A 144,179-nucleotide genomic window follows, 5' to 3' on the forward strand; every position below is an offset into this window, starting at 1 on the left:
CTGTAGCTATTATACAAAAAAAGAGAAACATTATACAAAACAAGGGAACCTACAAGAGACAACTACACAGTTCTATTATCCAAATCTCTGTCAACACCAAGGCTTTGCCAATTAGCAGTGAGAGTAAGAAGACAGAGGCTAATTAACATGATGAATCTTACGATTAAGTTCTTAATGGTCAAGTTAAAGATATTCAAGGTATGTGGACTGGCCAATCTTTGAGACGTCCCTCCCCTTGCAAGCATAATGTTTGCTTATCATTTCTGCAAGACCTATGGCTTTTACCCCTGGCGATCCCCTCCCAGGGCTTAATCCCTAACCAGGTATGTGCCAAGCCATGGGTTTGGAAGATTTCTAGTTATTTATTCTGATCTTCATGGAAAAGAATCTTGCCTCTGGGATACCATCATCTCTGCCTCAAGCGAGCCTTCCACACAAAGACCTTGATGTGGCCACTCTGCAGACACAGGATGGACTCCCACCCAAAACTGGGTTCGGAGGTCAAGACAGAAAAAAAGGAGACTGGCCTGGGTTCTTACTGTGATTAGGAGGTGGGGATGGGGAGAGCGTTTGCACAAGGAAAGGGGTGTGTGGTTTGAATCCCGCCCCCTCACCAAAGGAAGGAGCACCCAGGCTTTCTGACCTGCTTACCCACACGTGGGACAGGAGGGGAAGAGGAAGGAAAGAGGCTTACAAGTTATCAGCAAACATCAAAAAAGGAAGTCAGACTCTTTACTGTGGACCTAAAACAATCAGGATGTTTAAATTCACAAAGCTAGTAGAGTAAATCAACCCACGCGGCTCCTGCTCGCACTTCAATGTACTTATTAGCTGTCTGTATACGTGAGAGAATTTGTGTGAGACTGGTTGTCCTTATCATCTGGAAGCAGGTTAGAGAGCAGTCAGCCCTACCCACCTTAAACATTCTGCTGGTTAACATTACCAGTCAAACACCACCTAAGGGGTTCACACGACCCACTTGTTTCAGGTAAGCTTACAAGACCCCTGCTTTCCTTTATGTCACACCCACGCTCAGGCAGATTCTCTGCAAGTGCTGACAAATGTTAGCACACTGTCCTGCAGCGACCCCAGCCAAGGGACAGGCCTCTGTTCCCACCAATCCAGATATGGCTTGGGTCACATACCTGAACTGGATCCAAGCTTCTGATGGGCCAGGCCTGGTTTCCCTGCCCTGGCCTGAGGATCAGCTTTTATACGGCCTCTGAGCAAGGAACAGAGGGGCAGAAACGATAGCTGTCCACCTCACACCCTTCCCCAGTCGCAGAGAAGACAGGGTCCTCTCCGACTACCATCTTTCCTTCTCAAACGGCAAATGCAAGATGGTATACCCAACAGTGCAACATTATTCAGCCATAAAAGGGAATGAAGTACTGATACATACATTTAACACAGATAAACCTTGAAACATTTGGCTAATCAAAAGAAGCCAGGCATCAGAAGACCACACGTGATTCCATTTATATGATGCGTCCAGAATAGGCAAACCCAGAGTCAGGAAGTAGATTGGTGGTTGCCAGGCAGTGGGGTGGAGGGGGATGGGGAGTGGCTATAATGGGTACAGTGTTGCTTTTGGTGGTGATGAAAATGTTCTGGAATCAGAGTGATGGTTGTACTTATGAATATCCTTATATCAACCTTATGAATATCCTGAAAAGGTGAGTTTTATGCTTTCAGAATTGTACCTCAACCAACAGATAAATTGAAAATTTATACACACACACACACACACACACACACACATAAAACAGGCAGCAAATGTGACCTTACAGATAAAATTACTCCTGGCAGAGAAGAGTTTGTGCTGCGCGGTTTGGATCCCCTCTCCCTCAGCCTCTAATGTGACCCAAGGAGGCTTTAACTATCCAGTGGTAGTCTATCCATATTCTTGCTTCTCCCCCTAAGGCTTCCTTCCTTCAAATCACAATTTCCCAAGCTGGTCTTCTGCTGATCACCTTGAAGTTTGGCAACACTGTATGGATTAAACAAAGTCAAAAAACTTCCTTCTGCAGTACTTCTGGGGGCCTCGCCGTGCTAATGAGCACTGTGGACCACTGAGAAGAAAACGGTACTCCTCACACTGGACTACCAAACAGTTTGGTTCCCCTCCACCACCCCTGGAAGAAACAACTTCTGGAACGAATTCCATGGAAAGTGGTTTGAAAAAAAACACTGTTCTCCAGAACTAACTCGTTCTTCTTTTCTTTGGATGTGGGGAGATCTGTACATAACAGATCTCATTAAAGATTTTTCTTTTTTAATCTGCTCCAGGGTTTGATTCCTAGCTTTGCCCTTATTTTGGTTGTGTGACCTTAAACAATTGCCTCAGTCTCTGAGATTGTTTTCCACCCATCAGATGGAGATAGTATCTACCTCTCAAGGTTGTTAGAGGAATCCAATGAGAACAAACGTAAGATGCCTAGCACAGTACTTGGTACAGAGTTGGTGCTTAATAAATGTGCGTCTTCCTTCTTTACCAAATATATTGACATCAAACCCTTCTGGAAGAAGCAGGCATATCTCTCTGTAACCCCTACAATGCTGACACGTGCTGTGTTCATCATGGACTTTAAGTATTTGCTAACTGAATGGATGAATGAATCATCAATGCCCTGCTAGACCCCCGTCCCTGAGCCACACAAATCCAGGGTAGATGACCCATGACAATGGGACAGTCATAAAATGGGAAGAGTTCTGGAGCTTACAGCTCGATATCTAGAAGAATAATTTTCACCAAACCCCACTAATAGATATTTAAAGTGCAAGGCAGGGAGATGTAAGTGTTCCTAATCTTTGCTTAAGGACACTGATGACATGATGTTGCTTTTCTACTGTAGGCAGATGGATGATCCTGACTCAGAAAGCATTAAACCAGAGAGAAAATTCAGTACACACAGAAAACCCAGCACTTGGACCTTGGAACCAGGCCACAGGGGTTTGAATCAGAGTCCGGTCAAGTGTGACCTTGACCTCCTCACGTCTCGGTTCCCCGTCTCAGCACCTACTTGTAGGGCTGTGGTGAGGATTCGAGTTAACAAATGAGATGTGCTCAGAGCAATGCTGAGATCATAGTAAGCAAGCAACAAATATGGACTGCTATTATATTCATGGTAATTGGCACTTATTAATGCCTCATCATAAACCCTTTGCAGCCCTGTTCCAAAAGACTTTTCTCATCTAACTGTCCTCTAATCTCGCAGGTGAAACAGAAGAGACTCAGCCATGACGAAGGAGTTACTGAAGAAACTTTATTCACAGAGCAAGTGTGAAAATGTCTTTTTATTGATATGAAAAGGGAATTTTAAGGCTGTGATACTAGCTCTTAATTCCTTAAAGGGAAGCAGTTACTATAATGATGTACTTGGAGCCACACAGCGGCTAGTTAGCACCTTCCCTCTTCATTGGGGAACCATGAAATCTATTATGTTCCCTCAGGAGGGCAGTTTTCAATGAGAAATTGCTACATTTGTAAAGAACATATTGACCATGATGAAAAGATTTTATCCACATCTGCACGATGATGACAAAATTGCACATGACTAAAAGGTTTGGGCAGCCCAATTCTCAAGAACAAAACCTAGAAACAAATGTCATGATACCCCAAAAAAATGCCTTTATGTGTCACAGGACACCAATCTAAGCCTTTAGTTCACATTCCAGTGCAGATGGCCTCAAAGGTGTATTGGATCAGCATTTTGTTTTTTTTTTTTTTTTTTTTTTAGCAGAACAGCCCTTTTCTCAAAATTTTACATGGAACCCAAATATGTAAACAAAAAAAATATATTGCTGGGCCAGTCTAGGTTGAAAATCATAGGATGGCAGTTCTACCCAGCAGTGGTCCCTGAGCTTCTCAAAGAATTTTCCAGGCACCATGAGATCTCATGAGCTCCCATGAGCCCCCCTCATAAACTCTGATACTAAATTGGAGAAGATCAGGAAAAATGAAGGAGGGGATACGGCAATAGAAGCGACTGTGCAATTATCTCCCAAAGACTGATCACACTCTAAAGGGACTTTACAATTACTGGATCCTACCAAGTTCTAAACCACATTAGACTTAATAGCGTTATTTTTTTTTCCTTCAACCTGATAGGTGGGGCTCTTGAGGAATATCAGACCAGCTCTGAGAAAATTTAAGAAACATTTTCTCTATACGTTTCAGTAGTAGTTTCAGTAAATTTACAACCTGTGTGCTAAGGATGTTCTCATTCTAGACCTGGCTTTCTCAACCTCAGCGCTATCTGCACTTGGGATTGGATAATTTGGGGGGGTCGGGGTAGGAGCTGTCCTCTTCATTCTAAGATGTGTACCTAGATGCCAGTAACAAGCCCCAAGTTATAACAACCTACAGCACTTCCATACGTTACCCAGTGTCCCTTGGGGGACACTATCCTCCCACCTCGTGAGGATTCTCTTCTGGACTCAACACCTCCAGACCATTCCTCACAGTGGCAGGCAGGAGAAATTTAAAACGAGTCTAATCAGGGGCCTCCCTGCTTTGAAGTCCTTCCTTTCGTTCCTTCAGCCACGTGGTAAGGACTTGTGAGCACCTGCTGTGTGCACGAACTTGCGCTGCTCCACGTGGCCTTCAGAGGGCACCCTTCCCGACCTGAACCACCTCCACTGGCACTTCGACCTGCAGCCCTCCACCACCTGGCCATCACGTAAACCTGGAGATCTGTTCATACTCTTGCGACTCTGTACTTGCTTTCCCCTGTGTCTGAAATTCCCTTTCTCAACACATCCATCTCCTTGGGAGTCTTTTTTTTTTTAACCATTAAGCAAAGCTCCATCTACCGACATTCGGGGGATAAAGTTAGGAACCCTACACGATCCCTGCTCTGCCAAGACTTAGCCACCAAATATAAACACCTCTCTGAACCTATTGAAGTTGAGGGCTGATCATCTGCCTCTTCCTAGAGACTGAAACTCCTTGAGGAGTTCCTATATGCTCAGCAACCACTGCAACTGTTAGAAGAGTAACTTTAGTAGCATAAGAGTTTCCTGTAGTTAATCAAAAATTCGAGGGCCACGCCAACACTGTTAAATGCCACTAGAGAGGATAAAAAGCAGAGAAGCAATCCACAAAGGAACATTCAATAGGAAAAGACACTACGACTTTTTATAATTCATTGTAAGGACAGCAAAACAGCAACAGATGTTTGAAGGGGAAAATGGGTAATCGACCAATTTCAGTTCTACTGATTTCAAGATTGCTGGAGGAAGAGAACCCTGGTTGAAGCTACTTTTGAGCCCTCTTTTCAAAACCTTTGCACCAGCCAAAATCTATTTATTAGGCTAAATCTCTGCTGGCTTCTCTAAATTTGTGTCCAGAAAAATTGCAAATATCACACCATCCAGTGGTCACTGGGAGTCTGCTTTTCACAGGCTGATGGATTTTTACAATGTTCCAGGCAATTTCAAGTTGTCAGTAAGAACTAATTCTGTCTCGTTATTTCCTTCACTCTTGCCAGCTCCGTGACCACTTATTGGTTTTTTTCTTCATGTTCATTTTCTCCTGCTAACTCTAAAGCCTTGTTTTCCCTCCCTAGCCCCATTCAAAGGTCTGAAGCTCTAATCATAGGGAGCCCCCAGCATAGTTACAGGTGAAAGCATCAGCCCTTCTCAGGGGCTCCAAGGTTGAACCCTAAAGCCCCATACCCCATGAAACCTCCTGCCAAACCTATTACAGCCTGCAAAGCTGTATTACATCATCAGTCCAGCAACTCTGTAGCCGAAGCCCTCTCTCGAGGTGATATTAAACCAACTTGTCAGTCTGTATTCGTGGAGTTACACACACTCACACAGCTGGGGAATAGAAACTGGCTCTGGCACGGCTGTGTATCATCATACAATCTAAAATAGGAATCATTTGTGAACTTATTTACTCAGAATCCGTATGGTGGTGAAGCCTCAAAGTCATGAGATCTCAACCAGCATATTTCATAGTAGCCAAATTATTAAATGTAGTCCTAGGAGGGCTTACAGACTCAGAATCAAATTCTTGCCATTAAGCAGAAACACAGGCAATTACTTCCTTTGTATCACACATACTTCTTAGGCAGTGGAAACTGCTGGAAGACCTGTGCTCAAAATAAACACTAGCTGCATAGCATGCCAAGTATTAGAAATAAAATGTTCTAGTGTCAGGGAGAGTCCCACAGAGAAGATGAGAAAAGAGCTGTGCCCTGCACAGGGAGGGCCCTGAAAGCTACCCAGAGAAGAGGAGCAGGTCGGAAGAGGGAAGGCTGCACAACACTTTCTAGAGTGGTCCAGACACAGCCAACAGTGCTGGGGGTATCAGTAGGCCTCAGGAAGAGGCAGGGTGGATACAGATGAGGCTGTAGCAGACTAGGAAAGAGTCTTGATTATCCTGAAGATGTCAGAAATTTAATAGGAAGATTATATATCTGTTTTAGAAACTGGCCAAGATGGCCTTAATCCCCTCAAGCTGACTAAACTTGAGATAGGATTCTCCCTGACTTCCCTTTTCTTAAAGCATTTTCTTTAGAAAACGTGTAAATTCTCCCTGCCCCCTTTAAAAAGTACATACATCTTTTTAAAAGCCTCTTTTCAGCCCAGGACTGTTTTTTCCACATCCTGGGAAACATCTCTTGAAATACAATTCAAGGGGACAGCACCTTCATCATCCCTTTTCTATGAAAAGGGAAAGGGTACGAGCCTAGCCTCAGTGGGCACCTTGCTCCAAGTTGTAAAACTCCCTCCTATCACTGAGATATGAGAAATTTACTTTTCCTTGGGGTAAAACCAATTAGCAAACATGGATGGCCTAGAGCTCCCTGTCACTACAGCCCTTAGAACACTACCATCCTCTGCTTCAGCTGAGTTGGGCTCAGACTGAGATCTGGCCTCTCTTCCCTATTGCAATAGCTTGAATAAAATCTTCCTTGCCCATTTAATTTTGCTCAGTATACTTTTTGCTGTGACAAAATATTCTCTTGGACCCACTTTCCCCTTCAGCTACCTCCCCATTTGTCTTCCCTTTTACAGAAAAACTCCTTCCAGGACTTGTCTAGACTCACTGTCCCTCTCCTCTTGCTCCACTCTGACTTTTGCTCTCACCATTCCACCAAGACTTTCCTGTGAATCCCATAAGTGACCTCTCCTTGCTAAATCCCAGGTCACTTCTCAGTCCTCAGTGGCATGTGACCCAGCTGATCACTCCATCCTCCTCGAAATGTCTTCAGCTTCCTCCATGTCTTATTCTTCCTCTTCCCTCTAGCTGCTTCTTCTCAGGCTCTTACTGACCCCCGATCTGTAAACTCTGGAGCATTCCAGGACTCAGTCTTTGTACCTCTTCTCTTCTCCACCTACCCTTAACTCCTAGGTGTTCTCAGCCAGTCTCACTGCACTTAGTACAATGGATTTGCTGAATGCCTCTTCAGCCTGTAGGTCGACCAAGAACTCCAGATGTGCATCACAAGTGGTTATACATAAGTGACTACTAAACATCTCCACTTACATGTCTAACAAGCATCTCAAGCTTGTCCAAGACTGAGCTCCTCTCTGCCCCCGTCAACCTGCTCTTCCCAGAGTCTTCCCCATCATATAAAAGGCAAGTCCATCCTTCTAGTTGCATAGTTGAAAAAAAGCTTACAGGGCTTCCCTGGTGGCGCAGTCGTTGAGGGTCCGCCTGCCGATGCAGGGGGCACAGGTTCGTGCCCCGGTCCGGGAGGATCCCACGTGCCACGGAGCGGCTGGGCCCATGAGCCATGGCCGCTGGGCCTGCACGTCTGGAGCCTGTGCTCCACAGTGGGAGAGGCCACAGCAGTGACAGACCCGTGTGCCGCAAAAAAAAAAAGAAAAAAAAATGCTTACAATCACCCTTGATCCTACATTTTCACATAAGTATGTCCAATTTGTCATGATATCCTGTCACTAATTTCAAAATACATCTGGAGCGACTTCCCTGGTGGTCCAGTGGTTAAGAATCCGTCTTGCAATGCAGAGGACGTCGGTTTGATCCCTGGTCAAGGAATTAAGATCCTACATGCTGTGGGGCAGCTGAGCCCGCATACCACAACTAATGAGACTGTGGGCCACAACTAAAGAGAATCCCATGCACTGCAACCAAGAGCCCACACGCCACAACGAAAGATCCCTCATGCCACAACTAAGACCCGATGCAGCCAAAAAATAAATAAATAAATATTTAAAAAAATACATCTGGAATCCAGTCTATTTTCACTTCTCCCCCTGCAACTACCCGGGGTCCAAGCCATCATCTCTTGCCTGCATTACTGCAGTGACCTACGACTGGGTCTCCTCTACTTCCCCCTTCTGGCACCACCTTCATAATCGACTCTCACCGCAGCAAGCAGACACATCATTCTAAAATATATGTCAGTTAACATCACTCCCCTGCTTAGAACCTCCATGACACATCCCACCTCCGTCAGCACAGCCATGTCCCTGCAGGGGTCCAGCAGGCATCACCTGACTGTTCTCCACTCCTCAGCTGACCACAGGTCCCACTACTTCTTCTCCTCCCTCCACTCCATGATTCTCTCCTTCTCATTCTTTCACAAATCTTCTCCCACTTCAGAACCTTTATACATGCTGTTCCCTCTCCCTGGAGAGCTTTTCCTTGGGCCTCCACCTCAATGTTACATTCGCAGAAATGCCTGCCCTGAAACTCTATTCAAAGTTATACATCTTCTCCTTTCCTTGATTGGTTTTTATCCAAAGCTTTTATTCTCTACTATACTGCATATTTCTCTCTGTATTTTTTTGTTTGCTACTACATCGCTCCCTTGACTAGAATATAAGCTCCATGAAGGCAGGATACTGTTGTATCCCCAGCAACTAGAACAGTGCCAGCATCCAGCATGTGCTCAGCCATGAGTGAATGGAGGTAACATGTAAGATGAATCAAAGACAGTGGGGAATAAGGGGATGTGGGGTTACCAGAAATAAGGCTACTGCAGAGGTCCAAACAAGCAAGCAAAGGGGTCCTGAACAAAAGCTGTGACAGATGGAATGGAACTATGGACACACAACCTGTTCCTCTGAGAGGGGGATGTCATAGGAGGGATTCCCAAACTTAATTGGGCATGGAACCCTTCTAGGTGGAAGTGACTTACAGGCCTACAAGTTTCACAGAACCTAAGGTAGGAAACCCAGGATTCGAAGTCCTCTAAAGTTGTTCCCCCAGCACTAAAGTCCAATGATCCTGTGTCAAAAGTCAGACGACTCAGTACATTTAAGCCATGTGTTCTCTTGGTTACATAATAGTCACAATAATGGAAACCCATCTGTGATGTGGGCATCTAATCTCAAAGACGAGTATTAAAATGCTGCATCAGTTAGAATCCTCCCAGTCTCCAGTAACAGAACCAGATTAACACATGTGATAAAGACATCTAATCGTCTCATGGAACAGGAAACCTGGGAGCAGGCAGTCCCTGCCAGTCAGGCTTCACCTGGTTTCTCTGATTTTCATATATTTTTTAAACTTAGAGTTGTAAATTGGCTGTTACTGCTCCAGATATTATATCATCGCAATAGAATTCCACCTTGGGAAGAAGGAGGGGCATAAGTCTACTCATTACATTCTGCCTTCATATGGGAAATTGTTTTTTAATGGGATTTTTTTTTTGGCTGCCTTGGGTCTTCATTGTTACATGCGGGCTTTCTCTAGTTACGGCGAGCAGGGGTTACTCTTCACTGCAGTGTGCGGACTTATTGAGGTGGCTTCTCTTGCTGCGGAGCACGGGCTCTAGGCACATGGGATTGGTAGTTGTGGCACACGGGCTCAGTAGTTGTGGCACACAGGCTCAGTAGTTGTGGTGCACGGGCTTAGTTGCTCCGCGGCATGTGGGATCCTCCTGGACCAGGGCTCGAACCTGTGTCCCCTGCATTGGCAGGCGGATTCTTAACCACTGAGCCACCATGGAAGTCCTATATAGGAAAGTTAAAAAAATATTTCCTAGAAACCACCAGACTCGTTGGCCAGTGTCACATTGACACTTAGAGTTGTAAAGGAGGATGGGTTTGGGTTTGGGAATGGGTTTATTACAACTGGTCCAGACCTCCATGCTTCATCCCTTCGGGTTAAAAGAGGGGTCCCTGTTCCCTAAGATCAAGGATTCTCCACCCTACCTGAACAAAAGAGCAGTCTCTTAATGGGAAAGAAGTGGGGATAGTGGGCAATGAACAATGGGCCACGGCTGCTGGTGATTGTGTCTCTTAGCTTTAAGGCCACCACACCAGTCCCAGCAGTTTCTAACAGTACATGGGATGCCTATCACCCAACAACCTTGACTGACTAGCAGTGGCACCCTGGAAATGCTGTGTTGGGAAGTACCTACCAATGAAGTACTTGTAGGACCTCAGGAAAGAAAAGCTGTACTTTACAGCACCGGCTATGACCCAAATAGCTAAGGAGGTAGCAAGCAGCATGATATCTGTACCGCAGATCTTTTCTTGTAGCCGGAAAGCCCCAGCAGCCTGTGATGGCAATTCCTGTTTTCTTCCCTCTAGAAGATCAGTCCCAACTGCATTACCCCTGCTTCTGCTTCCTCTGAGTCTGAATGTCATCTGCCCACATTGAGGAGGAAAGGAGGAAGCCCAGGAGAGGCGTATGTAGGAGGAATTCCACATTCCTCCTGACATATGATTGAAGAACGGGTAAAGTGAGTCTTATGCTGTCCTTACCGAGTTCTAAGTATGAGGGACTGTACTGAACACGCAAGCCCAGAATAAGCACTGGAGATAAACCGGCTTGCAAACTTTGTATCTGAAAAATCGCCTCAAATCTGAAATCACCAGTATTTCTACACCATTTTTAGTATCTATTTTTATGAACCAGTTTTCAAAAACAGCATCAGCAACAGGTCTAGAGCGTTCATTTCCAAACCTGAATATTTTTAAGCAAACATTTCATCTTAGCTAGATGAGTTCAGGAAAAACATTTCATTTATTAAAAGGGCTGCATTACAAAGGTTTGCCCCAAGAGAACACAAGCTCCTCGAGAGCAGGGATTTGGGGCTGGTTTGCTCAGTGTCCCCAGCATCTACCCCAGGTGTCCTTCCATCAAAGCATTCAATAAATATTTGTTGAATTAATGCCACTGGATAACTGTCCTTCTTGTGCTGTATGATATGAACTGCATGACTTTCTCCCTGAGGATTAAGATATTGATGGAGCATCCTTCAAGATCAATGGCATGCCCTAGATGAAAGATAGGGATGTGTAGGAGGAAATCTTGCCAGTCAAAGCTATCTATCTATTCAGTCTTAAGTGGAAACTCAAAAGACATGCACCACGGAAGCTAGTTGTAGGCCCAAAGTTACAGCTCTCTTTAAAAGGAACTGTGTCATGCTAGGAAGTCACTTAACAATCATAGTAGACACGTATATAAGTGTCAGGCCCTATTCCAAGGGCTTTATATAGATTACCTCACTTAATCTTCACAACAAGGCTATAAATCAGATTCTGTTACCATCGTGTCCCTCTAACCAATGAGCAAACTGAGGCACTGAGTTAAATCACTAACCCAGTGTCACATACAGAGCATCAGAACTAAAATCTGAACCTGGCACTCTGGCTTAAGTATCCATGTGATTAACATCTGCATTGTGTGGCCACCTTGGCCTCCCAGGACCTCTGGGATTTCAGTTTCCTCACTGTCTGGGGGTCGGGGGCCGACAGTGAGGAATGATGGATACATCAGGAGGCTATCAAACCTTCTCAGCTGCTTGATTGCTTTTTGAAAAGAAATCTTACTTGCCTAGTCAAATTCATAGAAACAATGTAGGATGGTGGTTACCAAGGGCTGGAGGGAGGTGAAAAGGGGAAATTCTTATTTAAAAAGACTAGAGTTGCAGTTTGCCAGAGGAAAAAGTCTGGAGATCTATTTAACAATGAGTATACTTAACACTACTGAGCTATACACTTAAAAACAGTTAACAAAATTTTCCAACTTATGTGTTTAACCACAGGAAGGGAGGAAAGGAGGAAAGGACCGATGAATGGACTCTTACCTGGCAGCTCAAGAAGTAAAACACAGGAAGAACTGCTGAATCAGTGGGAAAAGGAGCCCAAGGTCCCAGCCTCTTGGCTTCTTTCCCCAGATACTCCCACCAGAACATCCCCTCGGGGAGATCATCAAAGCAAAGGTTTAAAACCACTAAACAGGACAACTTCTCAATTCTCTTTAAGACAATTTCAAAAGCCTCGGGTCAAATCACACTCTCAAAAGTCTCCAGCTGAAAAACCCTCCTGGCCCCTCAAGGCCGAATCAGTTCACACTCACCACCACGGTCCTTGAGATCGTCCACAATGTAGCCCCAGTGTAAGTGTCCAAGCTTACAGAGCACCGCCGGCCCCCTGTACTCAGAGTTACTCATCACGACGGTCTCTCGAGCCTCTGTGTGTTGCCTATTTCATCCTTGTTTGTGAAGTGAGAGCTGTGTGCGCACCCGCCACCTCAGCTCAGAAGGCTGTTTCTACTCCCACCTTAGTTATGGGTGAGGCGCTATATCTATGCCACTGTCACCTGCACAAGGTGCCCAATTCCCCCACCTTGTCTGTTCTGGGGGCTTAACAAGTATCTAGGACTCTCAGATGGAAGGGTGGAGAGGGAGTAATTCAGAAGAGACTTAGGCACAGGAGAGCATGATGATACCCCATCCCTCCCTATCCCTCAACCAGGGTGCTGAGCCATGGTTCATGATCAGGGAGAGAATGAATGCTGGGAAAGCAGCCAACGCCATAACCAGCTTGTAGCAATGAGGGCCAGAGAACTGAGACTAAGGTACGTTGGGGCCATTGGTGCATATTGTTCAGTTAAAAAAAAGAAAAAAAAACAGGAATGCTAACTAAAGGACAGAATGATTATTATCTTTGACTGTAAACCTCTCTCTGCATCATCCTTGGGTCCTAAAGTGACCTATTTCCATCACATGCACATTCCACCAGCAGCTGAAACTCACCTCAGCACCCATGTTATATTCTGACCCAGTTTACATAGAGCTGACTGAAAGGCAAAGAGTAAGAAAACGAGGCATTTGAAAGGGAAATCCATGCTTCCTAGTTTAGAGCTGCACAAACTCCTTTGCCCACCACAGGAAGGGATTAGGCTACTCAATCCAAGTAACCCATTTCTCTTTGTTTGGGAACATGGTGATTCTATTCAGAGGGCATAAATAAGATAAAGGGCCCACGCATACTAGATTTTTCATTTGGCAAGCAGAATAAAAATCGGAACCTATACCCGTGGGAAAATAATCAGTTTTTCATAGACTTGTTATAGGCTTCACAAAATCTACTGCACACATATTTTTAAAAGAGGGTGGATTTTTAATGATACTTAAAATATATGGCATGGCAAGAATTATTTAAAATGTGTTTCTGAGGCCTGAAGTTTGGTACTGCCTGCTAAAATATAGATGATTTGGATAAGGCTGTCTTCTCGGTATAAACGTGAGACCCAAGCTCATCTTATCATAAAGATAATAGGAAGGTTGGTGTTCAGGCAGTTAAGTAACTGGTATAAATCCTCCCAAGATATTAGACCCTCTGAACACGCAAGAGTCAGTGGTTGTCCATTGGCCTGTGTGCATTAAATAACTCCTCTTAACCCAGAGGTCAGCAATCCACTGTTCACATAAAATCAACACAAAGCAGAGCAAGAGGAAGCAGAGCTGAATCCAATAGATATATGACCACGACTCACGCAACAAGTGTTTTCTGAGCAGCACACCAGGCCTGGGAAAGTGGACACGTGATCCACGTGGTCTGGATGCCCAGTCTCGATCCAAGCAGATTGGCTCCGTTTTTGTGAGCCATCAGCTTGACTGTCCACATTGGTGGACATGCTTTTTGCAGGAACACATCTCTGTTCTAAGCGGAAGACTATGCACCTACATCTGTGACCAGCCCTGTATGAGCGTGTGTATGTGCGTGTGTGCATGCGTGCGTATGCGTGACTGACTGACTGAATGAAAGAGTTTTTAAATTTCTACATAAAGCAGATCTAATATACGAAGATCTCCATTTACAAAAAGGCTTTCATTTTTTTATCATGCAGCAAGTCACTGAAATATCACACTATTTTGTGTCCAGCATCTCCCTTCAAGGAACTATGAAAACATGAAGCATCACTGATGTCAGAAGTCACAGTCTAGATGAGAAGACATGTGACAGACCCTAAACAGAGACCACAGCAAATGCCTGACACCAGGTGTAAAAGCTTCAGGAGTTCACAAAATCCAAAGTCACTAAAAGCCCAAGTTGCTGAGAGGACTTGGAACAGTGGGTGTTAAGAAGGGCAGGAAAGATGGTAGGTTTTAGATTACTAAAGGGGCGGAGGTGGCATTTCACGGAGGTACAAAAAGCAGAAGCAATGACTTAGAAGCAAAAAGAAGCCTTCTGTTTGCCAATAGCAGTGACAGCACCTGCCCTGATCAGAGCCACAGGAAACAGGGCTCATTATAGGGTGGGGACTCGTTATGAAGGGGTAACAAGCTGCCCAGAGAAGTTGATTTGTTACATTAGGGAGTCATTCTAGAATCCTGAATAGGATCAACCGGGTGTTCCTTCCGTTTGGCGAGAACTCACCCCAGGATTCCTTTAAAGAGCACGCTCCCCTTGACATTGAGTTAATGATTTCATTTGCACTTAACTTTCCAATATCCCATCTCAGTGATTCCCAACTTATGGACCACAGAGTTATGGCAGAGGTCACTGAAGTCAGATAAGCACTGCCCAGAAACGACTTGCTCCTGACATATTGCCGCTGTCTCGTTCTAATATCTAATATCTAATATCTAATATGTGAGCCATAAAACGCAAATTCACTCCAAAGCAACAGTCACCTGAGTTGCCCCAGGCGTCAGCCTATGGCTACACATGGAGTCACTTTAACAGTAGCCCAAATGTCACTAGCTCCCATCTCCCTGTTGTTCATGCAGGACTTCAGCCTCCAGTAAAATGCCCCTCAAGCATTCCTAGGAGTTCCTAGGGATTTGGTGCCTGAGCCTGCAAAAAAGGCCGTCGTCCTCTCAGCGGCCACTGGGCGGCGCTGGGTCCACACATCTCCCTCTCCTGCGCCTTCAAGCACCCCGAGGCTTCCACAGGCCAAACTGCAGGATGATTCATATGGAGTGGGGAAAACATCTCATTCCTCTTGGGAGCTACCATTCCCAAAGCAGTCACACTGGTGCCATACACGATATCTTACCGAGGGTATTTTAGAAAAACAACTCTTACAGTTGTTACTTACAGCCCTAAAACTGTAAATGAAAACTGTATGTGAAGGTGAATCTAGCGGAGGATGGACAGGAAGAAAAATACCAGGGACAGAGCCCATGCCATGCTCACAATCAACCTTCCCATCATGTGCTATCAAAATGCACATCATCCTGTTTGACCCAGCAAATTAAACTTTTAAGCGCACAAGGAAAAGTGTAGGAGGATTTTCAATGCAGATTATTTGCAAGAGTGAAAAAGGAGAAACACACATCTCCTAGTACAGAAGGGGTTACATTATGACACACACTGGGTAGAACACAGGCAGCTGTTAAATACAATGACGTCGGCTTGGAAGTACCACTGGAGATCTGTGCGATGCATCGTGAGGTGACACAATGGCAGTTAGAACAGGGCTCCACAGCCTGCTGGGAGCCGGGGTGAGCGGAGGGCAGGCCAGCGAAGCTTCATCTGCCACTCCCCATCGCTTGCATGACCGCCTGAGCCCCCCGCCCCCTCCCCGGGGAACCACTGTCTTCCACAAAACCGGTCCCTGCTGCCGAACAGGTGGGGGGCCGCTGAGTTAGAAGACATTAGGGACAGCGTGGGCGCATTTCAAGAGTGTGGAGGAGGGGCCAGGGAGAGGTACGTATGGATATTATATGTCAGGAACAAAACCTATGGAGCTATTGACAACCTTTCTCCCTCATACCCATGCCTGAAGGGGAGTCTTTTTTTTACCACCCAGATCCTTTATGGAACTGATCTGGGAGACAGTAAGAGAGATAAAGAGTCCTCAAATGGCCACATTTGTCTTCATGAGAAGAGATGAAAGAGGAAGTACTGGATGAGAGGCAGGCAGCCAGCCAGCCAGCCAGGAGATGGAAGAAAAGAGGTACCTGGAGTTTTTAAAGACGGGGGAGGGGGAGGTCCTGGAGCAGCTACTGAAGACTTGGTGTGCGGGAGAGAAGGCTGGGTGACATACGTTCCACGTGTTTTGCCGTGTCATGTGCTGTGTGACCCCTCCACAGAGTCTACAAATACACCCATTACAAAGATCTAGAACACGCATGAGGCTTTGAGGTCAGACGGTGTTTCTTCCCCATGTTTCTGTGCTGCCCATGAGGTGAGAACAAAAGCTAGTTTAAGGTTGTACATGTATGAAAAACGCCAGGAAAGACACCCCAGAAATTGTCCCAGCGGTAACATCTGTCAAGGTTAATTAGGTACTGGTGGACTTTGTTACAACAAAAGTGTATCACATGTATAATTTTCATGGGCATATAGTTTACTTTCACTCAGGACAGGGATGTGGGTGAGGCAAGCAGGGTGACTACAGTGCAAAATTTAAGGAGACACTGACTCTCAGCGTCTGGCTGGTTCAGAGCCACATGTAAACACCCCCGTGAGGGAGCGCCTCCTTCACTTAGCGCCCTACCCACCCTGATGGCCTCACCCCATCCTGGCTCTGCTTGCCTTGTTTATCACAGTTCTGAATCTCATTGAAATTCAAACTGGGATGCTATCTGCCACACACACTGTATACAGAGTACACTGCCATTCTGAAAGCACTTTCGTATATGTATTTCACTGTCTCTTCATGACAATCTCAGAGGGAAATGAGACTAGTATTATAATTCCCATTCTACAGATGGAGACCAGAAAGGTTAAAAGACCTGTCCAAGATCACACTGCTAAGTGACAGCAAACTCAGTTCAGCTGACTCTAATGATTACCATCCCCAATTATTTCCATTATACCACCCACATACAAAACAAAGCAAACAAAAATTATCACTCATACCTATCAGGAAAACAATGAATCTCTGAGGTGAACCTAGCCCAGAGATTCATGCCTCCCATCAAATAAGGCTCGGCAGCTCCCATCTGCCCCCTTGGCAACCACGGAGGCAAAGCCCACAGAAGATATAGGCAGCCTCTAGCCAAGATGGCGCCCCATTAGGAGCAGCTCCTCTGAATTCTCTATTAGCAGCAGGTTTTCAGGTTGAGCACCAGGCCTTCATGAGGGCCTCCAGGCAGGTCTGTTGCTGCTTGTTGGCACCAGGTGTGAGCCATGGGAACTCTGGGAGCTTGGCGGGGCGTGGGGTGTGGTGGGGAGCATCTACACAGGAGACATGAGCCTAAGAGAAACTCTCAGCATTGGACATCCCAAAAGGGGTCCATGCAGCTACTGGTGGTCGGCCCCTCCGGGTTTCCACCTTGAGGTGAGCAGAAAGGAATAACACAGCATCACTAGCCACCAGCCTGGAGCTCAACCAGCTGGCCTGGCAACCTAGAAATTTGCTTAGGGAGTTAATCCGGAGTTAATCCAGGCAGACCCTGAACTACCCTGTTCATCCAGCTGTGTTTCAGGGCACAGCACGATTCCAACACTGCATGTAATAAAAATGAAGAATACCCTTCCCCCGCCCTCTGCAGATTCGTTTTTCTCGGGTCCCACTGGTACTTTCTTTTAAAACTAAGTTTAAAAATAAAGAAATCAACAAAGCACACTCACTTGCCAATTGTGCTTTTTTCCTTCCTTCACAAACCTAATTCATACCTGGCAGAATTCACCCTGTTTTTGTTTACCTGTTCCTCTAAGAATATGAATCCATTTCCCTCTAGCCTGGGTTTTAAGTACACTGTTTAGTCAAGCCTTTACTTCTCTCTTCTGTTAAAAAGAGGCAAACATGCAGCAAACTCAAGTTCTATATTTGTGAAAACGTTAAGAGGAAACTACCCTAGGATGTTTACACAAGCTGTGTAAAGTGGCTTTAAAGAGGCTCTAGTATTCCAGTATTACCCATACTATATTCGAATTAATACTTCCCAGAAAAAGTAAACTTTAAGTAAGATCAAGTCAGGACCAACTGCACACCCACCTGAGTAGCTGAACAAAATGAATGGAGCAATTCTTTGGTCATCGGACTAAAAGATTCAAGATTGATTTTTTTTCTCCCTTTTATTAAAATATGAAACTCCATGGTAACCTGAAGTATTATTGGGTCCTGTATCTTGCAAGGATTTATGGGCAATTTATCTAAAAACTGTCTTTCAACAGCTACATGAATGGCTGAAATTGCTTGATCTCATCAGGCAAAGAGTTTTTAAAAATATTAACCTCAGAAACAGAATATATATATATATATGTCTCGTGCTAAGTACCAGAGTTTTCAATCATGAAATTAAATATTCCTTTGCAAACTCAGTATATCCCAAAACAGCCAATGATAACCTCTTGCAATACTCAGCGTCCTGTGGAGAATTGAGTTTCTAAAGGGCCTTATACTGTCCTGAACGTAATGGGAGATTCCTTTAAGGGAGTTTTTCCTTCTGAGGAAAACAGCTCTACACTGTGGACTACTGAGAAGCCCTGCTGGGCCTGTCTTGTTTAGGAGATATCTCCACAGTGGGGTCTTCTGTGTTTACATGGCGCTGCTCCTCTTAGTGAGGGTGACCGCTACCGAGCATTGTATTAGGCTCTCAATGTATACACACACACTGCCAACTGGGCACGGCACCGTTATTCTCATTTCTCAGCAGAGGAAACAGGGTTAAAAGTCACTTACCTGAGGTGGCGAAGCTCAGGGAGAAGCAGAGCTGGGATGCAGTCCAAGCAGTGAAACCGCGAGGCCTGTGCTCTCCAAGGCAAACTCCCCCCAACCCTACCCCCACTGCCTCTTTTAAAACCTCCTCCTTACCTGGTAGGCAGGCACACCTGAGACCAGTAGTTCCCTGGGGATAAGAGTCACCTGGGAAGCTTGTTCACTCTACCTTCCCAAAGCCCCTACCCTGGAGATTCTGACTCAGGGGTTCCAAACTGGACCCAGAACTTGTCTTTCTAACCAATGATCCAGGTGATTCTTATCATTAGAGGACTGTGGGAATGGTCTTAGATCAGGGGTGGCCGGGGCCAGGGAGTATTTTTGGCTTTGTGGACTATTAGGTCTCTGTCACAACCACCCAACGCAAAAGGAGCCAGAGAAAATTCATGAATGAACTGGCCTGGCTGTGGTCCAATAATTTATTTACAAAAACAGGCGGCTGGCTACAGTTTGCTGACCCTTGTCTTAGACCATTCATCATACCATTCAAAAAGAGACATTAATGCCTGCTATTTGTCACCTCACTAAGGCTATGTCTCAATCAGGCAATTGACCCAATGAAAATCTTCCCAACACCGTGAAACGTCACTCTCATCAAGAGGATAAAGTCAAGGTTGTGTCTTCCCTCCCTCTTTAGGGAACAGCATTTTTAATGTCAGATGCAGGCTTGTGACATCCTGTGTCACATAGGGGAGGACGTAAGTCAGGCACCAGCAAAGAAGCAAAGCTTTCAATTTGGCATTGGTGAGTGCAGTAGGTGGAATTCTAACACTGCCTCTAGGATGGACATCCCCTGCTGAATACACACCTTCCTCCAAGGATCCAATCACACTAATTTAAGTGCTACTTTACAGGGATTTTGCAGATGCAATTAAGGTCCCAAATCAGTTGACCTTAAGATAGGGGAATCACCCTGATGGACCTGATCAAATCAAGGGAGGCCTTTAAACCTGAGTCTGGAATTCAGCGGTAGAGAAGTCAGAATTAAAGGGAGAGGAGGATTCAACATGGAAGGAGAGTCTCCGTTCCTGGAGTTAGAGATGGAGGGGCCATGTGGCAAGGAAGGGGGGTGACCTCTAGGAGCTGAGAGCACCCCTGCTGACTGCCAGCAAGGACAGGGTTGCTCAGTCCTACAACCATAAGGAACTGAGTTCTTCCAACCAGTGTGAGCTTGGAAGCAGACACTGAGCCCCAGATTAGAACTGGAGCACTGGCTAAGGTCTTGACATCAGCCGAAGAGACTCTCAGCTCAGCACAGAATTCAGCCATGCCATGACTGGACTTCTGACCTATGGAAACTGTAAGATAATAAAGTTATATACGGCAAACTGCTAAGTTTGTACTTATTTGTTACAAGCCAATAGAAAACTATTACAGAGAGGTGCAGGACTTTGATGTCGGAATTACTGCTGGGGATTTTTAAGTCCAATAACTTCTGGGTTTAAATATAGATGGATGTGTCCCTTTAGATCCATATTCATTCATTCTGTCTGAATTCTCATGTGGCTCAGGCCAGTGTGCACAGCCCACCTTTCAGGAATGTGGTTATCAAGATACCAACTGCAGTAATGTTTACCCAAGACCAACTTGCAGGCTTATTTCAACACACCTGTCATATGCAAAGCATCAAACCAGATATTGGGGGTGGGTGTGTGATAGGGGATGAAAAGATAGACAAGGAGTTTACATCTTGGAGGAGAGACAGACGTTTGGAAAATTAACTGCCAGGCAGGTATGATAATTGAAGTGTAAGAAAACCATATGGGAGCTCAGAAAGCAATAATAGATGGAATTTACATGAGAGGATGCAGTCTAAGCCATAGAGTAGAAGCACACTGTATTTTAATGTACAAGACACACTGTATTTTAAAGGACAAGAATGAGGTGGTAACTATAAGATGCTGGTGGAGATTGTGGAGGGTTTTATTTATGCAGTGGATCTTCGAGGGCCCCCAAAACTCTTCCTGCATCCTGGGAATTAGTAGCTCAGACCACCATATCATTTTTCCAGGTACCTATTGTTATATTCTTTTTTTTACTCCCTCATGAGCCTAACTGATGCTCAGCTGAATTCAGAGGAGCGTTTGATTTGCCTGCCATCCTCTGGGAATACTCCTGCTAAATGCATGAAAAGTCACTCAACATTAAAGATCATTCAGCCACGGATGTGAGAGCTACTGTCACCTTATAAAGCTTACAATAGCCAGTGTCCTCTTAAAATTTTCCCCAGTGCAAGCTACAGAGGTGGGGAGGGCTGGAGGGAGCACAGATTAATAGAGTGGAATTTCCTTTGGCACCAGCTCCAAGCAGTCTTGTAACAGAGATGTTTAATTGATCTTTATTGAGCAGAACCTTCCCTTCTGCTTATAAAAGAAACAATCACTTTTCCTTCGGCTGGAGAAGTTAATAGCCCCAGTTTTCTCTTACAGCAGAGATACTTAATGACTGGGAGACTATCATAGAGTTTTTTTGTCCAAAATACAAACCCGGTTCTAATCAACCAGCACAGTGAGATTGCCTTGCTTGTATCTGTTGATACTTGGAGGAGCTTTTCCCAACTGACGAGCACATTGTTCTTTCCACTCAGGCTCTGCTGTCCAATTAACAAATTGAATAGCGAAGTAATCTATAGGCCTTTGCCAAAGACCGCTGAGTATGCCCTAATGTGTATCAATTTGAGCCTCACATGCAGTAGCTCCTAGATGAGGCCCAAGAACAGAGCCATAATCATTTGTGTACACGGTACAGGAATATTTTGCAGGTGTGAAGACGATCTTTGCAATACTTCCAGGATACAGAGACACTTCCGGGATTCAGCACAAATAGAGCCGTTACTGCTTGGCAGCTATGAAGAGTGATGGAAAAATAAAAAACATAATACTTATCGAGTTCCTTTAGCTCATTTATAAAGGGCTTTATTGATATTAGCATTATTTTTTGAAATAACTTCCAAACACAACAAGCAGGTATTAATATTTCCGTTTTAGAGCTAGGAAATTTTGTATTAAATGTTCTGACTGCTGTGCTCCTTGAGGACTAGATTTAGCAGTAAACTAGAGGCTAGGACTTCCTGCTACAGTAAACTATTACTATTTGGTAATTTGTTCTAGAGTACAAAATTCCTGGGTCTTTTTCTTTGTCCTCTCCTTCTTCTGGCTACTGGCTTTCCCCACCTGCCACCTGCCATGCCTTCCCCAGCCCTCCAAGTTGCCATCCTGGCATGGCAGGCACCGTGACCATGATTTCTGAACCACATTTTGGAACCTGTAGTATGAAAAATACCAGTGTTCTTAGGTGGACAAGACGACAGATTTTTGAAACCACAATTGTCCAGAAAATCGGAGATATGTGATCACTCTCATAGTGTCGCTCTAGCATATTCTCCAGTGATGAGCAAAGGAAGGTGTGGAAGGGAAGCACCTACCATTTACTGACACAGTTAATAGGAATATAATCAAGGCAGGTGTAAGGTCCGGGCCTGAGGTCTTCCTGGGAATGTGAGAGGGAAGGAGAAGGGAGGCTTTATACCTGAGGTATTGGATTCCTTTGTTCCCCCCATTTTACTGAGATATAGTTGTCATATAATATTATATTAATTTCAGGTGTACAACATAGTAATTTGATATGTGTATAAATTGCAAAATAACTACCACAATAAGTTTAGTTAACATTTACCACCTCACATAGTTACAATCCTTTTCTTGTGATGAGAACTTTTAAGATCTATACTCTTAACAACTTTCAAATTAGAAAACAGTATTGTTCGGTGCTTTGTGTCCACCTAGAGGGATGGGATAGGGAGGGTTGGAGGGAGATGCAAGAGGGAGGAGATATGGGGATATATGTATATGTATAGCTGATTCACTTAGTTATACAGCAGAAACTAACACACCATTGTAAAGCAATTATACTCCAATAAAGATGTTTTTTTAAAAAAAGAAAACAGTATTTTTAACTATAGTCATCACGAGGTACATTACATCCCCAGGAGTTGTTTCTCTTATAACTGCAAGTTTGTACATTTTGACCACCTTTCCCATCCCCCCTACTCCCACCTCTGGCAACCACTACACTGTTCTCTGTTTCTATGAGCTCAATTTTCTTCAATTCGTATACGTGAGATTATACAGTATTTGTCTTTCTCTAATTTCACTTAGAGTAATGGGCTCAAGGTCTGTCCTGGCTTTTTTTTGCATCTGGTATCACAACTAAACATGGTTAGAACCATGTTGGTGTTGTAACCAGGTCCTTGTCAGGTGTCATGGGCTGAGTTGTGTCCCCCCCAAAATTTATAGGATGAAGCCCTAAACCCCAGTACCTCAGCATGTGACTGTATTGGGAGATCAGGCCTTTAAAGAGTAAGTTAAAATGAGGTCATTAGGGTGGATCCCAGTCCAATCTGACTGGTGTCCTTATAAGGATTGGAGATTAGACACACAGAGAGACACCAAGTCTACCCAGAGGGTAAAAGCCATGTGAGGACACAGGGAGAAGGCAGCCTTCTGCAAGCCAAGGAGAGAGGCCTGGAACAGGCTTTTCCCTCATGAGCCTCAGAGGAAACCAACCCTGCTGACAACTTGACCTTGGACTTCCAGCCTCCAGAACTGTGAGAAACAAATTTCTGTTGTTTAAGCTACCCAGACTGTGGTGTTTTGTTATGACAGCCATAACAAACTCATACAGATACCAAAAATTAACATGGAATGAGGCCTGGAACACCTACCACTTACATGTTGTTTGCTACATGCCAAATACATGCCAAATACTAACTTGATCCTTACCATAGCCCTATGAAGTGGGCACTATTATTCTCACCCCCATCTTACAGACAAGAAAACTGAGGCACAGAGATGCTCAGTGAATTGCCTAAGGCCATACATCTGACAGGTGGAAAAGCTGGAATTTGAACCCAGTCACCAGTCTCGGAGTTCCCTGTTTTGTCTCAATTTTCTACCTGTTATCCCCCAACTGATCATCCAAAAACCTTCCAAAACTGGTTCAGGAGGCAGCGTGGAAAGCAAACCTGAGGATACTGTGCTCCACTCTTGAGAGGCAAGGACTCACAACCTGGGAAGCTTAGGAGAGACAAGCAAAGCTGGTTCATCTCAGAGGCTGATGGATGGAAGGAAGAGACACCTGGGCCTGGTGAACCGAGGACCTGGAGGCAGGAAGGCTTTTCCAATGTTGGCTGTCACCCTGATCCACAGCTCTGCCATCAGGTAGCCTTGGGTTCCTCCAGGCACACTGGCCCTATGAGTACATGGTGTACTACAGGCTGCTGGAGCATATTGGATGTAGAGTCAGAAATGGTTCACTCCCTCTCCAGCAGTCATTTCTCCAGAACAAGCAGGGAAAGGACACCAGAGACAGGGAGGTTCACCTTCATCCTCTAGACCCGGGTTTCTCAGCCCTGGCTCTAGTGACATTTTGAGCTAGGTAATTCTTTGTTATGTGTGACTGCCATGTGCACTGTAGGATGTTTAGCAGCATCCCTGTCCTTACCTACTAGATGCCAGTAACACATCAGCTACTTGTGACAACCAAAAGTGTCTCCAGATATTGCCAAATATCCCCTAGGGGACAAAATCACCCCCATTGAGAAACACTTCTCTAAGAGAAACAGAAAAAGGTACTTCCTCAAGACAATATTTCCATCTGTCAGAAAGTTGTCTTAATAATATATGCAAACGCTCTACATTTATGGTGTTGTACAGTGCACAACCTGCCCAACTGCCCATGGTCATCCACCTCCTCCCTCCCTCTCCTCAAGCTTCACAGGAAAATGAGGCTAATCTGCCCTACACTTTATCACTCCTTTCTACTTTCCCATATTTCTGAGACACTATAAGGAACCGGAGGGCTTCCTGACCTAAACTTGGGGTTCAGTTCGGGATTGACCTTTCTCTACCCTTAGGTAAGGATTAAGAAAATAAAACCTGTGCTGATCCTTCTGATTTTCTAGTTCAGCCATTAATGTGACAGACATGAGGTGCTGATAAAGTGCCCGATTTATTCAATCCCTTTAATGGAGAGAAAAAGTTTAAACTTTTATTGGTTTAGCTTGCCCCAAAAGCAACTATCAAATGTTGGCAGGACACAATGAAGGCTTACCTTTGTTAACATAGTTAAGTCTCTCTCTCTCAGAACTAGCCCATTTAGCTCCAGGTTCCTTAGTGAACCCGACGCACTTACACAGCATTTAAGAGATTTACACAACTGCAAGGTCACATCATTATTTCTTATCACAGGAACACGACTTCTGTAAACTTTATTTCTGTCACAACCTAAACCAAAATTATTGTAAAAAGAGTGATTTAAACCATACATTTTATCATCATTAAAAAGCATCTAAATAAAAAAAAAAGAATATGTTCTGTGCTAAGGATAAGAAACGACTCCTGCCCTTAAAGCCTTCATTAAGGAGGAAGATGTATAAACTCAAAATTTCAATCACATGAGATAAAGAACCAAAACCTTTATGCACAGAGGTTCCTATTGGCAAAAAGCTATATCTAAGTGACGGCTTCATGATAATCCTGAAGTAGAATCTAGAAAGATGAGAGTATGCACGGTTGGAGTGGGAGGTGCATTAACTGCGCACGGAGCACCTGTGCAAAGATACTCAAGCCTGACACCTGCTGGGCACTGTAAATACTGCAGGTGGGGATTACTAAAGGCCAGGGGTCCAAGTGTGAAAAGAGACAGAAATGAAAATAGAGGCGCTGGCCAAAGCAAGCCTGGGAGAGAGCATGGCTTGTATCCCACAGGTGATGAGGCCTGGGACTACCACTGGCTGAGTAAGGGTGCCTCTGCTGATTAGAAAATGGTGCCCCGCTGCTGAAGGACCAATTAGATAAAGGGCGTGATCACAAAAAACTCCCCTTCCTCAGGGCCAAAGAGCCCCATGAGGCTTGGCCCAGCACAGTTCAGACTACACGCCTCTGTGTAGAGCACACGCTGGGCGGCTAGTATGCACTAACTCTGTGTGGGCAAGCCATTAGCAGCATTATTTTAAGCATAGCTTTTTATGTTACAAGATCACTCAACCCGAGTAGGCAGATGAACTTGGAGGAACTGAGCGCAGGAGCCGCGAAACCACCCAGGAGTTTCTGCCATAGTCTGGGCAAAATGTAATATGGATGAAGAAGCAAATTTAGGAGGAGGACAAAATCTACAAGCTGGACCTACTGGATTGAAGACATAAAGGAAGTTCAGTGAAGGAACTCTGAAGAAAATGGGCTCTACAATAAACTTTTCTTACATTCAGTATAAAATATTAGGCAAAATAAAGTACCGTGGTCTTTCAGGTCCTTTCCAGCTCTAATGTCTTTGATTTCTAACTTATTACTCTGGTTAAGTAAAGGTACTTAGTTGGTTAAGTAGAGGTACACAACAGTTCCTACAACTGAATAGGATGTAAAGAATAATCTGACTTCTCTTCACCAGGGGATGAGTTGAACTGTCCTTGCAGAGGAGATAACAGATGGTGTGAACCCCTGATCCTAGAAAAGGGCCAGGCACATGATAAATTTTCAGCTTTTTGAAAACAAATGAACAATCATTTCCTCTCCTAAATCTTCACACCCTCCCTCTGCTAGCTACTTTCTCACAGCTTATAAACATCCTCAAATATACCCACTTAAAAAACTGTCAGGCCTATGATTCTTTGTATCGCCTCGTGGGTAACCTAAGTCTCTCCCATACCTTCAAACATTTGTCCTCCCATAAAGCCCAGATCTGTACCTTGGGCCCAGACCTGTCTACCAGGCCCATTTAAAGCACTGAAGATCAATTAAGATCCTCTCCCCACCCCCAATCCCTTCCTACTGTCCTCTGTATCTCACAAAAAGATGCAGTTGTAAACTGTCACCCACGCTTGCTGCCCTCCCCTTTCTAACTGCTCACCAGGCCCCACCCATTCTGTCTCTGATCTCCAAAATCTAGTGCAACCGTTTATAACTTAAGTGGGACCCTTAGATTACAATTCACCCTGCACCCAATCAACTGCCTTCCACATGGAGGTCCGAGAGAGCCTCTAAACCAGAAGTCCATCTCATTGTTCTTTAGTGTTTCCCGCAGTCTTCAGGATAAACATGCAAACTTCTCACATGACAAACAAGGCCCCTTTCTGTGGGGCCCCACTACATAACCAGTATCAGCTCTCATTTTTTTCCCAAACCCTGAGTTCCAATCCTGTACCTTAGTTTTCCCATATTTTCTTACATTTCTCAAACCTGGACATACACAGCTCCCTCTGGTCAACCCAGGAGCATCTACATATCCTTAGAAAGTATGGCACCTCCTCCAAGAATCCTACCCTGAACTTTCCCTTTTAAGATTCTGTGCTCTGCAAAGGTGAAGGGAGGGAGGGATTAATTAGGAGTTTGGGATTAACATATACATACGAATACATATAAAATAGATAATCAACAAGGACCTACTGCATAGCACAGGGAACTCTACTGCATATCCTGCAACAATATGTATGGGAAAAGAAACTGAAAAAGAATGGATATATGTATAACTGAATAACTTTGCTGTACACCTGAAACTAACACAAAATTGTAAATGAATTCTACTCCAGGTACAAAGGACATGTCACAGAACCAGGCTGAGCCATCCAACCCATGAGACAGCTATTATTTTCCCACTAGAAATGACCATATATTAAATCCTCAGTGATTGCTCAAGAAAAGCTGAAATCTTGAGTGTTACATCTATTACTGCCAAGGTTGGATTTTTTCGCATGGGAACATTGGATGCTAAAATCCACAGGGATTTTCAGCTCAAGATGGCAGACTAGGAAATATATTTACTTTCTGTTCCTCCTGAAACCATATCTAAATAAAACTGCAGAAATACCAAAATTAATCAACCAATAAAAGCCAAGACATTTTGGAAGTCATCAACCACAGAAAGATTTCAACACATTTCGAGAAGGCAAACAATGAAATGGAGGAGCCATGAATAAAATAATGAAGAAAAAAAGACTGACCCTAAGTAAGGTCTGCACAAAGCCACTCAGCTTTTGCTGAGCTCTGGTTATAGCAAAGGGCAGAGGAAAGAAGAGGAGCTGAAAACAAGGAGACAAACGTCATTTTAGGAAAAGCAGTTCATTTAATGAGCTCCAGGGAACACTCAGCCTGCTGCCATACTAACTCATGAATTACAATGGATAGTTGGTAAGCAAGACAAGAAAACAGGGAAGAAACAAAAGAAACAAAAATCAAGACACTGTTTCTAACTGAACTCTTCTCAAATGAGATCGAGGAATTATGGTTCAATGCCACAGCTGTAAATCATTTCTGCTCTTGGAGAGGTTACGAAGGGCTTATAATATTTCCCTTATTTTCAGACAGAATTTAGGTCTGAGCAAAAGCTTTTGTGTCCTCCAACCCCAAAATTTATTGGGGATGGAAGCCCAGATTTGCTGGGACATACCATAAAAAGAATCTCATGAGCAGAGGGTCAAACTGATTTTGGAATATATGAATTATGCTCAGTGTGAGTTTCAGTAGGTTTAAAAAATATATATATATATTTATATATATATATATATATATATATATATATATACATTTTAACTGATCTATATGTTTCTGGCTTCTGAAACTTCTACATGTCTTATGTGTGATACATAACACACAATGTCAGCCCCACGAGAGAGAAAACACTCCAATGAAGCAAGCCAAAGAAGCAAGTTTTAAACAAGGTCAAGTGACGTGTAGACCAGGATTGTTCAATTCTTTCCTGTCATGCTGAAGCTTCCAGCTCCTGAATAAAAACACATGCTTCCCTTGTCCTAGACACCCAAGAGTACATCCTCTCTCTTGGGTGTAAGAATCTCTAGAGTTACATATGTATAGTAAAGAGTGGGCCCAGCTGGCATACTCACAATGACCAAATTGTGTTGATCGTACTTTATACCAATACATCGCCCCACGCTGAAGTTGCAATAAATGATATATTTGCTTTCTAGATATGAATGAGGAGCCTTACTGGATATACTCCAGGAAGGCCAGAAAAACTGGCTTCTAATCCATAAGGAACAATTCACTAGTGAATTACTTTCAGGATAGGCCATGATTTATCTAGAATATAATCGTTACATATCTGAATCCTTCAAACTAGACAAAGGGAAAATCTGGGCATCAAGCCTCAATTAGAAATATGGAATGATGCCATGCTGACAACTGGTGGTCCCTGACCTGTATCTTCTGAGATTAGAACACAGTGTGGTGGATGACCAATTCATGCATTGAACAAAAGAAGACCTCCTACAGGACAGTGTAGCTGTTCATTACAGGTATGGTACTTAGGGCTAAGTACCATAAGGACTATAAGAAAAAAATAAAAACAAGTAACACATGAAGCATATACGATAAGGAGGCACCACAGTCCAGAGCATGAGCTCTGGAATCACACAGGCTTTGTTCGAATCCCGGCTAAGCCACTACCATTTGTATACCCTGAAGGACAGGCCAAGGTTTAAAGGTTGTTTAACCAAATTTCAAAAAAGAAGTGAAGAAAGAACCTATCTGTCAGGAAGGGACATCGTGGGGTGCAGCATCCAGTCGGATCAGGGCTCTGCATCTCCTGCTCAGAAACCTTGGCCACCTGGCTCATGGTGATGCTGGCAGCAGAGCAGCCCTGGAGAAGTCGATCCTGTCTTCAGGCCTCGCAGAGAAGCTGGGGAGGTCCCTGGACGAGGTGGCCCACACCCTGGCAAGCTCTGGCTGCCTCCTGCCTTCAGGTCTGAGCAGGCTCTGGCCTCTGGGCCCCGTGGTGGGGAAGGCCTGGCCGATACATACGCAGGGCTGAGGGGCCTGCAGAGCCAGTCCCCAGGCAGGGTGAGCTCTGGAGGAGAAGGCTTTCACAGTCCCCAACAGTCTCCACATGGTGGCCCATCTGGTGCCAAACACCTGCAACCCACAGCGAGGAGTCCCAGCCACTAGAAATTCCACGAAGGGCCCCGCCCTTTGCCTTTGGGCCGGGGTTTCACCACCAGCTGGGCTTACATGTACCCCCTGCCACGCCCCCTGCCCCGCCCACCCTTTCTCTGTGACACGTACAATGGATATGTCATAAAGCCAGGCTGAGCCAGTGCTATAAATTCGGAGGAGTTAGAATCTAGGAAGAAGCTCTCCCACTTTCACTCTCTGCTCTCAGATCAGGCAGGCAGTACCTCTAATATGGAAGCTATGGACACCACACCTCCCTCCCAGGCTGTCCTCTTCCATTCTGCTCATGTTTTCCCCAGCACCCCACTGACGGCTTTGGCGGGTATCGGTGCGTCAGCAGGCAGCACGTCTCACCCCGAACCTATGGACACCACACCTCCTTCACATGCTGTTATCTTCCATTCTGCTCCTGTTTTCCCCAGCACCCCATTTACGGCTTTGGCGGGCATCGGTGCTTCAGCAGGAAGCACGTCAGACCCCGAACCTATGGACACCACACCTCCTTCATACGCTGTCATCTTCCATTCTGCTCCTCTTTCCCCAGCACCCCATTTACGGCTTTGGCGGGCATCGGTGCTTCAGCAGGAAGCACGTCAGACCCCGAACCTATGGACACCACACCTCCTTCATACGCTGTCATCTTCCATTCTGCTCCTCTTTCCCCAGCACCCCATTTACGGCTTTGGCGGGCATCGGTGCTTCAGCAGGAAGCACGTCAGACCCCGAACCTATGGACACCACACCTCCTTCATACGCTGTCATCTTCCATTCTGCTCCTCTTTACCCCAGCACCCAATTTATGGCTTAGGCTGGCACCAGTGCTTCTGCAGGCAGCACCAATGACACAAAGTTTTGGACAACACACCTCCTTCCCAGGCTTTCATTTTCCAGTCTGCCCTGTCTCCAAGGAGAACCACTACCCGTTTCACACCGCTGTTCGAAGTTCTGGGAACACACCACCCAGTGGTAGCAATGCCTCAGCCCATGCCTCGACGCATTTACCTGCAGTGTCGGCCAACAGATAGACCAACACCTCAAAGTTATGACAGAAAGATGAGTAAGTTATTCGCCTGGAATTTCATTTATTATTATTAACAAGCACAACTGTAGTGCTTAGACTATAACAAGTACAATTCTAAGGGCTTACCAAATATTAACTGACTTATTCCTCATAATGGCAACTGTAGAGGTAGGGGATATACATAATATTCACTTTTTTGGGGGAAACTGAGGCCCAGAGACGTTGAATACCTTGCCAAATGCTACACAGTAAATAGATGACAAACACCCAGGATTAAAACCACACCATCTAGACTTTCATCACTTTGCTGTGTCACCTTATTATAAGTTGTGGTTAGGGAAGGGACTAAATTGACAAGACTGTGAACTAAAAGGAGAAGGGAGAAATGAGAAAATGAGTGATCCTAGAAACTAGAGAAGATTTAGGCTCAGAAATTTCTGGTGATGCGACACAGAAGAACAAGAACTTGGTTGGAATATTAACTTGGGGTAGTATCTGAATCCATTGAGAAATGGTTTTGTTTCCTGTAAAATTTAGAAAGGCCGGTTGGATGCACATTAATGAAGAAAAATGTAGAAAGGAAAAGAAAAAGGTACCTTAAGTGAGACATAACCGCTCCCCTCTACGTACCCACAGGTTGTGTCCTGTGGGAAAGGGTGGAGCTCTCTCTACCGGATTGGTCACCAGGCTGAACAAGGAGAAACATGGCAACCATTGTACTGGTTTTGATGATCCCTGAAAACCAAGGCTTCAGTTTCCACGAATGACCTAGAGTAGCATAACTACTGTGTGTCGCACATGCCACTAAGTGTGTTTGTAGTCACACATTTTAATTGGAGAAATAGTTCCTATGAGGTACGCATTACTTCCCTATGGCTACTGTAACAAATTCCTATAAATGTGCTTGATTCAAACAAAACACGCTTATTTTCTTATGGTTCTGGAAAACAGATTTCCAAAACCAGTTTCCCTGGGCTGAAACCAGGAGTTGACAGGGCCATCCATCCTCCTTCTCGAGGCTCTAAGCGAGAATCTGTTTCCTCGCCAGCATTCCTTCACTTCTGGCCACATCAATCCAACCCCAACTTCATGATCACATTCTCTTTGGGGTAAAAATTCCCTCTGCCTCTCTCTTACGAGAACACCAGTGGTTATATGTGGGCCCGTCCAGGTAGTCCAGGAGAATCTTCCCATCTGAGAACCATTACTTTCATCCCACTGGCAAAGTGCCTTCTGCCATTTAAGGTGACATTCACAGGTTCTGGAGAGTAGGATGTGGACATTTGGGGGCAATGGTATTATTCAGTCTACTACAAGGTAGATACTATTATCTTTCTCAGATGTAGGAAATGACGTTTAGGGAAGTAGTTTGTCTCAGGTCTACAATTTCCAGAGTAGAGACTTACATTCTGCCACTGACACTTTAGGACACACCCTAAACAACTTTAATCTGTGTCCTTAACTACTGCATAATCCTTGCTTAAGAGTCACACTTAGGTATCAAGACCCAATTGAATAGAACACAAGTACTGTCTCCTCTTTCACTATGTTTGCCTGGTGTACTGATGAATCTTGCCCAGAGCAGAAGAGTTCAGAAAAGTGTTATGCAGGTTTACGAAGAGAAAGCATTTACTGTTTGACGTGCACGGAGGAACGGAAGGCTTTTTCAAATAAAATAAAATAAAATATGCCACCAAATAGTCAATTGTCACAACAGAGGTAACCCCGTGGGAGTCATGAGGAGACTAAAATTATCTCCAATTGTGCAGGGCAGAAAAGTTTCAATGAAGGCAGGTGTAGTTCAGCCAAGCCCTACAGCACATAAGTAGGAAGTTGGGTATGTACGAATGGGAAAAAAGACATTTGAGGCATGGGAAATAGTTTAATGCAGAATGGACGAGAAATATGCATTAGACCTTTTCTAAAACAACTGGCTTATTAACTCAGTAAATCGATTTAGTCAGTCAAACTAGCTTTAGCTGATTCCTTATCCAGGGGATAGCTGTTGAGAGTAATTTTTGTCACAGAACAGTAAATAAAATGGTTGAACTATAGCTTTAGGCTTGCTAAGTGAAATAGATTGCTCTAGATGATTTTCAAGTGACTTACTTGGTAGTACTCACGAAATTGGGGGTTAACAATTGCTTAAGAAAACAAAGAGAATTGATTTTAAATAAAGTAGCTACTGTGTAAACTATCTGTTCAGTAGCTCATGTTAAACGGATGTTTATAATCCCCATTGGACAACCAACTACATTTTTGCAAATGGCAATGTGAATTGCTGTTGTATAAACTATAGCAATGACCACCTATGTAATTTGTTGTCCAAACCAGAAATCTTCTAACAATACTGGTGTCCTAATAAAAATAAGCACGAAGGGAACACACAGTGGGTGTCTCCCGTGTGCCTGTGCATGCATCTATATCTCACTGAACCCTCATAACAGCCCCCAAGAGAGGGACTCTGGGCGTCCCCATGCTGCTTGTGGAGAAACAGGCACAGGAAGGTTCAAGAGTCTATCTACCTAATATCGCACAGAGGGTGGGAGAGCCCGTTTTTCAACCACCTGCCTCCAATTCCAGGTGCCAGGAGCCAGATTCAGCTTACAGCTCTCTTCTGCTCGCCTGGAGGTGAAACCATGTGTCATGATTAGTCAAATCCCGTCTTCACTCATCAAGGTAGCTTGAACACCTTTGTATCCTCCAAGTAGCATAAGCAGTAAGATGTTTGCCCCTGGGATCATCCAGGAACTTGGAATCAGCTGTGGCTAGTTAGGCTGAGCTCGTTTACAGTGGAGAGGACCACCGATCTTCCACCTGGGCAAGTGCCTTTTGACCTCCTGCCATCAGAGGGCCGAAAACTCCAGCCTGAGAATGTCCTGAGGCCTGTAGCCTAGTCACGCCAGCTCAGAACAATGACGAGCACACCTTTTTCCATTCAGCTTTCCTCATGCTCCCCATGCCTCATACTGCCCTGCTTCTTTATTCTTTATCCCACAGATACCCAAAGCCCCTTGCCTTTGGGGAGACGGATTTGAGACCTATTGTCACGTCACGTCCTCGCTTGGGTGCCCTGTGAATAAGCCCCCTCTTTGCGGCAAACCTCAGCATTTCAGTGTTTTGGCTTGCTGCACCTCAGACAGAATGGTTGGGAGCAGTGGTACAGGTCCCTTGCCTGTGAGGGAAGCTGGTTCCTAGTAGTCACATTGCGGATGTGTTCTCCTCTTGGGGTGGGGGTGGGGGCAGACGTCCTGCTCTTCCGGAAAGGGAGAAACGCAGGTGCCAAACCCTTGCCCTCGGCGTCACCGTCACCTAGGAGCTTGTTAGAAGCACAGAACCCAGGTCCCACCCAGAACTACTGAATACCAGCCTGCATTTAACAAGATCCACAAGAGAGGCATACCCATATTAAAGTTGGAGAGGCACCAAGCTGTCATCGTCCTCTCCGCAGCTAATGAAAACGAAGCAAAGATTCATCCCGAGCCGACTCTGCCTCAGTCACCTGGATATCACATGAGCTCATTTAATCCTCCCCAGAACGTGCAAATGAGACTGAGGGTCAGAGTGGTCAAGCACAAAAGGTTCCATAAAATAACATGACCAAGGCTCACTGGAGCCCAGACCTCCAAAGAAGAAGGTCCCTGAGCATAACATGGCACCACAGCAGCCCAAACCATTGGCCTGGAGGCTCGGCCATGCTCCCCATGCAGAGTTCACACCATTGCAAAGATGCCCACAACAGAACTCAAGGTAATATGAGAAGTAAGTTCTGATTGTGGAATCTCTGAATTTTGAGATTTAAAGAAAAAAATCTGCTTTCGGGGGATGGTTAAAACAGTTCTGCCAAGGATTAAAGAGAGGGCATCTCAAGGCCCCTTCTGGACTTACAATTTAATGCCTACTTATTGAGAAACGCTCTGTGCATTTGCTCGTTCCTACGTCAAGATGAAGCTCTCTGTGCCCTAGAAGGTTAGGTTCTAAAAAGGCCACAGAAAGGGGTAAGACCTAAAAAATGCCAGAACAATGCAACGGCCTTAATCAGACTGTCTTTGCTTTGCCTTGCTTACAAGTCACTGACATTAAATTGAATATGGTGTCATATCTTTTTCTTGAAGATTTTTTTTTATAAAAGATCATATAAAGATTTTCTTCCATGGTAAGACTTTTATATTGTATTTTTCTTAAACTGGAGTCTGGTACATTTACCCTCCATCGGATGATTTCTTATAATTCACCTTGCTTTATTAAGGATACCGCTAGAGGTTTCTATGCCCCTACTAAAAAAAATGCATTTTCAGGCCCATTCAAACCAATGAAAATCCAAGCTTTCAGAGTGCAAGATAATGAAAATTCTCTCGATCCGCGTCTTTTACTACTTGTAATCTTTTAACAGACCCTAAGTGTGTCAGATGAAAGGTACTGTAGCAGGAATTGACATCGTTAACATCATTCCTTACAGGTAAGCCTTGATTGTTCCAATTTCTCAAAAACTTGGACACATTTACTGCCTGTATGACATCTCTAGGTTGTGTGAAAAAAAAAAGAAGCCCGTACAATGTATTTCTCAAAATATACACACAAATAGTTTGCACATACAAACAGGGAAACCTTATAAATAATGTATGGGGAGCAATGTAATGTCGGTAACAGAACTACTCGTTTCGAAAGACAACACTGTCACCAAGTGTCCCCTCACCAAAACTGACCGGGAATTTTTAGGGGCCGCCAAACCAGAGGTGTAGATTTACAAGAACCTGGGTTGTTTGAAAAATGGTTTTGGACGTCCTCCTCGAGGAAGGCAACAAGCGCCATCCCAAATTGCAAAAATGGCTCCAGGTTGACTCCTTGTGTCCTCACTCTTTGTAGTGTAACATTCCAACTTCTCCCATCAAGAGGCAGAGTTGATTTCCCCACTCTTGAAGTTAGGTGACTTGCCACGGCCAATAGAAGGCAGCAGAAACGATGGTGTGTCAGCTCAGAGCTAGGTCCCACAATGCTTCTACTCTCCCTCTCGGAGCCCTGCTACCCCCATGAGCACAAGCCCCAGTTACTAGCTGGGGCATAAGAGGAATGTGGTCCAGTCAGTCCCCCGGCCCGGCTACAGCCAGCCCCCAGCTGACCCCACAGGTGTAGCAGCAATTCCAGCCATGATAAGCAGGATTGTGAGGAAGAATTAAGAGCATAAGCGTATGCTATAATTTATAAACCACTCTGTCAACCTATGATATTATTTTTCAAAAGCATTTTTGTTATTTTGAATCCCTGTGTGGACATATTGAAAACAGCACTCCAATGATTGTTGGAGAGCAAAGGATGCAACCTGAAATTGAGAGTAAAATATATTAGTTTATCCAGATTCATATATTTGTATAAATTACTAGAAAATCATCTGAAGAAAAACAGACACGAATGAAAAAAACAGTCCAAAGAACACGGGTGAAGGAACATGGCAATTTAACACCAACTAGTACATCAAAGATGTAATGGAAAGTGTATGTTTCGTTCTCTGTATAATTTTCATCACAATAGCATTATTTGATTTGTACATACTTGGAAGAAAACCAAGCATTAAGATTATCTGCTGGTGTGAAAACTGGCCCCTGTACACAGAGGGCAACGAGAGACTGCAGAAAGAGGCAGCCTGCTCCAGACTAGTCAGTGGCAGTTTTAACAAGCAAGGGAACCTGCTTACAAGGCTTGCCTTTGTCAGCTGAAAGACGAATAGATCTCAGCACCCACCCGCCGGGATGTTGAGTTTACACAGAGACCTTAACAGAGTTCACTCACGTATACTGTCCACATGGTCTCAAGAACACATTACTCTCTCAAGGCTGAGTTCTTGAAAATGGTTCCCACTGTGCAAATGGGGGCAGAATGTATATTCCAAGGTCAGGGGAGGGGTTGAGGAGTCTCTGATTGCCCGGATCCATCTCTCGGGTCAACTGGTGGTTATGCCCTCTCAATGGCCTCCTCTGACATTTCAGCAAGGAAGGATGCCAAAAAAGAGAGCCTAGGGCAGAAACCACTCAACTTGATATCACGAATGCCAGGGCAACCCAAGCAAGTGGATATACAAGCCTACGGAGGGCCTGGAAGTGGGAAGCATTTGGGGACTACACCTGGGCTGGTACTTACCCCCTTCCCCAAAGGGACAAGGAGATCAGAAACCTGGATGGAGTCAAGAGAGAGAACAAAGAAAGGCAAGGCTGGATATGGAGCAATGTGCGGATCCAGGAGCATGTGTCTCAGAACTGCCGGGGCTCTGCAGACCAGCTGCATCCCCATTCTCCTTGACCCTCATTGGTATAATAAACTCAGGGTGGGCGCATCCCGGCTGCCAAGTCACTTCCACCTGTCCATGGAGTTGACAGTTACTAGCTCACGGTGAACCAACCTCTCTGGACCTAACAGCTACTGCAGGAGGTGGTAGTGAGGAACAATGTGACAACAGCGACCAAATGAGAAGGAGGAAGAGATGCTCAGCAGACTGATTGGGTGGATTGATGGTGTGCGGTTAAGTCTATAGAGCTAAAGGGGCCAGATGTAGAAAAGGGAAGGGGAACCATGAGGATATAGTGAAGCCCCATCGTATGGATATTTCATCCATATGTTGTATACAAATTCCATTAAATTTGCTCTGAGTGAAAAAGAGAGAACAAAATTATCCTTTCAACCATGTCAGTGACTTAATTGACCATCTCATTTGATGAGCTCATAGCCAAGGGTTAGAGGGAAATGGGAGCTGTGAGTCTGCCATCTCTCAGGAAGTCTCAGGTCTCAGAGGCCTCTCATAGCCGAACTACCTAACGTTTTGCACTTTTCAAGCAACGTTATTCCTAAGTGTGAGCCACCCTCTTCATCGGGTTCTGCAAGAAACAGCAATCTCTCCCAATGAGAGAGGAAAAATGGGCTACTTTGGCTTTTTGAGGAACAATATGTAGTTCTCAAAAATGGTACCTGCCTGGGGGATTTTTCAAGAAAATTAACCATCAGTAGTGATTTGTTTGTCTTCACATAACGTGTGACCAAGATGTGCTGAGAAATAAGAAGAGGATGAAAGAATCCAGGGAAGCTGATCCAAGGAGGGAAGGGGCAACTTCCACAGCCTACGTGGAAAGCTAGAGGAAGGGAACATCCAGCTGGTGGGAGCTGAAGACAGGGGCCAGCCCTCCTTGGGCTTGGGATGCCACCCTCTCTTCTACATCTTCACGCTCCCCTTCTCTGTTGGCCCCTCCCAGCGATATTAAAGAGCCACAAGGAAATGCTCTACTCCATTCCATTCTCCTGTCCTCCTATCCACCCCTCTCTTCTTTCTCTTTGCCATCAATTTCTTGACTTGTCCCCCATTGCTCCCCTCCCATCTACACTGCGATCTGGTTTCTGCCCCACTACTCTCTTGAAACTGATCTCCTTGAAGCCCACAATGATTGCTCCGTTGACAAGTCCAGGGGACTGCTTCTCAATCCTTATCTATGTGACCGCCAAGCTGAGTTAGATCTTAAACAACGTCTCTGTCTTGAAAATCTCTTCCCTTGGCTTCTGCGCCACCTTTCCTTTTCTTTTCATGAGACTGATCACAACCAGTGCTGCAGATTCCATCGAATTAAGGAATGCTGTTGCCTACATGTGTGAATGAGCTGTGAGTAAAGTACTGAAGTAGAGGACACCTAAAGTGAAACGTCTTCATGAATGTCCACGTGGCTGAGCAGCAAGTTAGCCTTTCATACGTGTGCTAGAGAAGAAGAGTTGGGTTTTATTTTATTTACTTTTCCCTGGACGGTGTTGAATGACTACCATGTACAAGTTCAGGCTACCTTTTGCTGAGGAGAGCTGAGAGAAAACTGAACAAGAGAGCTGTCTTTTTCTTGACCAGTTCACCTTAGTTTCCCAAACTCTAAGTCTTTCCCTAATTCTTTCTCCTTTTTATTCTAGTAAAATGAACATAACACAAAATTCACCATTTGGATCATCTTACGATTCACTGTACCATTCAGTGGAATTTACTACTGTCACAATGTTTTGCAACTATCACCACTGCCTAGCTGCAAAACATTTTCATCAACCAAGAGGAAACCTACACCCATTTTAAGGAGTCATTCCCTATCTCCCTCTCTTCCAAACCCCTGGCAACCACTAATGTATAATCTTTTCTGTGTGTATGGATTTGCCACTGCTGGACATGTCATATAAATGGAACCATACAATATGTAGCCTTTCATGCCTGACTTCTTTCACTTAGTTGCATCCATCATGTAGCATGTATCAGAAATCCACTCACTGTTATGGCTGAATCCTTCATACTGTTTGAATACAAAATTAAAAATACGTTGAGAGTGAAGCTCTGTTTTAATGGCACATCTATTAGGCCAATTCATTGAAAGAAGCTGAAGATGGAGATATTGTTGTGAAATGATAATCGTTGAGAAGCCTCAGCCAATTGGATAATGAAAAGTTTGGGAAGTGTTGCAAAAAATTATCTGCTTTATATTAAAAGCCTATTAAACAAGGATTCAGGAGATTGTCTTTTTCTTGCAGGTAACTTAAATGAGGCAGAAAGAAATAACTGCCCTTTAAAACACATTTTGAAGGGATTCTATTTATTCTTAATAGACGGATGGGAGTACAGGAAGTTCACATCCAATATGGACTCCCTGTCCAAACACTGTTTATCGTTCTAGCCACCACTATCGAATTATATTTCTTGAGAGTAAGGCAGCTCAATTCCTGCATATTACTTTCTAAAATTCATCCATCAAATCCATTAATACAGTATAAACAAGAGTTGTTCATGTTTAAGTGCAGTTCAAATACCAGGTATAAAGAACCCCCAGTAAGAAAAAGAATCCTATATCTCTTGCCAGAATGTGTTCAGCTCTGGGGTGCTCTGCTAGCTGAAAGACACACTCATTATTAAGAGGATAGAGGCTGTTTAAGAGGGATGAGAGCCAAAAACTTTTAACTACATGTATGTGTTAAGAACACATACATGTGTTTGCTAGGTTATCTCATGTTCTATATCAGTCAAGGCTCACCAGTTTACATACGTGAAAAGCAAAGTTAAAAGTGTTTTAGTAGGGCTTCCCTGGTGGTGCAGTGGTTAAGGATCCACCTGTCAGTGCAGGGGACACGCGTTTGTGCCCTGGTCCGGGAAGATCCCACATGCCACGGAGCAACTAAGACCATGGGTCACAACTACTGAGCCTGCATGCTAGAGCCCGTGAACCACAGCTACTGAAGCCCACGCACCTAGACCCCGTGCTCAGCAGCAACGAGAAGGCACCACAATGAGAAGCCTGCACAGTGCAACAAAGAGTAGCCCCCACTCACCGCAACTAGAGAAAGTCCGCGCACAGCAACGAAGAGCCTACGCAGCCAAAGATAAATAAATAAGTTTATTAAAAAAAAAAGTGTTTTAGTAACTTACTAAAAGGCATGCAAGGGGGAAGGGTGAGCTTTGACAGGGCGAGAGAGAGTCATGGACATATACACACTAACAAACGTAGTAAGGTAGATAGCTAGGGGGAAGCAGTCGCAAGGCACAGGGATATTAGCTCGGTGCTTTGTGACAGCCTGGAGGGGTGGGATAGGGAGAGTGGGAGGGAGGGAGACGCAAGAGGGAAGACATATGGGAACATATGTATATGTATAACTGATTCACTTTGTTATAAAGCAGAAATTAACACACCATTGTAAAGCAATTATACCCCAATAAAGATGTTTAAAAAAAAATAAATAAAAAATAAAAAAAAAAAAACTGAAAAAAATAAAAAAATAAAAGGCATGCAATAAGTAAACGTGAGCAAGAATTCAATCCCAAATCTGTCACACTGAAGTTTAAGCTAATACTTGAGATTAATAAAAAGAGCACTAAATTAAAATTCAGAGATATTTTTTACTTCATACTTTCACTAATGCTCTTTGGAGATAAATCATTTCATTTATATGGGCCTTAGTTTTCACAACTATAATAGTTGGAAGCTTGACTAGATGATCTGTATGTAGTCTTCCAATTCTAAAATGTTCCACTAATTTGGATTCCTACAATAATTGCCCTTGCAATACATGCATGCTGCCACCAAGTAGCAGTAGAGACTACTAGTTCCTTTTTTATCCCTAGTGGGGGTGCATTTTGACAGCAGACTTATCCGTCAATAGTACAACCTGTTAGTATAACTATAAAATAACAAAATAATCTGGTATTCTTTCCTGTAAAGCAGAAGCTTTACATTGTGTCTGTGAATCGTATCAGAATCACGTGTAGGTTTTTAAATATAGAGGAAATCCAGAACCCATTGAATGAGAATCTTCAGAGACAGGACTTGGGCATCTGGAATTTTGGGCTCCCATCATTTGTATATTTTATTTCATTTTATTTTTTGCCTATGTACAATATTTGTCACATCCTTTTGCATCTTTAGAAGTTTCTTTTTGTTTTAAATTTTAGTATTCCATAATCTTCACCTACTTTTCATAAGGTGTTATCTGTTATGTTTATTCGATCTTGTGCTTCTCCTGGTTATGACTTCTTTCTTTCCTTTTTTTTTGGGGGGGGGCCCTGCCTCATGTCTTGCAGGATCTTAGATCCCTGACCTGGGATTGGACCCCAGGGCCCCAGCAGTGAAAGTGTCAAGTTCTAACCACTGGACCACCAGGGAAGTCCCAAGACTTCTCTTTTAAATGGCTTTTTTTCCCACTCTAATTCATTCCTGGGATCAGTTTCATGTTTGAACATTAAAGCAACCTTGCATTACCAGAATAAAGCTACCTTGATTCTGATACATGATTGTTTTACATACCATGGATACAGTTTGTGCTTCTGTTTACACATTTTGCATGCATGTGCAAAGGAGAAACTGGCCTGTGATTCTATTCTTGTTATATTCTTCATAGATATTTTTGTTGTTTTTTTAAGATTCTATACTTTATTTTTTATTTATTTATTTTTGGCTGCCTGAGTTAGGAATTATGTTAAGACCTGAGTTAGGAGTAACGTGAGGGCCTTTCTTAGCGACAGTATCTGTGCCTTAGTTAGTAGTAGTGGCAGGGCCTTAGTTAGTGACAGTGTCAGTGTCTGAGTTAAGGGTAGTGTTATGGCCTGAGTTGGGAGTGGTGTGCGGGCCTTAGGGACAGTGTCTGTGCCTCAGTTAAGATTATGTCAATGCCTTAGTTAGGCAGAGTGTGAGTGCCAGTGTTAGGATTATTGTCATGGCTTTATTTAGGGACAGTGTAGGTTCCTGATTTAGGAGGTGTGTCATGGGCTGAATTAGGAGTAGTGTAAAGGTCTTAGTTAGGGATAGTGTCAGTCCCTGAGTTAGGAGTAGTGCCATGTCCTTACTTAGGGACAGTGTCAGTGCCTGCGTTAGTTGTAGCATCAGTGCCTTCATTAGGTATTGTATCAGTGCCTGATTGAAGATTAGAAACAGGGCCTAAGTTATGGACTGTGTCACTGCCTATGTTGGGAGTAGTATAAGGTCCTTTGTTAAGGACAGTGTCAGTCCCTGTGTTGGGGTTAGTTTCAGGCCCTTACTTAGGGACAGTGTCAATTCTTGAGTTAGGAGTAGTCTCACAGCTTTAGTTAGGGACAATGTCAGTGACGGAGTTGTGAGTATTTTTAGGCCCTTAGTAAGGGACAGTGTCATGCCTGAGATAGGAGTAGTGTCATGGATTTAGTTAAGGAGAGTGTCAGTGCCTGAGTTTGGAGTAGTGTCAGGGCCTCAATAAAGGACGTTGTCACAGCTTGAGTTAGTAGGACTGTTAGGGTTTTAGTTATGGATATAGTCAGTGCCTAGATTAAGAGTATTTTCAAGGCCTTTGTTAGGGAGAGTGTCAGAGCCTGAGTTAGGACTAGTGTCACAGACTGAGTTAGTAGTAGTGTGAGGGCCTGATTTAGGGATAGTGACAGTCCCTGAGTTAGGAGTAGTGCCATGGCCTTAGATAGGGACAGTGTCAGTGCCTGAGTTAAGAATAGTGTTAAGACCTAACCTAGGAGTAGTGTGAGGGACTTTCTTAGCGACAGTGTCTGTGGCTTAGTTAGAAGTAGTGTCAGGACCTTAATTAGTGACAGTGTCAGTGCCTGAGTCAGGAATAGTGTTATGGCCTGAGTTCGGAGTATTATGAGCGCCTTAGGGACAGTGTCAGTGACTCAGTTGGGATTATGTTAAGGCCTTAGTTACATAGAGTGTCATTGCCTGAGTTAGGAGCAATATCAGGGCCCTTGTTAGTGAAAGAGTCAGTTCCTGAGTTAGGAATAGAGTTATGGCTTCAGTTAGGAATAGTGTGAAGGCCTTAGTTAGGGACAGTGTCAGGGCCTGATTTAGGAGTAGCATCAGTACCTTCATTAGGTATTGTATCAGCGCCTGATTTAGGAGTAGAAACAGGGCCTAAGTTATGCACCGTCTCACTGCCCATGTTGGGAGTAGTATCAGTTCCTTAGTTAAGGACAGTGTCAGTCCTTGTGTTGGGGGTAGTTTCAGGCCCTTGCTTAGGGACAGTGTCAATTCTTGAGTTAGGAGTAGTGTCCCGGCTTTAGTTAGGGACAATGTCAGTGCCTGAATTGGGAGTATTGTCACGGACTTAGTTAGGGACAGTGTCAGTGCTGAGTTAGGAATAGTGCCCGGGCCTTAGTTAGGGAGAGTGCCAGTGCCTGATTTAAGAGTAGTATCAGAGCCTTAGTTAGGTAGAGTGTCAGTTCCTGAGTTAGGAGTAGTATCATGGCCTTTGTTAGGGACACTGTCATTGCCTGAGTTAGGAGTAGTGTCACGGACTGAGATAGGAGTAGCGTAAGGGCCTTAGTTAGGGACAGTGTCAGTGCCTCATTTAAAAGTATGTCAAGACCTTAGTTAGGTAGGGTGTTAGTTCCTGAGTTAGGAGTAGTTTCATAGCCTTAGTAAGAGAGAGTGGCCTTGCCTGAGTTAGAAGTAGTGTCACAGGCTGAGATAGGAGTAGCGTAAGGGCCTTAGTTAGGCACAGTGTCAGTGCCTGAGTGTGTAGTAGTGTTAGGGCCTCAATAAGGGATGTTGTCACTGCCTGAGTTAGTAGTAGTGTTAGGGCTTCAGTTACGGACATAGTCAGTTCCCAGGCTAAGAGTATTGTCAAGGCTTTTTTTAGGGAGAGTGTCAGAGCCTGAGTTAGGAGTAGTGTCACAGCCTGAGTTAGTAGTAGTGTCAGGGCCTGATTTAGGGATAGTGACAGTCCCTGAGTTAGGAGTAGTGTCATGGCCTTAGTTAGGGACAGTATCAGTGCCTCAGTTAGGAATAGTGTTAAGACCTGACATAGGAGTAGTGTGAGGGCCTTTCTTAGCGACAGTGTCTGTGCCTTAGTTCGTAGTAGTATCGGAGCCTTAGTTAGTGACAGTGTCAGTGCCTTAGTTAGGAATAGTGTTATGGCTTGAGTTAAGAGCAGTGTGAGGGCAATAGGGACAGTGTCAGTGCCTCAGTTAAGAGTATGTCAAGGCCTTAGTTAGGTAAAGTGTCAGTACCTGAGTGAGGAGTAGTATCAGGGCATTTGTTAGGGAGAAAGTCAGTTCCTGTGTTAGGAGTAGTATTATGGCTTGAGTCAGGAATAGTGTGAAGGCCTTAGTTAGGTACAGTGTCAGTGCCTCAGTTAAGAGTATTGTCAAGGCCTTAGTCAGGCAGTGTGTGAGTGCCAGAGTTAGGATTAGTGTCACGGCCTTAGTTAGGGAAAGTGTCCGTTCCTGAGTAGGGAATAGCTCCTGGTCTTAGGGACAGTGTCAGTGCCTGAGTTAGGAGTAGTGTTAGGGCCTTAGTTAGGCACAGTGTCAGTGCGTGAGTTAGGAGTAGAGGTAGGGCCAGAGTTACGAGTAATGTGGGGCCCTTTTTTAGGGACAGTTTCATTGCCTGAAGTAGGAGTAGTGTCAGGACCTTAGCTAGGGAAATTGTCAGTGCCTGAGTTGGGAGTAGAGTCAGAGCCTTAGTCTGGGACAGTGTCAGTGCCTGAGTTACGAATAGTGTTGGGCCTGTGTTAGGAGTAGTGTGAAGGCCTTAGTTACGGACAGTGTCAGTTCCTGAGTTAGGAATAGTTTCATGGTGTTAGTAAGGAAGACTATCCTTGCCTGAGTTAGGAGTAGTGTCATGGGTTAGGTTAGGAGTAGCGAAAGGTCCTTAGTTAGGGACAGTGCCAGTCCCTGAGTGTGTAGTAGTGTCAGGGACTCAATAAGGGACATTGTCACTGCCTGAGTTAGTAGGACTGTTAGGGTTTTAGTTACAGACATAGTCAGTACCTAGATTAAGAATATTGTCAAGGCCTTTGTTAGGGAGAGTGTCAGAGCCTGAGTTAGTAGTAGAGTCAGGGCCTGATTTAGGGATAGTGACAGTCCCTGAGTTAGGAGTAATGACATGGCCTTAGATAGGGACAGTGTCAGTGCTTGAGTTAGGAATAGTGTTATGACCTGACCTAGGAGTTGTGTGAGGGACTTTCTTAGTGACAGTGTCTGTGCCTTAGTTAAAAGTAGTGTCAGGGCCTCAATTAGTGACTGTCAGTGCCTGAGTTAGGAATAGTGTTATGTCCTGAGTTAGGAGTATTATGAGGGCCTTAGGGACAGTGTCAGTGACTCAGTTGGGATTATGTTAAGGCCTTAGTTACATAGAGTGTCATTGCCTGAGTTAGGAGCAATATCAGGGCCCTTGTTAGTGAAAGAGTCAGTTCCTGAGTTAGGAATAGAGTTATGGCTTGAGTTAGGAATAGTGTGAAGGCCTTAGTTAGGGACAGTGTCAGGGCCTGATTTAGGAGTAGCATCGGTACCTTCATTAGGTATTGTATCAGTTCCTGATTTAGGAGTAGAAACAGGGCCTATGTTATGCACAATGTCACTGTCTATGTTGGGAGTAGTATCAGGTCCTTAGTTAAGGATAGTGTCAGTCCTTGTGTTGGGGTAGTTTCAGGCCCTTGCATAGGGACAGTGTCAATTCTTGAGTTAGGAGTAGCGTCACGCCTTTAGTTAGGGACAATGTCAGTGCCTGAGTTGGGAGTAGTGTCACAGACTTAGTTAGGGACAGTGTTAATGCCTGAGATAGGAGTAGTGTCACGGCTTTAGTTAAGGACAGTGTCAGTGCCTGAGTCGGGAGTAGTGTCACAGACTTAGTTAGGGAAAGTGTCAGTGCTGAGTTAGGAATAGTGTCCAGGCCTTAGTTAGGGAGAGTGTCAGTGCCTGATTTAAGAGTAATAGCAGCACCTTAGTTAGGTAGAGTGTCAGTTCCTGAGTTAGGAGTAGTTTCATAGCCTTACTAAGGGAGAGTGTCCTTGCCTGAGTTAGAAGTAGTGTCACGGGCTGAGATAGGAGTAGTGTAAGGTTCTTAGTTAGGGACAGTGCCAGTGCCTGAGTGTGTAGTATTTTCAGGGCCTCAAAAAGGAATGTTGTCACTGCCTGAGATAATAGTAGTGTTAGGGCTTTTGTTACGGACATAGTCAGGGCCTAGTTTAAGAATATTGTCAAGGCCTTTGTTAGGCAGAGTGTCAGAGCCTGAGGTAGGAGTAGTGTCACAGCCTGAGTTAATAGTAGTGTCAGGGCCTTATTTAGGGTTAGTGTCAGTCCCTGAGTTAGGAGTAGTGGCATGGCCTTACTTAGGGACAGTGTCAGTGCCTGAGTTAGAAGTAGTGTTAAGACCCGAGTTAGAAGTAGTGTGAGGGCCTTTCTTAGGGACAGTGCCTGTGACTTAGTTAGTAATAGTGTCAGGGCCTTAATTAGGGAGAGGGTCAGTGCCTGAGATAGGTGTAGTGCTATGGCCCAGGTTAAGAGTAGTGTGAGGGCCTTAGGGACAGTGTCAGTGCCTCAGTTAAGTGTATGTCAAGGCCTTATTTAGGTAGAGTGTCAGTGCCTGAGTTAGGAGTAGTATCAGGGCCTCTTTTAGGGAGAAAGTCTGTTCCTGAGCTAGGAATAGTGTTATTGCCTGAGTTAGGAGTAGTGTGAAGGCCTTAGTTAGGGACAGTGTCAGTGCCTCAGTTAAGAGTATTGTCAAGGCCTTATTTAGTCAGAGAGTGAGTTCCTGGGATGGGAGTAATGTCAGGTCCTTAGTTAAGGGCAGTGTCAGTGCCTGAGTTGCAAGTAGTTTCTGGCCCATAGTTAGGGACAGTCTCAATGTCTGAGTTAGGAGTAATGTCACTGCTTTAGTTAAAGAGTGTGTCAGTGCCTGGTTTAGTAGTAGTATCACGGAATTAGTTAGGGAGAGTGTCAGTGCTGACATAAGAATAGTGTCCAGGCTTTAGTTAGGGGCAGTGTCTGTTCCTGAGTTGGGAGTAGCATCCTGGTGTTAGTTAGGGACCGTTTTGGTGCCAGAGTTAGGAGTAGTGTCACGGGCTGAGTTAGGAGTAGTGTCAGGTCCTTAGTTAGGCACAAGTGTCAGTGTGTGAGTTAGCAGTAGAGTTAGGGACAGAGTTAGGAGTAATGTGTGGGCCTTTTATAGGGACAGTTTCAGTGCCTGAATTAGGAGTAGTGTCAGGGCCTTAGTTAGGGATAGTGTCAGTGCCTGAGTTGGGAGTACTGTCAAATCCTTAGTTTGGGACAGTGTCAGTGCCTGCATTACAAGTAGTGTTGGGCCTGTGTTAGGAGTAGTGTGAGGGCCTTAGGTAGGGACAGTGTCAGTGCTGAGTTAGGAATAGTGTCCAGGCCTTAGTTAGGGAGAGGGTCAGTGCCTGATTTTGGAGTAATATCAGCTCCTTAGTTAGGTAGAGTGTCAGTTCCTGAGTTAGTAGTTGTGTCATGGCCTTAGTTAGGGATACTCCCTTTGCCTGAGTTAGGAGTTGTGTCATGGGCTGAGTTAGGTATAGTGTCAGGGCCTTAGTTATGGACAGTGTCAGTGTCTCAGTTAAGAGTATGTCAAGACCTTAGTTAGGTAGAGTGTCAGTTCCTGAGTTAGGAGTAGTTTCATGGCATTAGTAAGGGAGAGTGTACTTGCCCGAGTTAGGAATAGTGTCATGAGCTGAGTTAGGAGTAGCATAAGGGCCTTAGTTAGCGACAGTACCAGTGCCTGAGTGTGTAGTAGTGTCAGGGCCTCAATTAGGGACGTTGTCACTGCCTGAGTTAGTAGAAGTGTTAGGGATTTAGTTACGAAGATACTAAGTGCTTACGTTAGGAGTATTGTCAAGGCCTTTGTTAGGCAGAGTGTCAGAGCCTCAGTTAGGAGGAGTGTCATGGCCTGTGTTAGTAGTAGTGTCAAGGCCTTAGTTAGGGAAAGTGTCAGTGCCTGAGATAGGAGTAGTGTTAAGACCTGAATTAGGAGTAGTGTCAGGGCCTTTCTTAGGGACAATGTCTGTGCCTTAGTTAGTAGTAGTGTCAGGGCCGTAGTTAGGGACAATGTCAGTGCTTGAGATAGGTGTAGTGTTATGGCCTGAGTCAAGTGTACTGTGAGGGATTTAGGGACAGTGTCAGTGCCTCAGTTAAGAGTATGTCACGGCCTTCGTTAGGTAGAGTGTCAGTGTCTCAGTTAGGTGTAGTGTCAGGGCCTTTGTTAAGTTGAAAGTCTGTTCCTGAGTTAGGAGTCGTTTTAAGACCTGAGTTAGGAGTACTGTGAGGGCCTTTCGTAGGGACAGTGTCTGAGCCTTATTTAGTAGTAGTGTCAGGGCCTTAGTTAGGGCCAGTGTCAGTGCCTCAGTTAGGAGTAGTGTTATAACCTGTGTTAGGAGTAGTGTGAGGGCCTTAGGTAGGGACAGTGTCAGTGCCTCAATTAAGAGTACGTCAAGGCCTTAATTAGGTAGAATGTCAGTGCCTGAGTTAGAAGTATTATCAGGGCATTTTTTAGGGAGAAAATCAGTTCCTGAATTAAGAGTAGTGCTATGGCCTGAGTTAGGAGTAGTGTGAAGGCCTTAGTTAGGGACAGTGTCAGTGCCCCAGTTAAGAGTATTGTCAGGGCCTTAGTTAGGGAGAGTGTGAGTGCCTGAGTTAGGATTAGTGTCACGGGTTTAGTAAACCACAGTGTCCGTTTCCGAGGTGTGAGTAGCGTCCTGGACATAGTTAGGGACAGCGTTTGTGCCTTAGTTAGTAGTAGTGTGACGGCCTAGGGACAGTGTCAGTGCCTCAGTTAAGAGTATGTCAAGGCCTTAGTTAGGTAGAGTGTCAGTTCCTGAGTTAGGAGTAGTTTCATGGCCTTAGTAAGGGACACTGTCATTGCCTGAGTTAGGAGTAGTGTCACCGGCTGAGTTAGGAGCAGCGTAATGGCCTTATTTAGGTACAGTGTCTGTGCCTGAGTGTGGAGTACTGTCAGGGCATCAATTAGGGACGTTGTCACTGCCTGAGTTAGTAGTAGTGTTAGAGCTTTAGTTACAGACATAGTCAGTGTCTAGGTTAAGAGTATTCTCAAGGACTTTGTTAGGGAGAGTGTCAGAGCCTGATTTGGGAGTAGTGTCACGGCCTGAGTTAGTAGTAGTGTCAGGGCCTTATTTAGGGATAGTGTCAGTCCCTGAGTTAGGAGAAGTACCATGGCCTTAGTTAGGGACAGTGTCAGTGCCAGAGTTAGGAGTAGTGTTAAGACGTGAGTTAGGAGTAGTGTGAGGGCCATTCTTAGGGACAGTGTCTGTGCCTTAGTTAGTAGTAGTGTCAGGGCTTTAGTTAGGGACTGTGTCAGTGCTTGAGATAGGTGTAGTGTTATGGCCTGAGTTTAGATTAGTGTGAGGGCCTTTGTGACAGTGTCAGTGCCTGAGTTAGGAGTAGTATCAGGGCCTTTTTTAGGGAGAAATTCAGTTCCTGAGGTAGGAGTAGTGTTATGGCCTGAGTTTGGAGTAGTGTGAAGGCCTTAGTTAGGGACAGTGTCAGTTCCTCAGTTAAGAGTATTGTCAAGGCCTTAGTTAGGAAGAGTGTGAGTGCATGAGATGGGAGTAATGTGAGGTCCTTAGTTAAGGACAGTGTCAGTGCCTGAGTTGAGAGTAGTTTCAGGCCTTTATTTAGGGACAGTGTCAATGCCTGAGTTAAGAGTAGTGTCACGTCTTTAGTTAAAGACTGTGTCAGTTCCTGAGTTGGTAGTAGTATCATGGACTTAGTTAGGGAGAATGTCAGTGCTGAGTTAGGAATAGTGTCACGGGCTGAGTTAGAGACTGTTTCAAGGCCTCAGTCATGAGTAGCATCTGTGCCTTCGTTAGGTATTGTATCATTTTCTGATTTAGGAATAGTAACAGGGTCTAAGTTATGGACCATGTCACTGCCTATGTTGGGAGTAGTATCAGGTCCTTAGTTAAGGACAGTGTCAGTCCCTTTGTTGGGAATAGTTTCAGGCCCTTACTTAGGGACAGTGTCAATTCTTGTGTTAGGTGTAGTGTCACGGCTTTAGGTAGGGACAATGTCAGTGACTGAGTTTTGAGTAGTTTCAGGGCCTTAGTTAGGGACAGTGTCAATGCCTGAGATAGGAGTAATGTCACAGCTTTAGCTAAGGAGAGTGTCAGTGCCTGAGTTGAAAGTAGCGTCAAGGACTTAGTTAGGGACAGTGTCAGTGATGAGTCAGGAATAGTGTCCTGGCCATTGTTAGGGACAGTGTCAGTGCCTGATTTAAGAGCAATATCAGTGCCTTAATTAGGTAGAGTGTCAGTTCCTGGGTTAGGAGTAGTGTCATGGCCTTATTTATGGACACTCTCATTGCCTGAGTTAGGAGTAATGTGACGGACTGAATACTGTCAGGTCCTTAGTTAGGGACAGTGTCAGTGCTTCAGTTAAGAGTATGTCAAGTCCTTAGCTAGGTATAATGTCAGTGCCTGAGTTTGGAGTAATATTAGGGACTTTGTTAGGGAGAAAGTCAATTCCTGAGTTAGGAGTAGTGTTATGGCTTGAGTTAGGAGTAGTGTCATGGCCTTAGATAAGGATATTGTCATTCCCTAAGTAAGGAGTAGTGTGAGGGCTTTAGGGACAGTGTCAGTGCATCAGTTAAGAGTATTTTCAAGGACTTAGTGAGGCAAATTGTGAGTTCCTGAGTTAGGATTAGTGTCATGGTTTTAGTTAGGGACAGTGTCCGTTCCCGAGTTGTGAGTGATGTCCTGGTCTTAGTTAGGGATAGTGTCTGTTCCTCAGTTAGTAGTAGTGCCAGGGCCTTAGGTAGGGACAGTGTCAGTGCCTGAGTTAGGTGTAGTGTTATGTCCTGAGTTAGGAGTAATGTGAGGGCTGTAGGGACAGTGTCAGCGCTTCAGTTAAGAGTATGTAAAGTCCTTAGTTAGGTAGAATGTCAGTGCCTGAGTTAGGAGTAATATCAGGGCCTTTGTTAGGGAGAAAGTCAGTTCCTGAGTTAGGAATAGTGTTATGGCCTGAGTTAGGAGTATTACGAAGGCCTTAGTTAAGGACAGGGTCAGTGCCTCTGGTAAGAGTATTGTCAAGGCCTTAGTTAGGAAGAGTGTGAGTGCCTGAGATGGGAGTAATGTCAGGTCCTTCGTTAAGGACAGTGTCAGTGCCTGAGTTACAAGTAGTATCAGGGCATTAGTTAGGGACGGTGTCAGGGCCTGAGTTCGGAGGAGTGTCTGGGCCTTCGTTAGGGACAGTGTCAGGTACTTAGTTTGGTATAGTGTCAGGGCCTGAGTTAGGGCCAGTGTCAGGGCCTAAGTCAGGACTCACATCACAGTCTTTGTTAGGTATCGTGTCAGGGCCCGAGTTAGGAGTGTTATTAGGGCCTTAGTTGGGGACAGAGTCAGGGCCTGAGTGCTGACTATGTCCTAACTGCCCCTTCTAAGGAAAATTGACACTACTCCTAACTCAAGCCCTGATACTGTCCCTAACTAAGGCCCTGACACTTTCCCTAGCTAAGGCCCTGACACTACTCCAAACTCAGCCCCTGACCCAATACCTAACAAAGGCTCTGATGCTTGTCCTAACTAAGGTCCTGACACTGTCTCTAACTAAGGCCCGGAAGCTGTCCCTAATATAGGCCCTGCTGCCGGCAATAACTTAAAGCCTGACACTATCCTGAGCTAATTTTCTGACCTATCTCTAACCAAGGTCCTGACACTGTCCCCAAGAAAGCCCTGTTGCTCTCCTTAAGTGAAGCCCTGAGGCTGTCCATAACTCAAGCCCTGAAGCTATCCCTAACTGAGGCCTTGGCACTGTGTCTAACTCAAGCCCTGATCATGTCTTTAACTAAGACCCTAATGCTGATATTACAAATCCCCTGATGCTGCTCCTAAGTCATGCCCTCACCCGGTCCCTAGTTAAGGCCCTGTCGTTAGGTTTCACTCAGACCCTGTCGCTCTCCCTAATTCAGGCTCAGGCGCTGTCCGTACATGAAGCCCTGATGCTCGTCCTAAATAAGGCCTTGATACTCTCAGTACTAGGGTCTTGACACTATTCATAGGTCATTTTGTGACACTATCCCTAGATCTTAACCTGACCCTGTCCATAGCTAATGTCATGCCTTTTATGCTAACTAAAGCCCTGATGCTGTACCTAAGTAAAGCCCTGAAATTACTCCCGAGGCTATGACACTGTCTGTAACTATGGCCTGTATGCTCATCTTAAGTCAGGGAATGATACTGTCCCTAACTAAGGCCCTGACACTACACCTTACTCAGGCCCTGCCACTGTCCCTAACTAAGGCCCTGACTCTACTTCTAACTCAGGCCCTGACACTATACCTAACAATGGCTTTGATGCTATTCCTTACTCAGGCACTGACACTGTCCCTAACTAAAGCCCTGACACTAATCCTAACTCAGGCCCTGAAACTGGCCCTAACTAAGGCCTTGACACTACTCCTAACCCAGGCTCTGACACTGTCCATAACTAAGGCCCTGACTCTACACCTAATTCAGTTTCTGACACTGTACCTAACAAAGGCTTTGATGCTAGCCCTAACTCAGGTCCTGACACTGTGTCTAACTAAAGCTGTGCTGCATTCGATATATAAAGTCCTGACAATATCCTGAGCTTATATCCTGACCATCTCTAACCTGGGCCCTGACACTGTCCCTAAGAAAGTCCTGTCGCTGTCCCTAATTCAGGACATGAGGCTGACCCTAACTCAGACCCTGAAGCTATCCCTAACTGAGGGCTTGATGCTGTGCCTAACTCGGGCCCTGATCATGTCTTTAACTAAGACCCTAACGCTGATTCACAAAAGGCCCTGGTGCTGACCTAAGTCGTACCATGACAGTGTCCCCAGCAAAGGACTGGATGAGAGGCCTCACTCAGGCCCTGTCTCTCTCACTAAGTCAGGCTCTGATGCTGTCCCTACCTGAAGCCCTGACACTGGTTGTAAATAAGACCCTGATACTCTCAGTAACTAAATTCTTGACTCAATCCCTACCTCATTTCCTGACACTATCCGTAGACTTTACCCTAGCTAATGTCGTGTCTCTTATGCTAACTATAGCCCTGAATCTGTCCTTAACTGAGGCCCTCATATTAGTCTCAAGGCTGTGACACCGTCCCTAACTAAGTCCTAGATGTTCGTCCTAAGTCAGGCCCTGACACTGTCCGTAACTAATGCCCTGACACTACACCTAACTCAGGCCCTGACACTGTCCCTTACTAAGGCCCTGATACTACTCCTACCTCAGGCTGTGAAACTGTACTTAACAAAGGCCCTGAGGCTAGTCCTAACTAAGGCCCTGCTGCCGTCAACATCTAAAGTCCTGACACTACCCTGAGCTAATTTCCTGACCCATCTCTTACCAAGGTCCTGAAACTGTTCCTAAGTAAGCCCTGATGCTGTCCGTAAGCGAGGGCCAGAGGCTGTCCCTACGAAAGGCCCTGAGAATGTCTTTAACAAAGACCCTGATGCTGATCCTAATGAGGCCCTTATGCTCCTCCTAAGTCATGCCCTGACACTGCCCCTAACTCAGGTGCTAACAAGAGTCCTCAGGTATTCCCTGTCGCTGTGCCTCAGTCAGGCTCTGATGCTGTGCCTACATCAAGCTATGACACTGGTCCTGAATAAGGCCCTGATGCTGTTCCTATATAAGGCCCTGATGCTCTCAGTAACTAAGGTCTTCACACTATCCCTAGCCCGTAACCTGGCTCTGTCCCTAGCTAATGTCCTGCCTCTTATCCTAAGAACCTAATGCTGATCCTACGAAGGCCCTGATGCTGCTCCTAAGTCATGCCCTGATACTGTCACTAACTAAGTCCCTGATGCTTGGCCTCACTCAGGCCCTGTCACTCTCCCTAAGTCAGGCTCTGATGCTGTCCCTACCTGAAGCCCTGATGCTGGTCCTAAATAGGGTCCTGATACTCTCAGTAAGGTCTTGACACTATCCTTAGGTCATTTCCTGACACTGTCCCTAGACTTTAACCTCATCCTCTCCCTAGCTAATGTCCTGCCTTTTATCCTAACTGATACCCTATTGCTCTGCCTAACTAAGGCCCTGGTTAGTCCTAACTAAGACTGTGACACTCTCTCTAACTAAGGCCCAGAAGCTGTCCCTAATATAGACACTGCTGCTGGCAATGACTAAAGTCCTGACACTATCCTGAGCTAATATCCTGACCCATCTCTAATCAAAGTCCTCACACTGTCCCTAAGTCAGCCCTGACGCTGTCTCTAAATAAGGTCCTGAAGCTGTCCCTGACCCAGGCCCTGAAAATATCCCTAACTGAGGCCCTGACGCTGTGAGTAACTCAGGCCCTGATAATGTCTTGAAGTAAGACCGTAAAACTGATCCTACAAAGGCCCTGATGCTGCTCCTGTCATGACCTGATCTGTCCCTAGCTAAGGCCCTGACACTGCGCCTCACTCAGGCCTTGTCACTCTCCCTATGTCAGGCTTTGACGCTCTCCCTACCTGAAGCCCTGACACTGGTCCGGAATAAGGCACTGATGCTGGTGCTCAGTAAGGGCCTGATGCTCTCAATAACTAAGGTCTTCACGCTATCCCTACCTCATTTCCTGACACTATCCCTAGCCCTTAACCTGACACTGTCCCTAACTAATTTCCTGCCTCTTATGCTATCTAAAGCCCTAGTGCTGTCCCTAACGAAGGCCCTGACACAAGTCTTAACTCAGGCCTTTACACTGTCCCTAACTACAGCCTTCAAGCTAGTCCTAATTCAGGCCCTGATGCAAGTCCTAACTCAGATCCCACTCTGTCCCTAACCTAGGGCCTCCTGCTGTCAATAACTAAATCCCAACACTATCCATAGGTAATGAACTGGTGCCTCTGTTACCAAGGCCCTGACACTCTCCGTAAGTAAGCCCTGAGGTTGTCACTAAATAAGTCCCTCACACTAGCCCTAGCTCTAGTCCTGACATTGTCCCTAATAAAGGCCCTGATGCTAGTCTTAACTAAGGCCTGGAAACTATCTCTAACTAAGGTCCTGAAGCTAGACCTAACTCAGGCCCAGACGCTCGGTCTAACTCAAGCCCTGATGCTACGCCTGACTCAGACCCTGGCACTGACCCTAAAAAGGGCCTTATGCTAGTCCTAACTCATGTCCTAAAGCTAGGCCTAAGTCAAGCCGTGAATTTAGGCCTATTTCAGGCCCTGACATTGTCCCTAACTAAGGCCCTGAAGCTGTCCCTAACATCAGCCTTGCTGCCTTCAATAACTACCGTCCTGAAACTATCCCGAGCTAATATCCTGACCCATCTCTTACCAAGGTCCTGACACTGTCCCTATGTAAGCCCTGATTCTGTCCCTATGTGAAGACTTGAGTCTGTCCCTAACTCAGGCCCAGATGCTGTACCTAACTCAGACCCTCAAAACGTCTTTGAGACCCTGATGCTCTTCCTAAGTCATGCCCTACCACTGTCCCTAACTAAGGCCCCAACACTGCTTTTAACTCAATCCTTGAGTGTACCCTTCACTCAGGCCCTGACATTTTCCCTAAGTAAGGCCCTGATGCTATCCTTAACTCAGGCTCTGATGCTGTCCTTGCCTGAAGCTGTGACGCTGGTCCTAAATAAGACCCTGATGCTCTCAATAACTAAGGTCTTGACACTATCCATAGGTCATTTACTTACACTATGCCTAGAATGTAATCTGACCCTGTCCCTAGCTAATGTCTGGTCTCTTTTCCTAACCCAAGCCCTAATGCTGTCTCTAACTAAGTCCCTGACTAATCCTAACTAAGGCCCTGACACTGTCTCTAACTAAGGCCCGGAAGCTGTCCCTAATATAGGCCCTGCTGCCATCAATAACTAAAGTCCTGACACTATCCTGAGCTAATATCCTGACCTATCTCTAACCAAGGTCCTAACTTTGTCCCTATGTCAGCCCTGACACTCTCCCTAAGTGAAGCCCTAGGCTTTCCTTAACTCAGGCCCAGATGCTGTACCTAACTCAGACCCTCAAAATGTCTTTGAGACCCTGATGCTCTTCCTAAGTCATGTCCTGACACTGTCCTTAGCTAAGGCCCTGACGCTAGGTCTTACTCAGGCCCTGTCACTCTCCCTAAGTCAGGATCTGACAGTCCCTACCTGAAGCCCTGACACTGCTCCTAAGTAAGGCCCTGATACTCTCTGTAACAAGGTTTGATACTATCCCAAGCTCATTTCCTGACACTATCCCTAGACATTAACCTTACCCTGTCCCTAGCTAAAGTCTTGCCTCTTATGCTAACTAAAGCCCTGATGCTGTCCCTAACTAAGGCCCTGACATTACTCCTAACTCAGGCCCTGACACTGTACCTAACAAAGACTCTGACACTTGTCATAAGTAACGCCCTGACACTGTCCCTAACTAAGGCCCTGATGCTGTCAATAACTAAAGTCCTGACAGTATCCTGAGCTGATATCCTTACCTATCTCTTACCAACATACTGACAGTCCCTAGGTAAGCCCTGAAGCTGTCCCTAAGTGAGGCCATGAGGCTGTCCCTAACTAAGGCCCTGAAGCTCAGCCTAACTCAGGCCCTCAGGCTAGGCCTAAGCCTGGCCTTGACATTGTCCCTAACAAAGGCCCTGACCCTAGTCTTACCCTAGGCCCTGATGTTTGGTCTAACTCAGGTTCTGACGCTGTCCCTAACCAAGGCCCTGTAGCTGTCCCTAACATCAGCCTTGCTGCCGTCAATAAGTAATATTCAGACACTATCCTGAGCTAATAACTTGACCCATCTCTTACCATGGTCCTGACACTGTCCCTACTAAAGTCCTGCTGCCATCCCAAAGTGTGGCCCTGAGGCTGTCCCTTTGAAGCCCTGTTGCTGTGCCTAACTCAGGCCCTGACAATATCTTTAACTAAGGCCCTGATGCTGATCCTAGCTAAGACCCTGATGCTAGTCCTCACTCAGGCCCTGACATTGTCTCTAAGTCAGGTCTTGACTCTGTCCCTAACTAAGGCCCTGAAGCTGTCCCTAAGTCAGGCCCTGACACTTTTCCTAACTCAGGTCCTGGCAATAACTTTAACTAAGACCGTGATGCTGATCCTAACTACAGTACTGATGCTGGTCCTATGTCATGCCCTGACACTCTCCCTAAATCAGGATCTGATGCTGTCTGTAATATCTTGGTCTGTCCCTCCCTAATTCCCTGAGGCTTTCCATAACTATAGACCTGACACTGTTTCTAGCTAACTGCCTGACTCTGTACCTAACTGACACTGAATAATCAGCCTCTCTGCACCAGTTCTGGATCAAATCTCGAATACAGTGTTTTGGAAAAATAGAAGAGATTAGTTTTATCACTCTGCCAGCCAGTGGAGGACACAGCAGGTTCGTGCCCTCTACAGCTGTGTGTCCCAATGTGGGTGGATTTGGTGTTTTATAGCGATGGTTCAAGGGTGTGCTTGCTGATAAGGATCAGTGTGTATGCAGGGCCTGCACTCCTTTAATCTGGTCTCAGGTGGTTTCTTGATGAGTTCCTCAGGACTGAAGAATGCTAACATCTTCCATTTGTTGGGGGTTTTAGTTCTTTAAGGATCTCAAAGATATTGTTATGTGTATCCCTTGAGGCAGAACCAGGACCCTGCCTCAAGGCTGCACTATTGTTTCTTGACTGTTCCTCCCTGTCTCTGCATCTTCTCACTTCCCTGATTAGCAACTGTTTGAATTTGCCCTTTGGAACTCAGATAAGGCCCTGGAGTCTCTAGTCTATTCCCTAAAAACAAGTTAGGAGACTCACAGAAAGGCTTCTGTGCCCAGGAGACCACAGAGTCCCTCTCAGTTTCACTCCTCTTCTGGATACTCCCTAATTTTGAGGAGAACAGATTTTTGACAAGAAAAGGAATCATCATTTCAGATTGAGATCTTAATCATAAACTTGGCACAGGAACTCAGTTTTAAGGGGACTCGGTCTTAATCAACACCTCACTTTTATCTTTCCCCACATCTTTCAGGGAACAGGGTGATGACCACTCTGCCTACTTCTTGCTGAAACGGGGTGCTGTCCTGCCTAAATCTAGGGGAATGGATACCAAGTTAGGAATATTTGAGATCCAAGTCCTATACCTGAGACTCGTATGATTAAGATCTCAGTCCCTTGGTGCCCATTTTCGTGCAACCAATCCAGTTAAAATAGGAGGGGTAACAACTGAAAAATTAATAGTAAAAATAGATCTCATTCCGTTAGGAATTCAGGAGAATATGTCTGAGACGTGGTCTGGAACTGACACTTCAGAGAGACTTTGTAGCCAGTTGTCTAATTCTACCTAAGTAGGTTTTAACTTTTGATGTAGTATTGATGTATCCATAACAGGAGCTATTGACCACTACACATATGTCTCATCTTTCTATTAGTATCTGATCTAACATCATTGTTTGAAATTTAATAGTTAAGAGAGGAGTCCTTGAAAACGTACGGTTGCAGCTATCAGCAGACATTGTTTTGAGCATGGCTGGTGGTGTCCCAAGTCTGATATAGCTCAGAAATCCAAGTTGAACAATACAGGAATGCAGGGACTTCCCTGGTAGTCCAGTGGTTAAGACTTCGCCTTCCAACGCAGTGGGTGCCCATTTGATCCCTGGGCGGGGAGCTAAGGTCCCATATGCCTCATGACCTAAACTCCAAAACATGAAACAGAAACAATATTGTAACAAATTCAATAGGCTTAAAAAATGGTCCACAGCAAAAAAAAAAAAAAAAAAAAAACAAACTTGGAAAACAAACAAACAAAAAATACAGGAATGCATCTAAATCACATCTACATTGGTCATTTAGGTTTATCTTGGATATCTGAACCATAGTCACTCCTTTTTGACTGTCAGATGCATTCCCCTCTTCAATGCCAAAGCAGATGTACAATTCATATCCAATAGGCCACAAAACAGGCCACTTTGGTCAGTAAAATTTAAGTTAAACCAGGTATAAGTCAGAGTGACTTCCTCACACCTCGATACATGAAGAGTCTTTTTTTTTCACTTTTGATTACAATAGAAAGCATTGATGGACAAAATGTCAATCCCCCAGTGCCAGAATGGTTCAGCTGTTTGCCCCAGGTGTAGATCATGTCCCTCAGTGCTAGGTCTCCTTTATATTTGCCTAGTTAATCCACGTTGGGGGAATACTGATCAGGTATCCTGAACATGCTCGGAGGTATGTTAATGAGAAAATGCTTTATATAGGCCATACATTTTATTATTCATACCCAACTCTCACACAAACATTGTACAGGTGCTTTTAGCAATAGACCTAAAGCAAACAGTGATGCATCATAAGTCATTACATTCTGATAACTTCACTAGGTAACTTTTCTTTTCTCTTAAACATCAGGGCAAAATGAAGCCAACACTGTAACTTTCATAAATACAGACTTCAATACAGAGGTGTAATTCATCCAATTGCTCCAAGTCCTAAGTAGCTTGAGAGGAAGGACTTCCCTGTGTCTGGAAAACACAGATCAAAGCCAGTAACAAAAAAACAAAAACATGATAACCATATTCACCAGTTCACTCAGTAACCAGTCTTTTTGTTAACTTTTTATGAAGCCATCAGATTCTCCATTAAGATTTTTCATTTCTTACCCAGTTTGGCATTATGATATGAAATTTATCAGAGACTGTGCTTGCCAAAATGTCCTTCACATAGATCTTCTTGAAGATAGAGCACTTTTGAAGAGTATTAGAGCACACAGTAACTATTTATAAATCACATAAAGACTTAAAAGGCCATGGCTAAACCTTGGATCACACTGTAAATGACAAAAGAAACCACGATTGCTGTTATATACAACATTTAAGAATTACTAGAATTATGACTGATAAACATTTACCAGGACATACTAGATTTTTAGGAATCCCACGTAATTTAACATACTAATCAAACATTTCTGTCTGAGATGGCTCAAGGGCCTTCTAAAGCATCTCAAAGTTAGCTGGAGATCAAAAGGACTGTTAGAATTGGGCAAACAACACTTATTCACTGAACCAAAGTAAAGAGATCTCAAACAAAAAGAGAGATCACAGACACAGGCAAAGGAACTCACAAGCTGTTATCGAAAGCAGCATTCCCAGAAAACTTTGGAGGGAGAAACCAAATCCAGGCTTGCCCTAACCTACTTTCAACAAAATCCATCTTAGAAAATCCCGGTCATGCACAACTCTTTCCTCAGTGTTCCCTTTTCACAAATGTTCATCACCTTCCGTATCCATCTTATGTTGCCCCTTATTTTTTTCCACATTCAGGTATAACCAGCTCTAGTACAAAGTGACTTTCTTTTCTCTTTGTACCATCAGCCTATTACCTAGCTGCTCACTTTGTTTATTATGTAGCTTCATAAATGCATGAACATATGAAACTTCTCTTGTCTTTCTCTTCCTGTGACAAAAGAACTCTAGCTGAAGGATGGTATAGTCATTTAGGCTACCATTCAAAGACCACCTTTCCTCATTTTTCAAGAATGTGTCCATACATTGGCCAGACAAAATTACAATAGAATTTCATTCTTTTCTTAGTCTTAGGTTTACAACTATAGGTTGACCAGTCTGCCAGGATTTTGCCCATTGGTTATCAGATGGAACTGATGAAGAAGCACTTCTTATGTTTGAACCATAGAACACTCACACGTGGACTAAGAGCAAAACAAAATCCTAACCACCAACGGAAGCCTCAAACCAAAGGAGCAAAAAACCAAACAGAAACCAAAAACCAAACAGCACAAGACTCAAATCAGCTTGCAAGTCTCAACTTAGCCTGTGACCTCTGTCCAAGTGGTGCACCTTCCAAATGAGATTTCCTGGAATGAAAAGTCACCCAAGTGAGAACCAAGGTTCCCCCAAATGTACAGGGCTAAAAGGACCTCAGACTGCATGCCAGGGGAGTTACCACATGCTGGCTGAGCTCTTGCAACATCCCAAATGCTATTTTCCTGGTTCCCCAAAATAATCCCTTGGAGTAGGACATTCAGGGCAGTCCATGCAGGAGGAAGAGAGGAATGTCCTCAAGGCAAAGACAGCCTTGACAGCTGCTAGGGTGGTCCCTCTTTCACCATCTACTCCTGTTCCAGAGTTCTACCTGCTGGGATGACTGGGGCTTGGCCTTTCCAGGCAAGAGTCCCAGGTGTTCTGGCCTCTAAAGGAATTCCCCAACCCTACACTCACTTGAAAGAGGCTGGTGTGGAGAAAATCTCAGACTGTCTGATCAACTCAGGGGACCCACAGGGGCCATCCCCAAGTCAGCCCCACACTGGGTACTAAATTTGATGTCAAAAACTCGACTTCTGTGCACCAGTGCTGAATCGAATCTCAAAGAGACGTTTGGAGGAAGTAGAAAAGAATAGCTTTATTGCTTTGGCCGCCAAAGGGGGACACAGAAAACTCGTGCCCTCAAAAACCGTGTGTCCCAATTCAGGAGGATGTGGTGAGGAGCTTTACAGCAATGGATTAAGGACACACTTGCTCCTAAGGATTAGTGTGTGCACAGGGCCTTAACTCCCTCTAATCTGGCCTCAGATGGTCTCTTAATGAGCTTCTTTGGAGTGAATAACACTAAAATCTTCTATTTTATGGGGGTTTTAGTTTGGTAAAGAGCCCAAAGATACTCTTAGGTACATCCCTTGAGGCAGAACCAGGATCCTGCCCCAAGGCTGCACTATTGTTTCCTTATGGTTCCTCCCTGTCTCTGCATTCCCTCCCTTCTCTGGTTAGCAACAGTTTGAATCTGCCCTTTGGAACCCAGGGAAGGTCGTGCAGCCTGTAGCCTATTCCCAACAAACAGGAAACAGGAGACATGGGAAAGGCTTTCATGCCCAGGAGCCCCACAGGGCCCTGCTTGATTTCACTACCAGGCCCTGACGCTGACACTCACTATGGCCCTGAGCTGTCTAGAATGGCGTGAGCTTTCCCTAAATATTAATTTATCTCTCTCCCTAACTAAGGTCCTGATGCTGTCTCTAAGGACTGAGGCTGTCACTAACAAAGGCCCTGATTATGTCCCTAACTATTGACCTGAACTGTCTCTAACTAAAGCCTTGACACTGACCTTAATTAAGGTCCTTATGCTCTTCCTGAGGCCCTGAGGCTGTCCTTAACAAAGGCCCTCAACTTATCTTTAACCGAGGCCCTGACACTCTCCCTAACTAAGGACTGAGGGGGTCTCTAACTAAGGCCCTGAGTCTGTCTTTAACTAATGGCCTCACTCTGTCCCTACCAAAGGCCCTGACAAATCTCTAACTAAGGCCCTGACACGGTCCCTAATAACATCAGCTCTCCTTCATTAATGCCCTGATGCGGCCCATAAATGATGTACTGAAAATGGCACTAAGGTCCTGAGAAGCTGACACTGTCTGTAGCTAATTTCCTGACTTTTTCCTTAACTAACATCCTAATTTTGTCCCTAAATAATGCCCTGACACTGGTCTTAATTAGGGCCCTGATGCTGATCCTATCTAAGGCCCTGATGATGTCCCTTATAGACTTAGATGTCCTTCACTGTGGTCCTGATCCTTTCCATTACTAAGGCCCTGAATATGTGCCTAAGTCTCTGACACTGTCCTAAGGCCCTGACCCTCTTCCTAACTAAGGGCCTTGATGCTGTCTCTACAGAAGGCCCTGACACTGACCCTAAATAACGATCTGACACTGGTCCCAAGTATGGACCTGATTCTGTCCATAACTAAGGCCCTGAAGATGTCCCTCATTAAGTCTCGACACTGCCCTTAATAAACCCCTGACACTGTCCCTAGCTAATGGCCTAAGCTATAAATTACAAAGTCCCTAACACTATCGCCAAGATGCTGACACTCTCCGTAAGTTAGGCTTTGATGCTGTCCCTTAGTGCCTAAGTGGTCACAAAGTAACACCCTGATTCTATTATTAAGGCCCTGAATATACCCCTAAAGACATTCTCTGAAGTGTCTCTAACTAATGGCCTAAACTGTCTCTTACTAAGGCCCTCAAATTATCTCTGAGGGCCTGACAACACTGTCCCTAACTAAGGCCCTGTTGCTGGCCCTAACTAACGTTCTGATGCTGAACCTAACTGAGGCCCTGATGCTCTTCCTAACTAAGCCCTTGATGCCAATTCTACCTGAGGCCCTAAAACTGTCTGTAACTAAAGACCTGACTCTTTCCCTAACACCCTAATTTTGTCCCTCATTAATGCCCTGGCACTGGTACGAACTACATACCTGATGCTGGCCCAATCTAAGGCCTTGACAATGTCCCTAATACCTTAGATATCCCTCACTGTTGGCCTGACCCTGTCCCTAAACAAGACACTGTCACTCTCCCTCAGTCAGGCTCTGATGCTGTCCATACCTGAAGCCCTGACACTGGTTCTAAATAAGGATCTGATACTCACAGTAACTAAGGTCTTAACACTATCCCTAGGTCATTTCCTGACACGATCTGAAGACTTTACCCTAATCCTGTCCCTAGCTAATGCCCTGCCTCTTATGCTAACAGAAGCCCTTATGCTGTGCCTGTCTCAGGCCCTGAATTTAGTCCCAAGGCTGTGATACTGTCCTTAACTTAGGCCTAGATGATCATCCTAAATCCGGCCCAGATATTTTCCCTAAATAAAGCCATAACACTATTCCTAACTCAGACCCTGACACCATACCTAACAGAGGCCCTGATGCTAGTCCTAAGGCCTTAACACTTTCCCTAATGAAAGCCTGCTGCTGTCAATATCTAAAGTCCTGACACTATCCTGAGCTGATATCCTGACACATCTCTTACTAAGGTCCTGACGCTGTCTCTAAGAAGGCCTTGACGCTGTCCCTAAGTGAGGTCCTGAAGCTGTCCCTAACAGAGGACCTGATAATGTCTTTAACAAAGCCCCTGAGGCTGATTCTACCGAGACCCTTATGCAGCTCCTAAGTCATGCTCTGACACTGTCCCTAACTAAAGCCCTAACGATAGGCCTCACTCAGGCCCTGTCACTCCCCCTAAGTCAGGCTCTGACGCTGTACCTACCTGAAGCCCTGACAATGGTCCTAAATTAGGTCCTGATGCTCTAGGTAACTAAGGTCTTGACACTATCCCTTGGTCATTTCCTGACACTATCCCTAGACCTTAACCTAACCTTTTCTTTCGATAATGTCGAGCCTCTTATGCTAAATAAATCCCTGATGCTGTCCCTAACTAAGGCCCTGTAAGTGGTCCCGAGGCCGTGAACCTGTCCCTAACTGAGGCCTGGAGGCTCGGCCTAACTCAGGCCCTGACACTGTCCCTAACTAATGCCCTGACACTACACCAAACTCAGTCCTTGACACTGTACCTTACAAAGGCTCTGATGCTAGTCCTAACTCAGGCCCTTACACTGTTGCTAACTAAGGCCCTGATGTCATCAATATCTAAAGACCTGACATTATCCTGAGGTAATATCCTGACCCATGTCTTACCAAGGTCCTGAAACTGTCCCAAAGTATGGCCTGACACTGTCCCTAAGTGAGGACCTGAGGCTGTCCCTAACAGAGCCCCTGATAGTATCTTTAACAAAGACCCTAATGCTGATCCTACAGAGGCCATTATGCTACTCCTAAGTCATACCCTGACACTGTCCCTCACTCAGGAGCTGAAGATAGGCCTCACTTAGGCCCTGTTGCTGTACCTTAATTAGGCTCTGATGCTGTCCGAACATCAACCCCTGGCACTTGTCCTGATTAAGGCCCTGATGCTGGCCCTAACTAAGGCCCTAATGCACTCAATAACTAAGGTGTTCATGCTATCCCTAGGTCATTTCCTGACAATATCCCTGGTCTGGAACATGACTCTGTCCCGAGCTAATGTCCTCCCCCTTATCCTAACTGAAGCCCTACTACTCTCCCTAACTAAGGTCCTGACCAGTACTAACTAAGGCCCAAACCAGTCCTAACTAAGGCCCTGACACTGTCTCTACCTAAGGCTCAGAATCTGTCCCTAATATAGGCCCTGCTGCCATCAATAACTAAATCCGGACACTATCCTGAGCTAATATCCTGACTCATTTCTAACCAAAGTCCTGACACTCTCCCTAAGAAAGCCGATGTTGCTAAGTGAAGACCTGAGGCTGTCCCTAACTCAGGGCCTGAAGTTTTGCCCTAACTGAGGCTTTGATGCTGTGACTAACTCAAGCCCTGATCATGTCTTTAACTAAGACAATAATGCTGATACAACAAAGGCCCTGATGCTGCTCCTAAGTCATTCCCTGACAGTGTCTCCAGCTAAGGGACTGACGCTAGGCCTTGCTTAGGCCCTGTCACCCTCCCTAAGTCAGGCTGTGATGTGGCTAGCTGAAGTCCTGATACTGGTTCTAAATAAGGCCCTGATACACTCAGTAACTAAGGTCTTGGCACTATCCCCTAGGCCATTTCCTGACATGATCCCTAGATTTTACCCTAACCCTGTCCATCGCTAATGTCCTGCCTCTTATGCTAACTGAAGGCCTTATGCTGTGCCCACCTCAGGTACTGAATTTAGTCCCAAGGCCGTGACACTGTCCCTAACTAAGGCTGAGATGCTTGTCCTAAATCCGGTCCTCACACTGTCCCTAACTAAGGCCCTAACACTATTCCTAACTCAGTCCCTCACACTGTACCTAAGAAAGGCTCTGATACTAGTCCTAACTCAGGCCCTGGCACTCTCCCTAACTAAGGCCCTGACACTTTCTCTAAATAAGGCCCAGAATCTGTCCCTAATATAGGCCCTGCTTCTGGCAATAACTAAAATCCAGACACTATCCTGACTGAATATCCTGACCCATTATTAACCAAGGTCCTGAAACTGTCCCTAAGAACACCCCATCGCTGTCCCTGAGGCTGTCCCTAAATCACACCCTGAAGCTTTCCCTAACTGAGGCCTTGACGCTGTGACTAACAAAGGCCTTGAACATGTCTTTAACTAAGACCCTAATGCTGATCCAAAAAAAGGCCCTGAGGCTGCTCCTAACTCATGTCCTGACAGTGTCCCCAGCAAAGGGCCTGACGCTAGGCGTCACTCAGGCCCTGTTGCTCTCCCTAAGTCAGGCTGTGATGTTGTCCCGAAGTGAGGCCCTGAGGCTGCCCCTAACAGAGGCCCTGAAAATGTCTTTAACAAATCCCCTGAAACTGGTCCTACCGAGGCCCTATGCTGCTCCTACATGATGCCCTGACACTGTCCTTAGCTAAGTTCCTGACACTAGCCCTCACTCATGCCCTGTCCATCTCCCTACTTCAGGCTCTGATGCTGTCCATACCTGAAGCCCTGACACTGACCCTAACTAAGGCCCTGACACTATTCTTAACTCGGTCCCTGACACTGTACCTAAGAAAGGCTCTGATGCTATTCCTAACTCAGTCACTGACACTGTCCCTAACTAAGGCCCTGACACTACTCCTAACTCAGTCCCTGACACTGTACCTAACCAAGGCTCTGATGCTAGTCCTAATTCAGGCCCTGACACTGTCGCTAAAAAGGCCGTGACACTACACCTAAATCCGACCCGGACACTGTCCCTAATTAAGGCCCTGATACTACTCCTAACTCAGTCCCTGACACTGTCCCTAACAAAGGCTCTGATGCTAGTCCTACCTCAGGCCCTGACACTGTCTCGAACTAAGGACCTGCTGCCGTCAATATCTAAAGCCCTAACATTATCCTGAGCTAATATCCTGACCGATGTCTTACCAAGGTCTTGAAACTGTCCCAAAGAAAGTCCTGACGCTGTCTCTAAATGAGGCCCTAGGCTGTCCCTAACAGAGGCCCTGATAATGTCTTTAATGAAGACCCTAATGCTGATCCTACAGAGGCCTTTATGCTGCTCCTAAGTCATGTCCTGACACTGTCCCTCACTCAGGCCCTAAAGATAGGACTCACTTAGGCCCTGTTGCTATACTTTACTTAGGTTCTGACGCTGTCCATACATCAAGCCCAGGCACTGGTTCAAATTAAGGCCCTCACGCTGGTCCTAACTAAGCCCCGGATGCTCTCAATAACTAAGGTCTTCATGCTCTCCCTAGGTCATTTCCTGACAGTATCCCTGGCCTGGAACCTGACTCAGTCCCGAGCTAATGCCCTGCATCTTTTCCTTACTGGAACCCTAATACTCTCCATAACTAAGGCCCTGATACTTTCTCTAAATAAGGCCCGGAATCTGTCCCTAATATAGGCCATGCTGCTGGCATTAACTAAAATCCGGATGCTATCCTGAACTAATATTCTGACCCATCACTAACCAAGGTCCTGACACTGTCCCTAGGAAAGCCCTGTCACTGTACCTAAGTGAAGACTTGAGGCTGCCCCTAACTCAGGCCCTGAAGCTTTCCCTAACTGAGGCCTTGACGCTGTGACTAACTCAGGCCTTGATCATGTCTTTAACTAAGACCCTAATGCTGATCCAACAAAGGCCCTGATGCTGCTCCTAAGTCATGCCCTGATAGGGGTCCCAGCTAAGGGCCTGACACTAGGCCTCACTCAGGCCCTGTCGCTCTCCCTAAGTGAGACTCTGATGCTGTTCCTACCTGAAGCCCTGACACTGACCCTAAGGCCCTGACACTGTCCCTAACTAATGCCCTAACACTATTCCTAACTCAGTCCCTGACACTGTCCCTAACTAAGGCCCTGACACTATTCCTAACTCAGTCCCTGACACTGTCCCTAACTAAGGCCCTGACACTACTCCTAATTCAGTCCCTGACACTGTACCTAACAAAGGCTCTGATGCTAGTCCTACCTCAGGCCCTGACACTCTCTCGAACTAAGGACCTGCTGCCATCAATATCTAAAGTCCTAACATTATCCTGAGCTAATATCCTGACCGATGTCTTACCAAGGTCTTGAAACTGTCCCAAAGTAAGTCCTGATACTGTCCCTAAGTGAGGCCCTGAGGCTGTCCCTAACAGAGGCCCTGATAATGTCTTTAATGAAGACCCTAATGCTGATCCTACAGAGGCCTTTATGCTGCTCCTACATCATGCCCTGACACTGTCCCTCACTCAGGCCCTAAAGATAGGCCTCGCTTAGGCCCTGTTGCTATACTTTACTTAGGCTCTGATGCTGTCCCTACATCAAGCCCTGGCACTGGTCCTGATTAAGGCCCTCACGCTGGTCCTAACTAAGGGCCTGATGCTCTCAGTAACTAAGGTCTTCACGCTCTCCCTAGGTCATTTCCTGACAGTATCCCTGGCCTGGACCTGACTCTGTCCCGATCTAATGTCCTGTATCTTATCCTAAGTGGAACCCTAATAATCTCCCTAACTAAGGCCCTGACACTTTCTCTAAATAAGGCCCAGAATATGTCCCTAATATAGGCCCTGCTGCTGGCAATAACTAAAATCTGGACACTATCCTGACCTAATATCCTGACACATCACTAACCAATGTCCTGACACTGTCCCGAAGAAAGCCCTGTTGCTGTCCGTAAGTGAAGACCTGCTGCTGTCCCTAACTCAGACCTTGAAGCTTTCCCTAACTGAGGCCTTGACGCTAGGCCTCACTCAGGCCCTGTCGCTCTCCCTAAGTCAGGCTGTGATGCTGTTCGTATCTGAAGCCCTGACACTGGTTCTAAATAAGGGCCTGATACCCTTAGTAACTAAGGACTTAACACTCTCCTTAGTTCATTTCCTGACACTATCCCTAGACGTAACCTGACCCTGTCCCAGCAAATGTCGTGCCTCTTATGCTGACTAAAGCTCTTATGCTATCCTTAACTAAGGCCTTGAAATTAATCTCGAGCTGTGACACTGTCCGTACCTAAGGGCTGGTTGTTCCTCCTAAGCCAGGGCCTGACACTGTCCCTAACTAAATCTCTGCTGCAGTCAATATCTAAAGTCCTGACAGTCTCCTGAGGTAACTTCCTGACCCGACTCTTACCAAGGTCCTGAAACTGTTCCTAATTTAGCCCTGACACTCTCCCTAAGCGAGGCCCTGAGGATGTCCCTTACACAAGCCCTGATAATGTCTTTAATGAAGACCCTAATGCTGATCCTACAGAGGCCTTTATGCTGCTCCTAAGTCATATCCTGACACTGTCCCTAGCTAAGGCCCTGACGTTAGTCCTCACTCAGGACCTGTCGCTCTCCCTAAGGCAGGCTCTGACGCTGTCCTTACCTGAAGCCCTGACACCGGTCCTAAATTAGACTCTGATGCTCTAATTAACTAAGGTCTTGACAGTATTCCTAGGTCATTTCTTGTCAGTATCACTAGACCTTAACCAGACCTTTTCTTTAGCTAATGTCGAGGTAGCTAAAGAGATTCTTTAGGACATCATTCTTTCATCTTGTGAATATAGTTTTCTTAAAAAAATAATTTTTAGGGCTTCCCTGGTGGCACAGTGGTTGAGAGTCTGCCTGCTGATGCAGCAGACATGGGTTCATGCCCCGGTCCGGGAAGATCCCACATGCCACGGAGGGGCTGGGCCCGTGAGCCATGGCCACTGAGCCTGCGCATCTGGAGCCTGTGCTCCACAACGGGAGAGGCCACAAAAGTGAGAGGCCCACGTACCGAAAATAATATATATAATAATAATTTTTATAGCTTTACAAACTTTAAACAAAATGTGCACAACTGCTGTGGGATATTCCTTCAGAGGAGCATGCATGGTTCACTTCTGCATCCGAATGTGGTGGCCTTCAGGTTGCTTTCAGGTATGGCTCCACTTAGACTACATAAATCCCTGATGCTGTCCCTAACTAGGTCCCTGAAATTAGTCCCAAGGCTGTGAACCTGTCGCTATCTGAGTCCTGGAGGCTTGGCCTAAATCAGGCCTTGACACTGACTGTTCCTAACAAAGGCCTTAAAACTACACCTAACTGAGACCTTGACACTGTCCCTAACTAAGACCCTGACACTACTCGTAACTCAGTCCCTGACACTGTACCTAAAAAAGGCTCTGATGCTAGTCCCAACTTAGGCACTGACACTCTCCCTAACTAAGGCCCTGACAGTACTCCCAACTCAGGCACTGACACTGTCCCTAACTAAGGCCCAGACACAACTCCCAACTCAGTCACTGACACTGTCCCTAACTAAGGCCCTGACAGTACTCCCAACTTAGGCCCTGACACTGTCCGTAACTAAGGCTCTGATACTACTCACAACTCAGGCAATGACACTCTCCCTAACTAAGGCCCTGACTCTACCATTAACTCAGGCACTGACACTGCCCCTAACTAAGGCCCTGACAGAATTCCTAACTCAGGCACTGACACTGTCCCTAACTAAGTCTATGACACTACTCCTAACTCAGGCAGTGATAAAATACCTTACAATGGCACAGATGCTACTATTAATTCAGGCTCTTACATTCTCCCTAACTAAGGCCTTGACACTACTCATAACTCAGGGCCTGACACTGTCCCTAACTCAGGCCCCGACACTTCTCTTAATTCAAGGACTGACACAGATCCTAACTAAGGCCCTGACACTACTCCCAAATCAGGCCCTGACACTGTCCCTAACTAAGGTCCTGACACTACTCCCAACTCAGACACTGACACTCTCCCTAAATAAGACCCTGGCTGTACCCTTAACTCAGGCCCTGACACTGTCTCTAAATAAGGTCCTGACAGTACTCCTAAGTCAGGCACTGACACTGTCCCTAACTAAGGCCCTGACACTACTCCTAAATCAGGCGGTGATACAATACCTAACAATGGCACAGATGCTACTACTAATTCCGGCCCTGACATTCTCCATAACTAAGGCCTTGAAACTACTCTTAACTCAGGCCTTGACACTGTCCCTAACTGAGAACCGGACACTACTCCTATCTCAGGTACTGTCATTCTCCCTAACTAAGGCCTCGACACTACTCTTAACTCAGGCCCTAACACTGTCCCGAATTAAGGCCCTGACACTACTCATAACTAAAGCAATGACACTGTCCCTAAGTAGGACCTGACACTACTCCCAGCTCAGGCACTGACACTCTCCCTTACTAAGGCCCTGACTGTACCCTTAACTCAGGCACTGACTCTGTCCCTAACTCAGGCCCTGGCACTTCTGTTAACTCAAGGACTGACACAGATCCTAACTAAGGCTCTGACTGTACCTCTAACTAAGGCCCTGACACTATTCCTTACTCAGGCACTGACACTGTCCCTAACTAATGCCCTGACAGTACTCCTAACTCAGGCACTTGCACTGTTCCTAACTAAGGTCCTGACACTACTCCTAACTAAAGCAATGACACTGTCCCTATCTAAGGCCCTGACAGTACTCCCAATCAGGAACTGACACTATCTGTAACTAAAGCCCTGACACTACTCCTAACTCAGGCACTGACAGTGTCCCTAAATAAGGCCCGGAAACGACTCCTAACTCAGGTCCTGATACTGCTCCCAACTTAGGCACTGACACTGCCCCTAATTAAGGCCCTGAGTCTACCCCTACATCAGGCACTGACAGTGTCCCGAAATAAGACCCTGAGATGACTCCCAACTCAGGCCCTGACACTAGTCCCAACTCAGGCACTGACAATGTCCCTAAGTAAGGCCCTGACAGTATTCCAAACTCAGGCACTGACACTGTCCCTAACTAAGGCCGGGAATCTGTCCCTAATATAGGCCCTGCTGCTGTGAACAACTAAAATCGCGACACTACCCTGACCCATTTGTAATCAGGTCCTGACACTGTCCCTAAGAAATCCCTTTCGATGTCCCTTAGTTAGACCCTGAGGCAGTCGCTAAATCAGGCCCTGAAGCTATCCCTAACTGAGGCTTTGATGCTGTGACTAACTCAGGTCCGGATCATGCCTTTAACTAAGACCCTAATGCTGATGCAACAAAGGCCCTGATGCTGCTCCTAACTCATGTCCTGACAGGGGCCCCAGCTAAGGGCCTGATGCTAGGCCTCACTCAGGCCCTGTCACTCTCCCTAAGTCAGGCTGTGATGTTGTCCCGAAGTGAGGCCCTGAGGCTGTCCCTAACAGAGGCCCTGATAATGTCTTTAACAAATCCCCTGAAACTGGTCCTACCGAGGCCCTTATGCTTCTCCTACGTGATGCCCTGACACTGTCCCTAGCTAAGGCCCTGACACTAGGCCTCACTCAGACCCTGATCATGTATTTAACTAAGACCCTAATGCTGATCCAACAAGGCCCTGATGCTGCTACTAAGCCAGGCCCTGACAGGGTCCCCAGCTATGGACCTGACGCTAGGCCTCACTTAGGCCCTGTCACTCTCCCTAAGTCTGGCTCTGACGCTGTCCTTATCCGAAGTCCTGACACTGGTCCTAAATAAGGTCCTGATACTCTCAGTAACTAACGTCTTGACACTATCCCTAGATCATTTCCTGGCACTATCCCTAAACCTTAACCTGACCTTGTCTTTAGCTAATGTCGAGACTAGCAAAAGAGTTTCTTTGGGACGTGATTCTTTCATCTTGTGAGTATAGTTTTCTTAAAAAATAATTTTTATAGTTTTACAAACTTTAAACAAAATGTACTCAACTGCTGTGGAATATTCCTTCAGGGGAGCATGCATGGTTCACTTCTGCATCCGCTTGTGTTGGCCTTCAGGTTGCTTTCAGGTTTGGCTCCTCTTATGCTAACTAAATCCCTGATGCTGTCCATAACTAAGGCCCTGAAATTAGTCCCGAGTCCGTGAACCTGTCTCTAACTGAGGCCTGGAGGCTCGTCCTAACTCAGACCTTGACACTATCCCTAACAAAGTCCCTGAAACTACTCCAAACTCAGTCCCTGACACTGTAACTAACAAAGGTCTGATGCTATTCCTAACTCAGGCCCTGACACTGTCTCTAACTAAAGCCCTGCTGCCATCAATATCTAAAGTCCTGACATTATCCTAAGCTAATATCCTGACCCATGTCTTACCAAGGTCCTGAAATGTCCCAAAGTAAGCTCTGACTCTGTCCCTAAGTGAGGCCCTGAGGCTGTCCCTACCAGAAGCCCTGACAATATCTTTAAAAAAGTCCCTGAGGATGATCCTACTGAGGCCCTTATGCTGCTCCTAAGTCATGTCTTGACACTGTCTCTAGCTAAAGCCCTGACACTAGGCCTCACTCAGGCCCTGTCTCTCTCCCTAAGTAAGGCTCTGACCCTGTCCCTAACTGAACCCCTGATACTGTCCAAAACTCGGCCCTGATGCTCTAAGTAAGTAAGGTCTTTACACTACCCCTAGGTCATTTCCTGACACTATCACTAGACCTTAACCTAACCTTGTCTTTAGCTAATGTCAAGCCTCTTATGCTAACTAAATCCCTCATCCTGTCCCTAACTAAGGCCCTGAAATTCATCCTGAGGCCATGAACCTGTCCATAACTGAGACCTGGATGCTCATCCTAACTCAGCCCCTGACACTGTCCCTAACTAAGGCCTGGACACTACACCTAATTCAGTCCCTGACACTGTACTTTAAATGCTCTGATGTTAGTCCTAACTCAGGCCCTGACACTGTCTCTAACTAAGACCCTTCTTCCATCAATATCTAAAGTCCTGACACTATCCTGAGCTAACTTCCTGACCCATCTGTTACCAAGGTCTGGAAATGTCCCAAAGTAAGCTCTGATGCTGTCCCTAAGTGAGGCCCTGAGGCTGTCCCCAACAGAGGCCCTGATAATGTGTTTAACAAAGCCCCTGATGCTGATCCTACCGAGGCACTTATACTGCTCCTACATCGTGCCCTGACACTGTCCCTAGCTAAGGCTCTGGCGCTAGGTGTCACTCAGGCCCTGATCATGTATTTAACGAAGACCCTAATGCTGATCCAACAAAGGCCCCGATGCTGCTCCTAAGTCATGCCCTGACAGGGGCCCCAGGTATGGACTTGATGCTAGGCCTCACTTAGGCCCTGTCGCTCTCCCTAAGTCCGGCTCCGACGCTCTCCCTACCCGAAGTCCTGACATCGGTCCTAAATAAGGCCTTGATACTCTCAGTAACTAAGGTCTTGACACTATCCCTAGGTCATTTCCTGACACTATCCCTAGACCTTAATCTAACCCTGTCTTTAACTAATGTCGAGCCTCTTATGCTAACTAAAGCCCTGATGCTGTCCCTAACTAAGGCCATGAAATTAGTCCCGAGGCCATGAACCTGTCCATAACTGAGGCCTGGAGGCTCGTCCTAACTCAGGCCCTGACATTGTCCTTAACTGAGGTCCTGACACTATACCTAATTCAGTCCCTGACACTGTACCTTTAAATGCTCTGATGCTAGTCCTAACTCAGACAGTGTAAGCACTGTCTCTAACTAAGGCCCTGCTCCCGTCAATATCTAAAGTCCTGACACTATCCTCAGCTAATTTCCTGACCCATGTCTTACCAAGGTCCTGAAACTGTCCCTAAGTGAGGACCTGACGCTGTCCCTAACAGAGGCCCTGAAAACGTCTTTAATAAAGCCCCTGAGGCTGATCCTCAGAGGCCCTTATGCTGCTCCTAAGTCATGACCTGACACTGTCCCTAACTCAGGCCCTAAAGATAGGCCTCACTTAAATCCTGTTGCTGTACCTTAGTTAGGCTCTGACACTGTCCGTACATCAAGCCCTGGCACTGGTCCTGATTAAGGCCCTCACGCTGGTCCTAACTGAGGCCCTGAGGCTCTCAATAACTAAGGTCTTCACGTTCTCCCTAGGTCATTTCCTGACACTATCCCTGGCCTGGAACCTGACTCTGTCCTGAGCTACTGTCCTGCATCTTATCCTAACTTAAACCCTAATACTCTCCCTAACTAAGGCCCTGACTAGTCCTAACTAAGGCCCTGACACGGTATGCAACAAAGGCTCTGATGCTAGTCCTAACTAAGGCCGTGACACTTACTCTAAGTAAGGCCCAGAATCTGTCCCTAATATAGACCCTGCGGCCGGCAATAACTAAAGTCCTGATGCTTTCCTGAGCTAATATCCTGACCCTTCTCTAACCAAGGTCCTCACACTGTCCCAAAGTCAGCCCTGATGCTGTCCCTAAATAAGGCCCTGAGGCTGTCCCTGACACAGGCCCTGAAGCTTTTCTCTAACTGAGGCCCTGACGCTGTGACTAACTCAGGCCCTGATCATGTCTTGAACTAAGACCCTAATGCTGATCCAACAAAGGCCCTGATGCTGCTCCTAAGTCATGCCCTGACACTGTCCCTAGCTAAGGCCCTGACACTGCACCTCACTCAAGCCCTGTCACTCTCCCTACATCAGGCTCTGATGCTCTCCCTACCTGAAGCCCTGACACTGGTCCTAAATAAAACCCTGAGGCTCTCAATAACTAAGGTCTTGATACTATCCCTAGGTCATTTCCTTACACTATGCCTAGACCGTAATCTGACCCTGTCCCTTGCTAAAGTCTGCCCTCTTTTCCTAACTCAAGCCCTAATGCTGTCCCTAACTAAGTCCCTGAGTAATCCTAACTAAGGCCCTGACACTGTCTCTAAGGACTGGAAGCTTTCCCTAATATAGACCCTGCTGCTGTCAATAACTAAAGTCCTGAGAGTATCCTGAGCTAATATCCTGACTGATATCTAAGCAAGGTCCTAACCGTGTCCCTATGTCAGGCTGGACACTGTCCCTAATTGAAGCCCTGGGCTTTCCCAAACTCAGACCCTCAAAATGTATTTGAGACACTGATGCTCTTCCTAAGTCATCCCCTGACACTCTCCCTAGCTAAGGTCCTGATGCTAGATCTTACACAGGCCCTGTTGCTCTCAGTACATCAAGCTCTGACACTGTCCCTACCTGAAGCCCTGACACTGGTCCTATGTAAGGCCCTGATACTCGCTGTAACTAAGGTCTTGACACTATCCCTAACTCATTTCCTGACACTATCCCTAGACCTTAATCTAACCCTGTTCCTAGCTAATGTCTTGCCTCTTATGCTATCTAAATCTCTGTCACTAACTTAGGCCCTGAAATTAGTCCCAAGGCCCTGACACTAGTCCTAACTCAGGCCCTGACACTGTACCTTTAAAGGCTCTGATGCTAGTCCTAACTCAGGCCCTGACACTGTCCCTAATTAAGGCCCTGTTGCTGTCAATAACTAAAATCCTGACACTATACTGAGCTAATATCCTGACTTATCTCTTACCAACATTCTGACACTGTCCCTAAGTGAGGCCCTGAGGCTGTCCCTAACTAAGGCCCTGAAGCTCAGCCTAACTCAGGTCCTCATGCTAGGTCTAACACTGGTCGTTACATTGTCCCTAACAAAGGCCTTGACCCTAGTCTAACCCTAGGCCCTGATGTTGGTGTAACTCATGTTATGACGTTGTCCCTAAGTAAGGCCCTGAAGCTGTCTCTAACGTCAGCCTTGCTGCTGTCAGTAACTAATGTGCTGACTCTATCCTGAGCTAATATCTTGATCCATCTCTTACCATGGTCCTGACACTGTCCCTACCAAAGTTCTGCTGCCATCCCAAAGTGTGGCCCTGAGGCTGTCCCTTTGAAGCCCTGTTGCTGTGCCTAACTCAGGCCCTGACAATGTCTTTAACTAAGGCCCTGATGCTGATCCTAGCTAAGAACCTGATGCTAGTCCTCACTCAGGCCCTGACATTGTCCCTAAGTCAGGTCTTGACTCTGTCCCTAACTAAGGCCCTGAAGTTGTCCCTAAGTCAGGCCCTGACACTTTTCCTAACTCAGGTCCTGGCAATAACTTTAACTAAGACCGTGATGCTGATCCTAACTATAGTACTGATGCTGGTCCTACGTCATGCCCTGACACTCTCCCTAAATCAGGATCTGATGCTGTCTGTAATATCTTGGTCTGTCCCTCCCTAATTCCCTGAGGCTTTCCATAACTATAGACCTGACACTGTTTCTAACTAACTGCCTGACTCTGTACCTAACTGACACTGAATAATCAGCCTCTCTGCACCAGTTCTGGATCAAATCTCGAATACAGTGTTTTGGAAAAATAGAAGAGATTAGTTTTATCACTCTGCCAGCCAGTGGAGGACACAGCAGGTTCGTGCCCTCTACAGCTGTGTGTCCCAATGTGGGTGGATTTGGTGTTTTATAGTGATGGTTCAAGGGTGTGCTTGCTGATAAGGATCAGTGTGTATGCAGGGCCTGCACTCCTTTAATCTGGTCTCAGGTGGTTTCTTGATGAGTTCCTCAGGACTGAAGAATGCTAACATCTTCCATTTGTTGGGGGTTTTAGTTCTTTAAGGATCTCAAAGATATTGTTATGTGTATCCCTTGAGGCAGAACCAGGACCCTGCCTCAAGGCTGCACTATTGTTTCTTGACTGTTTTTCCCTGTCTCTGCATCCCCTCACTTCCTTGATTAGCAACTGTTCGAATTTGCCCTTTGGAACTCAGATAAGGCCCTGGAGTCTCTAGTCTATTCCCTAAAAACAAGTTAGGAGACTCACAGAAAGGCTTCTGTGCCCAGGAGACCACAGAGTCCCTCTCAGTTTCACTCCTCCTCTTCTGGATACTCCTCAGTCTTGAGGAGAACAGATTTTTGACAAGAAAAGAAATAATCATTTCAGATTGGGACATTAATCATAAACTTGACACAGGAACTCGGTTAAGGGGACTCGGTTTTAATCCCCACTTCACTTTTATCTTTCCCCACATCTTTCAGGGAACAGGGTGACTGCTGCTCTTGTTACTTCCTGCTGAAATGGGGCATAGTCCTGCCTAAATCTAGGGGAATGGATACCAAGTTAGAAATATTTGAGTTCCAAGTCCTGTACCTGAGACTCGTATGATTAAGATCTCAGTCCCTTGGTCCCCCATTTTCGTGCAACCAATCCAGTTAAAATAGGAGGGGTAACAACTGAAAAATTAATAGTAAAAATAGATCTCATTCCCTTAGGAATTCAGGAGAACAAGTCTGAAACTTGGTCTGGAATTGGCACTTCAGAGAGACTTCGTAGCCAGTTGTCTAATTCTACTTAAGTAGGTTTTAACTTCGGATGTAGTATTGATGTATCCATAACAGGACCTATTGACCATTACACATATGTCTCATCTTTCTATTAGTATCTGATATAATGTCATTATTTGAAATTTAATAGTTAAAAGACTAGTTCCTGAAAACTTACATTTGCAGCTACCAGCAGACATGGTTTTGAGAATGGCTAGTGGCATCCCGAGTCTGATATAGCTCAGAAATTCAAGTTCAACATAACAGGGATGCGAGGAATTCCATGGCAGTCCAGTGGTTAAGACTTTGCCTTCCAACACAGAGGGTGCCCATTTGATCCCTGGGCAGGGAGCTAAGATCCCACATGGCTCGCATCCTAAAATCCAAAACATGAAACAGAAACAAACTGTAATATTTGTAACAAATATTGTAACAAATTCAATAGACTTAAAATATGGTCCACATCAAAAAAAAAACCTTAAAAAGAAAAGAAAAAAACAAACCAAATACAAGAATGCATCTAAATCACAGCTATAGTTGTCACTTAGGTTTACCTTGGATATCTGAACCATAGTCACTCCTTTTTGACTGTCGAATGCATTCCCCTCCTCAATGCCAAAGCAGATGTACAATTCATATATAAAAGGCCACAAAACAGGCCCCTTTGGTCAGTAAAATTTAAGTTAAACCAGGTATAAGCCAGAGTGACTTCCTCACACCACCTCAATACGTGAAAGATATTTCTCTTTTGATTACAAGTCTTTCAATAGAAAGCATTGATGGACAAAATGTCAATCCCTCAGTGCCAGAATGGTTCAGCTGTTTGGCCCAGGTGTAGATTATGTCCCTCAGCGCTAGGCCTCCTTTATATTTGCCTAGTTAATCTACATTGGGAGAATACTGATCAGGTATCGTGAACATGCTCAGAGGAATGTTAATGAGAAAACGCTTTATATAGGCCATACATTTTATTATTCATACCCAACTGTCACACAAGCATTGCACATGTACTTTTAGCAGCAGACATAAAGCAAACAGTGATACATCATGAGTAATTACATTCTGATAACTTCACTAGGTAACTTTCCTTTCCTCTTAAACATCAGGGCAAAATGAAGCCAACACAGTAACTTTCATAAATACAGAGGTGTCATTTATCCAATTGCTCCAGGTCCTAAGTAGCTTGAGAGGAAGGACTTCCCTGTGTCTGGAAAACACAGATCAAAGCCAGTAACAAAAAAACAAAAACATGATAACCATATTCACCAGTTCACTCAGTAACCAATCTTTTTGTTAACTTTTTATGAAGCCATCAGATTTTCCATTAAGATTTTTCATTTCTTACCCGGTTTGGCATTATGATATGAAATTTATCAGAGACTGTGCTTGCCAAAATGTCCTTCACATAGATCTTCTTGAAGATGGAGCAGTTTTGCAGAGTGTAAGAGCACAACAATAGCTATCTATAAATCACATAAAGACTTAAAAGTTCATGGTTAAACATTGGATCACAATATAAATGACAAAAGAAACCATGATTGCTGTTACATACAACATTTAAAAATTACTAGAATTATGACTGATAAACATTTACCAGGACATACTAGATTTTTAGGAATCCCATGTAATTTAACAAACTAATCAAACATTTCTGTCTGAGATGGCTCAAGGGCCTTCTAAAGCATCTCAAAGTTAGCTGGAGATCAAAAGAACTGTTAGAATTGGGCAAACAACACTTATTCACTGAATCAAAGTAAAGAGATTTCAAACAAAAAGAGAGATCACAGACACAGGCAAAGGAACTCACAAGCTGTTATCGAAAGCAGCATTCCCAGAAAACTTTGGAGGGAGAAACCAAATCCAGACTTTCCCTAACCCACTTCCAACAAAATCCATCTTAGAAAATCCTGATCATGCACAACTCTTTCCTCAGTGTTCCCTTTTCACAAATGTTCATCACCTTCTTATGTTGCCCCTTATTTTTTTCCTCATTCAGACATAACCAGCTGTAGTACAAAGGGACTTTCTTTTCTCTTTGTACCATCAGCCTGTTACCTAGCTGCTCACTTTCTTTATTACATAGCTTCATAAATGCATGAACATATGGAACTTATTTTGTCTTTCTCTTCCTGTGACAAAAGAACTCTAGCTGAAGGATAGTATAGTCATTTAGGCTCCCACTCAAAGATCACCTTTCCTCATTTTTCAAGAATGTGTCCATACATTGGCCAGACAAAATTACAATAGAATTTCATTCTTTTCTTAGTCTTAGGTTTACAACTATAGGTTGACCAGCCTGCCAGGATTTTGCCCATTGGCTATCAGATGGAACTGAAGAAGAAGCACTTCTTATGTTTGAACCATGTAACACTGACATGCGGACTAAGAACAAAACAAAATCCTAACCACCAATGGAAGCCTCAAACCAAAGGAACCAGAAACCCAAAACCAAACAGCACAAGACTGAAATCAGCTTCCAAGTCTCAACTTAACCTGTGACCTCTGTCCAAGTGGTGCACCTTCCAAATGAGATTTCCTGGAATGAAAAGTCACACAAATGGGAACCAAGGTTCCCCCAAATGTACAGGGCTAAAAGGACCTCAGAGTGCATGCCAGGGGAGTTATCACATGCTGGCTGATGTGTTGCAAAATCCCAAATGCTATTTTTCTGGTTCCCCAAAATAATCCCTTGGAGAAGGACACTCGGGGCAGTCCAGGCAGGAGGAAGAGAGGAACATCCTCAAGGCAAAGACTGCCTTCGCAGATGCTAGGGTGGTCCCTCTTCCACATCTATTCCTGCCCCAGAGTTCTACCTGCTGGGATGACTGGGGCTTGGCCTTTCCAGGCAAGAGTCCCAGGTGGTCTGGTCTCTAAAGGAATTCCCCAACCCTACACTCACTTGAAAGAGGCTGGTGTGGAGAAAATCTCAGACTGTCTGATCAACTCAGGGGACCCACAGGGGCCATCCCCAAGTCAGCCCCACACTGGGTACTAAATTTGATGTCAAAAACTCGACTTCTGTGCACCAGTGCTGAATCGAATCTCAAAGAGACGTTTGGAGGAAGTAGAAAAGAATAGCTTTACTGCTTTGGCCGCCAAAGGGGGACACAGAAAACTCGTGCCCTCAAAAACCGTGTGTCCCAATTCAGGAGGATGTGGTGAGGAGCTTTACAGCAATGGATTAAGGACACACTTGCTCCTAAGGACTAGTGTGTGCACAGGGCCTTAACTCCCTCTAATCTGGCCTCAGATGGTCTCTTAATGAGCTTCTTTGGAGTGAAGAACACTAAAATCTTCTATTTTATGGGGGCTTTAGTTTGGTAAAGAGCCCAAAGATACTCTTAGGTACAACCCTTGAGGCAGAACCAGGATCCTGCCCCAAGGCTGCACTATTGTTTCCTGACAGTTCCTCCCTGTCTCTGCATTCCCTCCCTTCTCTGGTTAGCAACAGTTTGAATCTGCCCTTTGGAACCCAGGGAAGGTCGTGCAGCCTGTAGCCTATTCCCAACAAACAGGAAACAGGAGACATGGGAAAGGCTTTCATGCCCAGGAGCCCCACAGGGCCCTGCTTGATTTCACTACCAGGCCCTGACCCTGACACTCACTATGGCCCTGAGCTGTCTAGAATGGTGTGAGCTTTCCCTAACTATGAATTTCTCTCTCTCCCTAGCTAAGGTCCTGATGCTGTCTCTAAGGACTGAGGCTGTCCCTAACAAAGGCCCTGATTATGTCCCTAACTATTGCCCTGAACTGTCTCTAACTAAAGCCTTGACACTGACCTTAATTAAGGTCCTTATGCTCTTCCTGAGGTCCTGAGGCTGTCCTTAACAAAGACCCTCAACTTATCTTTAACCGAGGCCCTGACACTCTCCCTAACTAAGGACTGAGGGGGTCTCGAACTAAGGCCCTGAGTCTGTCTTTAACTGGCCTCAGTCTTTCCCTAACAAAGGCCCTGATATAGTCCCTAACTAAGGCCCTGACACGCTCCCTAATAACATGAACTGTCCTTCATTAATGCCCTGATGCGGCCCATAAATGATGTACTGAAGACGTCACTAAGGTCCTGACGATGTCACTAATGACCCAAAATGTCTCTTACTAAGGCCCTCAAATTACGTCTAACTGAGGCCCTAAAGATGTCCGTAACTAAGTCTCTGACACTATCTCTAAGACCCTAACTGAGGCCATGACAGTGTCCCTAAGGAAGAACCTGACACTGTCTCTAACTAAGGCCCTGAGTCTGTCCTTACCTAACGGCCTCACTCTTTCCCCAACTACTCCCTGACGCTGCCCCTACCCAAGGCCCTGACGGTGCCTAACTGCCTGAGCTTTCTTCCACTAATACCCTGACCCTGTCCATAAATAACGCCCTGATGATGTCCCTAACGAACAGCCTGAAGTGTCTCTTACTAAGGTCCTCAAGTTTTCTCTGAGGCCTTGACACTCTCCCTAATTAAGGCCTGACACTCTCTTTAACCAATGGCCTGATGCAGTTCCTACGTGAGAAGTTGATGCTCTCACTAAGACCCTGAAGTCTCTACCTGAGAAGCTGACACTGTCTGTAGCTAATTTCCTGACTTTTTCCTTAACTAACATCCTAATTTTGTCCCTAAATAATGACCTGACACTGGTCCTAACTACGGCCCTTATGCTGATCCTATCTAAGGCCCTGACGATGTCCCTAATAGACTTAGATGTCCCTCACTGTGGTCCTGATCCTGTCCATTACTAAGGCCCTGAATATGTGCCTAAGTAAGTCTCTGACCCTGTCCTAAGGCCCTGACCCTCTTGCTAACTAAGGGCCTTGACACTGTCTCTACAGAAGGCCCTGACACTGCTCCTAAATAACTGCCTGACACTGGTCCCAAGTATGGACCTGATCCTGTCCATAACTAAGGCCCTGAAGATGTCCCTCATTAAGTCTCTGACACTGCCCTTAATAAGCTCCTGACACTGTCCCTAGCTAATGCCCTAAGCTATAACTTACAAAGTCCCTAACACTATCTCCAAGACGCTGACACCCTCCCTAACTTAGGCTTTGGTGCTGTCTCTTTGTGCCTAAGCAGTCACAAATAACACCCTGATTCTATTACTAAGGCCCTGAATATATCCCTAAGAAAGTCTCTGAAGTGTCCCTAACTAACAGCCTAAACTATCTCTTACAAAGGCCCTCAAGTTATCTCTGAGGGCCTGACAACACTGTCCCTAACTAAGGCCCTGTTGCTGGCCCTAACTAATGTTCTGATGCTGAACCTAAATGAGGCCCTGATGCTCTTCCTAACTAAAACCTTGATGCTGATTCTACATGAGGCCTTAAAACTGTAACTATTGACCTGACTCTTTCCGTAACTAACACCCTAATTTTGTCCCTCATTAATGCCCTGACACTGGTAGGAACTACATACCTGATGCTGGCCCAATCTAAGGCCTTGACCATGTCCCTAATAGCTTTAGATGTCCCTCACTGTTGGTTGACACTGTCCGTATCCAAGGCCCTGACCTTCTTCCTAACTAAGTCTGTGATGATGTCTCTACCTGAGGCACTGACACTGTCTATAAAAACGCCCAACTCTTTCCCTAACACACTGATGCTCTCCCTAATAGCCTCATGTATCTCTCAGTAATGCCCTGATCCTGTCCATAACTGAGGCCCTGAATATGTCCCTAGGTAAGTCTCCGACGCTGTCCCTACCTCAGAACCTGATGCTGTCTCTACCTCAGAATCTGACATTCAAAAGACCTGACTCTCCCTAACTAACATTCTGATGCTGCCCCTAAGTGAGGACCTGACACTCTTCTTAACTAAGGACTTGCTGCTGTCCCTACCTAAAACCCTGACACTGTCTGTAACTAAGACATGACTCTTCCCCTAACTAACACCCTAGTTTTGGCCCTAACTAACACCCTGACACTGGTTCTAATTATGGCCATGATGCTGGCTCTAAGGCCCTGAAGATATCCCTAAGTAACAGCCTGAACTGTGTCTAACTAAGGCTCTCACATTACTCTAACTGAAGCTCTGACACTGTCCCTAACTTAGGCCCTGACACTGTCCCTTATAGTCTAAGCTGTCACTAAATAACACCCTGATCCTGTCCATAACTAAGGCCCTAAATATGTCCCTAAGTACATCTATGACGATGTCCTTAAGAGACTGAACTGTCTCTTCAAGTTATCTCTGAGGCTCTGACACTGGCCCATCCTAAGGCCTCACCCCGGTGTTGTCCTAGGCTGCTGGGCAGTTTTCTCTTGTCTGCATCTCTAGCCAGCTGCCTGCCATTGGCCACTCTAAGATTCTGTGAAGCAGTGGTCCCACGTGGGATGGACCTGTGTAGGCTCACCTGCGGGAGGAGAGTCATGGCCACTTCGCCCTCCAGGGGACTGTGGCTCAGGATAGGAATCTCTCAGTCAGTGTCTGGACACAGAGTTTTGTGTTCTAGTTCGTTGTAAATCCCTTGGAGTTACCTCTAACATTTTTTAAATGGATATCCCCCTCAGCATATTTATAATTTAAATTATTTACCACATTAAAATTCAGGAATGACATTATTAGAATGAGCAGGAAGACACTGGATGTCCCCCCAATGATCTATTACTTGGAGGATTTAAAATTCTAATGAGGGCTTCCCTGGTGGCGCAGTGGTTGAGAGTCCGCCTGCCGATGCAGGGGACGTGGGTTCGTGCCCCGGTCTGGGAGGATCCCACGTGCCGCGGAGCGGCTGGGCCCATGAGCCATGGCCGCTGGGCCTGCGTGTCCGGAGCCTGTGCTCCGCGGCGGGAGAGGCCACGGCAATGAGAGGCCCGTGTACCGCAAAATAAATAAATAAATGAATAAATAATAAAATAAAATAAAATTCTAATGAGAAAACATTCACTCTCCTCATCCTCTTGGGCGTCAGCACAAGGCAGGAATCAGCTGCATCCTTTATTTATCCCTCTGATTTTCCAGAACTTTTCCTTCAAGGAGAAATCTCTGGGCCCTGTGGGAGCTGTGAGTGGTGGCCATCAGGTAAATCTGAGACTGAAAAGCAAGAGGAAGAGAGACAGAGGAGGAGATGAGAATCCGTGATGGGGAGAAGCAGGGGCGTCCACGTTTAATCTCAGGCTGAGAGTCTGGGTTAGTCTCCAACGAAGCTAAGGACCACCAGGGTCTGGCCCCACTGGCCTTGTCACCTGGTGTGGGGACTGGGGACAGCCAAACCACCATGGCCACTTTCAGAGAAATCAAGAAGGTGGGAGGGCACCCCTGAGAGCCAGATTGAAAATGGTCATGCTGTGAAATAATAAGATGCCCTTTTCAGAAAAGTGAAGACTGTTCTCTTGGTTCTCAAAGACTTGCAAACACTCTGTGTCCTTCTGGAGGCATGCTGAAGCCTTCAGCCTTTGAGGGCAGTAATGGGAGGGCATCTGGGCTCAAAACCATCCAGCACCCACTCCCTGAGGGTGCTGAGGATGACCCGTGTCCACCCCTTGGGTGCTGTGGGGCCTGAAATCCCCTGATCACCGAGGACGGGAGGGGCCGCACAGACACTCCCCTGGACCACCGGGGGCTTGGCTGGTGGGCTACAGTCCTTTATCAGATACATGGTTTGCAAATATCTTGGGCCATTTTGGATGGTGGATTATCTTATTCCTTGCTCCTTTTATACACAACTGCTTTTCATCTTGAGGAAGTCCAATTCATCTATTTTGTCTTTTGTTGCTTGTGCTTTTGGTAGCAGATCTAAGAAATCATGACCAAATCCAGGGTCATGAAGATTTACTCTCATGTTTTCTTCTACGAGTTTTATAATTTTGGCTCTCGCATCTAGGCCTTTGGTCCATTTTGCCTTGATTTTGTGTACGGGGTGGAGAGAGGTAAGGGTCCAACTTTATTCTTCCGCATGTGGGTATCCAGTTGTTCCAGAACCTGTGCTAACAGTTTGGGAGAAAATACCTGCAAATGATGTGACCAACAAGGGCCTAATTCTAAAATATACAAACAGCTCATACAACTCAAAAAAGAAAAAAAAGTCAAAAACTATGCAGAAGGTCTAAATAGACATTTCTCCAAAGACATACAGATTGCCAATAGGCACATGAAAAGATGCTCCACATCGCTAATTATTAGAGAATGCAAATCAAAACTACAGTGAGTTATCAGCTCATAGTGGTCAGAATGGCCATCATTAAAATGTCTAGAAATAAATGCTGGAGGGGGTGTGGAGAAAAGGCAACCCTCCTACACTCTTGGTGGGAATGTAAATTGATGCAGCCACTATGGAAAACAGTATGGAGGGTCCTCAAAAACTAAAAATAGAATTACCATACGAACCAGCAATCCCACTCCTGGGCACATATCCAGACAAAACTATAATTTGAAAAGATACGTGCACCCCAGCATTCACAGCAGCACTACTCACAATAGCCAAGACATGGAAGCAACCTGAATGTCCCTCAACAGATGAATGGATATAGAAGATGTGGTACATATATACAATGGAATATTACTCAGCCATAAAACAGAATGAAATAACGCCATCTGCAGCTACATGGATGGACCTGGAGATTATCACACAAAGGGAAGTAAGTCAGACAGAGAATGACAAGTACCATATGATATCACTTACATTTGGATTATAAAATGAGACCCAAATGAACCTATCAACAGAACAAAAACAGACTCACAAATATAGAAAACAGACTTGTGGCTGTCAAGGAGAAGACAGGGGAGAGGGCTGGATTGGGAGTTTGGGGTTAGTAGATGCAAACTATTATATATAGGATGGATAAACAAGGTCTTACTGTACAGCACATGGAACTATATTCAATACCCTGTAATAAACCATAATGAAAGAGAATATGAAAAATAGGTATATATGTATGTATATATATATGAATCACTTTGCTGTACAGCAGAAATGAACACATCATTGTAGGTTAACTATACTTCCATATCAATTAGGTTGAAGGCACTTTTATAAAGTAGGCCTTATTTCTCTTGTCCTTTCATCCTGGGACAAATGTTTAACAGAAACTAAGCTGGATTACTCCAGGCTGAACTCATATCACACAGAACTTTAATTGTTGAACAAACTATGAATACCAGTTATACCATGGGATGTCCTGATCCAATATGAAGTTTGTAAACCTTGTATCCAGCCTGCAGAATCCACTAAATTTGGAAATTCAAACTGAAATGAAGCCAACTATCCCATGACTTCTCCACAACTAGTTATACAACATCAATTGGAAACCATATACAATCAAATGAATGTAGACAAACAACTATAGCCTTCCCTTTTATCCTTTTAGATGAAGACGGTATTTAAGGTGATGTCTTGGGCCATTTCAGGGTGTGACTCAATTTCCTGGGTATCTCCCATGCACACAGGAGGTACACATGTTAGTTAACTTGTTTGTGCAACTATATGAAGGTAGTTAATACCACAAAATTGTATACGTAAAGTGAATTAAATGCTAAAGTCATGTTTTGTATTTTTAATGACAATGAAAAAAAATGTGTAGTGCTGATATTTGTTACAAAAATGAACATTAGAAACATTCTTAGTGAAAAAAGCCATACAGAACAGGCGACTTAGATCCCATACTCATCTTGTCTGCTTCAAATCCATCAAGGTTGTCCAAATGAGGGGGAAACTCATTAATGGTTCCAGAAAAAGAAAACTGGATCAGGATGGAAAAAGACAATTTCATACAGTTGGGACAGAAGGTGAAAATTGAAATGGGGCTGAGTATTAAATTATAATGTGGACATCAGGATTTCCTCACTTAGGAGTTATGTGCTGGTTCCTTGGGCAAAACACACTGAGCATTTTGTGTGAAGTGGCAAATGCGAGTACTTTTTGCCATTAATGAAACTTTTCTGTACATTTTAAATTACTGGAAAGTAAATTACTTTTATCGACAACCAGGTCAGTATCACGCCAGAAAATCAGATAAGACAGACATCGAATTTTGTTATAGAGGCCAAGATTTACCCAAAGTTCAACCAAAGTTGTGATAATTATTTCCCTTGTCGGAGTCCACATAGTATTAAGAGGTACCGTGGGAAGAGTATATTAGTAGCTACCATGTCTTGGATCCTGTGGATTACCTGGGGTGCAGTAGAAACTGTGAGATTTTAGTATTGCAATTTTTCACATTACTTCAAAAATATGTTAAAAATAAATTCAGTAAAGTTGCAAAATATGGAATCAATATACACAAATCAGTTTTGTTTCTATACACTAATAATGAACCACCAGCAAGAAAAATTAACAAAACAATCCCGTTTACAATTCCATCAAAAAGAACAAACTATTTAGGAATAAATTTAACTAAGGACATGAAAGACCTATACTCAGAAAACTATAAAGCATTGATAAAGAAATTGAAGACACAATAGAAAACAATATTCCATGCTCATGCATCAGAAAAACATTACTATTATTAAAAGGTTTATTCTACCCAAAGCCATCAACAAACAGTGCCAGGAAAACTAGACACCAGACTCCAAAGAACGACACTGGTCACCATCTACACTGCACACAAAACTAACTAAAAGCGCACAGTATTCCACATTAAACCCTTTCTCTCCTGAGTCCCCTGAAGAGGCACCCCACCCACCCAGCAGTCAGCTGCACAGGAGGATTCTCCACACTTGGTCGTCTTTTCCTCCTGTGGAGTCTCCTCACCAGTGACTCCTGAGAAAACCCAGCTCCTGTCAATGTGGACAATGCCTCATGGTCCAGAAACCTAAGCCCTGACAGGAGACAAAGCTCCTGTCTGCTTGTCACAGAGCAAAGTCTGTGGGCAGGGTGCACCTGTGCCCCAGGGTCAGACAGGTGGGTTCGGCGCCCCCTGTGGGACATCAGAGAAGTGCCAGGAGTGCCGTACTCACAAACCCAGAGGCCTCATCTGGGAGTTCTGCTGTATATACTAAGTTTGGAAATCCAAACTGAAATGGAGCCAAGTATCTCACTGTATCTTCTCAAAAGATGGTTAAGGAGCAATTAATTACAAACCATATGTAATGAAATGAATGTAGACACAAACTTTACAACTTAAACCAAAATTCACTCAAAATTACCCATAGACAAATTTAAATTACCATACTATAAAAATCCTAGAAAAGAAAAATATATAATCTACATGACTTTGGGTCTGGTGACCTTATTCAGAAAACCGAAGGACAAACCACAAAGTGCAAGAAACTATTTCCAAAACACACATCTGATAAAGGATTTATACTCAAATTATGCCAACAACGCCATTAAAATTTGGTAAAGATTGAAACACACATCTGGCCCAAGAAGATAAACAGGCAGTAAATAAGCATACAGGAATATACTCAAGATGCTGGTGGAATGCAGTTACAACCAACTTTGGAAGACAGTTTGGCAGTTTTTCCCAAATCTAAAAAGTCTCACCTTAGGATCCAAGAAGTGTACTTCTTGTATTTAGACAACTGCATTGAAAAACTGTGTTCAAACCCAAACTAGCATCAAGTAATGCACAACAGTTCTATTCATAATGGCTAAAAACTTAAAGATATCAGGATATCCTTCTGTAGATGAATTCATAAGAAAATTAGGGCACAAACATGTCAAGGGGAGCAGAATATACCACCCCAAAATATGCCCATTTGACAAAAACATTATTTTGGACTGATTAATTTAAGAAGCAGCAGACCCAGGAGGATCTTTCAAAACCAAATAGAAAATGCCCTTTTAGGAGGTAAATTTACATTTATTAAGGATATCTCCATTTGTAAGGTTATGTCCCTCTCAGGACCAGGAATTGAATGATGACTAAATATCAAGAAAAGCTTGTTGGGACTTCCCTCCTCGTCCAGTGGTTAAGTCTCCATGCTCCCAATGAAGGGGATCAGGGTTCAATCCCTGGTCAGGGAACTAGATCCCGCATGCTGCAATTAAGAACCCGCATGCCACAACTAAATATTTCACAGGCCGCAACTAAGACCCGGCGCAGCCAAATAAATAAATGTTAAAAAAAAAAAAAAAGCTTGTCAATGAAATAGGCCTGGATGTAAATCTGTGTAAAAACCATACCCTTTTTTACTGGGCTTTGACTAATAACATCCCTTAAATGGCTTCCTCCATTCCCTAACATCTTTCTTTTGTTCTCAGCAGAAGATAGCATTTAAGGTAAGGCTTGGGCCATTTCAGGGAGTGACTCAGTTTTCCTGGGTATCTTTCAAGTATACAGGAGGTATGCATGGTATATATTAAACTTCTGATTGTTTTCTCCAGTTCATCTCTTTTTCATTACAAGGGAGATCTCAATAAAGAACATAGAAGGGTAGACGGAAAATTATTTTTCCTCTCACATACATGCAATGCAATAGTATTCAGAGATATAATGGAATGGACCATCAACCCGTGGGGAAAAAAAAAGATGCATCTAACACTTACATTGCTAAGTGAAAGAATCCAGTCTGAAGTGCTACACACTGTATGACCTCATTTATATGACATTCTAGAAAAGGCAAAACTGACATGGTAAACAGTTTACGGAATATGTGGTTGAAATACTCCATATGATACTTTAGTGGTGAATACCTGTCACTATGCATTTGTCTACACACACAGATTTTTACAACCCAACAAGTAATTTACCATTTATTCAAACTTAGCTACTTAGGATATGGGAGTGTCAAACACTGGAATACAGAATGTAACAAAGAATCTAACTGATTCACAAATGTATGAAAAAGTCACTGTTGGTAGTGGGACAAATGGGCTAATCTAAGTTAACTTTGGAAATGTACAGAATCTGTAGGCCAAAGACAAAATGTGCCATACATACACAGTGGACTCTATGTTCTTTCCCATGAAGGGTAGTAGCTAACAGTACTGAAACTACTATATCAGTGATCGAATGGAACAAGCACTGAATTTAATAAATGACAAATGGTGGAAGCCAGGTTTCTTACTACTGGAGTGGGATGTTACAGTCAAACAAAGGGAGAAGGTTACAATATCCATGTCATAACAGATCTGCTTGGAGATATCAGTATAAATTCTCTTTAGCCTACACATAGTTCCACATGGAAATCTTTATAATTATGTGTATATGCGTAGGCTGGGATACATGCATATATTTCTATGCACTGTCAGCTGAGCATATTTAACTCCCACATGTAAGTTTTTAATACCATTCTCTAATAAAAGGAACAGGGCTCTTTGAAGAAAGGGCTGATGCTAGGACTGAGACAGTAAATATATGAAGCAGGATAATCTTAAAATATCAGAAAGTAAAGAAGTATCAAAAATTTTAAAAACCCACAAAAGGAAAATTATGTAAAATGAAAACAGGAGCAAATGGAAAAAGCTCTCAACAGCCCAAGCAAGAATGAACTAAGCAGTCTAATAATGTAGTGCTGGATTATAACCAAAAGTTTACAATAATTATTCACATGTCCAAACTGGTAAAAATAAATTACATAGTTTTTGATGAATGGTGTTAAATAGAAATCTCCTATCTAAACAATGCATATAGCCACTCAGCTGTCCATCAGGATGTGAAGCTAACCCCTCTCTCCTCAAGTGTTGGTTCTACATTATGACTTCCTCCTAAATAAGACACACAGGATGGACATGGGAAAAAATTAACCTCAGTGTGGGAAAACTTGATAAACACTACTTCAGCTAGGTGACCAAAGTTAAGAAAATAAGTGAGAAGTTTCCTTAAGAGCCTGTCCTCTTGATATATAGTGAAGAGGAAGCACTTCACCTCTGTGATCTACTTTTTCAAAGCCAAGCCTAACCAGGACAAAACCACCAAGCAAATCCCAGTGCCCGGCTGTCTATACAGTACCTGAGCAGTCCTCCTTCACGCTGTCAAGGTCATGGAAACAAGGAGAGTCTCAGCAACTGTCAAAGCCCAGAAGAGACTAAACAGACATGATGACCCCATGTCCTTTGAGATCCTGGAACAAGGAAAGGTATAACAAAGGGAACATGAATGGGGACTTCAGTTAATAATAAAATATCAATATTTGTTCATTATTTGTCATGATTCTGTAAAAAATTAGACAGGAAAAATTAAACGTCAAATAAGAGAAACCTACTGTAACAAACTGGAAATCTAGAGGAAAAGGGGGATTTCTCTGTAAAAACACATTACCAAAATGAACCCTAAATTAAGGAAAATACAAAAAGACCAATTAATCACTGAGGAACCTCTTCGCCTACTGGCTATCCTGTCACTGTTCCAGGATTTCCCTCTCCCGGGACAGGGAAGGAGCAGGGACAGATCTGTTTGGCAGCTCCCCTAGTATATGACCCAACCCAGTGTCTTCACCTCCCCCAGCCACGCCTACCCAGTGAGGACACCTGAGGAAGGGTCAGGGATTATTGACTCAGATGTATCAACCAGGACTTTCTCTTTCCCCAGCAACTGGGCACACTTACGGAAATAAAATAAATTAGTATTTATTGTAAGGGTAGAAATACATTAATACTCGCAAGTGGCAAGCTGAAGAATGGGTTTGGACCTGGCATGTCCAGTGGCCCACACCACCTCAGTGTGACCTTGCTTCTATCCAAAACTTTGTCCCACTCAGTGCCTTTGGGGGACCCTATTCACAGGCACAGGCTCTCTCACTGCCCTTGGGCCAACAGCAATTCTAGGCTGACAACCACTCACCATCCATTTTCCGAGAAAGAGTTTCTACTTTTCTTAGATTCCAAGAAAGTCATGGTTTTAAATGCCTTTGATCTGGCTTGGGTTGCATTCTCATCTTTGACCCAACACCAGAAGATGGAAAATGAGACTGGCTAGATGTGGGCTGTAAACCCATCTTCGAGCTGAGTGGAACATGGGGTCATCCTTCTGAAACTGTTTGGACTGGAAGCAGGTGAGATGTAATTCCCAAAGGAAAACTGAGGCACTTGGGCCTGAGAACAGATGCTGGCTGGGAGAAAGCAACAGATTCTATGTCAATGAAAGCTCACTGCACAGCACAGAATCTTACACAAAAGGAAGAAAGGGGTTCATTTAGGGTCAGGGGCTGCAGCGACTCATCCAGTGCTCTTACTGTCCCTCCCAAGACTGCAAGAAGTTCTTTCACTTGCTGAAAAGTCAGGATCATTGGTGGTGGTAAACTCAAGTCTCTTTCCTTGGGCATCAGGTCCTCACTTCTCAGAGGCTGGCCCAGAACAGCCCATGTGCCCTCAGAAGACACACAGACCTCATTCCTTCCCCTGAGATGTGGGAGCCCTTGAGTTATGCCATCTCCCTGGCCATATTAATTTCCCACCCCTGAAAAACAATACTGCTCCTTTTCCAGTTTCTTCTCTCTCCTTTACTAAGGGAAGAAACCAAATGCTAGGGTGGTAAGGAAACTCTTGTGCAATGAAGTAACGGGAGGCTCAAGAATTATTCCATGCCATGGAACCCATAATTGGCAGGTTTTCCAGAGGCCACATGGTTGCATATGGTTCTCCAAGACAATGGCAGTGTCAATGTAAACCTCCCACTGGGAGGTCCAGTTGCTCCCATATCTTTGATTCTTAATGAATATGAATGTCAAAAGTTTCTAATGACTGAAAGGACGAAGGATTGCAGGGCCATGGTCTGCTGTATGGTTGTTGTGTCAGGGACACACTCCAATGTTTAAAGGATTATTACTTCTCTTGGCAGCCTATGAGGCTGTGAGGGGGAGGCCTTTTTCTCAACCACATGCATGTTGGTAGTTGAAACTTCTCAAAGGAATGTCTACACTGCTCAGGTAGATGTTGAATTGCCCGGCATCCTGGTCAGCTCCATAACTGTACATGAGGGCCTGACAATGCCCAGGCTGGACTGAGCTAGAGGACCACAGATGCCTGCCTGGATTGTCAGAGGTCAACGGCTGTCCTGCCTGAGACTTGATCATCTATTCATGCCCACTCAGATGGGACAAAGTGTGCCTCCAGTGCCAGGAGGGCCCCGCCAGCCCTCAAGAAGGCAGCATCTGGGGGCTGGCAGGTCACTGCACCCAGTCCTGTATAAATCCACACATGTCCACTGAGTGCCCTCCAGTCTGGGCTGTGCTGGAACCTGGGGCTGCCCAGGCAGAGTAGGGCCAGCATCACCCTTCCCAGGTAGGAGGGCAGAAGGAAACCATGCATGACTTCTGACACCCTCCCCAATCCTTGACAGAGGTTGAGTTGGATAAGAAACAGTCCTAGACAAGAACAGACATTTCATTCTTCTCTCAGAGCCCAGGACTGGGGGAATGGAGGCCAGAAAAACAGTTATTGACCTCAGCTCCTTGACTCCTGTTTGACCTTGGGCAAGTCCTATCCATTCTGGAGGCTTCAGAGAGAAGGAGAGGGGAGGGCAATGAGGGCCAATTGTGCTTAAACCTAACTCTAACCTTTAGCTTAAGAACCCTAACCTCTAACCGTAACCCCCTAACAACCCTAGCCCCAGACCCCTAGACCCTCGCCCCTGACCGCTAAACTCTAATCCCCAACCCTGACCCTTTAACCACAACCCTCTACCATGACTCTCCAACAATGGCCCATAACCCTAAACCGTGACCCCTGAACCCTCACACTGACTCAGCCCCAGGCCTAAAGCCTGGCCTAGTGGGTGCCAAGGCATGACTGAATGAACTCTCAAATAAACCGAGGAATTACATCTTCCTGACCACTAATTTAGCAATGGTTTCTTAGATTTGACAGTAAAGCATAAGAAATGAAAGGAAAAAATAGATACATTGGATTTCCTCAAAATTACAAACATTTGTGCATCAAAAGAGGCTATCTAGAAAGTAAAAAGACAGCCCACAGAATGGAAGAAAATATTGGCACATTATATATCTGATAAGACTCTTTACCTAGAATAAACCCAGGACTTTTCCAACTCATCAACAAAAAGACAAACAATAAAATGTTTGAAACAGACAAATAACTTGCATGGACTGCTCTCCAGGCAAGACATACAAATGGTCAATAAGGACATGAAAAGATGTCAAACATCAGTAGTCATTATGAAAATGCAAATTAAAGCCACAGTGTGATGCCCCTTCACACACACTAGAATAAAAATAAACTTTAAAATAAAATTTAAAATATATAAATAAAAATAACAAATGTTAGCAACAACATAGAGAAATTGGAACCCTTAAAAGTTACTTGTTGAGATGTACAATGGTACAGTCTAGGTGTACAAACCTTTAGCATTTACTGAAAAATATAAAATATAATTACCATGTGGTTCAACAGCTCCACTCCTAGAGATATACCCAAAAAATGGAAAACAGGTGTTCAAACAAAACCTTGTACACCAGTGATTCATAGCAGCACTGTTCACCATAGCCCAGGGTAGGAAAGATTTAAATGTCCATCAGCAGGTAAACGGATAAGCAAAGTAAGGTAGATCCATAAGCTGCATTATTCTGTCATATAAAGGAATAAAGTAAAATTATACAGCCGCCGTGGAAAACTGTATGGTGGCTCCTCAAAAACATGGAAGATGTATGATCCCTTGATTCTGCTCCAGGGTGTACACCCAAAATATTAAAAAGCAAGGACTGGAACACATATCTGTACCCCATATTCATAGCAACATTACTCACAATAGCCAAAAGGTGGAAGCAACACAACACATCCTTCAACAGATGAATGGATAAGTACAGCGTAGCATATACACAATGGAATATGATTCAACCTTTAAAACTAAGGTAATTCTCACATATATTACAGTGTGGATGAATCTTGAAGTTATTATGCTAAGTGAAACAAGCCAGACACAAAAAAGGACAAACTTTCTATGATTCTACTAGTATGAGGTATCCAGATAAGTCAAATTCAAAGACAAAGTAGAATAAGGTTGCCAGGGGTTGAGGTGAGTTAGTGTTTAATGGCTACGGTTTCACATGGGGAAAATAAAGTTCTGGAGATGGATGGTGAGGATATTTTTACAACAATGTGAATGCAGTTAATGCCATAGAACTGTATACTTAAAAATGGTTTAAATGGGGCTTCCCTCGTGGCACAGTGGTTAAGAATCCGCCTGCCAGTGCAGGGGACACGGGTTCAAGTGCTGGTCCTGGAAGATCCCACATGCCGTGGAGCAACCCGTGCACCACAACTACTGAGCCTGCTCTCTAGAGCCTGTGAGCCACAACTACTGAGCCCGTGCACCTAGAGCCCGTGCTCCACAACAAGAGAAGCCACCGCAATGAGAAGCCTGCACATGGCAATGAAGAGTAGCCCCCGCTCGCCCCCAACTAGAGAAAGCCTGTGCTCAGTAACAAAGACCCGACACAGCCAAAAAATAAAAAATAAAATAATTTTTTAAAAAAATCTTTAAAAAAATGGTTTAAATGGTAAATGTTATGTGTTTTTAATCACAATGGAAAAAATGAATGAAATAATGATCAATGTTACAATGCGGATAAAAAGTGAAAACATCCTAAGTGAAAGAAGCCATACAGAAAACCACCCAGATCATGCTCATCTTGTACACTTTCAATCCAGCAAGGTTTTTAAAGTGAGGAAAAGCCCCAGTGATGGTTCCAAGAAGAGAAAACTGGATTCGGATAGAAAAATACATTTCCACATAGCTGGGGCAGCTGGTGAAAGTTGAAGCGGGCCTGTGGATAGGATTATAATGTGGAAACCATAATTATTCCTCATTTTGGGGTTATGTGCTAGTTCCCTGGGAGAGTGGCCCTCTCACTCTCACAGGGTAAAATAAACTGGAGTATTTTCTGAATGTGGAAAACTTTATACTGCTATTTAAAGTTTTTTATACACTTGAAATTTACTAGAAAATAAAGTACTTATCAAAACAACCATGTCATACCACGTCAGAAATACAGACATCAAACTCTGTTATAGAGGCCAAGCCCTACCCAGATCCAGTTCACCCACAGTGGGGATGCCAATCACCCTTGTAGGAGTCCACATACTACAAGAGGCACCATGGGAAGATTATATTGGGAGCCACTATGTCTTGGGTGCTGTGGATGACCTGGATGTAGATGAAACAGTGGGATTTCTGAATTCTAGTTTTCCACATTCAACCACCAAAAAACTGTTACAACTAAAAAATGAATTCAGTAAAGCTGCAGGATACAAAAAAAAAGAAAAATCAATGCACAAAAATCATTTGTGATTCTATACACTGATAATGAACCATCAGAAAAACAATTTTTTAAAAATCCCACTTACAATTGTACCCAAAAAGATAACTAGGAATAAATTTAACCAAGGACGTGAAGGACCTGCACACTGACAACTGGAAGACACTGATAAAGGAAACTGAACAGACAAAAATAAATGGAAAGATACCCTGTGCTCATGAGTAGAAAGAATACTGTGAAAATATGTATTCTAAGGTGGGACTTCCCTAGCCGTCCAGGGGTTGGGACTCTGTGCTCCCACTGCTGGGGGGGCAGGTTCGATCCCTGGTTGGGGGACTAAGGTCCCACATACTGCATGCCACATGGTGTGGCCCCAAATTTTTTTTAATTAAAAAATATGCATTCTAGCCAAATTAATGTACACATTCAATGCAATCCCTACCAAAAGTCCAATGACATTTTCTATATAAACAGAACAAACAATCTTTAAGATGTGTGTGGAGCCACAAAGGACCCAGAAGAGCCAAAGACACCCTGAGGAAGGAGAATGGGCCAGAGGCATCTTGTTACCTGACTTCACACTTCATTATGAAGCTACAGTCCCCCAAAAGTGTTGAATTGGCACAAAAACAGGTGCACAGACCAGAGGAACAGAGCAGAGAGCCCAGGAATCAACCTACAGGCATGTGGTCAGTTAATTCACAAGAAAGGAGCCAAGAACATACACCAGGGAAAGGACAGTCCCCTCAATAAACAGTGCTAGGCAAACCAGACGCCACTCGCCAAAGAACTACACTGAACTCTGTCTACACCACACACAAAAGGGGCCAAAAACTCAGTTTTCCACATCAAGCCTTTCCTCTCCTGGGTCCTCTGAAGACAGACACCCTCAGCGGCCAGCCACAAACGGGAACGTTCTGACCACTTTCCCTCACCTTTTCCCTCAGCGGCATCACCACCCGGCAGGTCCTGAGGAGACCAGGCTCCTGTCAGCATGAACTGGACCCCACAGTGTCCCAAAGCTGAAGTCCCAGTGGGTTCTGAGGAGATTCAGCTTCCGTTAAGTGTGGACTTGGCCCCAGGTTGTCCTGAAGCCCGGCCATCAGCGTGGACTCAGCCCAGCGTGTTCCAGAAGCCAAAGCTCCAGCGGGTCCTGAGGAGACAGGCTCCTCTCAGCATGAACATGAACAGCATGATCTGAATAGACATCCCGCCAAAAAAGATATACAGATAATAAAAGTCATACAGAAACAAGCTCAACATCATATACCATTAGGGAACTACAAATTAAAATCATGAGATATCACAGCATACCTATTAAGACTGCTAAGCTCCAAAAATATGACAGTACCAATTGCTAGAGGGTGAGGAACAAAAGGAACTCTCCCTCATACCTGGGGGGGGTGCATGTGCAGCCACTTTGTAAGACAGTTTGGCAGTTTTTTCCAAAGCTAAACAAGTCCACGTTGGGAACCAACAATCATGCTTCCAGTATTTAGGCAACTGCTTTGAAAATCTATGTCCAAATGCAAACAAGGATGCAATTATGCACAGCAGCATTTTCATAATGGCTAAAAACTTGAAGCAATCAGGATATCCTTCAAAAGGTGAATGCATAAGCAAATTGGGGTACATCCATGTCAAGGCGAGTAGAATATGCCACCCCAAAATATGTCTCTCTGGCATAAGGATTATTGGTCTGCTTTCTTTTTTTAAAGGGCTTCCTTGGTGTCTCAGTGGTTAAGAGTCTGACTGCCAATGCAGGGAACACAGGTTCAAACCCTGGTCCTGGAAGATCCGACATGCCACAGAGCAACTAAACCTGTGCACCACAACTACTGAGCCTGCGCTCTAGAGCCCGTGAGCCACAACTACTGAGCCCGTGTGCCACAACTACTGAAGCCTGCATGCCTAGAGCCTCTGCTCCACAAGAAAAGCCACCACAATGAGAAGCCTATGCACCACAATGAAGAGTAACCCCTGCTCGCCACAACCAGAGAAAAGCCTGCACGCAGCAATGAAGACCCAATGCAGCCCAAAATAAAAAAATAAATTTATTTAAAAAAAATCTCAGAAAACAGATTGTCATTTTATGAAGGACATTTACAATAGAGAAATCTCCATTTATAAGGGTATGTCCCTCTTTGCACCAAAGCTAGAAGGATAATTAAATCTTAAGTAACTCTTTTCAATGGAGAAGTCCTGACTTAAATGTGCAAACAATCATACCCTTGTTTACTGTGCTTTGCATGATAACCTGCCATAACTGGCCTTCCCCCCTTCCGCAGCATCTTCCTTCTGTTTTTAGCTGAAGATGGTATTTAATGGGATGGTTTTGGTCATTTCAGGGAGTGAGTGACTCAGTTTCCCGTGGTATCCCCCCTGTATTCAGAAGGTATACATGTTATTAAACTTCGGCTTTTCTCCTGGTAATCTGTCTTTTATTACAGGGGCAGGGGTGGGCTCAACCAAGAACCTAGAAAAGTAGAGGGAAAATTGTTCTTCCTCCCATACATGTGCAGTGGAATACTACTCAGCAGAAAAGAATGCACCACCAACCTATGGAAAGACATGGATAAACCTTCAGTATACACTGCTAAGTGAAAGACTCCAGTCTGTGGAGGCTGCACACAGCATGACCCCATTGATGACATTCCGGGAAAGGCAAAGCTACGTAGATGATAAGCAGATCATGGGGTAGGGGTTCTGAAGTAGTCCATGTGATACTCTAGGGTGGATACCTGTCACTATGCATTTGTCTAAGCCCACAGATGTGCATAGCCCAAGGGGCCAATCATAATCTATTCAAATTTAGTTATTTAGGATGTAGGAGTGTTGCAGGATGGAATACATAATGTGACAGAATCTAACTGTATTAGAAATATATGGAAGCAACTCACTGTAGGGGATGGGGTAAAAGGTGCTGACCTAAGTTACCTTTGGAAATGAATGGAATCTGTAGACTAAAGACAAAATGCATTGTATATAAACAGTGGGCTTTATTCTACGAAGTTCTTTCCAGGGTGTAGTAGCTAACAATTCTGAAACCTCTGCACATGGAACCTGGAAAGGAGCAATGCACAGATAAATGGCAGATGGTGGGAACCAGGGAGCCAGCCACAGCCTTGCTGTGGGAGTGGGAGGTTACAGATAAGCAAGGGGAGAGCCTCTGCCCTCGTAATCCTGGATCTGGGCTTCCTGGGAGGATGTTGACTGGCCAGGGGAAACACACATCTTCATGCTGGGAAGACCCTGCAGACATAGGAACCTCACACCCCATCTTTCCACCCATACCTGCTGGAAACATTCAGCCCTCCATAATCAGTCAACTGCAGCTTTTAAGACATTGTCACCCCCAGGTGGATAAAGGAGCATGAGGGTCTTCTTATCCCTAAGCTGTCCCAGAATCCAGGCCCTGGTGGTGGAGCCAGGTTGGGGATTCCTGGGCCTCTGAATCCAGGCCCTGGTGGTGGAGCCCGTTTAGGGGTTCCTGGGCCTCTGAATCCAGGCCCTGGAGGTGGAGCCAGGTTGGGGTTTCCTGGGCCTCTGACTAGCAGGCGAGAGGAGGGAGGAAGACTGGTCCAGAGGACAGAGGTTCCCTGAAGTCTGTGAGCCCAGGAGCCCCGATGGGGTTCATTCCCAGTGCGGACATGGGCAGGGCCTGCAGTGGTTCTCTGTTCCCCCTGGGCCCCTTTGATGAAGCCATGGCAGCACTGGGCCCAGATGTCTCCTGGCAGTGTCTCAAACTCTGACACAGCGGTTTTACAAAGGAACAGGAGAATGGAGCTGAGCCCGATGGCCACTCCTTTCTGGCTCTGAGTTGCTTCCAACAGGACCGCACTCACCTGCACATAGTCTGCTGTGATCTACCTGCCCCCCTGGCCTTTCCTTTCCCTCCCTGCGATGATTCCAGTGACATTTCCAGGCTGGACCCCTCCCCCAGGCCAGACGCCTCTGTCCAGCTGCTGCATCCCCATCTCACCTTGGGGGCTAACAGACCCCTCAGAGGACTGGGCCCGCAGCTCCCCACACCTAGCAGCAGCCCCACCTTCCCAGGTTGCTGATCCCAGGCACCGGGTGTAACCAAGCAGGACCCTACGGGGCCTTCCAGGACAGACCCCTCCCCCATATCCTCTGCTGTAGGTCCTCTCTGAAGCACCTGGATAACAGTGTCTGATGCACGCTTCCTCCACCACCAAGTGGAAGAAATTAACTACTTGATGATCATGAACAGGTAGCCCCGGAGCTTCTGGTGCCTAAGAATTTATAATGTTAAATGCCTGTTACCTCACCATCAACCAGAGAATTGTGCACCAGCTGATCATATACCCTGCGACCCCCCTCCTTCACCTGGCCTTTGAAATTGCTTTGCTGGAATCCTTCAGGGAGTTTGAGGTTTTAGAGCACAAGCCACCTGGCCTCCTTGTATTGGCACTTTGACAATTAAAGCTGCACTTTCCTTCACCACACCCGGTGTCAGTAGACTGGCTTTACTGCACTCGGGCAAGCGGACCCAAGTTTTGTTCGGTAACACTGGGGTCTCCCAGGCTCCCACCCTCCTTGTGCCCCAGTGACTGTCATCTGCTCCTCCAGTCTTCTTGCAGCAAAAGTAAAAATGAAGTTTTCCTTCCCCTGAGAACAAGGAAAACAAAGGAACAGCGAAGAGGCTAGAGAAGAAACATAACCTGGCCTGAAAGAGTTCATCACTCCTTGTTTTACTTTGTTACTCATTTGTAGTAACTAGATTTGTACTTTACAAAGCTAACCTCACTCCCTGACACTATGTAATTTACATTCGGCACCCATCATTCCTAACTCTGTGAGAGTTACATCCCCTGCCTCTCATTCCCTAACCTTATTATGTCCAGAACTTACATTCTATATGCCCCTCATAACAAATCACCCCCCAGTTTTTCATTTCAGAAACAAGTTCATCGGCTGATAAACCAGAGGCAAACGGACGCAATTACCAGTCCGCTGGACCCCAATTACCGGGCGCCTGACGCCAACTGTGGCTGTTTTTTTTTTTGTTTGTTTGTTTGTTTTTTACATCTTTATTGGAGTATAATTGCTTTACAATGGTGTGTTAGTTTCTGCTTTACAACAAAGTGAATCAGTTATACATATACATATGTTCCCATATCTCTTCCCTCTTGCATCTCCCTCCCTCCCACCCTCCCTATCCCACCCCTCTAGGTGGTCACAAAACACCGAGCTGATCTCCGTGTGCTATGCGGCTGCTTCCCACTAGCTATCTATTTCACATTTGGTAGTGTGTATATGTCCGTGCCACTCTCTCACTTTGTCCCAGCTTACCCTTCCCCCTCCCCATATCCTCAAGTCCATTCTCTAGTAGGTCTGTGTCTTTATTCCTGTCTTAACCCTAGGTTCTTCATGACAATTTTATTTTTAGATTCCATATATATGTGTTAGCATATGGTATTTGTCTTTCTCTTTCTGACTTACTTCACTCTGTATGACAGACTCTAGGTCCATCCACCTCATGACTGTTTTGAACTAATGCAAAGGAAAGGAGGAATGCAAGACCTTCACTACTTTTATCCTTATCCTATACCCCGACTGCGAGAGCCCCACGTATAAAATCTTCCCTGATTCTCAAGGAGGGGTGCCCAGTTCTTGAGATGCTAGCCGGCTGTGTCTTCCCTTCTGCCTGGCAGAAAAATAAAGCCATCTATCTCCCTCCAAAATCCCTGTCTCCGAATTTCTGTTCAGTCTCCATACACAAGGAAGCCAATAATTTGACAACAGTCTGTGGCCAGTTCCCACACTAATTCCCCTCTACGCCCACAGCCCTGGCCCAAGGCTGATCTTGTGCCTGGTTCCTCCATCAGGCCTGACAAAGCTCCCTGCCCGCACGGTGCATCTCACATCCCACCCCAACGTGGTCTTTCTGAAGCATAAACGAGACTGACTCTCTCCCACCTGTAATCCCCCAAATGTTTCCCCACTTTCACTAGGGTATCTGCCGGGAGAGGCATCTGCCAAGGCCCTGAGAGTCCCCGGCATCCCCACTAGGCTGCTGGCTCCTGAGTTCCCTGACAATGAGCACGTCAGCAGGCCAGGAGACATGGCAGGAAGCCCCAGAACTGCTCACATCAGGACGGGGCAGGCACTGCCATTGCTTGATCAGAGAGAGCAGAGAAGGGTTCCGCAGCTGGGACACAAACTCTGCACGAGTGGCCTCTCCTTGAGCCATTACATCACCTCGTGTGACTTGAGGGAAGGAAGGACCAAAGCACACTTGGTTCCTAAGGAGGATGGTATAGGCTCAGTCACGTCCCCCCAAATTCACATGCTGAATCCCTAACCCCCAGGACCCCAGGATGTGGCAATATTTTGAGAAGGGATTTTTAAAGAGGTGATCAAGGTAAAAATGAGGTCAGTAGGGTGGATCCTAATCCAATAGGATTGATGTCCTACAAGAAGAGACTAGGACACAGATAGGCACAGGGGGAGACCATGTGAGGACCTGGGGAGAAGATGGCTGTCTAAGTACCAAGGAGAGAGGCCTCAGGAGAAGCCAGCGTGCACACACCTTGATCTCCGACAGCATCCAGGACTGGGAGATAGGTCTGTTATTCAAGCTGCCCTGTCTGTGCTATTTGTTACAGTGGTCCTGAGAAGACTCACACACAGGGTAACTCAGGGCTCAGACTGGACAGAGCCCACTCTCCATCCCCCTGTATGTGAGTTACAGGATCCTCAGGGCCTGAGAAGGGGGCCCCTGAAGGGAGGCATGAGATAGAAGATGTTAGGCATTAACATGACTGCATTCATGTTAAACGTGCCTGAAATCCATTCACATGAGATGGTTTTGTCCTGTATGTACGCCCACATCAGCACCTTCAGTCTGAACTGCAGATCTCTGGCTTCACCAGCTCCACTGAGAGCATTAGCTTCACCTGCTGTGGACCGTCTCCTATAGGATTTCCAGAACCACAAAGCATCGAAGCTTCACAGGACCCAGAGTCTGTGCGCTAGCGTCCAGGTGACCCTCACAGCAGAGCCGCGCAGCTGCCCATCAGAACCCATTTCCCTTTTTCCTGTTCACGGCTACCCTGCACCTCCCAGCTTTCCCATCCCTTCCAGCTGGGGTGTAGTGTCTCGTGTTACCAAGGGGAAGGGGTGGAGGTGGTGAGGGCCTTGGCCAACCTGCATCCTAGGACGGAGGGCATGATGCCCACCTGGTCACCCCACCCTGCTGGTTGGAGCCCTCACCTGGAAGTAGGGAGGAGGAAAAAGGGGGACAGAGCCTGGGACCTGACACCCACCTGCCCTGGACTCTCACAAGAAGGGGACAGACACATCTTGAGGTCCAGTCCAGTTTTGGGAGACACTTTGTTCCAGCAACAAACTTCTGCCCTAAAAGCCAAGGTGCTTTACAAAGCCCTCCCCAGCTGTCACAGAAAGTCAGGCTTCATCTCATCACACTTTTCTCAAACCCCAGCTCACGCTGAGACCACCTCTCAGGTGATGGTGCTTCAGAGAAGCCCCTTTAAAAGATCCCTGGAGTTCAGCTCTCCCAGCCCTGCCTTCAGTTTGAGGAAGTTTCCTTGACAACCTTGACAAACCTGCTCAGTTGCCTTGACAACCAAGCTTCGCAATCTCCCAAACTCTTCTCCTTCAAACATTCCTATTCTAGACTGGATGAGCCTAAAGTGACAGTGCTGTCATCACGTGCCAGGAAGTGACTCCTCCAAGCCCGTAGTTACTGGTTACATGATGCTATTGATGATGAGATCCCAGGAGAGCCAGCTTTGCAATATAACCGTTTCTGGACTCGGCACTGGGTCCCCTCCCACGGACAGAGGGGAGTGGCTGTTTCCACGGGCCCCGTGGTGGAAGAGCTCACCTAATGCAGCCAGGACTTCATCCTTCCCAGGTGATTCCAGGGTCCTCACTCTGCCCAGACCCCCACCCACATGGCTGCTGTCTGTGCCAGTCTATATGGGACCATGGTAATCTCCTAAAATGAGGGTTATTTTATACACAATGGGTTGAATGCTGGCCCCAAAAGATGTGCCGCCCCCAGAACACGTGAACAGGACCCTATCTGGGAAAAAGTCTTTCTATATGTAGTTCAGGATCTCGAGGTGAGGTCATCTTGGGTTAGGATGGCCCTCAATCCAGTTGAGAGAGTCCTTATGAGAGACAAAAGAGGAGAGACACAGACACAGAGAAGAAGCCACGTGAAGATAGAGGCAGAGATCGGAGGGATGCAGCCACAAGCCTGGGGATGCCTGGAGCCCCCAGAAGCTGGAAAAGGCAGGAAGAGCCCTATCCTGGAGTCTCTGGAGGGACTTCTATCCTGCAACACCTTGATCTCAGATATCTGGTCTCCAGGACTGGGAGAGGATGAATTCCTGTTGTTTTAAAACACCCAGCTTGTGGTCATTTTTTGCAGAAGCCACAGAACAGTCACACAGACCATGCTCTGTAGGATCCTGGAAGTGCGGATCTCATTAAAGGCCAACAGAGGCTGGATTGCAGAGGCCTTAGAGTCAGCATTGGGCCCCAGAAATCCTAAAGCAGAGGCTGGACACCAGAATGTTGAGGGGTCAGTTGGAAGCCCAACCCTAAGGGTGCCTGTCCAGGTGAGCTCCATATCCTGGGAGGAACCTGACCACAAGAGCCCCAGGGGCACTGGGTACCTTCTCAGGTGAGCTCCATATCCTGGGAGGGGCCTGACAACGAGAACCCCGGGGCTGCTGAGTACCTGTCCAGGTGAGCTCCATATCCTGGGAGGGGTTTGGCCACAAGAGCCCCGTGTGCTGGGAGGGAGGCATGTGTATGAGCGTCCTCTCTGTGCAGCTGGCACAGAGTTGCTTATCAACTTCCCTGTGGGCAGTGCTGGGATGAAATGAGAAGCAGGAGATGCCACAGGCCCCCTGAACCCCTGTCCATCTAGAGTGATGAGGTCAGTAGGCAGGTGCTGGCCACTGTGCTGCGTGAGGGAGGCCCCATGGGTACCTCTTGTGTCGTCCACCCGACACCACAGAGGCCTCCCCAGGACAGAGCAGACAGCCTGCCTGGGGCAGGTGGGAGCTCCTGGTGACGCTGCAGGGGACATGAGAGGGACAGATCAGGAAGGAGGAGGTGGGAGCCCAGGCAGAGCCATGGGGCTTGGGGTCGAGGGGGCTTTTCTGGGTCTGAGCTGGGAGTGATCGTGCAGGTGGTGAGTGTGATCCAGGAAAGCTGCCCTGGTGACGTGAGGCTGATTCTACTTCAGAGTGACAAGCTTCCAGGTGATCCCAGAACAGGATAGTGAGACGGATCCTGTTAGAAGAAGGTAAGAGAATCCCCCCAAGAGAAGGCTCTGTGAGCTGGCCCGGGGAGGGAGGCGAAGGGAACAGGCGTGGAACCTGCGGGGAGTGGGCAGTCCCCCTGGGCGGGCGGCGGGTGCAGATCCCACTCCGTGGTCCCCCATCTGTGCTTCCGGCTAGATTGCTTGACTTCTCGGAGCCTCAGCTTCCTGGTCTGCTCATGGGGTGATGGTAGCATGGACTGACTAGTAATTTGCTCAGAACAGGGTAGGAAGCGGTCTAGTGGAAATTCCACAGAACACCGCAGTATGGGAATCACAGGTCTTGTCTTCAGGTCTGTCTTCAGGATCAGGAGAGCAAATCCGAGCAGACTTGCAGCAGAGCCTGGGGACAGGCTCCGTTTGGTGGGTCCCCCTGTTTCCTAAATTTCGGAAGGAGCAGCTCCAGCGGGCAGTGCCAGCTTCATCCCACACCTGGAAGCATCCAGACCTCAAGGCCCAGCAGCCCCGAGCCCTGTGTCTGGGCCCCCGGGAGGCAGGCGGGACAGGCCGGCATCCTCCTTGGCCCTCTTCATGCCCAGAACATTCGGGGTCCAGGCCGTCATTAGGGAGAAGCAGGGATGGGGGTGTCCCATGTGGGAACAGGACACAGGGCAGCTTGTGCACGTGGACGTCCACACGGGGAATGGGGGTCGGTGGGCCGCGGACACAGGGAGGGGCAGGCGGTGGGCCTGCAGAAGCAGGGCGGGGCTGGGGGTCCCGGGGGGGAATGTGAGCTTTGCCTGTGCCGGGCCTCAGACTCCACGGGGCTTCCCTCCCTTGGTGACCGGGCAGCATGGGTGGAGGGACCCCTCGCATCCCCAGGCCCTGGCAGCATCAGCCCTCCAGGCTCTGGGTAGGGGAGCCTGAGGGATGCAGGCCCAGCTGTGCCCACAGGGAGGCCTGGAGGGGTCGGGCAGGAAGCACGGGTGTGGTCTCGCCTGTGCGGAAGCTCCCGAGCCAGTGTCCAGTGGGAGCCCTCACCGCACACGTGGGTTTCAAGTCCACAGCTCAGATCACCTTCTAGCCGCTTGGTTTGTTTTCTAGACAAAGTCCTAATATCTCCTATGTCCCCTGCCCGTGAAAAGGCACGTCTCACCTGGCAACAGGTGCTGCCTCTGGTCCCTCCTGCTTGGACGCCCAGCAGCCAGTGTCACCACGTCATGACTGTCAGGGGGTGTCAGGCGTGGCGGGACGAGAGCACACGGTCCAGGCCCACGAGGGGCCGTGCCATCCACGGAGCCAGTGCTGTGGCTGTAGGTGTTCCCTCCCCACCCCGCGGGCAGAGACCACCGTCCCCTTACAGACTGTTACCAAGTGAAGTCACATGGACCCTGCTCGGGCCCCAGCCTGCGAGGTGCTCTGCCTCAGCGGGGAAGGTTTCCTTTTTCCACGTGGGTTCCAGTAGGCAAATAACAGAACCAAAGCCGAGACCAACACAGCACAGGCTCTACTCAGTGGCCAAAGAATGGAGAAGCAGGAACTGAGTTCACAGATCAACTTCTCACCCACCTAGAGAGAGTGGTTTAATTTTTTTTTTACATCTTTATTGGAGTATAATTGCTTTACAATGGTGTGTTAGTTTCTGCTGTATAACAAAGTGAATCAGTTATACATACACATATGTTCCCATATCTCTTCCATCTTGCGTCTCCCTCCCTCCCACCCCTCCAACCGGTCACAAAGCACCGAGCTGACCTCCCTGTGCTATGCGGCTGCTTGCCACTAGCTATCTACCTTACATTTGATAGTGTATATATGTCCAGGCCACTCTCTCACTTTGTCACAGCTTAACCTTCCCCCTCCCCATATCCTCAAGTCCATTCTCTAGTAGGTCTGTGTCTTTATTCCTGTCTTACCCCTAGGTTCTTCATGACATTTTTTTTTTTAGATTCCATATATATGTGTTAGCATACGGTATTTGTCTTTCTCTTTCTGACTTACTTCACTCTGTATGACAGACTCTAGGTCTATCCACCTCATTACAAATAGCTCAATTTCGTTTCTTTTTATGGCTGAGTAATATTCCATTGTATATATGTGCCACATCTTCTTTATCCATACATCTGATGATGGACACTTAGGTTGTTTCCATCTCTGGGTTATTGTAAATAGAGCTGCAATGAACATTGTGGTACATGACTCTTTTTGAATTATGGTTTTCTCAGGGTATATGCCCAGTAGTGGTATTGCTGGGTCATATAGTAGTTCTATTTGTACTTTTTTAAGGAACCTCCATACTGTTCTCCATAGTGGCTGTACCAATTCACATTCCCACCAGCAGTACAAGAGTGTTCCCTTTACTCCACACCCTCTCCAACATTTATTGTTTCTAGATTTTTTGATGATGGCCATTCTGACTGGTGTGAGATGATATCTCATTGTAGTTTTGATTTGCATTTCTCTAATGATTAATTATGTTGAGCATTCTTTCATGCGTTTGTTGCCAGTCTGTATATCTTCTTTGGAGAAATGTCTGTTTAGGTCTTCTGCCCATTTTTGGATTGGGTTGTTTGTTTTTGTGATATTGAGCTGCATGGGCTGCTTGTAAATTTTGGAGATTAATCCTTTGTCAGTTGCTTCACTGGCAAATATTTTCTCCCATTCTGAGGGTTGTCTTTTGGTCTTGTTTATGGTTTCCTTTGCTGTGCAAAAGCTTTGAAGTTTCATTAGGTCCCATTTGTTTATTTTTGTTTTTATTTCCATTTCGCTAGGAGGTGGGTCAAAAAGGATCTTGCTGTGATTTATGTGATAGAGTGTTCTGCCTATGTTTTCCTCTAAGAGTTTGATAGTTTCTGGCCTTACATTTAGGTCTTTAATCCATTTTGTTCCTATTTTTGTGTATGGTGTTAGGGAGTGATCTAATCTCATACTTTTACATGTACCTGTCCAGTTTTCCCAGCACCACTTATTGAAGTGGCTGTCCTTTCTCCACTGTACACTCCTGCCTCCTTTATCAAAGATAAGGTGACCATATGTACGTGGGTTTATCTCTGGGCTTTCTATCCTGTTCCATTGATCTATATTTCTGTTTTTGTGCCAGTACCATACTGTCTTGATTACTGTAGCTTTGTAGTATAGTCTGAAGTCAGGGAGCCTGATTCCTCCAGCTCTGTTTTTCATTCTCAAGATTGCTTTTGCTATTCGGGGTCTTTTGTGTTTCCATACAAATTGTGAAATTTTTTGTTCTAGTTCTGTGAAAAATGCCAGTGGTAGTTTGATAGCGATTGAATTGAATATGTAGATTGCTTTGGGTAGTAGAGTCATTTTCACAATGTTGATTCTTCCAATCCAAGAACATGGCATATCTCTCCATCTATTTTTATCATCTTTAATTTCTTTCATCAGTGTCTTATAATTTTCTGCATACAGGTCTTTTGTCTCCTTAGGTAGGTTTATTGCTAGTTATATATACATTTTTTTTCTGCAATGGTAAATGGGAGTGTTTTCTTGATTTCGCTTTCAGTTTTTTCATCATTAGTGTATAGGAATGCCAGAGATTTCTGTGCATTAATTTTGTATCCTGCTACTTTACCAAATTCATTGATTAGCTCTAGTAGTTTTCTGGTAGCATCTTTAGGTTTCTCTATGTATAGTATCATGTCATCTGCAAACAGTGACAGCTTTAGTTCTTCTTTTACGATTTGGATTCCTTTTATTTCCTTTTCTTCTCCGATTGCTGTGGCTAAAACTTCCAAATCTATGTTGAATAAGAGTGGTGAGAGTGGGCAACCTTGTCTTGTTCCTGATCTTAGTGGAAATGCTTTCAGTTTTTCACCATTGAGGATGATGTTGCCTGTGGGTTTGTCATATATGACCTTTATTATGTTGAGGAAAGTTCCCTCTATGCCGACTTTCTGCAGGGTTTTTATCATAAGTGGGTGTTGAATTTTGTTGAAATCTTTCTCTGCATCTATTGAGATGATCATATGGTTTTTCTCCTTCAATTTGTTAATATGGTGTATCACATTGATTGATTTGTGTATATTGAAGAATCCTTGCATTCCTGGAATAAACCGCACTTGATCATGGTGTATCATCCTTTTAATGTGCTGTTGGAATCTGTTTGCTAGTATTTTGTTGAGGATTTTTGCATCTATGTTTATCAGTGATATTGGCCTGTAGTTTTCTTTCTTTGTGACAGCTTTGTCTGGTTTTGGTATCAGGGTGATGGTGGCCTCGTAGAATGAGTTTGGAAGTGTTCCTCCCTCTGCTATATGTTGGAAGAGTTTGAGAAGGATAGGTGTTAGCTCTTCTGAGAGTGGTTTAATTTTAAAGAGTAAAGACAAAGGGAGGAGGAGTGAGGCTAACGATGGGTTGAAGAGGCCTTCCAGGGAAGGGGCAGGGCTTTTTCCAAGGGGGTGAGGTACCACCTCCTTTTACCTGTTTTTGGTTGTTCATGTCCAGTCATGGCCACTGATAGGTGTGTCACTTAATATCCTGGTATAGTAAATTCAACATGTGATGAGACTCGGGGTCGGTTGGAGGTCACATTCGTTGCCATCTTGGTCTCAGCTGGTTCCATCTGTTTGTTTGTTTGTCGCCTCCTTTCTTATCTCTGGACCCCTTAACTTAAATACTTAGGTGAACTCCTGCTGAAGTTGGGGGGTGGAGGACAGCCCTGTGAAAGCTGGGTGCACAGGTTTTGAGCAGGGCCTGGAGCAGCTCTGACAGCAAAAGGAGGCTGAGACAGGCAGTCAGTCTGATGCCCTCACTGGGGCCTGTGCTCGGCATGCAGAGGTGGTCAGCTGGGACACGTGTCAGGAAAGGTTCTCGGTGTTTACACAGAAGATGTGAACGTGAGTCTAGATGCAGAGCTGCCTGCAGACGCTGCTACAGAAACCCCTGATTCTTTCCTGAGAAAACTGGTGGGTGGTCATTCAGGCAACAGGGCAAACAGCTTGCTCTGGAGGCTCTTGTGGGGAAGTGAGGACTTAGCAACAGGAGCTCAGCCTACATAACCCCAGAAGCCCTCCCAGGACAGCCCCAGAACCGCTTCTGGAATGGCAAGGAGAAGTGGGTCTTCCACCTACTAGACGTGGAGGAGAGGGCTGGGGTCTGCAGGGCCGCCCTCACCTTCAGCTACCAGCTGGGAGCTCACAGGACCCAGCACGTGCTTGTGGCTTGTGTCCTCACAGCTGAGATGGGTCACAGAATGCAGTAGGGATGCCCAGGAGGGAGGGCCCCTGCTCCGGTCACCTCATGACCTTCATGCCCCCTCCTTCCCTCGAGGGTCTCTTCCCCCAGCGATGAAGGGCAGAACCACGACAGTTACCCCCAACCCTGTCCCCCCAGGGAATCTCATTAGAGGCTTGGCACCCGGCTGGGGGCTTGTCACGTGGTGTTCTCTGCCCTCACCCTCCAAAATGCCGGTGTCCAGAAGGGGAGCCAGGGTTCAGCATGAACCACATGGTTTGTGCACACAGCACAGGCACAGGGGGCTGCCCCTAATGGGAGGAGGGAGGGTTTAGATCAGGCCAGGGAGCTGCTCACCAGCTGCATTAGCTTCCCGGGACAGCTGTGAAAAACGACCACAAACGGAGGCTCAGAGCGAAAGAAACCTGTCCTCTCTCAGTCCTGGAGACCAGACTTCTGAGAAGAAGGTGTCCCAGGGCCATGCTCCTTCCAGAGGCTCCAGGGGACGGTCCTGCCTGCCTCTTCCGGCTTCTGGGGGCTCCAGGAGTCCTTGGGCTTGTGGCTGCATCCCTCCCGTCTCTACCTCTCTCTTCACATGGTGTCTTCTGTGTGTCTGTGTCTCTCCTCTTGTCTCTTAGAAGGACACTGTCACTGATTTAGGGCCACCTGGATCCAGGATGACCTCATCTCCAGATCCGTAACTAATTATACCTGCAAATACCCTACTTCCAAATAAGCTTCCTTTCTCAGATTCTGGGGGGCATGATGTGGACATAACTTTTGGGGGACCCCCCATTCAACCCACCATAGCACCCAGTTCCCAGATGCCAGCCGACCTTCCTCAGGACAGCATCAGGCTGGTGATGTTCTGTGTTTCCTAACGGAGTTGTCTCTTGTTTCTTGTGGTAACAGTGAGGTTGGGTGGGGGGCACTTCTGGCTGACTCCCGGTCATTCCAGGGACCATGCTGAATGTCCTTCCTGGGAGGGTACGAGCACAGCCAGGGCTCCCTGTGAATACTCCACACTGACCTCTCAGTGGTCAGACACCTGAATGGGCTGGACCGGTCCCCAGACCTCTGCACCTTCTACCACATCCACAGCCTGGTGGACTCTGTGCGGGCCTATGACCATGAGATGTAGACTGGCAGGCTCGATGCGAGCCCCCCTACCTGCCACGTGGCCTCCAGCCCACCACAGACCCTCCAGTCCTGCCATGGACACCCCCATCCCATCAGCCCCCAAGAGGCCTTCTGGGAAGGGTGAGAATTTGACCATGAAGAAGTCAGGACAGACCCTAACTGCAGCAGGTGAAGGCAAGTACTGGGGGTGCTTGGCTATTTGTCTCCCAAATACCCCGAATGTGGGCTCTGACTTGATGGGTCCACCTCCACCTGAGCTCACCTGGGGGGTTGTTGCAGAGAGAGCATGCCCTTGGGTGATTTTTCAACTCTCCCCACACCCAACTTCACCCCCTGGGCCCCCCTGGCCCAATAATAGTCTTTAAATAGTGTCTCTCATCCATCAGGCCTAAGTAGGAGATTTTAATATTGTATGTGAGTCCAGCGACCAGTGCCCATGTGTCCTATGTGTCTTGGGAGGGGAGGGAGACTCGTTCTCACATTCCTGCCCCAGTGAACCTGGGTTCGGGGGCAACAGACCCAGGCTCTGTTCTGGCAGAAGCTCCCTTTCTGTGAACAAGTCTTCCCCCACTCCCGTTATCCTCCATGGAGGCTCAGGAGGCCACAGCATCAGGGCACATCCAGCACCAGGACCCCACCCTAGGGAATTTCTCAAGAGCAGGGATCAGGCCTGGGGGCTGAGGGGAGGAGGGAGCCGGCCTCTTAGGGATCCCCGGTGCTAGGATGCTTCCTACCCAGGAAGGCCTTGGACTCAGCTTAACTATCACCCAGGGTCTCCTACCCCTCCCCTGGTAGGGGGGCCCTTCAGATTCCAGTGCCCCAAGATCCTCCCCACCGACTTCTGACCCCAACTGCAGAGTTGGGGACCCAGAGACCCCTTCCCTGGCTTCTTTTCTCTTGGAGGCCCCCAGAAGTCCCTGAAGCTGTTAGGGTTTGAAGGATGCAAGTTAAAATCAGTGAGGACAGAGGCGATGAGCAGAGTCCAGCGTCCTCGGCTGTGGCAGCCCAGGGAAGCCCACCCGAGTCCTGAAGTGCAGGGTTTATTGGGATCTGTCACATCAATGTGAGGACTGCCATGTGCCTGACCTTGGCCTCCAGCCCCTGGGGGACTCAGGAAGCCCCACCGTGTATCACGCCGTCAGCACAGACCAGCCTGGAGCGAGGCCCATGGAGCACGGACACTCCCGTCAGACTTAAGGTGACCTCTGGAGCCAGGACAGAGACCCGGCCTCTCTGTGGGCAGGTGAACCCATGCCGCACGGGCCCTGGTGCAGTGCCTGTTCCGTGTGGTCAGCATGGGTGCACGCGGGTCAGTCAGTGTCTGTGCATCTCAGCCTGTGACCACAGACCACACTGTCCTGCTCTGCTCACAAGAGCGTGGCCAATGGAGGGACAAGAGGGGTGGGAACAAAGCTGGGTCATGGTGAGGCTGGGTGAGAAAAGGTCCAAGGAGCGAGAAGCTGGCTGCCCTTGCCTGGTGAGCCAAGAGCGGACATCTGCCCTGTGGGCAGCCCCTCTCCCCACGTCTTGAGGTAGAGCTGCCTTTCTTGCACCCTGGGGCAGGCTCATGTCTATGTATACAGCAGGACGCACAGCAGTGCACGCAGCAGGCCTGATGCCTGCCCTTGCCATGTACTTGGGGGCTTGGTGGGGATGCAACACCCCGACAGGACATGGACTGACCCCAGGGAGGATGTAGGGGTGAAGCGTTTGGGAGCCTCTGGAGGGGATCCTCACCTGTCTGAACACGTGAACTGAGGACACAGACCCAGGGTGGGCAGGCAGGGGAGCCCAGTCCTGGGTCATCCCTGAGGCTGGAGGAGGGGTGTGGAGCTGGGGGTGATGGCGGTGGGGACGAGGGGCTGATCACAGGACAGTGAGGAGACAGATGATTTGAGGCAGCGGGGAAAGTGGAAGACTGTGCCCGGCGGGAGGACGGAGAGACCAGCAGGCGGCGCTGTAGGCGCAGGTAGCAGGGCTGCTCCCTCCAGGGTGGCGCCAGAGCCCCGCACTGCTGGAAACCCCACGGTGTCCGGACAGAACCCCAGAAGATGGGGGCCCGGATGGGCGGGAAGAGTTTGGAAAAGTCTCCTTATCTCCACATGTCCTGGGGGAGGGGTTCCCTGCTCCAGCCTCTTTCCTTAGAATCTCCCCACCTGGGGAAGTCAGCACCCTCAACAGCTGGTCGTGCACAGCTTGCAATTTGTCAGGAGGATGAAAGGGAGGGGGGGCAAGGAATGAGAAACAACCTCTATGTGTTTGGACAGCACATGCCACTCTAATTTCCAATAAGGAAGAGGAATTTCCCAAAGGCTCAGGCTGGCCCTGTAACCAGAATGGGGCTTGAAGCAATCCTGCCACTTTGTGGCCAGTTCCAGAAACAAGTTGAAGACAGTTGCTCAGGGACACTGCGATCCACCACACCTGCAGTGTTGTAAATGACAACTATCGTGGAAAAATGGCTTGGGGTAAGTAACTGAAAAGGACTTGAAAACAAGGCAGGATTGCAGGAACCGGATTGCAAGGGGTAGATTGGACTCACTGTTAAAGCATATGAAAGCTGCTCAACACTGCCTATGATTCAGTTGGCCAAAAATGGTGTACAGGTTGAAACCCATACGAACTTTGTGGCCAACCAAACATGCGGGAAGTACAAATCAACACTACAAGATGTAGCACTTTGCCCCAGTCAGAATGGCCATCCTCACAAAGTGTAAAAACAAGAAATGGAGGAGAGGATGTGGAGAAAATTGAACCTGCTACACTGATGGTGGGAATGTCAACTGCTAACAGCCACGCTGGAGAAGGGTATGATGTTTCCTAAAAATCTAAAATATAGAGCTACAGGGACTTCCTGGTGGCGCAGTTAAGAATCCAACTGCCAATGCAGAGGACACGGGTTCGAGCCCTGGTCTGGAAAGATAACACATGCTGCAGAGCAACTGAGCCCGTGCACCACAACTACTGAGCCTGTGCTCTACAGCCTGTGAGCCACAACTACAGAGCCCGTTTGTCACAACTACTGAAGCCTGACGCCTAGAGCCCGGGATCCAAAAGAAGACAAGACACTGCAATGAGAAGACCATGCACTTCAACGAAGAGTAGCTCCAACTTCCTGCAACTAGAGAAACCCCACGTGCAATAACGATGACCCAACACAGGCAAAAAAGATTAATTAATTAATTAAAAAAACAATAGAGCTACAGAGCATACGGCACTTCCACGCCTGGGTGTATATCTCGGGATAACCATAAATCGATAGGACACAGCCACTTCAAATATTAGTGCAGCACTTTTGCAGGAGCCTCGACTTGAAAACAATATAAATATCCTTGGAAGGAAAAAAATGGATAAAGAAGATATGGTACTTATGTACAATGGAATAGTACTCAGCCATGAAATCAATGAAATAAGGCCAGTTGCAGCAACTCGGGTGGACTTAGGTACGATCATTCTAAGTGACATAAGTCAGACACAAAAAGACACTTAGCATAAGGTATCATTTATAGGTGGAATCTAAAAATGGCTACACATGAACTAAATTACAAAACAGAAACAGAGTCACACATTTAGAAAACACACTTAGGGCTGCTAAAAGGGAAAGGTGGGGTGGGGTGAGACATAAACTAGAGGGTTGAAATTAGCACAGATACTGGTCCAAAGACCAAATAGGTAATTGACAAGACCTACTCTTGTGCTACTCTATAGCACAAGAACTGCACTCAGCACACTCTAGTCACCAGAAAAGAATACATACAACTGGTAAGAATCTGAAAAAGAATTTATGGATGTCTCTCTGTAAGTGAATCAAGTAGATGTGCAGCAGGAAGAAAGACAGCATTCAAAATCAGCTACACCCCATTATAAAAATAAATTGCAAGAAAAACAAAAACAAAAAAAGACAGAGAGAAAATGTTACAAAATACACTCAGGGGCTGTGATGCAAGCTGGATTGACCAAATCTAGACCCACAGCTGGATGGGCCCTAAGGCTGGACACTCGTGGGGCTGAGAGGCATGGTGAGGATGAATCAGCAAATGCAGCCCCTTTAGAGTAATACTTCCTGGTCCCCATTCCATGGATCCCAAATCTCCAGGTGCAGGGGACCCTTCGTACAGCTAAAACATACATGGGACACACTGACGATGGTACAACGTCGCATCAGGAAGAGTTTAAGAAAAGGCACATAATCTCCTCATCTCCGGATGCTCGGGTTCCCCCCTCCAGACTCTTTCCTAACAATCTCCCCACTAGGGGAAGTCAGCACCTTCAACATCCTCTTTCGCACAGTCTGGAATTTGTCCGGAGGATGAACTGGAACGGGGGGGGGAAACAATGAGAGACAGCCCTAGGTATTTGGACAGGCACATGCCACTCTAATTTCCAATGAGGAAGACGAATTGACCAAAGGCTCAGCTTGCCCTTGGCATGGGAATAGGGCTTGAAGCAATCCTGCTGTTTTGTGGCCAGTTCCCAAAGAAACAAGTTGAAAAGTGGACCTCAGGGGCACTGCAATTCTCAACCCTACAGGATTGTAAAAGATACCTAACGTGGAAAAATGCCTTGAGGTAACTGACCAAAAAGGACTTGAAAGCAAGGCAGAACTGCGGGAACTGGATTTCAAGAGGGAGATTGGTCTCACTTAGAAAGCACATGGAAAGGTGCAGAACTTCTTCAACGATACCGTTGGCCAAAAAGGGTGTATGCGTTCTACATGAATATATTCAGAAAAAACGCATATGCCCTTTTTGGCTAAGCAAACAGGCGTGCGGTGCAAATCAACACTACAAAGAGGTATCACTTCACATCAGTCGCAAGGGCCATCCTCAGAAAGAGTAAAAACCAGAAATGCAGAATAAGACGTGGAGAAAAGGGAGCCTTTTTAGGCAGACTGTGGGAAAGTAAATTGCCAACGGCACCCTGGAGAAATGTATTGTGTTTCCCAAGAAAATCTAAGAAACAAAGCTATAGAGCATACGGCACTTCCACTCATGAGCATATACCTTGGGAAAACAAAACTCGACAGGACACAGGCACCACAACGTGTAGTGCTGGTCTGTTACAAGAGCCTCGACTTGGACACAACTGAAATTTCCTTGGAAGGAAAACATGGATAAAGAAGTCATACGCATGTACGATGGAATATAACTCATCCATGAAATCAATAAAATAAGGCCAGTTGCAGCCACTCGAGTGTACGTAGGTACAATCATTGTCAGTGACATAAGTAAGACAGAAAAACAGACTTATCATAGATATCAGTTATAGGTGGAATATCACAATTGCTACACATGAACTAAATGACAAAATAGACACAGAATCTCACATTTAGAAAACTCACTTATGACTGCAAGAGTGCAAAGGCCAGTTGATGTGAGGCATAAACCAGGAGTTTGAAATGAGCACACATACCATTCCACAGACAAAATAGGGAATCAACAAGACTTACTCTAAACCTCAAAGGACTGAACTCAGCTCACTCTATACACTGGAAAAGATTATATACGACTGGTAAGAATCTGAAAAAGAATTTATCAATATATCTCTGTACGTGAATCAAGTGGATGTACAGCAGCAATAAACACAGCACTGAAAATCAGCTACTCCTCATTATAAAAATAAATTACAAAAAAAAAAGACACTGAATGAAAGGAAAGTTCTTACACAATTCGTTCAGAGTCTGAGAGGCAACCTGGATTGACCATATCGAAACACACAGCTGGATGGGACCTAAGGCTAGACACTCATGGGGCTGAGAGGCTTGGTGAACATGAGTCAGCAAATGCAGCCTCTTAGAGTAATACTGCCTGGTCCTGATTCCACGGGTCCCAAATCTCCAGATTCAGGCAACCCTTTGTACAGCTAAAACATGCAGGGACACCCTGAGGATGTTACCCCATCAGAAAAGGAAGAGTTTGGAAAAACCACCTCAATTCCTGGTGTTCAGGTTCCCACCTCCAGCGACTTTCCTAAAAAACTCCCCACTTGTGGAAGTCTGTACCTAAAACACCCTCTTTCGCACAGTTTGGAATTTGTCTGGAGAATGAACAGGAATGGGGGAACAATAAGAGACAATGCCAAAGTGTTTGGACAGGTGCATGCCACTCTAATTTCCAATGAGGAAGAGGAATTAACCAAAGGCTCAGCTTGCCCTCTGAACTGGAAGAGGGCTTGAAGCAATCCTGCTGTTTTGTGTCCAATTCCCAAAGAAACAATTTGAAAAGTGGAGCTCAGGGGCATTGCAATTCACAATCATGCAGGATTGTAAAAGATACCTAACGTGGAAAAATGCCTTGAGGTAAGTAACAAAAAAGGACTTGAAAGCAAGGCAGAATTGTAGGAAGGGGATTTCAAGAGGGAGATTGGTCTCACCTTGAATGCACATGGAAAGGGGCAGAACTTCTTCAATGATGCCGTTGGCCAAAGAGGGCGTATGCGTTTTTCCTATTCAGGAAAAACGCATATGCCCTCTTTGGCCAACGAAGCCGGCCCACGGTGCAAATAAACACTACCAAGAGGTATCACTTCCCATCAGTCCAAAGGGCCACCCTCACAAAGTGTAAAAACCAGAAATGCAGGATAAGGTTGAAGAAAAGGTAGCCTTTTTAAGCTAATTGTGGGACGGTAAATTGCCAACAGCACTCTGGAGAAGTGTTTTGTGTTTCCCCAAAATATCTAAGAAACAAAGCTACAGAGCATACGGCACTTCCTCTCATGGGCGTATATCTTGGGAAACCCAAAACTCGAGAGGACACAGGCAGTACAACTTTTAGTACTGGTCAGTATACAAGAGCCTCGACTTGGATACAACCAAAATTTCCTTGGAAGGAAAATATGGATAAAGTAGATGTGATACTTATGTACAATGGAATATAACTCAGCCATGAAATCAATGAAATAAGGCCAGTTGCAGCAACTCTGGTGTACTTAGGTATGATCATTCTCAGTGATCTAAGTCAGAAAAAGAGACTTATCGTAAGATATGTTATAGGTGGAATATCAAAATTGCAACACATGAACTAAATGACAAAAGAGACACAGAATCACACATTTAGAAAACACAATTATGAGAGAGGGGGAAGATGGCGGAAGAGTAAGACGTGGAGATCACCTTCCTCCCCACAGATACACAGAAATACATCTACATGTGGAACAACTCCTACAGAACACCCACTGAATGCTGGCAGAAGACCTCAGCCCTCCCCAAAGGCAAGAAAGTGCCCACGTACCTGGGCAGGGCAAAAGGAAAAGGAATAAACAGAGACAAAAGAATAGGGGCGGGACCTGCACCAGTGGGAGGGAGCCGTGAAGGAGAGAAGGTTTCCACACACTAGAAGCCCCTTCGCGGGTGGAGTCTGTGCGTGGCGGAGGGGGAAGCTTTGGAGCCGCAGAGGAGAGCGCAGCCACACGGGTGCGGAGGGCAAAGTGGAGAGATTCCTGCACAGAGGACTGGTGCCAACTGGCACTCACCAGGCAGAGAGGCTTGTCTGCTCACCCGCCGGGGCGGGCGGGGCTGCGATCTGAGGCTCGGGCTTCAGTCGGAGCGCAGGGAGAGGACTGGGGTTGGTGGTGTGAACACAGCCTGCAGGGCGTTAGTGCACCGCGACGAGCCGGGAAGGAGTCCAGGGAAAAGTCTGGACCTGCCAAAGTGGCAAGAGACTTTTTCTTCCCTCTTTGTTTCCTGGTGCCTGAGGAGAGGGGATTAAGAGCGCTGCTTAAAGGAGCTCCAGAGACGGGTGCGAGCCGCGGCTAACAGCGCGGACCCCAGAGACGTGCATGAGACGCTAAGACTGCTGCTGCTGCCACAAAGAAGCCTGTGTGCAAGCACAGGTCACCATCCACACCCCCCTTCCGGGCAGCCTGTGCAGCCCGCCACTGCTAGGGTTCCGGGATCCAGAGACAACATCCCCGGGAGAAAGCACGGTGCGCCTCAGGCTGGTGCAACATTATGCCGGCCTCTGCCGCCGCAGGCTTGCCCCGCATCCGCACCCCTCCCTCCCCCCAGCCTGAGTGAGCCAGAGCCCCTGAATCAGTGGCTCCTTTGACCCCATCCTGTCTGAGCGAAGAACAGACGCCCTCTGGCGACCTACATGCAGAGGCGGGGCCAAGTCCAAAGCTGGGCACCGGCAGCTGTGAGAACAAAGAATAGAAAGGGAAATCTCTCCCTTCAGCCTCAGGATTAAATCTCCACAGTCAACTTGATGTGCCCTGCACCTGTGGAATACCTGAATAGACAACGAATCTCCCCAAATTGGGGAGGTGGACTTTGGGAGCAAAGATATATATATTTTCCCCTTTTTCTCTTTTTGTGAGTGTGTATGTGTATGCTTCTGTGTGTTATTTTGTCTGTATAGCTTTGCTTTCACATTTGACCTAGGGTTCTGTCTGTCCTTTTTTTTTTCTTTTTTTACTTTTTAAAATTCTTTTCTTAATAATTAGTTTTTATTTTAATAAATTTTTATTTTATTTTACTTTATTTTTATTCAATTTTATCTTCTTTCTTTCTTTCTAATTTTTCTCCCTTTTATTCTGAGCCGTGTGGATGAAACACTCTTGATGCTCAAGTGAGGCATCAGTGCTGTGCCTCTGAGGCGGGAGAGCCAACTTCAGGACACTGGTCCACAAGAGACCTCCCAGCTCCATGTAATATCAAATGGTGAAAACCTCCCAGAGATCCCCATCTCAGCATGAACACCCAGATTCACTCAACGACCAGCAAACTACAGTGCTGGACACCCTATGCCAAACAACTAGCAAGACAGGAACACAACCTCACCCATTAGCACAGAGGCTGCCTAAAATCATAAGAAGGCCACAGACACCCCAAAACACACCACCAGACATGGACCTGCCCACCAGAAAGACAAGATCCAGCCTCATCTTCCAGAGCACAGACACTAGTCCCCTCCACCAGGAAGCCTACATGGCCCACTGTACCAATCTTAGCCACTGGGGGCAGACACAAAAAACAATGGAAACTATGAACATGCAGCCTTCAAAAAGGAGAGCCCAAACACAGTAAGTTAAGCAAAATGAGAAGACAGAAAAACACACAGCAGATGAAGGAGAAAGGTAAAAACCCACCAGACCTAACAAATGAAGAGAAAATAGGCAGTCTACCTGAAAAAGAATTCAGAATAACAATAGTAAAGATGATCCAAAATCTTGGAAATAGAATAGAGAAAATACAAGAAACATTTAACAAGGACTTAGAAGAACTAAACAGCAAACAAACAATGATGAACAACACAATAAATTAAATTAAAAATCCTCTATGAGGGATCAATATCAGAATAACTGAGGCAGAAGAACGGATAGGTGATGTGGAACATAAAATAGTGGAAGTAACTACTGCAGAGCAGAATAAAGAAAAAAGAATGAAAAGAACTGAGGACAGTCTCAGAGACTTCTGGGACAACATTAAACACACCAAGATTCGAATTATAGGGATCCTAGAAGAAAAAGACAAAAAGAAAGGGACTGAGAAAATATTTGAAGAGATTATAATTGAAAACTTCCCTAACATGGCAAAGGAAATAGTTAATCAAGTCCAGGAAGCACAGAGAGTCCAATACAGGATGAATCCAAGGAGAAACACGCCAAAACACATATTAATCAAACTGTCAAAAATTAAATACAAAGAAAAGATATTAAAAGCAGCAAGGGATAAGCAACAAATAACACACAAGGGAATCCCCATAAGGTTAAGAGCTTATCTTTCAGCAGAAACTCTGCCAGCTACAAGGGAGTAGCAGGACATATTTAAGGTTATGAAGGAGAAAAAGCTATCACCAAGATTACTCTACTCAGAAAAGATCTCATTCAGATTTGGTGCAGAAATTAAAACCTTTACAGACAAGCTAAAGCTAAGAGAATTGAGCACCACTAAACCAGCTTTACAACACATGCTAAATGAACGTCTCTAGACAGGAAACACAAGAGAAGGAAAAGACCTACAATAACAAACCCAAAACAATTAAGAAAATGGGAATAGGAACATACATATTGATAATTATGACAATGGAGACATGATGACCCAAAACCTATGGGATGCAGCAAAAGCAGTTCTAAGAGGGAAGTTTGTAGCAATACAATCCTACCTTAAGAAACAAGAAACATCTCAAATAAACAACCTAACCTTACACCTAAAGCAATTAGAGAAAGAAGAACAAAAAATCCCAAAGTTAGCAGAAGGAAAGAAATCATAAAGATCAGATCAGAAATAAATGAAAAAGAAATGAAGGAAATGATAGCAAAGATCAATAAAACTAAAAGCTGGTTCTTCGAGAAGATAAAAAAAAAATGGTAAACCATTAGCCAGACTCATCAAGAAAAAAAGGGAAAAGACTCAAACCAATAGAATTAGAAATGAAAAAGGAGAAGTAACAACTGACACTGCAGAAATACAAAGGATCATGAGAGATTACAAGCAACTCTATGCCAATAAAATGGACAACCTGGAAGAAATGGACAAACTCTTAGTAATGCACATCTTTCTGAGACTGAACCAGGAAGAAATAGAAAATATGAACAGACCAATCACAAGCACTGAAATTGAAACTGTGATTAAAAATCTTCCAACAAACAAAAGCCCAGGACCAGATGGCTTCACAGACGAATTCTATCAAACATTTGGTGAAGTGCTAACACCTATCCTTCTCAAACTCTTCCAAAATATAGCAGAGGAAGGAACACTCCCAAACTCATTCTACGAGGCCACCATCACCCTGATACCAAAATCAGACAAAGCTGTCACAAAGAAAGAAAACTACAGGCCAATATCACTGATAAACATAGATGCAAAAATCCTCAACAGAATACTAGCAAACAGAATCCAACAGCACATTAAAAGGATCATACACAATGATCAAGTGGGGTTTATCCCAGGAATGCAAGGATTCTTCAATATATGCAAATCAATCAATGTGATACACCATATTAACAAATGGAAGGAGAAAAACCATATGATCATCTCAATAGATGCAGAGAAAACTTTCAACAAAATTCAATACCCATTTATGATAAAAACCCTGCAGAAAGTAGGCATAGAGGGAACTTTCCTCAACATAATAAAGGCCATATATGACAAACCCACAGGCAACATCATCCTCAATGGTGAAAAACTGAAAGAATTTCCACTAAGATCAGGAAGAAGAAAAGGTTGCCCACTCTCACCACTCTTATTCAACATAGTTTTTGAAGTTTTAGCGACAGCAATCAGAGAAGACATAGAAATAAAAGGAATCCAAATCGGAAAAGAAGAAGTTAAGCTGTCACTGTTTGCAGATGGCATGAGAATTGCATATGACATGATATACATAGAGAATCCTAAAGATGCTACCAGAAAACTACTAGAGCTAATCAATGAATTTGGTAAGGTAGCAGGATAAAAAAAAATTAATGCACAGAAATATCTAGCATTCCTATATGCTAATGGTGAAAAATCTGAAAGTGAAATTAAAAAACACTACCATTTACCATTGCAACAAAAAGAATAAAATATCTAGGAATAAACCTACCTAAGGAGACAAAAGTCCTGTATGCAGAAAATTATATGACTCTGATGAAAGAAATTAAAGATGATACAAATAGATGGAGAGATATACGATGTTCTTGGATTGGAAGAATCAATATTGTGAAAATGACTCTACCCAAACCAATCTACAGATTCAGTGCAGTCCCTATCAAACTACCACTGGCATTTTTCACAGAACTAGAACAAAAACTTTCACAATTTTTATGGAAACACAAAAGACCCCGAATAGCCAAAGCAATCTTGAGAACGAAAAACACAGCTGGAGGAGTCAGGCTCCCTGACTTCAGACTATACTACAAAGCTACAGTGATCAAGAGAGTATGGTACTGGCACAAAAAGAGAAATATAGATCAATGGAAAAGGATAGAAAGCCCAGAGATAAACCCACGCACATATGTTCAGCTTATCTTTGATAAAAGAGGTAAGAATATACAGTGGAGAAAAGACAGCCTTTTCAATAAGTGGTGCTAGGAAAACTGGCCAGGTACATGTAAAAGTATGAAATTAGAGCACTCCCTAACACCATACACAAAAATAAACACAAAATGGATTAGAGACCTAAATGTAAGGCCCGACACTATGAAACCCTTAGAGGAAAACATAGGCAGAACACTTTGTGACATAAATCACAGCAAGATCCTTTTTGACCCACCTCCTAGAGAAAAGGAACTAAAAACAAAAATAAACAAATGGAACCTAATGAAACTTCAAAGCTTTTGCACAGCAAAGGAAACCATAAACAAGACCAAAAGACAACCCTCAGAATGGGAGAAAATATTTGCAAATGAAGCAACTGACAAAGGTTTAATCTCCAAAATTTACAAGCAGCTCATGCACCTCAATAACAAAAAAAGCAAACAACCCAATCCAAAAATGGGCAGAAGACCTAAAGAGACATTTCTCCAATGAAGATATACAGATTGCCAACAAACATATGAAAGAATGCTCAACATCATTAATCATTAGAGAAATGCAAATCAAAACTACAATGAGATATCATCTCACACCAGTCAGAATGGCCATCATCAAAAAAATCTAGAAACAATAAATGCTGGAGAGGGTGTGGAGAAAAGGGAACACTCTTGCACTGTTGGTAGGAATGTAAATTGATAGAGCCACTATGGAGAACAGTATGAAGTTTCCTTATAAAACTAAAAATAGAACTAGTATATGACCCAGCAATCCCACTACTGGGCATATACCCTGAGAAAACCATATTTCAGAAAGATTCATGTACCAAAATGTTCATTGCAGCTCTATTTACAATAGCCCGGAGATGGAAGGAACCTAAGTGTCCATCATTGGATGAATGGTTAAAGAAGATGTGGTACACATATACAATGGAATATTACTCAGCCATAAAAGGAAATGAAATTGAGCTATTTGTAATGAGGTTGATGGACCTAGAGTGTGTCATACAGAGTGAAGTAAGTCAGAAAGAGAAAAACAAATACAGTATGCTAACACATATATATGGAATCTAAGAAAAAATGTCATGAAGAACCTAGGGGTAAGACGGGAATAAAGACACAGACCTACTAGAGAATGGACTTGAGGATATGGGGAGGGGGGAGGTTAAGGTGTGACAAAGTGAGAGAGTGGCCTGGACATATATACACTACCAAACATAAAATAGATAGCTAGTGGGAAGCAGCCGCATAGACAGGGACATCAGCTCGGTGGTTGTGACCACCGAGAGGGTTGGGATAGGGAGGGTGGGAGGGAGGGAGACACAAGAAGGAAGAGATATGGGAACATATGTACATGTATAACTAAATTCACTTTGTTATAAAGCAGAAACTAACACACCATTTTAAAGCAATTATACTCCAATAAAGATGTTAAAAAATGACACACTCATGTCATTAGGTATTTTTTAAATTAGATTAACTGTACCCCCTTCTTTACACATCAGTCATGATTATTTGTCTCAATAACTAGTTTCTACTTTGTGCCAGGAAGTATCTGCCAAGACATTCACTGTTCATATTATTCACTTAAGTCTATACAGTGACTGAAGCCAACTCCCCAGTCTGGAAAGGTGGGATCTTGGATGCCTTACCTGACTATTGACAACTGACCTTCCACTCTCAGTGAGATGTAATGAGTGCTCACCAAGAGGCAATGAGTAATTGTTATTTGAGAACCTACAGGACTGAAAATTCTTCATGCTGGAAAACCTAAGGGATAACCAAGGCAATGTTTTCTTTTGTTTTTTAAGCTAGCGGATACTTTCATCTAAGTGAATCTTGCACGGGAGTAACATAAAACCCGAAGAGAGCCTCCAGGAACCCCCAGTGCTCTGTGGGTGGGAGCCTGAGAACGACTCCCCTTGCCCATCCTGGGCATCTGTGGTGAGGAACCGAAGTCCCGACACAGCGGCTGGTGGCGAGACAAAGACTAGTCTGTCTCCTGACCTTCACTCTACTCCCTGCCCTCAACTGGCATGCAGACCAGACAACTGACAGCACACAGCTGTCGCTCTGGGGGATACTTCAGACATTCCCAATTCAGCAGCATTTTAATTCATGTATGTGACAATGCATAGAAAAAGTAAAAGGCATTCATGGTTTAAATCGTACAACATATTGCTAAACTACATTGAAAGTTTTCATTTCACTTGGATTAAAGTGTTGTCTCCACCTGGGTCCACAGGCCTCCTTCCACCTGCCCACACCCCTACCTCTCTGGCTCCAAACCTGCTCACAGGGCTCCAGCCACACTGGCCTTCCTGCCACCCTGTAACGCGCCAGTCCTGCTCTGGCCATGGCCACGGGATCTCACGCAGGGACAGGAGGAGAATGTGCGCCCCCGCCCCCACCCACTCCCGGGAGCACACCGTGGCCCCACACCCACCTGCTCCCTGGAGCACCCCCTTGGCCCCACCCCCACCCGCTCCCTGGAGCATCCCCTTGGCCCCAACCCCACCTACTCCCAGGAGCACCCCTTTCCCTCTCTCTCTCCACAGTGTGGATTCTCTAAGAAAAGGCTGAAGAATTCACTTGTTTGCCAACATTGCTCTTGCCTCGACCAAGTGAAATGCTGTGAAGACAGAGACTTTGTAGATTCTTCCTTAATGAGTCCCCAGCATCCACAACAGTGCCTGGTGCACCACAGATGTTTAAACTATGTGTAGAAAAGTTGTGGGAGAGGATGAAAGGAGAGATCAAAGAATGAAGAAACCATGGAAGCAAAGCAGGAGCTCCAGGAAAGTGGGCACTGGGCAGTCATTAGACCTGCACCTGAGCTCAGAGAGCATCTTTCAGAACAAAATCACTGAGAACAGCATGATGTAATCACTCACCAACACGTGTCACTTTGGCAACAGAATATTAACAATGCAGGCCTTTTCCCAAATACTGCATTTCACTAAGTTAATCAAAACATTTGTCTCTTACACTTACAAATTTCTACTCTGAGCTCAGCACAGAGTTGGCCAGTTTTGAAGAAAGAGCTTTAACTTCAAAGCAAAGACAGTGGAGACCTTCAGGATGGTGGAGGAGTAAGACATGGAGATCACCTTCCTCCCCACAAATACATCAGAAATACATCTACACGTGGAACAACTCCTACAGAACACCCACTGAACGCTAGCAGAAGACCTCAGACCTCTCAAAAGGCAAGAAAGTCCCCACGTACCTGGGTAGGGCGAAAGAAACAAGAAAAAGCAGAGACAAAAGAAGAGGGATGGGACCTGAACCAGTGGGAGGGAGCCATGAAGGAGGAAAGGTTTCCACACACTAGGAAGCCCCTTTGCGGGTGGAGACTGCATGTGGTGGAGGGGGAAGCTTCGGAGCTGCGGAGGAGAGTGCAGCCACAGGGGTGCGGAGGGCAAAGCAGAGAGATTCCCACACAGAGGATCGGTGCCGACCGGCACTCACCAGCCCGAGAGGCTTGTCTGCTCACCTGCTGGGGCAGGCGGGTCTCGGAGCTGAGGCTCGGGCTTCGGTTGGAGCACAGGGAGAGGACTGGGGTTGGCGGCGTGAACACAGCCTGCAGGGGGTTAGTGCACCACGGCTAGACGGGAGGGAGTCTGGGGAAATGTCTGGACCTGCCGAAGAGGGAAGAAAAAGTCTCTTGCCTCTTTGTTTCCGGGTGCGCGAGGAGAGGGGATTAAGAGCGCTGCTTAAAGGAGCTCCAGAGATGGGCACAAGCCACGGCGATCAGCGCGGACCCCAGAGCTGGGCATGAGATGCTAAGGCTGCTGCTGCCACCACCAAGAAACCTGGGTGCGAGCACAGGTCACTATCCACACCTCCCTTCCGGGGAGCCTGTGCAGCCCGCCACTGCCAGGGTCCCGGGATCCAGGGACAACATCCCCGGGAGAAAGCACGGTGCACCTCAGGCTGGTGCAACGTCACGCCGGCCCCTGCCGCTGCAGACCACCCTGCTTCCGTACCTCTCCCTCCCCCCGGCCTGAGTGAGCCGGAGCCCCCTAATCAGCTGCTACTTTAACCCTGTTCTGTCTGAGTGAAGAACAGACTCCCTCAGGTGACCTACATGCAGAGACGGGACCAAATCCAAAGATGAACACAGGAGCTGTGTGAACAAAGAAGAGAAAGGGAAATCTCTCCCAGCAGCCTCAGGAGCAGCAGATTAAATCTCCACAATCAACTGGAACCCTGTATCTGTGGAATACCTGAATAGACAATGAATCATCCCAAATTGAGGTGGTGGATTTGGGGAGCAACAATATATATATATATATTTTTTTTTTTCCTTTTTCTCTTTTTGTGAGTGTGTATGTGTAAGCTTCTGTGTGTGATTTTTTCTGTATAGCTTGGCTTTTACCACTTGTCTGTCCTAAGGTTCTGTCTGTCTTTTTTTTTTTTATATAGTATAGTTTTAGCACTTGTTATCATTGGTGAATTTGTTTGGTATGGTTGCTCTCTTCTTTCTTTACTTCTTTCTTTTTTTATTATTACTTTTTAATTTTTTATATTTAATAATTATTTTTTGTTTTTATTTTAATAACTTTATTTAATTTTATTTAATTTTTCTCTCCTTCTTTCTTTTTTCTCCCTTTTATTCTGAGGCATGTGGATGACAGAGTCTTGGTGCTCTGGCCAGGTATCCAGCCTGTGCCTCTGAGGTGGGAGAGCTGAGTTCAGGATATTGGTCCACCAGAGACCTCCCAGCTACACATAATATCAAACAGTGAAAATCTCCCAGAGATCTCCATCTCAACGTCAAGACCCAGCTCCACTCAATGATCAGCAAGCTACAGTGCTGGACACCCCATGCCAAACAACTAACAAGGCAGGAACTCAACCCCACTCAATAACAGAAAGGCTGCCTAAAATCATAATAAGGTCACAGACACTCCAAAACACACCACCCGATGAGGACCTGCCCACCAGAAAAACAAGATCTAGCCTCATCCATGAGAACATAGTCACCAGTCCCCTCTACCAGGAAGCCACATAACCCACTGAACCAAACTTAGTCACTGGGGGCAGATACCAAAACCAACAGGAAATGCAAACCTGCAGCCTGCAAAAAAGAGTCCTCAAACGCAGTAAGTTAATCAAACTGAGAAGACAGAGAAACACACAGCAGATGAAGGAGCAAGGGAAAAATCCACCAGACCAAAATATGAGGAGGAAATAAGCAGTCTACCTGAAAAAGAATTCAGAGTAATGATAGTAAAGATGATCCAAAATCTTGGAAATAGAATGGAGAAAATACAAGAAACGTTTAACAAAACCTAGAAAAACTAAAGACCAAATAAACAATGATGAACAACATAATAAATAAAATTAAAATTTCTCTAGAAGGAATCAATAGCACAATAACTGAGGCAGAAGAACGGATAAGTGACCTGGAAAACAGAATGGGGGAATTCAAGGCTGTGGAACAGAATAAAGAAAAAAGAATGAAAAGAAATGAACACAGCCTAAGAGACCTCTGAGACAACATTAAAGGCAACAACATTTGCCTTATAGGGGTCCCAGAAGGAGAAGAGAGAGAGAAAGGACCACAGAAAATATCTGAAGTGATTATAGTAAAAAATTCCCTAACATGGGAAAGGAAATAGCCACCCAAGTCCAGGAAGTGCAGAGAGTCCCATACAGGATAAACCCAAGGAGAAACATGCCGAGACACATAGTAATCAAATTGACAAAAATTAAAGACAAAGAAAAATTATTGAAAGCATCAAGGGAAAAATGACACATAACATACAAGGGAACTCCCATAAGGTTAAAAGATGATTTCTCAGCAGAAATTCTACAAGCCAGAAGGGAGTGGCATGATATACTTAAAGTGATGGAAGGGAAGAACCTACAACAAAGATTAATCTACCAGGCAAGGATCTCTTTCAGATCCAATGGAAAAATCAAAAGCTTTACAGACAAGCAAAAGCTAAGAGAATTCAGCACCACCAAACCAGTTCTACAACAAATGCTAAAGAAACTTCTCTAAGTGGAAACACAAGAGAAGAAAAGGAACTACAAAAACCAACCCCAAACAATTAAGAAAATGGTAATAGGAACATACACATTAATAATAACCTTAAACATGAATGGATTAAATGCTCCAACCAAAAGACACAGGCTTGCTGAATTGATACAAAAACAAGACCCATATATATGCTGTCTACAAGAGACCCACTTCAGACCTAGGGACACATACAGACTGAAAGTGAGCGGATGGAAAAAGATATTCCATGCAAATGGAAATCAAAAGAAAGCTGGAGTAGCAATACTCATATCAGATAAAATAGACTTTAAAATAAAGAATGTTACAAGAGACAAGGAAGGACAATACATAATGATCAAGGGATCAATCCAAGAAGAAGATATAAAAATTATAAATATATATGCACCCAACATAGGAGCACCTTAATACATAAGGCAGCTGCTAACAGCTATAAAAGGGGAAATTGAAAGTAACACAATAATAGTGGGGGACATTAACACCTCACTTACACCAATGGACAGATCATCCAAAACGAAAATAAATAAGGAAATAGAAGCTTGAATGACACAATATACCAGATAGATTTAATTAATATTTATGGGACATTCCATCCAAAAACAGCAGATTACAATTTCTTCCCAAGTGCACACAGAATATTCTCCAGGATAGATCACATCTTGGATCACAAATAAAGCTTCAGTAAATTTAAGAAAATTGAAATCATATCAAGCATATTTTCTGCACACAATGCTATGAGATTAGAATTGAATTACAGGGGAAAAAAAGTAAAAAACACAAACATGGAAGATAAACGATACGTTACTAAATAACCAAGAGACCACTGAAGAAATCAAAGAGGAAATCAAAAAATACCCAGAGACAAATGACCATGAAAACATGACAATCCAAAACCTATGGGATGCAGCAAAAGCAGTTATAAGAGGGAAGTTCATAGCTGTAAAAGCCTACATCAAGAAACAAGAAAAATCTCAAATAAACAATGTAAACTTACACTTAAAGGAACTAGAGAAAGAAAAACAAACAAAACCCAAAGTTAGCAAAAGTCAAAAAATCATAAAGATCAGAGCAGAAATAAATGAAATAAAAAGAAAGAAAACTATAGCAAAGCTCAATAAAACTAAAAGCTGGTTCTTTGAGAAGACAAACAAAACTGATAAACCATTAGCCAGACTCATCAAGAAACAGAGGAAGAGGACTCAAACCAATAGTTAGAAATGAAAAAGGAGAAGTTACAACAGACATCACAGAAATACAAAGCATCCTAAGAGACTACTACAAGCAACACTATACCAATAAAATGGACAACCTGGAAGAAATGGACAAATTCTTAGAAATGTAAAACCTTCCAAGACTGAACCAGGAGGAAGGAGAAAATATGAACAAACCAATCACAAGTCATGAAATTGAAACTGTGATTAAAAATCTTCTAACAGGGCTTCCCTGGTGGCACAGTGGTTGAGAGTCCCCCTGCTGATGCAGAAGACATGGATTCGTGCCCCAGTCTGGGAAGATCCCACATGCCGTGGAGCAGCTGGGCCCGTGAGCCATGGCTGCTGAGCCTGAGCATCCAGAGCCTGTGCTCCACAATGCGAGAGGCCACAACAGTGAGAGGCCTGCGTACAGCAAAAAAAAAAAAAAAAATCTTCCAACAAACAAAAGTCCAGGACCAGATGGACTCACAGGTGAATTCTATCAAACATTTAGAGGAGAGCTTACACCTATCCTTCTCAAACTCTTCCAAAAAATTGCAGAGGAAAGAACACTCCAAAACTCATTCTATGAGGTGACCATCACCCTGATACCAAAACCAGACAAAGATACTACAAAAAAAAAGAAAATTACAGACCAATATCACTGATGAATATAGATGCAAAAATCCTCAACAAAATACTATCAAACAGAGTCCAACAACACATTAAAAGGATCATAAACCATGATTAAGTGGGATTTATCCCAGGCATGCAAAGATTCTTCAATATGCACAAATCAATCAATGTGATACACCATATTAACAAATTGAAAGATAAAACCATATGATAATCTCAGTAGATGCAGAAAAAGCTTTTGACAAAATTCAGCATGAATTTGTGATAAAAACTCTCCAGAAAGTGAGCATAGAGGCAACCTACCTCAACATAATAAAGGCCATATATGACAAACCCACAGCAAGCATCATTCTCAATGGTGAAAAACTGAAAGCATTTCCTCTAAGATCAGGAAAAAGAAAAGGATGACTACTCACACCACTATTATTCAACATAGTTTTGGAAGTCCTAGCCACAGCAATCAGAGAAGAAAAAGAAATAAAAGAATAAAAATTGGAAAAGAAGAAGTAAAGCTGTCACTGTTTGCACATGACATGATACCATACATAGAGAATCCTAAAGATGTCACCAGAAAACTACCAGAGCTAATCAATGAATTTGGTAAAGTTTCAGGATACAAAATTAAGGTGCAGAAATCTCTTGCATTCCTGTACACTAATGATGAAAAATTTGAAAGAGAAATTAAGGAAATACTCCCATTTACCACTGCAACAAAAAGAATAAAATACCTAGGAATAAACCTACCTAAGGGAGACAAAAGACCTGTATGCAGAAAACTATAAGACACTGATGAAAGCAATTAAAGATGATACCAACAGATGGAGAGATGTTCTTGGATTGGAAGAAACAACATTGTGAAAATGACTATACTACCCAAAACAATCTACAGATTCAATGCAATCCCTATCAAATTACCAATGGCATTTTTTACAGGACTAGAACAAAAAATATTAAAATTTGTATGGAGACACAAAAGACCCCTAATAGCCAAAGCAGTCTTGAGGGAAAGAAACAGAGCTGGAGGAATCAGACTCCCTGACTTCACACTGTACTAAAAAGCTACAGTAATCAAGACAGTATTGTCCTGGCACAAAAATAGAAACATAGATCAATGGAACAAGATAGAGAGCCCAGAGCTAAACCCATGCATCTATGGTCAACTAATCTATGACAAAGGAGTCAAGGATATACAATGGAGAAAAGACAGTCTCTTCAATAAGTGGTGCTGGGAAAAGTGGACAGCTACATGTAAAAGAATGAAATTAGAACACTCCCTAACACCATACACAAAAATAAACTCAAAATGGATTAGAGACCTAAATGTAAGACTGGACACTATAAAACTCTTCAAGGAAAACGTAGGAAGAACACTCTTTGACATAAATCACAGCAAGATCTTTTTTGATCCACCTCCTAGAGTAATGGAAACAAAAACAAAAGTAAACAAATGGGACCTAATGAAACTTCAAAGCTTTTGCACAACAAACAAAAAACAAGACGAAAAGATAACCCTCAGAGTGGGAGAAAATATTTGAAAATGAATCATCAGACAAAGGATTAATCTCCAAAATATACAAACAGCACATGCACCCCAATATTAAAAAAACAAACAACCCAATCCAAAAATGGGCAGAAGACCTAAATAGACATTTCTCCAAAGAAGACATACAGATGACCAAGAAGCACATGAAAATCTGCTCAACATCACTAATTATTAGAGAAATGCAAATCAAAAGTGCAATGAGGTATCACCTCACACAAGTTAGAATGGGCATCATCAGAAAATCTGCAAGCAACAAATGCTGGAGAGGGTGTGGAGAAAGGGGAACCTTCTTGCACTGTTTGTGGGAATGTAAATTGGTGCAGCCACTATGGAGAACAGTATGAAGGTTCCTTAAAAAACTAAAAATAGAACTACCATACGGCCCAGCAATCCCACTGCAAGGCATATACCCTGAGAAAACCATAATTCAAAAAGAGTCATGTACCACAATGTTCATTGCAGCTCTATTTACAGTAGCCAGGACATGGAAGCAACCTAAGTGTTCATTGACAGATGAATGGATAAAGAAGATGTGGCACATATATACAATGGAATATTACTCAGCCATAAAAGGGAATGAAATTGGGTCATTTTTAGAGATGTGGGTGGATCTAGAGACTGTCATACAGAGTGAAGTAAGTCAGAAGGAGAAAAAAATATATCGTATAGTAATACATATATGTGGAACCTAGAAAAATGGTACAGACGAACTGGTTTGCAGGGCAGAAATAGAGACACAGGTGCAGAGAACAAGCATGTGGACACCAAAGGGGGAAAGTGGCAGGGGGAGTGGTAGTGTGATGAATTGGGAGATTGGTATTGACATGTATACACTAATATGTATAAAATGGATAACTAATAAGAATCTGCTGTATAAAAAAATAAAATAAAATTCAAAAAAATATCTCATTGAAATGGATTGATTCTACTATATCTACACCTAGCTATTTCTTAACCAGTAAGTAATTTTTTTGCTATGGTTTATTTATTTATTTTTAAACATCTTTATTGGAGTATAATTGCTTTACAGTGGTGTGTTAGTTTCTGCTGTATAACAAAATGAATCAGCTATAGATAAACATATATCCCCATATCTCCTCCCACTTGTGTCTCCTTCCCACCCTCCCTATCCCATCTCTCTAGGTGGACACAAAGCACGGAGTTGATCTCCCTGTGCTATGTGACTGCTTCCCACTAGCTACCTATTTTACATTTGCTGGTGTATATGTGTTCATGTCACTCTCTCACTTTGTCCCAGCTTACCCTTCCCCCTCCCCGTGTCCTCAAGTCCATGCTCTATGTCTGCATCTTTATTCTTGTCCTGCCCCTAGGTTCTTCAGAACCTGTTTTTTTTTGTTTGTTTTTAGATTCCATATATATGTGTTAGCATATGGTATTTGTTTTTCTCTTTCTGACTTACTTCACTCTGTATGACAGACTCTAGGTCCACCCACCTCACTACAAATAACTTAATTTCATTTCTTTTTCTGTCTGAGTAATATTCCATTTTATATATGTGCCACATCTTCTTTATCCAACCGTCAATGGACACAGGTTGCTTTCATGTCCTGGCTATTGTAAATAGAGCTGCAATAAACATTTTGGTACACATCCCTTTGAATTATGGTTTTCTCAGAGTGTATACCCAGTAGTGCGATTGCTTAACCAGTAATTTTTAATGTAAACAAATAAAATAGTGTATTTAATGGGATCAATACTTTTAGTTATATGCTTTTCCTTTTAAAACTAAATATGTTTTTATGTGCTTGTGTTTTTCAGGTGTTATTATGTCAGCAACCCCTCATCTCTGAATGTCTACCTTGGCCCTTGATCAACTGTTCTCTGCACCATAGGAAACACAAAGCCCTACACAGAACATGTGTCCTACATTACATCTCTTGTATGTGGTTCATTTCAGAGAGTATAGTCCGCCAAATAAATACTAAGCAGTGTTTCAATAGCATCGGACAGTAAAAGAGGGACATGCAGGGTTGGGTGTGGGCCTCCATTCAGTGCCTCAGTGCAAAGAAGAAACAGGTAAATGCATCGCTCCAGGACTGGGAGAAAAACAGAGGTTATAAACACTAGGCCCCTCTGCAGACCTTTGGGCCGCAGCCTAGAATAAAGTTCCTGACAGTGTGGGTCATTATTGGCTTTAAAGGAAACTCATGTGTTAGATAATGAGTGCATTCTGAATGTCAGTCTACACTTTAACACACTCAGATAGATCTTAAAGTATCCCTGTGTGGTTGGTGTTAACCTCACTACACTGTACAGGGGAAGAAACCAAGTACAGCAGTTAGGAACCTTGCCCAAGGTCACAAAGCTGAAGTGTGGCAGAGCCCAAGCTCCCTGCTTTTATGTTAACTCTTCACTACGAGCCCCGATTAGGCTTCTACCCAGCATCTTTCTCTCAATAAGCCAATGGGGGGTGGGAAATATCAAATTCATAACACCCATGGGGTGAAAATGGGGTGAGGGAGACATTTCTGAATTGTAATAATGCCCTTCTATTTACTCTTCACTTATGGATCACATGTCAATATTCCTAATCAATCCATTGAGAAGAAGCTGGAAATTTATTATACCAAAATGAAAAAAGAAGCAAGTAATAAAACAACTAAATTCCATAAAAACATTTTTACAAAAATAGGATTCTTAATTCAATACAGTAAATATAAAGTGCTCTCCTAGTTTCAGGCTCCATATAAACCTGACATTAATCTCATGTTACCTTCAAAATACTTCAAAAACAACACAAAATACTTTAGGATGACACAAGGACAAAGAGAAAAAACAACCAAAAAGAAATATTTTTTAGAAAAATATTACATCTGAACACTGAATAATTTTTTAATTACCTAAAAGTTTGATTTATTAAAACATGTATCTCTATTTTGCCTCTGTCAGTTATCTCTGAAGGCAAAGGAAAAAACGAAGAAAATTTCAAAGAAAGCAGTAAGGGAAGAGACAGGGGAAGAGGTATGGTGGCTGCCACCCTTGAAGCCAGTAGGCAGAAATTTCTTACAAGCTCTCAGCCCATGCAAAGTGTGCAGCTTCCCCCCGGGTGGTGGCCACATCTGGACCCCAAAGCAGTGGTTCTTGGACTTTATATACACTGTAGTAACTGGACAACCTAGTGTCCTGTTCCCCAGAACTCAGCAGCCTTGAAGATGGGGCATAAGAATTTTCAATTTAACAAACTTCACAGTGATTTAGCCTGAGTTATATGCAGATTATAATCTAAGAAATACTTGGAAGAGAAACCCAGACTCAGTACCCAGTGGGTGCTGCATAGGTATTCGATGTTACTTTCAGAACATTCACTCTTCCCAGGGGCCTACCTGTGTCCATGTCCTTGGGCCTGTGTTCTTCATCAGGTGGTGGCCAAGCAGGTGGGACTCTCCTGGGAAATTTCCCTTCTATATAATCCAGTGAGTGTGTGGGTTGACTAACTGCAGCCCAGGTGTAAAGTTGATCTTGCTATATCTCCAAAAAAAAAAAAAAAAAGTTATTTTAATTCAATCATGAAAAACCTGGAGTCTTCTTGATTGATAGTTGCAACATCATTTCTATCATAAACATATGTGTGGTGTGCATATATATATACAAGCAAATCTGCATAAAACATTAAACAGCATTTTATACTAGTCAATGTAGATTCATCACATAAACATTCCTTCACACGGTCTTTTCATTTTCATAACCATATGTGTTTCAACTTCTATTCTATGGTAAGGTGTAAGTCTCTTTCTCTGGGGGTAGGTGGCCATGTGGGCCTGCAGGGAACTACAAGTTCAGAAAATCCACTCAGTCACAGAGCCCCCTGATGAGGCATCTTCAATGCACTGGAATATGCTGTCCCTTTGAAATCTGTTTAAACACTTGTGGCAAAGTCAGAGGACAGGCAGCGCTTGGCACCCAGGACAAAAACAGTTTCCTCGCCTTCAACAGCAGAAAGCCCAGGAAACTGATTATCATGTGTCCAGGTTGAGGACTGTTTGGGAGTCAAACTATGAAAAAAAAAGTAAATGAACCTGCCAAGAAAAAAGGAACTGTGCAGGGATCTGGCAAAGAAAGCTCTTCCCAGCTGCAAACCAACAGAATCCAGACAGAATGAGAAGCAGGTTTGTAACTACACCTCATGCCAGGAAGCCAAGAGGGAGCCTCACAAAGGAGGCCACACTGAGGCCTGTGAACAACTTGGGAAACTGCCCGCTAGGACTGCAGGGTAACAGCTGCTTCAGGACGCAGGTGCTCAATGTACACAAGCCCTGGGTTCTCTTCGTGACGTCTTCCCTCCTTACAGGTATATTTCCCTAAAACTTTTGATCAACATAAAAAGTAAAGCAGAGAGAATAACAAAAACACATGCTATAACCACCATGCTGAGATTGTGAACTTGAGTGAACCGATGGAGAGGCACTGATAGTTCTGTAATTTGTTTAACAAGTTAATTTAAGAACTCCATAAAATATTCTTCAATGTCAACAGTAAAATACAAAGTATAGATCAGTTACTTTAAGCTTCACCTTTAGGGACAGTCACTGGCCCTAACTGAGAACTCAGATTCCCAGGTCAGTGGTATTGAATTGGAAGGGTCCCAATGCAGACCTGGCCAGCATTTCAGTCAGTCACATCTTTCAAGTATTCATACCTTGATTGACACCAGAGGCTTTGCTATTTGGCCTACTGAATATTAAAAGTAGCTTTTCCAGCACTGTTGACAATAGCCAAAACATGGAAACAACCTACATATCCATCAACAGATAAATGGATAAAGAAGGTGTGGTACATATATACAATGGAATATTACTCAACCATAAAAAGGAATGAAATAATGCTATTTGCAGCAACATGGACGGACCTAGAGATTATCATACTAAGTGAAGTAAGTCAGAAAGAGAAAGATAAATATCATACGATATCACTTATATGTAAAATCTAAATTACGGCACAAATGAACTTATCTATGAAACAGAAACAGACTCATAGACATAGAGAACTTGTGGTTGCCAAGGGGGAGGGGAGTGGGGGAGGGATGCATTGGGAGTTCGGGGTTGGTAGATGCAAACTATTACATTTAGAATGGATAAACAACAAGGTCTTACTGTATAGCACAGGGAACTGTATTGAATATTCTGTGATAAACTGTAATGGAAAATTATATAAAAAAAGAATGCCTTTGTGTGTATAACTGACACACTTTGCTGTACAGCAGAGTGGCACAACATTGTAAATCAACTCTATTTCACTAAAAAGAAAAAGTAGCTTTTCATTGGCAAAATGAGTGGCTTAATTAGCATGATATTAGAAATGAGCTCTCGTTGGTAAAAGTAAAGGAATTTAATGAATGTGGATCAGCAAAATCATCAGAGAATATCCTCATTCTTAAAAGAACAAGGTAAGATGTGAGCAAGGGGCAAGGTCAAGGCTCGATGCCCTGACGGTGCTGCATCCAGCGCTGGTCTAGGAAGCAACTCCCAGATTGTCGGCAACCACTCGGCACAGAATCCTGCCATCCTCATGTCCACATCATCTGAACCTTCCACGTAAGAAGCAGTCAAGCACTCGCTGCCAGGGGAGCGAGATGTATGTTTCCTAAAAGGGGAACTCTGACTTAGCGTCATCATCCTAATAGTAAACCCACTCAGCCTCAGACTTCATCTGCTCCATATAGAAGAGACAGCACCAGCAGGTAGGGGGACAAATGGTTGCACTCAGGATTTCATCGCTCACTGAAAAACGAAGCTTGCTACAAGCACTCTGCAAAAGCCAGAACAGCCCGGCCAGTCCTGCAGTCTTTCAGCCCCACCCCAGGACTGGAATACATTACAGCTCTGTGATGACAAAACCTCTCCTTCACCACGTGGCTCCACAAGCAGAGAAGAAGCAACCACAAAGCTCTTGCATGGCTCTTTAACATCTACAGAATCAGATGTCAACTCTTTGACCTGTCATTTAAGTTTTTCTATATTCCTCCAATTCATCCTCCCAGATTCATCTCCCCGCATTTCCTAAATCAAGCTCCACACCACTAGAAGGTCCCACTTAGCCTCCCCACCCATGGAATCTAATAGATGATTAAGTCTAGCTGGGGTGTCCATTCCCCACTCCAAAGTCACAACGCTGACAGGATGCTGGCCACCCCTCATGTTGACAGCTACTAGCACTTGATCCAAATCAGTGGCCGAACATGGTCCTGAGTGTAACTTGTCACCCCTCAACTGCCTGAACTCCTTCAGGACATGAGATGTGTACACAAGTCCTGTAAATCTCCCTGAGCACTTGACAATGTTAAGAAGACTCCATAAAGCAACCTAATATCTACTGAATTGATGCATTTGTCACATAAAAAGAAAAACAAAAGAGATGGTTTGTCAATATGAACAGCAGCTGGAGCTGGGGAATGTCATTTTCTACATTAGCTTTTTTTTTTAACATCTTTATTGGAGTATAATTGCTTTACAGTGGTGCATTAGTTTTTGCTTTATAACAAAGTGAATCAGCTATACATATACATATACATATGTCCCCATATCTCTTCCCTCTTGCGTCTCCCTCCCACCACCCCTGTTCCACCCCTCTAGGTGCTCACAAAGCATGGAGCTGATCTTCCTGTGCTATGCAGCTGCTTCCCACAACCTATACATTTTAATTTGGTAGTATATATAAGTCCATGCCACTCTCTCACTTCGTCCCAGCTTACCCTTCCTCCTCCCCATGACCTCAAGTCCATTCTCTTGTAGGTCTGAATCTTTATTTCCGTCCTGTCCCAAGGTTCTTCATAACCACTTTTTAAAAACTTTTTAGATTCCATATATATGTGTTAGTATATATATTGGAATTTGTTTTTCTCCTCCTGACTTACTTCACTCGGTATGACAGACTCTAGGTCCATCCACCTCACTACAAATAACTCAATTTCATTTCTTTTTATGGCTAAGTAATATTCCATTGTATATATGTGCCACATCTTCTTTACCCATTTGTCTGTTGATGGACACTTAGGTTGCTTCCATGTCCTGGCTATTGTAAATAACGCTGCAATGATCATTGTGGTACATGACTCTTTGAATTATGGTTTTCTTGGGGTAAACACCCAGTAGTGGGATTGCTAGGTCGGATGATATTTCTTCTTAGATTTTTAAGGAACCTCCATACCGTTCTCCATAGTGGCTGTATCAATTTACATTCCCACCAACATTGCAAGAGGGTTCCCTTTTCTCCACACCCTCTCCAGCATTTATTGTTTGTAGACTTTTTGATGATGGCCATTCTGACTGGTGTGAGATGATACCCCATTGTAGTTCTGACTAGCATTTCTCTAATGATTAGTGATGTAGAGCATCCTTTCACGTGTTTGTTGGCAATCTGTATATCTTCTTTGGAGAAATGTCTATTTAGGTCTTCTGCCCGTTTTTGGATTGGGTTGCTTGTTTTTTAATATTGAGCTGATGTGCTGCTTGTAAATTTTGGAGATTAAACGTTGGTCAGTTGCTTAATTTGCAAATATTTTCTCCCATTCTGAGGGTTGTCTTTTTGTCTTGTTTATGGTTTCTTTGCTCTGCAAAAGTTTTAAGCTTCATTAGGTCTCCTTTGTTATTTTTGTTTTTATTTCCATTTCTCTAGGAGGTGGGTCAAAAAGGATCTTGCTGTGATTTATGTCATAGAGTGGTCTGCCTAGGGTTTTCTCTAGAGTTATATCCTGTCTGGCCTTATATTTAGGTCTTTAATCCATTTTAAGTGTATTTTTGTTTATGGTGTTAAGGAGTGCTCTAATTTCATACTTTCATGTGTAGCTGTCCAGTTTTCCCAGCACCACTTATTGCAGAGTCTGTCTTTTCTCCACTGTATATTCTTGCCTCCTTTATCAAAAATAAGGTGACCATATGTGCGTGGGTTTATCTCTGGGCTTTCTATCGTGTTCCATTTATCTATATTTCTGTTTTTGTGCCAGGACCATACTGTCTTGATTACTGTAGCTTTGTAGTGTAGTCAGAAGTCAGGGAGCCTGATTCCTCCAGCTCCGTTTTTCTTTCTCAAGATTGCTTTGGCTATTCAGAGTCTTTTGTGTTTCCATACAAATGGTGAACTTTTTTGTTCTAGTTCTGTGAAAAATGCCATTGGTAGTTTGATAGGGATTGAATTGAATCTGTAGATAACTTTGGGTAGTATAATCATTTTCACAATGTTGATTCTTCCAATCCAAGAACATCTCTCCATCTGTTGGTATCATCTTTAATTTCTTTCATCAGTGTCTTATAGTTTTCTTCATACAGGTCTTTTGTCTCCCTTAGGTAGGTTTATTCCTAGGTATTTTATTCTTTTGGTTTCAATGGTAAATGGGAGTGTTTCCTTAATTTTCTCTCAGAATTTTCATTATTTGTGTATAGGAATGCAAGAGATTTCCTTGCATTAATTTTGTATCCTGCTGCTTTACCAAATTCATTGATTAGCTCTAGTAGTTTTCTGGTAGCGTCTTTAGAACTCTCTGTGTATAATATCATGTCATCTGCAAAGAGTGGCAGCTTTACTTATTCTTTTCCAATTTTGTTTCCTTTTATTTCTTTTTCTTCTATGATTGCTGTGACTAAAACTTCAAAAACTATGTTGAATAATAGTGGTGAGAATGGGCAACCTTGTCTTGTTCCTGATCTTAGTGGAAATGGTTTCAGTTTTTCACCATTGAGAACAATGCTGGCTGTGGGTTTGTCATATTTGGACTTTATTATGTTGAGATAAGTTCCTTCTATGCCTACTTTCTGGAGGGTTTTATCATAAATAGGTGTTGAATTTTGTCAAAAGCTTTTCCTGCATCTACTGAGATGATCATATGGTTTTTCTTCTTCAGTTTGTTAATAGGATGTATCACATTGATTGATTTGTGTATTTTGAAGAATCCTTGCTTTCCTGGGATAAACCCCACTTGAACATGGTTTGATACTTTTAACGTGCCATTGGATTCTGTTTGCTAGTATTTTGTTGAGGAATTTTGCATCTATGTCCATCAGTGTTGTTGGCCTGTTGTTTTCTTTCTTTCTGACATCTTTGTCTGCTCTTGGTATCAGGGTGATGGTGACCTCATAGAATCAGTTTGGGAGTGTTTCTCCCTCTGCTATATTTTGGAAGAGTTTGAGAAGGATAGGTGTTAGCTCTTTTCTAAATGTTTGATAGAATTCACCTGTGAAGCCCTCTGGTCCTGGGCTTTTTGTTGGAAGATTTTTAATCACAGTTTCAATCTCAGTGCTTGTGATTTGTCTGTTCATATTTTCTATTTCTTCCTGATTAAGTCTTGGCAGGTTGTGCATTTCTAAGAATTTGTCCATTTCTTCCAGGTTGTCCATTTTATTGGCATATCATTGCTTGTAGTAATCCCTCATGATCCATTGTATTTCTGCAGTGTCAGTTGTTACTTCTCCTTTTTCATTTCTAATTCTATTGATTTGAGTCTTCTCCCTTTTATTCCTGATGAGTCTGGCTAATGGTTTATTGATTTTGTTTATCTTGTCAAAGAACCAGCTTTTAGTTTTATTGATCTTTGCTCTTGTTTCCTTCATTTCTTTTTCATTTATTTCTGATCTCATCTTTATGATCTTTCCTTTGGCTAACTTTGGATTTTTTGGGTTTTTTTCTTCTTTCTCTAATTACTTTAGGTGTAAGGTTAGGGTGTTTATTTGAGATGTTTCTTGTTTCTTGAGGTAGGATTGTATTGCTATAAACTTCCCTCTTAGAACTGCTTTTGCTGCATCCCATAGGTTTTGGGTCATCATGTTTTCATTGTCATTTGTTTCTAGATATTTTTTGATTTCCTCTTTGATTTCTTCAGTGATCTCATGGTTATTAAGTAGTGTATTGTTTAGCCTCCAGGTGTTTGTGCTTTTACTGATTTTTTCCTGTAATTGATATCTAGTCTCATAGCATTGTGTTAAGAAAAGATACTTGATACAATTTCAATTTTCTTAAATTTATCAAGGCTTGATTTGTGACCCAGGATATGATATATACTGGAGAATGTTCCATGAGCACTTGAGAAGAAAGTGTATTCTGTTGTTTTTGGATGGAATGTCCTATAAATATCAATTAAGTCCATCTTGTTTAATGTATCATTTAAAGCTTGTGTTTCCTTATTTATTTTAATTTTGGATGATCTGTCCATTGTTGAAAGTGGGCTGTTAACCTCCCCCACTATTAATGTGCTCTTCATTTGCTTATTAACAAGGTACCAGATGGGTACTTTTTGTGCATCAAATGGAAAACAAATGTATCAAGTGATCCATGATATCTAAACCTTTTCACAACTATACCATATAAAGAAAAATATGGAGCAGACAAAAC

The sequence above is a fragment of the Delphinapterus leucas genome, chromosome 12 (assembly GCF_059928025.1).
Source record: "Delphinapterus leucas isolate spDelLeu-1000000601 "Yukka" chromosome 12, BTC_Dleu_Yukka2, whole genome shotgun sequence".
NCBI classification, from domain to species: domain Eukaryota; kingdom Metazoa; phylum Chordata; class Mammalia; order Artiodactyla; family Monodontidae; genus Delphinapterus; species Delphinapterus leucas.